This window comes from Pagrus pagrus, assembly GCF_965226575.1.
Source record: "Pagrus pagrus genome assembly, chromosome: 22".
Lineage (NCBI taxonomy): Eukaryota > Metazoa > Chordata > Actinopteri > Spariformes > Sparidae > Pagrus > Pagrus pagrus.
This window is the reverse complement of record NC_140204.1, coordinates 5842985-5950679: the sequence shown is the minus strand read 5'-3', so window position 1 is coordinate 5950679 and position 107695 is coordinate 5842985. Positions and strand designations below refer to the sequence as shown.

Sequence of the window (107695 nt, the reverse complement as noted above, 5' to 3'; positions counted from 1 at the left end):
CAGAAGTGTTGAAGAAGACTATCATGCATCACAGGGACATGGTGTTAATACTGTTAGGCTTTAAATGAACAAGAGGAGAGGAAGGAAGCAGAGATGGTGAGAGTCAAGAAGGAAAGTTTGAGGACACAGGAAGGAAGGAGGGAGGTAGAGGGGACGGCGTTTAGGAAAGACATAAATGGAGGATGGAAGCAGTAAAGGAGAGGAAGAGCGAGGAAGTAGCTGCAAGGAAGCATTCAAGGAGGGAAGGAAGGGAAGATAGAAGGTAATCTTAAAAGAAGACCGATGAGGAGAGATGATAAAAAGAGGAAAGATCGGGATGTGCGTAAATACAGGAAGAAATACGCTTATCGACTTTAGCACGTGGTCAATTGGCATTTGTGAATCGATACACATCCTCCTCCTGCTCTGTAAGAACATCACATAATCTTTAGTCTGTTGGTGTCAGCTTATTTGCTACAGGCTAATGGCTAGCGATCTAATATTGACCCATAACCCAAAAAGTGAGAGTGCCAAACTTTTGGCTCATTGATTCAATGTCTCCGATTAAAATGCTGCTACGATGGATAGTTGACTTCTCCTCTTGTACTTTTATGGGCGCCATACTGCTACTGCCTGAACCTAACCAAGTAGTTTAACTTGACTGTGAAGCCCCTCGTGTCCAAAACGCCTTTTTTGACGAGGTGGTAGTGAGAACATGTTGAAAATTGTACAGCTTACATCACTTAGCATCATCAACACAGCCTTTTCCATTAATACAATGCTGACTGGGACCATTCTGCCTAATGAGTACATTTACTGTTGACACTTGACCTATCTGGTGCAAATCAATTGAACACTTCTTCCACTACCGCCAGCCGGACCATGTGTACAAACTGCCTGGATCAACATTTAAATTTCAAATAGAAGAAGAAGAAGAGGATCTAAATTACAGGAAATTAACATTAAAATAGCTAAACGAGAATAGTAACACTACCGCTATAGGGAGAAACAGGCTGCAAATTGCTTCACTTAATTTGTCAAAGACATATTGATGTTTAATTAGTTCATATAGCTGCAGTCCCACTGTGCAATTTGTATTCTTATCCCCACGGGGAGCAAATGAAGGATGGAGGGAGGAGGGAGGTGAACGACGAGGTGAGCGGAGGAGAAATGGGGAAAACGTCACTCACAGTCGATACACGAGTTAATGAAAATGGAGCATTTTTCATCGAACAGCAGCACACATGCAAAGAGAGAAGCGACACACCTCTGCAAACATGAACGCACAACACACACACACACGCACTTCAGCTGGAGAAACTCATTATGTGTCCTGAAAGGCCTCTCGGCTATTAATCAGAAACAGACCCCACGTACGTTTATCAGCCGGTATCACTCGACTGAGAGGAGACACACCTACAGTAACCAATGAGTGAAGCTCAAAGGGAAGAGGTATTAAGTGAACATGAAACAGGACTCTTATAAGCAGAGATTAATTAAGCTTCAAATAGAAAGAGACAGAAGACAGATTACAGCTGAACTTTAGAAATGTCAAGAAAGAAAATGCAAATCAGAGACATTCAGAAGACTGTAAAGAAAAGGTAAGTTTCACAAATCTGTCATCATAACTTCAATTTTCACCGCTTCAAGGTCAGCTAATGGGTTGTTTTAAGAGAAACATGCATGCAGCAGAAAGTTGAACACTTCTGGAGATCGCGAACAATTAGTCCGATCCCTCCGCGAGCCTCCGAGCCGTCATCATAATATATTAAGTTGCATTTCCGTCTGCGTTTATCATATAATTTATTCATTGACCAAAAACATGTTCTGCTTCAAGTGAATGTAAATGCTGTTTGGGCAGTGGTTGAGGGAAATTGCTTTTCTAATTTGAAATGTCACGATTAACAACAAAAATACTTTATATAATAAGAAGAAATTGGATTTATTATTCGCCGAAACACTTTGAAAAATGCACGGAAAGAAGGAGGTAAATAACGAGAAGAGGAACTGCTACAACCTCTGAACTTCACCAGCGTCCTTACTGCTTATTGCCAACATTTTGATAGTAACAAGATTATTTTATAATCTCAGAATCACTCCATACCTGAGGTTTCAAAGAACACATTGAGACTCCTTATATTAGCTTCGTCTTTGTGTTTCCAATCTATTTCACAAAATGTACCACAGCTAAACTGTAGTATTTTTATGCAGCGTTGGTGTTAAACAAAGAAAGAGGTTGTGGATAATGGGAGACAAGGTGCCGGTAATTTCATTGATTTTCTTGTTGTTCTCATTGTAATACTGAATCAGCAGCACTGCTGGGGCTACAAAAGCCTGTTGATGGCCCAAAATGGCACCCAGCGTGTTCAGAACAGTTTGTTCCTTATTTTTTAAACGATTTCTCAGCTCTTTGTGGCGGTGATGATGTGATTTCTCTTCTTTTATAAATGTCGACTCAGGCCCCCACAGTCTTCCGAAATGCTTGATTTGATTTCGGTTTCTTTTATATTTGCGTCATGCAGACACAAATTGCCCAACCCTCAGTTTACAAGAAAAACCAAAGGTACAGTTGCAGCAGTCAATGATTTCATTAGATCACATAATAGTTATTTTGCAGCTCAGTCTTCAACAAGATATTCTGCGTTCTCTCCGGTGCTTGGCAAACACAATCTGCCACAACAAAGGTTCCCCTTCCTGAAACTCAAGTTTTTTAAATCATCCAGCCAAATTAAATCAGCATAAATGGAGGACATTTGAATAAAAAGTACAACCCTTATATCCTCATAGACAGCATTTTACATTTATGTCTGTTGGGGTGCCCTTCCAGTGGAGAAAACCTGATAAAGTGTCCACTTGGATGCCCTTCCAGTGGAGACAATGTGGTAATGTGCTTTCTAGGGTGCCCTTCTAGTGGAGAAAACATGATAAATTCACCACCTAGGGTGCCCTTCCAGTGGAGAAAACATGATGAGGTGCCCTCTAGGGTGCCCTTCCAGTGGAGAAAACATAATAAAGTGCCCTCTAGGGTGCCCTTCCAGCAGAGAAAACATAATAAAGTGCCCTCTAGGGTGCCCTTCCAGTGGAGAAAACATGATAAAGTGACCTCCTAGGGTGCCCTTCCAGTGGAGAAAACATGATGAGGTGCCCTCCTAGGGTGCCCTTCCAGTAGAGAAAACATGATGAGCTTCCCTTCCAGCGGAGAAAACATGATAAAGTGACCACCTAGGGTGCCCTTCCAGTGGAGAATACATGATGAGGTGCCCTTCCAGCGGAGAAAACAGGATAAAGTGGCCTCCTAGGGTGCCCTTCCAGTGGAGAAAACATGATGAGGTTCCCTTCCAGTGGAGAAAACATGATGAGGTGCCCTTCCAGCGGAGAAAACAGGATAAAGTGACCTCCTAGGGTGCCCTTCCAGCGGAGAAAACATGATAAAGTGACCACCTAGGGTGCCCTTCCAGTGGAGAATACATGATGAGGTGCCCTTCCAGCGGAGAAAACAGGATAAAGTGACCTCCTAGGGTGCCCTTCCAGTGGAGAAAACATGATGAGGTTCCCTTCCAGTGGAGAAAACATGATGAGGTGCCCTGCAGGGGGCCTTTTCCAGCTATATGTCTGCTGTTCAAGTATGTTTTAATGGCATCATAATATTATAGGTCTGTAAGTACATGCATACGTTGGCTGTCACTGTCTCAGTCTGTCTCTGGATCCTCGCTGTCTCTTTCCATCTTTGCCAATAAAACAACAGCTGAAACCAACTTTTATTTTGGCTCTGATTAAAAGTTACGACACTCGAGCGTTGAAGGGAGGCTCTTCCGAACAACTCCTCGGTGTACTTGAGTGTGTGCACAAAAGACTTTCTGTTCCACGTCATCTCTTTTGTAAGTGTGTGTGTGTGTGTGTGAGTTTCCAAATCCCACTCCCTGCTGCTGTCAAAAAATCCCATTAAAGCACAGTTGATGTGTCAACAGCAACACCATAAGTACGACAACAATTGGTGCTCTGGGTAAGCCGAGCGGTGAAATACAAGCAATCAGAGAGAACTTTTACCCTCTCAACAAAGGGTTTAGAAATGGGTTTTCTCCTTGATTTATGTGCCGCTCAGCCAATGTTCTTAACTACAGTGTCCTGAAGGAAGCGAGGGCCAAAACTCGCCCTGAGGAGCACACTAGTGTTGCTGGTCTACTAAACTTTAGTCAGCTTGTTGTACATTTCTGGGAACTGGTTGCAGAAAATCTTTGGAGATCTGAAAGTCACACCTTTATGTTTAATATATACTATTTATAGGCAGAGATAAAGTCTTAATGGATGCGTTCTTAACTGAATATGTTTGAAATGTGCGGTACAATCAGTGTTACACATTGTACTGTCTCTCTATTTAATTACTGTCTAATGGCAGGAAATGGGTTTTCAGGAGACCCCCACACCCCCCGCCAGCCTTGACACCCTCCAATGTCACTGTATTTTATGTTTTAAGTTATATTAAACGACTAAACCGAACCGCTGCCGAGAACATATTCATAAAGCCTGTTCAGACTCACACCTACACAGGTGTTTTAACTTATTTTTCTCATTCAGTGTCTTCTCAGGGCTGTGTGGGTGTTTGCAGACAACACTTGACTGACAACTCCCTCACTCTCCTGTTACGTCTGTTAAGACAAGCTACACCTTTATCGTTCTCATTGGCAGGTTGATTTTCGGTGATTTTGCCCAACTGTAATCAAAATAACAGGAAACACTTGAGTGGGTGCACAGGGGCAATTACATCCCTAAGTTTTCATTCAGACAAAGTGACTTTTCCTTTCATCGCAGGGAGCGAAACGCCTTGACTAAGTTTAACCAAAGGAACGAGCGCGCTTCCTGTTCTGTACTGCGATGGTAATAAAGGAAGTGGGCCCTGTGGGAACCACGTTGTGACTAACACCGTGGAAAATGAAAGAGACTGTTGGATGATTTGATTTCACACCAGCAGGCACAAAAAAAGGCAGAGAAAGCGGGAAATAAATGTGTGATTGGAGGTAAAATATGCTCAGGACTCGTTTGTGTGTGTGTTTGAGGACTCCAGTGAATAGCACCATTACATTACTACAGCGTGAATTGTGCTACGCGCTTTTAGCAGCGTTTCTACCAACAACAAGTCGACTCCTCTCTAACTGGAATTAAACACATCAGGGGAAATCAACATATTACATGCATATACAAGGATTAGTTCCTAAAACATGTTATTGTTGAATTAGATTCAGTCTGCTTTAGTGAGTCACTTCATGCAGCAGGTATACAAGCTGGATGGGGCTCGAGGGCTGGTGTCAGTGAGAGGTTTCATTGGTGCTGAGATGCTCCGAAAGATCGAGGATGCCATAACTTCCTGTTGCCGTAACAGCTTTTGGTTGTCATCAATGATATGCTTCTGATGGGAGGTGACCACCAGATGGTAGTAAAGCAGAGAAAGATGCCATAATCGAACGCCTGAAGAAGATCTACTGCGAGTGTGTTTACATTAATTTCTGGGTAAAAAAAACCTGTATTTTTGAGAAAACCGCTGAACCATGTACTGGCTTGCTTATGTTATTTCAAAGTGTATACTTCTCATTCATCTAAAATGTGTGTGATCCTGTTTAAATATTCATGAAAAATAGAAATTCCGCTAAAATCCAATTAAAACAGGACATTTCTGCTGTGTCTCAGTCTACCAGTATAACAAGACAGCTTTATATTGTTTTCGAGTCGATGGCTCAAATGACCTCTGAGCTATTGAAGAAAACGTTGGATTAGCAACTTGGAAAATCACCAACCTTGACCTCAAAATCCAAGATGGCTGCTTGACTGGCTTGAAAAGCTGCAGAACATACAGTTTTATTAGCACTTCTGTCTTTTTGTGCCTGATTGAATCAGTCTACAAACAGTACTGTCCAACTTCTATCTGGGGTGTTCGTATGCTGCATAATGTGTTACAGGCTGGTATCGCTAACAATGGCTAATCTGAGTAGAACTGGTTTTCAGACTTCTTGTACTGGAACAACATTTGGGTTGCCAGGTTGTTGGGAATCCTCCTCCAGTGTCACACATGGTGTTTTTTGTATTAGCGAGCATTTAAATTCATCAGGCGTCTTTCTGAAATCTACCGTTTGACTACTTGTACTCTCAAAAGGGGCTCAGAGGCATCTGGCTGATAATCAGTTTATAGACAACATATTAAGATTTACAAGCGCAGAGGTGATGGATTACTACAACACAACAACCCTTTATTCATTTATTCAAGTTCATAACAGGCTTTTGCAGATGGCTCATTAAATTCATTATAAGAGCGACTTATCAACAGACTTGTAACTAGGTCGAGCCTGAACTTCTGAACAGCTGGTGCGACCAAAATCTGTGAGTGTGAGTCCTTCTTTTATCGAAGTCTGATCACCACCCGGTGAAATGTTCGAGCTGTCTGGAAATCACAATTCACATTGTCTTTTGATATTGCATAAGGAGCTTCAGATGGGAACGAATGCTGATTGTTACCATGTAAAACCAAACCTACATAATCTAAACATAACATGGTTTTTGTCCGAGTCATGTGATTGGTTAAAGACGTGCTCCAGCTGTGCCCATAATTCCTGTAATGCATGGCTTTCCATCAGGGAATGTAAACACATTTCTCTTCCTACTGGACTGTATAGACCACCAGATGGTGTCCAGTTGTGGCTTAGGTGTGTGTGTGTGTGTGTGTGAACTCAAATGTGGGTGTTTACACAACTGGGATTCATCAGAGCAATCTGATTGGTCAAATCCACGTCCCGGATGTGCCGTTAATGCCTGTAATGCACGGCTAGTTGCTGTTTATTGGCTGCTCTGTCAGCTCTTATCAAGGTGCTTCTCTAGCACATGAACCAAAGTCTTTTACAGTACAACTGTGTCTTTGTTAAAACGTGTGGTTAATGAGTGAAACTTTGATTTTAGATCACTATTACTGTTCCCTTTAAAATAATAATACCTTGTCTTATGTGTAGTCTTATCCTGTGTTGTAATAGCCGTTGGTGGTAGGAAGTACCATGTTTTGAAGAACCACCTCAAGATATGGAAGTCAGATGATAATCACTGCAGATGTTTTTACATTCACTAAATGAAGACCAAGTACATTTGATGCATTTCACAATAATGTACTTTTATTTTATTTTACTCATTACGATGAAAGCTGTAGCCTATGAAAAACAAATCTCTCACTAAAGTTATATTCAATTACATAGATTGCAGACATCTCCTGATTATTTCCACTCGATTTACCAATGACAACATTATTATTATTGTTTAACATTTGCATTTTCAAGTCTGTTTTTTCCCCTGTTTTTACTATTTAAGCTTTTAAAAAAAAAATCCATTTGGTATTCTACATTTTCTTTCATATTATAACTTTACATTTTAAATGTCCTTATTTATTTCATTTAGAATATAAGAATATAACATTTTTGTCATTTATTTTGACACATTTAAACAGTCAGCAGAGGCTCATTGGCCGTTATCCATCAAAATCTTTCACTATTTCGCCTCAAAACTATGTTTATCCTTTGAATTTTAGGAAGTTGATGGTAACACCATGGCAGCTGAACTCTATAGGATCCAATAGGAGCTCCTATGTCCTACCTGAAGCCTGCAACAGCCAACGAGCAACCGCATATAAACTGGACCAACTCTCCCACCCGTGTCTCCTGAGTCAATCACAAGCCAGCCACTGGACTCTGAAACTTTAACTTTAAGTTTAATCATGGCCTGATTATTCTTAGTAGTGCCGTAAAATGATACTCTTTAATTTTGTCTTGTTGAAAGATGCTCTGAGCGCTCTGAAACTGGAACAGTGAATTTCAGACAAACCATTTCTGACTTAATTTATGAAGGCACTCCATATTTATAGCTGGTCAATCAGGGGGGTAATGGTTACTTTATTTATTAATCCATGTTTGTAACTGTAATGCACCTGAGGTAGATGTGGAAACGAGACATGAACTACAACCCATTTTCACTTGTAATACCATGTAATGCCTGTTTCTATCTTATGTTGTTGTCAAGTTTGATCTTTGCCTATTTATTGATTATTTTATTTTTAAGGCACACTGAGTCTCTGCCTGTCAACACATATTGCTTACCCTTTCATTAAAAGCCCACTTTTATCTTATTTTTTTCCACTTTCCTTTGTAGGCATTTCTTTTCCTACTATTTGTGTGTCTCGCTGTGTGTGACCTTCTGCAACCCCGACATCACCGGCTGACACTGAACAGCTTAAAGTGTCAGAGGTGGTTTTATCACAATAAGCCTTTCATTCATCCAGAAATCCTCTCATCCTTCCCTCTTTACTCTCTTCCCTCCTTTCAAAGTTTTTTTTTTTCCAGTTAATATTAAAGAAATCACTGTGCTTTTCAGTCTCGTACTTAAAGCAAAGGATGGAAAATTGGCAGTTTGTTGTACCGCGACTATCATTAGGTGGATGCAGGTAACAAGTTGAAAGCGCGGCTGAAAGGCTGACATGTTTCTCAGTTTGGTTGCTGTGGCATAGAGGATGAATTCATGTTTGGACATCGTGCTGTTTCTCGATCCACATTGTACATATTTGATTATGCTGTAAATCACCATTTTCACAGTAATCTAAGATTGTGTTACCAACCGTGACTGTTATAGTACATAAACTCACATTTTCTATGCTGATCCAATCACATGAGCATACGCTGTGTTTAAACCTCGCAGGCTTCCGTCTAATAACACAGAATGAGGCACCGAGAGCCAAATGAAATATTGAACATCTCTGCTCGAAAGCAAACCAGACTGAATTGAATTACACAGTGGGTGAGTTTGGACAACAGACTGTAAAATGTTCAAAAATCTAATTCTGTAAAACCAAGGGACATAAAAAAAACCTTCTCAAATGGAAAATAGTCCATCAGTCTTTCTCTATCCTCCTGAATATCACAGATTAAACTATAGTCATTATGGGATGAAGGGTCCCTACATCTGTGAGGGCTCAATAGGTTTTAATTTTAATGAAACATTATGTAAAGACTTTGGGGACAGGATGCAGATGGTAATCACTCAGTGGTATGCATACACACATTAACATAAAGCTATAAATACACACAAACATACAGACATATACAAAGGCAGGCCAATATTTTTATACTTGGGTAGTAATGGTTCGCATAATTCACTGTTTGGGATGTAACTCAGTTTTGGTGTCATGGTTCAGAACGGGGACAGCAGGGTAATTTATTTTGACAAATTTAAACATTCAACTGAGGCTCATTCGCCATAATTCTTCAACATGTTCTCAATCTGTCAAATCTTTCACAATTTCCCTTTATAAGTACGTTTATCCTTTGAATTTTAGGAATTCGACTGTACCAACATGGCAGCTGCACTCTATATAGGACGCAATACGTCCTACCTGAAGCCTACAACAGCCAACGAGCAGCCAACAACCAACTCTCTCTTCCCACCCATGTCTCCCGAGCCACTCGCAAGCCAGCCACTGGATGATTAACACGTCTTGTAGGCAGTAACATTTTAAAAAACAGAAATATATAGTTTATATGGCCTAAAGTTTACATGGTTTTATGCATTTTGCTTGTTGTGTATGCCATTGTTTCCACCTATGCGCTTGTTTTTTTATATTTTCATATGCACAAAGTATAAATTAGTGAATAAAGAACAATAACTGGTTTATGATATATGTCATATAATTACAGGAATTATAGTCAAACTACAAAAATGACATAATCAGACTGATCATATGAACTTTGTGATGAATCTTCAGGCAGAATCAGATTAAATAGACGCCTGATACAGCGAGTGATACGAACTGAAGTTACACGGTTTAACACAATGTACAGATGACGCACAATCTTGGCTTACGCAACCTTCAATTCAGCACAAGGTGAGGCGAGAAGTCCTTGGCTTTTATTCAGTGATAACGTAATCAACAGTGAGCGAGTGAAAGGAGGCAAATATGTCCACTGTGTGTGTGTGTGTGTGTGTGTGTGTGTGTGTGTGTGTTTGTGTGTGTGCTTGTGTGTGTGCCGGCTTGTGTTTTGTACAATTTGTTCCAAGCCCAGAGAAAGCTTTTCTTCTGCCAGCAAACCACAAGGATACAAGCTCTTTGACTTTAAGACTTTTACAAGATGTGCAATGTGATTATGTGAGCGTTAGCGTGTGTGAGTGTCTGAGTGTGTGTTATGTACATTGAGTTTATCTGCTCACAAACAAGGCTGCGTGGTTTAAGACTCTTTCTGTGCTAATTCCACTGTAAAGACCTGCCATGTGTCTGCAGCAGGACTGATTGACTCACTCTGCGTGTAGAAATGCAGAAAACATACGAACTTGTGTTGTTTAAATCTAAAGGAGATACGTTTTACACACACACACATACACACACACGCTTTCTGTAGGTAACACAGTCACAACATCATCCCCAGTTGGTGTGATTATGTCAGGCTATAAGACGATCAGTTATCCTCCTCTATCCCTTCACTCACACCCCGAGGTATTAAGATGGATTACAACCGTGTGTGTTTGTGTATGTGTGTCACTAGCGCCTGAACTCATATGAGTGTCTACGTAGTTTTCCTTTTCTGTCTTTGTTTCCTTCTGATTTTAGCCTCTAGTGCTAGATTTGTCTTTCTCTTCATTTTTTTTAGTTCCCCTCCTTTTTCCTTTCTTTTTTTCTCGCTTTGTTTTCTACTCTTGTCACTTTCAGCTTCTCCTGAGACGCTCTGGTTGCTGTGGTATATTGGTGTAAGTATGAATTAATTTATGCATTGCAAGTACTTCATTTCACAGACAAATTTAGAATTTAATCATTCCACACAATGGAGATTACCTTCTCCGGCACTGGTCGCAGGGAGAGAGGGTGCTTTACTTTGGTTCAAGCGGTTTTGTTCCATTGTTCAGTTCAGGAGCGGAAATCATTCAACACTTGTCGGTAAGATGTGACACTTGTTCACATGTGGTATTCGTCCCAGTTGTGTAAAAAGACACGTGCAAAGACTGCCAAACGTGCAGGGCTCAATGCAGAATAGATGCTCGGCGCCTTGCCGTGCTGCTAATGGACACAGCCCTGGGTGCTCCTTTTTGCAGATGACACTGTCCTTGTATCTGAAACCAAACAAGGCCTCTAAAGAGCCTTTGTTTTAGATTCATGATCATTTATTTTGATATTCAGGTACAGGTTTTGAAATTGTTTCATAAACCCAAAGATATACCTAAGCTGTACGGGATCTATATCTAAAAACTAACCCAAACCCTTCCTCTAAATCTAAGAGCGATGCCGATGGAAGTCCCAAAATAGAGTACCACCTGCAAAAATGAGTAGTGTGTAAAAACACAGAGTAAAACGGTTGAGTATTGCAGCTATTTTCCTGTAATTTAAAACAAGAGCTAGTCCCAAAACACAGCTGGAACGCACAATTCTCAGATTCAGGACAGAGCTCATGAATTGTTGGCAACAATCACACAGCAATCAAACAACAGTCATTGAAATATCAAACCCATCTCTCTTTCCCCGAGCCAGCTGGCAGCAGATCTCAGCAATGTGTTTGGACACCGAGCAACAGAGCAGAACACCAAAAGCCGGAGTAAAGTGAAGGAAAGGCTTTCATTTGTCACAAAAATTTAAATCAAAACCAGGATTATGTTTTAATGTTGCTGTGTAACAAGGAGAAAAAAACCTCACCGCAGAGTCTATGGAGTAGTTTCGAAGCCTTTCTTGAGCTTTTAGTAATATCACAGCATCCTCGTCAGCAGAGAGTTTGCCCAAGATCAGTCTTTCGTTTCAAATACCGACTTCCTTCCAAGAGTCAGACTGGGTGGAATAAGGTCCCTCCTGGCTTCAAAAAACCAAGATGGCGATGACCGTAATGCCAAACCCGAGGCTTCAACACAGCAGTACACAAACCAACGGGTGGGTTTACACTTGTGTGCAACCTTTGGAAATATAATGTCATATTGTCTTATGTGACACAGACTTCAACACTTCAGTGTATCACACAGGTAGTTTTAGTCCATTGTATGTTTTATTGTTCTTTATTTGATGATTTATGAGGTATTAATTTTAGTATAATGCCCATCAGACTTCCTCTGGATGGATGATTATAAAGACTAGAGTTGAGTTTTTAGGGCGGAGAGTCGACGTTGTGGTATCTTTTTTTTGTATCAGCCTGCCACTGCCTCCACAAAGCAGTCAAACTTAGCTGTTTTTTAATTACGTTGTCTGGCTTTCTAAATTAATGTAAGCGAGAGTGGGTGATCAGATTTTGACATCATTCATTTCCAGTTTAGATTCTTGAATATGGATATGAGAAGGAAGGAGAAGCCACCAGCAGGGGAGGAGGTAGAAATGAACTGACGGGAAATTAAAGTAGCGAGAGAGAGAGTGAGACGAAGAGGCTGACATGACTCGTCTTTTTTTGCGAGAAAGGCTGTCAAGGTGCTCTTTGCCCTTGAGTGGGCAGCGACGCACTCCTCCATCTCTCTCCTGCTCTCTCCCTCTCTCGATCCATCCATCTCTCCCCATGCCTCCCAGTAAATTTTAAGTGGAGGGAAAGAAGTGAAAAGCAGACACTGGAGGGGGAGTGACACATCTTGCTCTCTCCTTCTTGCTCTGGATATTTATATCTCCACCCCACCACCCCACCACTTCCCTCTTTTTTCTTCGCTCACTTTCATCCTTTGCCATCCACCTGCCTTTTATGTACTTTGTATGAAAGGAGCTGCTGCGAGAGGACAAGAGGTTCCTGGGAGGTAAAAGCGTAAAAATAAGTCTCAAATTTTGGCACTTTTAAGTATTAAATCCAGTCATGAAAGGTCAAAGTTTCGAGCCATGCACTGACGGGTTTCTCTGTGCAGAAGGTGCACATACGGTTCACTGGAACAGGGATAGAAGCATATTTTTACTTGTGACCACTCAGTCTCTAATAGGTCAGTAAAACCATAATAATCAGACCGTACTTTGGTTTTCACGTTGCTAGAAAGTGTCTGAAACAGGGTTCTTTAAAACCTACAGAAAAAAAAATGACTGACCTTGCATTAACAATCTGGTACAAAGGAATGAATGATAACTTGTATGCTTGTTCGGGCCTGTGCACCCACTTCACACAAGGTGCTCGGTAACACTTTTAGCTTAGCAGCTAGAGTGAAGATTTCAGCATAAAAAAGCACAGGAGGGGTTGGAGGGTGGCTCCAAGACCCCCTCCAGACCACTGTTGGTAGCCGTTTTTCAGGCAACGAAAGCGGGTATATCCAGAAAGGCATTGGGACATTTTGCAGCCGTCTTACCAGCATCAAAACTGGGTATTTAAACCCAATTCATGATATTTTCCTAACCCTAGAGTAAACCCAAACTAAAACACAGGGCGTGCCACAACATATCCATCACTTCAGCAAACCATAGCAATTTTTTTTTTTGAGAAATAACCTGCTCCGTTAGTGGCGTTACTGAGGATATTTAGTGTCCGACCGTCGAGCAGTGGATCGCATACATCACTTTTAACTTCAAGCGCAGAAGGACGGACTATTTTTCACAAGGACCTCCTGTACTGGAGGAGGGTGTGATGGATTTACGATGCCGTCAACACCCACACTCGGACGTACAGGTGCTGTATATCCAAACACGTCGGTGTGGAGGTCAAGCCTCTGCTGATGGATGTGGACGTTAATAGGTGAGGGGAAGGCTGATCGCTGCACACATTTAACCTCCGGTCAGCCACATCCCTTACTCCTTCTTTTCCTCTTCTCCACTGAATTATGCCCCTTTAACCTCCACCTTATTGCCCTGCAGTGCATTTCATTGCCAATTCAATACTGCTATCAGTTTTCATTTTTGGTCCACCTTTACAGTTCAAGCATTTTTATCTTCCTATTATTCACCGTCAGTGTCTGTTTCTAATTGGCTTTTTCACTTATCTGCCTCTTTTCTTCACTCCAGCTCCGTCTTTTTGACCTTTATCTTCATTCCCACCTTTTTTTCTTGCCCGTGTGCTTCATTTCATCTGCCACCTTCCTTCATATTACTCATATTGCTTGTTTCCAGCCTCCATCTCTAACATTGTTTCTCTCCAGCTCTGCCTTAACGTGCTTCATCATTCCTTAGGTACTTGACATATCAGCTAGCATAGCCGTAGACTTTGTTTCTTCCATCCTATCATCTGAGCCTCAGCACACATTAGTACAGACTTATTTTCTTTTCTCCTTTGTATTCATCCCCCATCCTCTCTTCCCCAGTTCCTCCCTTTTGCATCCCTCATGTCTCCATCCTCCACCCTCTCTCAGTCTCTCCCTTCATCTGTCACTCCTTACTCACCCCACTTTACATCTCCATCCCGCCTTCTCTTAATTTCATCCTCTTAGCTGCCCACCTCCCCTCAATTCATCATCCCCTTCCCTCCTAGCCCTCTTTTTCCTCTACGTATCCATCACTCCACCCTCCACTCCTCTCACTAATTGGTCTCCTGGAGGTCTTCGACCATTAAGACCCCTCCAGACCCCTCTGATTGCCCTTGACTGCGCTTGACCTAAAATCTTCCCACAGCTTCAACTTCCACTAATCAGGCAGCGAGAAAAAAAATTGCCCGATGGCACTGAAGGGCCCTCACGCTGACTGTTATTCAGATGTTAGGCTGAGGGCCTTAAATGCACGATATATATAAATACACACACATACACAAGTAAAGAAGAGGGAGGGACACACACACACACACACACACACACACACACACACACACACACACACACACACACACACACACACACACACTCAAGACTGACTCATGTGCAAACAAAGATGAGGCTATAAATAGTCAGATAATGGAAAAGTTTATTTGCACACACACAAAATGAAGAAAAGGACACAAAAAACAAACATAATTAAAAGAGCAGACTGAAACACACACACACACACACACACACACACACACAGGTGGGTGGGAATCAGGTTGCAAGCTGTAATCAGCAGTGATGGAAAGTCGGAGAGCAGAAAGGAGATGGACATGAAAGAAGATGACTCAGAAGGAGAAAGAGAGCAGCGAACGTCCTTATTTAGACCGAACTTGAAAGAGACGAAGCAGCGATGAGATAATGTTTGGTTTTGAAGAGTTTTTGAACATACAGCCTGTCAGTTTTTGAAAAATCAACATCAAATACGTTTACCTCGCAGGTATATAATTGGCCAAAGGTTTTGTGGACACCTGCTGTCCAGCTCCTGCCTTTGATCCAGGGTTGTTTTCAGCAACACTCAGCTTCTTCCTTTGAACTCCTTGGCGAGAGTTTCAGGCTGGTCCAACATGAAAAAATCGCAAAGAAATGTCTCTTTTTTTGTGTGTGTGTGTGTGTGGAAGAAGTTGACTTGCGTGCACAAAACCCCTCACCTTTAACCCCATCCAACACCTTCGGGAACACAACTGAAATGCCTACCGCAAGCCGGCCGGCATCACTCGATATCAGAGCCAGGCCTCACGAAAAGCTCTTGTGTCTGGGGAATGAGAGTGAAACCCAGGGAGATAACAAGTTTAACAATCATGGGTGTAGTATTCAGACGAGCTCATACTGTCCACATGATAATTGTGCAAAACTCACTCGATCTGTCTTTGGTCTTTAGTCTTGGTAGCAGCAAGGATATAGCGATGGCAACATCAAATCAGTCTTTCTATCAATTACTCCGTCCACCATTTTGGTCCAGACTAAAACATATCAGTAACTTTCATACGGATTTCCATAAAATCTAGATATTCATGGTCCCCAGAGGATGAATCTTAAAGACCTGTAATCCCTTTTATAACTTTTAGTGAAATGTCTGAACAACTATCGGTTTGATTGCTGTGAATTTGATGCATACGTTCATGGTTTCCTGATGATGTGTCCCGATGACATTGGTAATCCCCTGACTTTTCCTTTAGCGCCACCAGCAGGTCAAAGTTTTAAGTTTTCCAGTTGATTATCTCGACATCTGGATTGGCATCAAAGTTTATGAAGACATTCCTGGTTCCTACCAACCCTACCAACTTATCCTCTCTAGCACCACCGTGGCATTTGGAGAATATTTTAGATCCAAGGCGAAGGGACTGAGATGGATTTATCAATACACAGCACAGCTTGGCTTCTGGTATTTCAAAGCCAATTAAAGAGCCCCTTTGCCCTCGCACTCTCACTGCTACTTGGGAATGGAGAGGGTGGATGGCAGCTTAACGAGGGGGATTTTTGGTCAATTTGCCAACAAGGGTGAAAGCATCTACTCTCAAATTTTCAACTATTACCAAATCATTTTTAAGAAAAGTCTTCACAAAAGAAACACTTGTTGTTTACCATAACGATTAAGTGACATTTACAACAATACTCCCATTGTGTCATGTTTTTTTTCTTCATGTTTCCCACTTGACTGTTTCTCCTGTCTGATAATTTAAATCACATTTATATAAAGTGCTGTTTTGAAAAGTAATTCACAGAAAAATAATGCTTATCATCATTATCGTCATCCTTGGGATGGTGACATGTTTATCGCTCTTAAGAGATGATCTAGAATAAAGAATAAAAGCCCAGTGAAGAAGAAACAAGTCGACAAAGATCTGTAAAGGATCTTCTGAAGAAGTCTTATCCACCTTTCTCTCTTTACGGTGTTTGCTTATTTTTGACCTTTCAGCCACATCTCATGGCCTTCATCAACAAATGGAGCTGTTTCAGTTGTCATGGAGACGGCTCTATTGTTGTCATGTGATCTATGAAACTATGATCATGTAATAAGAGGTGGTCGTACAGTTTGTGCTCTTACATTAATGAATCTGAACATTTAGTTTACACGGTGAAAATAACTGATAATTTACTTTTTCTATTTATAATTTACACGTTTCCTAGTCGTCTAAAATTGTCCACGTCATGTATTTGTTGTTGCTCGTTTCTTTCTACTTATATATTGCATATTTTCACTCCCTTCAGATGTCCCTCCATGCTTGATATTTGCAATATTGCAGCTCATTGCATCATATAAACCACGACCGCTCTGCCAGCAAAGATTAGTCAGAAACTTCAAAATCATCCAATAATGTAAACGGAGTTCAACTGTTGGTTGTCACTTCTGTCACTCTGTCTGTCTTCTAGTTTTTTTTCATACATTTCCTCCCTCCTAGTGATTGCTTTGTGTCTCAGCCGTGCTCTGTCTTATCACTGTCTATCTGTGTCTTGGCAGATTCAATTTAATTGGCCTTTATTGGCACGAAACCCACGACTAGATTGCAATCCAGCAAAGCGTGGAACGGGACATGTCGAATACTAATCACAAATCCACATCTGAGGCCGATCTGTTGATGCGTCTGTTTGTCTTTTAATTTACCTCCATCGCTGAGAGATGATCTGCAATCTGCAGACAGGAAAAACGTAAGAATTAAGGTTTATGTTTGTATCCGCACAAACAGAGATGCACAAAAACACACAAACGAGAGGGGAGGAGGGGTTTAATGTACCATGAAATGAAGTACCCAGCAGGGTTTTTTTCGGGGAAGGCGTCTCAATCAGTCAGAGCGCTGTCACTCCAACCTGAAGACGTACTGTATGTGTTTACTGTTGGAGGATCAGGCCCATGCTTGAAAAAAGGAGTGCCCTCTTTCATGGTAGATGGTAGATCTACTATGGTAGATAAAACATGAAAAAGTGCCCTCTAGGATGCCCTTCCAGTGGAGAAAACATGAGAAAGTGCCCTCTAGGGTGGCCTTCTAGTGGAAAAAACATGATAAAATGCCGGCTAGGATGCCCTTCCAGTGGAGAAAACGTGGTAAAGTGCCCTCTAGGGTGCCCTTCTAGTGGAGAAAACGTGGTAAAGTGCCCTCTAGGGTGCCCTTCTAGTGGAGAAAACGTGGTAAAGTGCCCTCTAGGGTGCCCTTCTAGTGGAGAAAATGTGGTAAAGTGCCCTCTAGGGTGCCCTTCTAGTGGAGAAAACGTGGTAAAGTGCCCTCTAGGGTGCCCTTCTAGTGGAGAAAATGTGGTAATGTGCCCTCTAGGGTGCCCTTCTAGTGGAGAAAACGTGATAAAGTGCCCTCTAGGGTGCCCTTCTAGTGGAGAAAACGTGGTAAAGTGCCCTCTAGGGTGCCCTTCCAGTGGAGAAAACATGATAAAGTGCCCTCTAGGGTGCCCTTCTAGTGGAGAAAACATGACAAAGTGCCCTCTAGGATGCCCTTCCAGTGGAGAAAACATGATAAAGTGGCCTCTAGGGTGCCCTTCTAGTGGAGAAAACGTGGTAAAGTGCCCTCTAGGGTGCCCTTCCAGTGGAGAAAACATGATAAAGTGCCCTCTAGGGTGCCCTTCTAGTGGAGAAAATGTGGTAAGGTGCCCTCTAGGGTGCCCTTCTAGTGGAGAAAACATGAGAAAGTGCCCTCTAGGATGCCCTTCTAGTGGAGAAAACATGAGAAAGTGCCCTCTAGGGTGCCCTTCTAGTGGCGAAAATGTGGTAAGGTGCCCTCTAGGGTGGTTAGTTGAGAAAGGCTCAAAAAGAGTCCCCTCTTCTTCTTGTTTCGGCTTTTGTGAGGGTTGTAGAGGATATTAGGTCGGATAAAGGGAGCGGGGAAGGTCGACTGAGTCCAAAAACACAGTGAATTTTAAATATCTATTACTAATATGCAGGACAAGAAGCAAAGAGGTGGGTCACCAGGCAAAGAAGAAAGGGCAAAGATCCAGAATTTTAGATGAGGAGGATTTTTAAAAACCAAATAAAAGCAGAGTCCTCAAGCTGGACTTCCCTGTCTTTAGATTTATAATATATTCTTGTCATAAGCCAAGAGATTGGTCACGACTGTGGCATTTTTGAAACGACCCGTCTGATTAAATGCTCAAGATGAAGGTTGAAATGGAAATGAAGGAGGCGACTGAGAGAAATTCAACTCCTTAAATGCTGTCATACACATCAAAGTTGCTAAACAGGAGAGGAAGGACGGAGAGAGAGAGCGAGAGGAGAGCGATTAAAGATTCCAGATAAATCAATTATGGCAGTTGTTTGTATGCCCCCGAGGTAAGTAAACAGGAAGTTGACTGTGGTAAATCACTGTCACTGTGCTTTCTGCATAATTCAACCTGAGTGAGATACACAAACACACACTTGTTGTTGTCACTCAGGCTGCACAGTTAGGCCTAAATCTAAATAAATTCTCTGATAGTTATTTGTCGCACATGTTATCCTTATCAGGGGACATTTATAGGCAGCTGGGACACATATTTAATTGGCCACCACGGTATACCTGCTAATAAATCTAGCACTTGTTAGCTGTTGCGGAGCTGGTGCTGGTCTGACTTGTTAGCTCATGTTAAATTGTTACTAACTTAGTCATGCTACTATTATGAAAACACCAGTTTGGTTCTGCTAACTTTATGCTAGCTTTGTGGCCTATTAGATTATGTTCAAGCTCATTTTGACCTTTGATTGTAGGCCTACATGTGACATGGTCCATTCTGGAGATTGCCATCATGTTACATGATCTTTACAGGGTTTGTCCAGTCATGGACCCTAACCCAACACACTAATGCTACACTAGAAGCTGCAATCGTAACTGCTGACCATGTGAGCTGATATTTACAAACCAGGAGACAAAGAACGAGAATACAGTCTAGGCTTTATTATATGTTAAACACCCCGCCGGGGCCCCCTAATGAATTTGGTCTGGAAAGACCTCTAATTTGGATATACCTAATGTTTAATACAATTAATTATACACCTTTTTAGGCTCGCCTACCGCAGTGCTGATTCTATTTATTATCATGTTCATTAAAACATCAACTCCACAGCGGAGCAATGAAAACTAAATGCAATATAATATTCATAGTCTTTCCCTTTCTCGTGCCCGAGGGGAAGAGCTGCCGCATGCATTAATACTTGTTTCACTTTCCCCTGAAAAGAGCCGTACTTTCAACAGCTGAAAACAAAGGAAACATGTTTGACCGGAGGACACGTTCGGTGCAAATCATTTTTTCACAACTAGGAAATGAAAGTGCGGCAAGGAAAAAGAAAAGCATTATCTGGGAAACCATAAGCGAGCTGACCACATCAAACAGATTACGCATCAGTGATTCACACACAAACACTCCCACACACACACTAACACAATGGATAATTTGTGAGCGCTTGCTTAGATAAATTCCTGCAAACACTATTGTGGAATGCAAACGATTTATGGTTGGCAAACACGAGCGGTACAGATTGTCCGTCTCTCTGCCTCACGCACACGCACACGCACACACACAGTAACCGCTCCAACCGTGCGACCATCAACCTCGATATCCACAAACGTGTCTGCGGCGGCCAAGAATGTGTCACGCAGCCGGGCATGAGTTATACCAAACGGTCTGACGCACAAAAGCTAGAGGTGACCCCTCGATGCAGGATGAGCAAGCAAATTAGGAAACGGAGAAGAGCCGGATGGGGTGACTACCAGCATGATGTTCGTATCGCACGCAAGAGTCACACGGGGACGACTGAGCGATAAAAACCTTTCATCGCGGAGCAGTTTTTCTGCGGCGTCCATTAGCACTGATGAGGGTCTTCCTCTGTCAAACAGCTGCTGTATTTTCTGCCCTTAATCTGCCTCTTTTCAGGTCCATCAACATTTATTTATTTCTTTAGGTCTGGCTGACATCGAAGGGGATTTGGCTTATTGTTTAGACTAAATGGGAAGAGAACAAATGTGTAGATTTCCAGCAAAGTGAGGATTTATGTGATGTTTTAATGTATATTTCCAACACGGCACAGTGATGGGAGTTATGTGCAGTGTGGCTGTACATTTTCTCACCTCCTCCACATGCACGTCATATATTATATCACTTCATGTCGATGTCTATCAAGTTCAAATATAAACTTAAAAAAAGCACATATTCAGACTTGTTTAAGCGACCGAGCTATAATGTGAAGATGTGTCTTTCCCTCCAGTGTACTTTAGTTTACTTGAGCTCGCCGAGCATGAAATCAGACTGTGTAATCAGACGGCATCTTTACAGAGACCCGTCTCCGTCCAAACATCTTGGATCGAGCCGTTGCACTCGACGGGCGGAGCGTGTTCAGAGGTGACAGAACGCAGAGCTGCCGCGGGACGAGGAGAGGCGGACTCTGTGTTTACATCATTGATGCTTGGTGCTCAGACACAGTCGAAGTGGATGGACGGTGCTTCCAAGATGTCGAACTTGTGATACGAAGATCCTGACCCGTCATCACCGTGTTGTTGGTGCTTCAAAAGACGGTCTACGTGTTTATGTATATTTATATATAAACAACTGTATGTTCTGTAGTTTATTACCATGAAGGAGTTTGTGAACTTCCATTTCATGATGCAACCCTGTGTTTTACAATGACAATTAAAATTACCTTGTACCTCGAAACAGTCTGGTTTGTTTGTTTGTTGCTCCCCAATCACTGAGCAGGATGTTAAAAGTCTTCCAGCTCTACCCGCTTCCTACTCTGCCGCTTCTCTCCCGCTCTCCCACAGCTAACAAACCATGAGATAATTAGCTTACGGTAGCTACAGCAGCAGTTGTCGGTTACCCTGCCTCCTATGCTTATGGAGCTGCCTTTGTATGCTGAATATATTCTAATAATTACACATTAATTACTCTCACTTAAAGTAAAGAATCTGTATATTTCTCATACCACTGGTGTCGTCTGTTGTCGCTCATAAACAGTTGGGAATCCATCTTAAATCACTTGAGGTCAGTCGGCCTCCAACTTGGCCAAAGATGAGCCGTACCATCACAATAAACTTTAAGTGGAGAATCACTGGAACTCATTCAAAACTTCAAGTACATTTTCTTTTTATTTACTTGAAAGACTTAAGTTGTCTTTTATTGATGCTATTTTCCCAAATGCTTCCTTCAGTGAAACTTCTGTCACAAGTATTTAGCTTTCAAGAAAACTACCTGACATTGGATACTGGATAAGTCGAGGTTGAAACAGTCAAATAGCTGATCTAAGGTCTTAATAATACAGTCATGATGTTATATTATGCCAGACACTCAATCCCTTTAATTTCCTCAACCCTACCTCTCTTGGCCTTTGCTTTGATTAACTCAGTGTGCACGTCCGAGCTTGATAAATGAGGCTGCGTCATGAAGTTTAGCATGAACCCCAAATTCTCTTTGCTTTCATCTAAAAGGCCAGCGGGAGAGAAGCGCACCTCTGTAGCGATGAGCATAACAATACAAGAGCCTTCACCTTCAATCCACCTCCTTAATATCGTTATACACACTCTCGCACACGATTTACGGTGTGTGGGTGGCACTCGACGGCTCCAGTGACGCGTGGAGTTTTATTGTGTTGGGTCCTGTCACCAGTCACGTCAAAGAGGAGAGGGGATGAGGCGAGGCGAGAGAGGCGAAGATGAATAACTTTACGACCTTGATGTTTCGTGCTGTTCCTAAATAAAGAACGGGGAGCTGTGAAGAGGAGAACAGAAAGAAGAAACGTGCAGAAAAGTTCACACACTTAAGTGATAAACCACAGAATTGGAGAGCAACGTTAGGCTTCATGATTAAAGACGAGTTTCTCTATCCCGTGGATAGTTCACATGAGCGCTCTCTCGCTGCTACATCACAGTCTGCACAACCAGCACCGTTGCCATCTTTCTTTGTGAAATGAAGCCAGGCTTTGGACCCCGTCTTCCTGTCGCGTTGCAAGTTTCATGCCGCAAAGATGCATGAGTGTGACATCGTTGTTTCTGTCAGAAGAAACCGCTGGCATCGATGAAAGGAAGTGATGAGTTTGAAGGCAAATGATTCAGATGTATCGGACAATTTGGAACTGGTTCTCGATTCTTGTCCCTGCTGCTTTTATTCAGTTTCTCAGGTATACCGCTGAATACACAGGTGATTTGTCACTCCCGTACTGAAGTGGTACACCCTCACAGCACTGTAGGACGTTTGGGATAAATAGATGCAGCAAATAGTGAAGCATTTATCTTCCAAATCATAGTACAGAGTGTAAATTATTGCGGAACAATGAGAATGTCTGTATGTGTCAAGACTATGAATAGTTGCAGAGGCACATATTACTTTTTTCCAGCTTGCTCCAAACTTTACAGCCACATAAAATGGTGTCTAGGAAACATTTCTTTGCTGCGCCAAGTTTGTCTTGACCTTGGATTTCGTTCAGAAACAAACACGCTTCTTCATGCATTGTTCTGGAAACACTGAACGAGCGGAGCTCTCAGAAATTTGATCCTTTTTATTGCCGCCGCTGCCCCGACGACTTTGAGGCAGATTAAGAGCCGACGAGTTTGAATGGTGGTAAATCTCCTCCTGACAGCTTCGCCTGTTTTCCTCGGCTCAGTGACTTGACGCTCACATAAAAAAAAAAGCTGTAAGATTTTAGTTTTAGTCGTTTAAAGATGGAACAATAAAGCTGACGTGGCTGCCACTGAAAAATGCATCGGGGAGGGAAGCTGCCATGACTCTACAAGGCATTGCTTTTCAGAGGACTCTTGAAAGACGCTCATCTGCACACAGAGAAAGAGGAGGAAGGAGACGTTGCCTTGTACAGACGTCGCAGCTTTTTCTGAGGTCAGCGCAGCAGGAAACACAAAGAGCTCCTCGCAGTCGTGTTTCGGCCTTGGCTGTTTTTGTCTGCATGAAAATTTTATTCATCGGCGAAAATGAATCCACCCACTGTCATCTTTCTGTCTCGCGTGGCATGGAGGTTCATGCTCATACGTAACGAGGGGCGTTGAGCGGCTAATTTGCCGCTCTGATCGATCCGACAGTCAACAGGGGAGACGATGCGTTCAATAATTTATGCAAACGGCGAAGAGATGCTAAACCTCCTTTTATCCCGCTCGAACTTGACCATCTCTTCTCCTCTCTCCCTCTCTCTTTTTGCTTGATGTTAATTTTTCAGACCTCGTCCTTTTGAATTATCACAAAAAGGTGTTTGAGGAAGGCGACAAAGAGGAAAGAGGAAGAGGAGGAGGAGGGTGTGCGGCGCTACATTGTGTGTGGAAAGCCCTCGAGGGAGTTCTCTGGACGCACTGACGCCGCCCTCCACTCTTAAACAGAAACATTATTGGAGATTAAATTTAAAAAAAGGGCGCACTCGACACACTTTCCTGACACTTCCTTGATGTGCCTGCCTCCATTATGAAAACTACTTAAAGCGAGTAAGGCTGACAAAACACCCGGGCCCCCCCGGGGAGGAGCGGAGCGGCGGAGGAGTGAAGGGGAGGAGAAGGATTTTCGGTCATTTTAATTGCAAAGCTTGTTAGCCATTTTCTCTGTCGTTAGTGCCTTATTAGCATGTCATTATAAAGCCAGACGGCGTTTGACAGACAGACAGCCCGGAGGCGAGCAATTACTTTGTGGGTATATGTGCGCTTCATGCAGGCAGCAGTTGTGTTGTGTTTACTACATATTAAAGATGAAGGAGCATCTATCGAGACATCTTTGCGGGTCGTTTTGAACAGTTTAACCTCTTCTCTCTGCAGCTTTTACTCCATCCTGTCGGTCACATCCACGCAGCTGAAGTCCGGTTAATTCTCAGGGAGTTTTGTTGCGTTGCTCAAGGGCAAATAACTCGTTTTATATGTAGAGAGCGCCTCTAGCTTTCCTTCCTTTGCACAGGACTCACGCTTGCGACCTTGTATTCCTGGAATTCGTCAAAGTTAATGGACTATGCTCAATGAGAATAACCACAGAAATCCCATCAAGTATGTGGAGACAGATTTAGCCTGCCCTCTGCGTAAAAACACAGAGGGTGCGAGGAGAGCTAATTTGGGTTTATGCATCCAGCCGGGGCTGGGTTGTCATCCGTGTCCCAAAGTCAGAAAGCCCATACCAGCTGATTACCTTCACTTTTAGCAATCAGAAGCCGGCGAGGATGAGAGATTGTTGTGGCTGCTAATTAACGCCTGATTGCCTTCTTTAAGAGCAACACGTCATTAGCGGGAGAAACGTTGCAAAAATTCAAACGTTGCAAGCTGACGTTAATTGGCTTGCAGCCCTGTCAGGAGTGAGGACGCTAATGTCAAGCTCCCCTCACTGAAATTAAAGGGAATGAGTGCAGTTTCTGTGCAGCCACATGTGGATCTGAGGTGAAGGTGGGTGGTTTTTCTTGGAAATGTGGCTACAAATTGACATTATGCTATCTTTACTGCACAATTCTCACTAACAACAAGTGAGGAAGATCGAATAATTCATAAATGTTAATGAGTTGTCCCTGAATAACTCCAACATGTGAGAATTATGGTTGAAAACATTCAAAAATGAGCTTGTAGAGATATTTACTTCAAGTTAGCATGCTAACCTGCTAGCCCCGGCCCGGTCCAAAGCTCCTGTGTAAGCGGCGTCAACACCAACACTCCCCTGGTGCTCTGAGCTCCAAGTCTGGACTGCTAACTGCACGGTTAATTGAGCTAACTAGCTAACAGCAGTTAGCATTTACTCTGGTGATATCCGGCCCCATATCTTAAACCCGACTGTCAGGCTAAATAAAAGTCCCTCTCGAGGTCAGGTAGGTGTTTTGATGAACGTGAGATGATAAACGTGTCGTGATGAACATGTTTGCACCACAGAAGGTGTCATAGCGCTGCACGGGAAACACATATGCCACAATGAGCACATCAGCACCAAGAGCGGCATGAACGCAAAAGACAAATGAGAATCTAAAAACAGAAGGATGCAAGGTGCTCTTCAACGAAGGAGAAGGCAGTTTATGCGTAGGCTGCTACTCAGCTTGATCTTAACATGCACTGTCAGTGTTTTGTAGCCAGCAGAGGTCCTGCGTCCCCTCCCAAAGAGCACCTTCATTATGTTTTGATTGAACTTCTGAGCACTCCAGACTTTTTTCCTCTCTCGACAAATGAAAATCTGTTACTGTCAGGTTAACGCAACACATTGGCAAGACTCTTCTGTCCTACTTCACATATTGTGCATTGGCAAAGAGAAAGAGAGGACAGTCCAGGATCAACTCGAAACGTGAAACTTTGTTGGGTTGCAGAAATCTACTAAAGCAAGTTCGACTAATAAAAGCTCACTTTCAGCTCAGTGTTGGTCGTAAGGGGATGAAACCTGTTGGGGATAAGTGTGTGAGGCACAAGGACAACAGCACACGACCCTTGTATTACTCCTCTCAGCTCTTCAATACACACCTCTCTCATAATCATTTGATCGTAACTATAAAGCTGCTATAAATATAATCATCTGAGATCGATCGAGCCATATGCTCGAGCCACAGGAAGTGCTCGTTATTCAAACAGCACGTCCCAGTGACCTCTGATGAACCTCCGCATGCCTGCGATCATAACTGGCACTCGGGCACAGCGGCAGTTGCCAGAAATACATCACACGAGTAGGCACTCGACGACACACAAGTGTGGGTATTAGGACGAACCCGCTCACTGTTGATGAAAAACAGCCTATCGCACGGCTTTAAAAGTCACTGAAGTACAGTTATGTCAAAGGCCTCGCTCCTTACATAATAACAACCGCTGGAAAAATGATGCCTACATGATGAAAAACAAGGTATTTGCGATCTTATAACCAGCAAACATTCCTCCCGACAGTCGAGCCAAGACCCAGTCATTAGGTGTCACTGCATTAAGGTGCTCCTCTTAACAGGAGTAGGCACAATTTATAGGAAAGCACCGTCTCAAGTGCTGTAAACTACAATTAAGCTGAGCGTGTGAAGAGGACTGAAGTGTCTCTAGTGTGCCAACTGATTAAAATGGCTGCTTGATGACCGTGATGCTGTCGCTCCGGCACCGTATGGAGCCAACACAGAGAGCGAGAGAGCACATACAGGGAGGATAAATATAACTTCATTCAGATTTGAATCACACTTGAAAAAGTTTTTGCTCGCAGAAGAGGAAAATTCTCTGTTACCTGGTAACAGGAGAGTGAAGTGCAGCGTGATCGAGACCGCCAGGTGCCACTGACGACCGGTGACGGATGCTTGTCTGAGATAACATCGAAGTCAGATAAAGTAAACGCTGTGTTCTTCTGCTTCTGCTGCAAAATCTCTGCTGCTAATACACAGACAAAGGTCAGTTTGTGGGAGATTTTAAGAGAGAATAACAGTGGATTTGAGAAGCGAGAGGGAAGATAAATCCACTTTTAAATCCCAAAAGTTCCCAAAGCTGCTCGACTACGGGTGTTTACTCCTCCAGAAGCACCAGGCTCTACCCAGGGCTGTCTCCTCCACAGCTAGCCAGCTCCAGTAGCTGCTTGCTGGTTAAACCATCAAACTTTAGCTACTGAAGCATATTTTTAATTGATGCTTTAGTTGATAAGGAGGTAGCAAGCTAATAATTAGCCTACGTTACATGGATTCAGGTCACTCGGCAGATCAGAGAAAACATTTGCCAAACTGAATATGTTACTGATGTACAGCTGGGAAAAGAGCCAGAACATTGTGCTAAAATGACTGTTTTTGTCAATAGAGTCTGGTGGCTTTAAGGAGAAAAATACGTATCTAGTGGCAGTAAATGTAATATATAGACCCTTTAAATGGACTTTTGGGTTGGACACATTTACTGTCAGATAGACAATATGAAAAACCCACACACGTAAGCAAGGCTGCTGCTATACAAGTTACCCCATATCCTCAGATGTCACGAGCACTCTGCTGAAGCCCCGAAGTTTTCCCTGTGGACTTCAAAGTTGTGTTGAGGAAAATAAAAATGGACAGTGTTCATGTCAGTGTGAGACAGAAGGAGAGGACAATATAAGAAAGAAAAAGCAGTGGATTGGTCTCTTTCTGAAGCTTCCCCCTCATTTTTCAGCTGCTTTTGGTTTTTCTATCAAAATAGATCCATTAGTGATGGCGGAGCAGCAACCATGACAGCAGAACAGAAACAAAAAACAAATATGTATATATGCGTCTACATGTGCACACACACACCTTCTAATTTTTACATAATTACACATATAGTCATACAGATTTACACATACATTACCCAACAATACAAAAGTGTCCTATTTTGCAGTGACCTGTTTTTCAGCATTGCGTAGTGACTCATTTAATTTACCTTCAATGTCATCCGCACAGAGTGGTAATGTCCTGCATTTCAATCCCAAGTACGACATCAGGTCATTACATTCATACACTTAATACACAAAAAACAACCTTGAGTGAAGTGTGAGTGGAGGGACTGAAAATCTTCAAGTGCAACCAAGATACATATCTGGCTATACTTTCAGATATGGTTGTGCCTTGCAGAAGCTTTATTTTCTCAGCTGTGCATTTATTATGTGCTTCTGTAGTGGAAATATATCCTACAACATGTGTTTGTGAAAAGCAGGTCTACCTAGTTAGCAATATCCATAATATGCAATATCTGATTAGACTTTCAAAATAAAGCTTGCAGACAAACATTTCACATATTATGATATTTGGAAGGTTGACATTATTTGGTGGGGTTTGGACACATAAACTACTCGGTTAGGTTTAGGAAAAGATCATACTTTGGGTTAAAATAACTACGTTACATAACTTCTGTCACGTCCCTGTCAAATCCCTGGATCCGTCCCTTTATCCAGAGCCACACCAAAAGTTAACGGGGTCTATTCTGGGCTGAAACCCATCCTTCATCCAAGTTTGGTGGAAATCCGTTCTGTAGTTTTTGTGTAATCCTGCTCACAAACCAACAAACTGACAATGGGGAAAACATAAGCTCCTCTGCGGAGGTCGTAAAGGATTCAGCATAACTCTACTTAAAACATATATTGTATTATGGAGAGTGCTTTGAAAAGACGCACTGGATAATTGCCTTTGTTGCTATATATTGTTACTGTGGGAGTTCTTGGCCCAGTTGAGTTTATGAGCTGTTCGTGCTTTCTAGAGGCATGTCAAATCTGCAGAAAACACAGCTAAACAGCCAAATGAATAATTATTTCATGGGAAATACAAATGTTGAGATATCTGTATGAGGGGGTGGATGTCTGACTCAGTGTGCATCAAGTCTGAGCTTGAAATAAACCAGCAGTAAGTTAAAAAGTGTTCAGCTCTCGTTATCGTGCCAGAAAATACCAAAATCATAGATCTGAGCGTAGTTTAAAGTGGAGACATTGAGAAAAAACACACTCGTACAAAGGTGTTAAAGTAGTGTGTTTGTCCCTTGGGGTAATTCACTGACTCACACACTTTCATATCACATAGATCCAAACTTCATTTTTCAACATGTTTTCCCCTCCAGCTCCAGCGCAGAAGTAATTAAACTCGATGCTCCGCTGCGCTGACCAAACAAATTGATTTCGTCTTCAGCATCAAAGATAACACCTAAAGGTTGTGCGTACCTACATTTTTCTGTACCGCAAGTGGGGAAGTGTGGAGGCAGGATATAAACAAATGCAAAGTTAGGAGAGGTTATCTGACCTTCATGCTCTGCTGGCAGACACTGTAGCGAGAGAGGACGAGGGAGCGATAGAGGAAGACATGAGGCGAGGAGTGGAAAAGGAAAGCTCCTCCAGACCTGAGGGCTACAGAGACTAATTAACTTGAGAGACATGACCTTTCTCTTCTCCTCCCTGAGAGAGAACATGTGTGCACGTGTGTGTCTGTGCGCTTTGAATCAATACAAGGACATAGTCATCACAGCCAGATGGACCCGGTACATCATGTCTTATCACCACGAGAGCTCAAGAGCAAGAAGCAGCGAGAAAGGGAAAAAGAGACCTGCCAGGATCCCATTTCAAATCCTGACCGGCCAAGACGTCACCCAAAAACATGTCTGAAATGTGTGTGTATCTGTGTGTGTGTGTTTTTGTTCCTCTACCTTTTTGAGGACCAATGTAAGGAACGGACTTTGACAACTGGGACATTTCAGTCACATTCAGTCAGTTTGATGAAATGATTAAAACTTGGTTTTTGGGTTAAGGTTACAAGGTTATGAGTTAAGTTCGGGGTAAAGTGGATAACTACATAACCCGATTGATTTGACTGTTAAATAAGGTTTATGCAAGACCCACTCCTGATAAGATACATGTATAATAACACTAAATAATAAGCTGGTGAACACAGTAAAGTGTTCAGCAGCAGCTAAAGAGACAGATTATTCCCTCAGGGGGTGGTGGAGACCAAAAACAGAGCAAAAAGAGAGCGAATATTGGACTTACATTCATCAGGTGGCCACAAACACAACTCCAAACTAAATAAAAACATTGCTTATTTCAGATTTACACTTGCCACCAAGCTACAGGTGCTAACTGGTAGTTAGCAGGCCAGCACCACAACCAATGTACTACATCACTGATCTTCCATTAGCATCTATTTTGCTAAATAAACTTCACCGTGACACTTTCCGACCGCAAGTATTGACATAAACGTGTGCGTGTGAACCGAAAATGTCAGTGAGTAAGCCTCGAGAAAACGCAGTGAGCTTATCTAAATATCAGCAGACGCTAACCGGCACACAAGCGGGAGAACAAACAACTGAGCTAATTAATGTTGCGGCAAAGTTGAAGCTGCAACTTCCAGTGAGGGAGGAGAGTGTGTGTGTGTGTGTGTGTGTGTGTGTGTGTGTGTGTCAAGGCAATCCCCTGAAATAGCCACCATCAGATGCAGTGGGAGACCGGGAGGAGACAGAGGTGAAGAAGACGGAGGAAGAAAGATCCGCTGGAGGGGGATAATTAGGAAATGTGCAAGAGAGGGTTGTGTGTGTGTGTGTGTGTGTGTGTGTGTGTGTGTTCGTGCCCTCATGTGGGAGTTTTCCTGCTCAGGGACAGATGGTGGCTCTCAACACTGAATGCTGATGTTCCTTGTCTGGAGCAGCACTAAACATGCCCACAGCTTCTGCGAGCTCTCACAAACGGGGGTTGCTTGATGACATTGGACTATGAGTGCTTGTAAGGATGCGCTGATATTGCATACTTAGGAAGAACTGAGCCTAATTTTCTCCTCAAAAGGAGCGTTTGTGTAACTGTGTTTTACTCACCCTTGCTGAATGCTGATGCGATCTTCAAGTGGAAGAAGCCCCCTCGGATGAGCTGCCTTAGTGTTTCTGTGCATTCACGTACACGTTGGACGGACTTTCTTCAGACCTGAGGGGCTCAACATCTGAAGCAAAAGGAAAGAAAAAGCTCTTGAATTTGACGTAATAGGTGTCCACTATTGTTAAGTCACAACACAACACACTTAGTTTCTTCCTCAGTCATCAACGTCCTGCGTAGACGACTCTACCAAGCTCACGTTTTGTTTGCTCTGGCAGATGTGTCTGCTCCTCCTCCCGTTCAGACAGATTTCCACCCGATCTCGCCTGGGACAAGCCACTCACAACCATCTTTCTAATACGGGGTGCATTTGGTACATCGACTGACAGAAGAAGGGTATAAAAGTCAAGTATCACACGCTTCTCTGCTCTGATTGACAGTTTGATGTGAGTTTTTGTCAGCCTGGACCAACCTGCAGTCAGGACCCGACAAGACAGATCTACAACAATCAATAGTCTGTTACTGCGTTGCCTTTTTGCTGACGCAAATGTTTTCAGAAACACATTTTAGTTTAGCTCCAGTACAATAAAAGTTTGTGACCAGGGCACTTTATTTTTTCTTCTTTAATGGACCAAGAACTGCCTCAACTTGCATGCATTTGCTCAGTGCTACATCACACATATTGCTGCCCGGTTGATCTAACCAATCGCGTCAAGAAGGAAATGAAAAGAAAATAACTTTGTGAATGATTCTGCTGATGCCAGACGACTATGTCCATGCAGACTTCCTCTACAGTTCAGAGGTATTTCGATACTGTCAAGTTAAACTGTAAGCCTGCTGGCTTTACTCCTGCAACCTTGTATGGGATGTACCAGCAAACACAACCTATATTTGATGATCCTCTGTGTTAACTTCTACCACCACCAGCACATTGGTGTTTATTTAAAGAAATGTCTTGGTGTCTATTGAATGGATGCAATGAAATTTGGTGAAAACATTCCTGCTCCTCTCAGGATGAATTTCAATAACTCTGACAATCACATGTCATTTTATGTAGCACCTTTCGTTTCGTTTATGAGCAAATACTTTTGATTCACGTATCGCTTGGCAGACGGCAGCAGGGTGAGTAGTCTGTGGCTGCGGTGGGTGATGTTGTGGTGCCAAAGTACAACTTCACAAAACTGCTCAACACTCTTCTCAACTATGTTTTCCTACTCTTGGTGAGTTGACAGACGTGGGAACATTACTTGATTTGGTTCAGGCCTAAAATGTACAATCAAGCATTCAATGTTACCGTTAAGTATTACTGTGGATATTAAAATTATAATGATCCAGTGTTTGTACTGCATACTGATCATTTTGTCCTTGAGACTGTTCCTTCTCTTAGTCGTTCTGTTCTTTAGTGGTGGCTGTAAGATGGTCGTTAAGTTTAAAGTGTTTCTTTTAAGGTGTATCGGTCGTTCGTTATTGCCTTACTGAGTTGTTAATTCCACATATTCCCTCTGCTTGTGTGTGACAGTTGGTTAACTTATGATTTGTGCTACATTACAAACATTTACAGCCTGTCCACTACTGATTAATTCTTCTTAATGGATAGGCCGATGTTAGAGCAATATGAAAAGTGTGGTGTTTGAAGACTAAATATTGACTTTGGCCATCGGGCAGAGTTCTGGTTGAAAAGTCTAGTTTGCTGTCAGGGTAAGATGAATCAGGCGGTGTCGGGCTCTCTCCAAACTGTCAGGCCTGTGCTGTACTCTTTGTTTCAAAAGTGTAGCTCGCCCCTCTCCTTTACATTAACAACTCATTTTCCTCCCTTCAGAAGAAACCATTTGCAGACATCCATTCTTGTTCAGCACGATAAACAGCCTCCCACAGAACGAGGCAATCCATCACAGTCAACACGAAGCCGTCATTTGGTTTTGTCAAAGTGCTCGTTTTATTGTTACTTCATTATCCCTGAGTTTTTCTTAAGAGTGTGCTTATTATTCCACCGTCCACTTACTGTCAGTCACCTGACACTCACAGGAATATATGGAGAGGAAATAATCCATCGTGAACACGTCACCTCACAAACTCAATTATCTCTTCATGCAGAGAGTGTCTTTGTTAGTGGTCAGCAGGATTAACACTGTAAAGTTTATGTCTCTAGAAGAACATAAATCTAAATATTAATAATGTACATTACATTCATTTCAAAGTGATTATGGGAGTTGTAAACTTAACGTGTGTAAATTGAATTGGCTGTTAATATAATGATCTAATCTGCTAGAGTGTTAATTATAAAATGGCTTTCATTAGTGTCAATAGATCTTGTGGCTGCTGTTTATGATGAGGGTTGCCCATATAAAACTCACAAAACCATATTCAGAAACAACTTATAGCTTTTAAACTTGCCGACAATCATAACACAACGCAGTAATTGGAGGCCACGCTTCTTTCAGCCTTAACGGTCCAATCTTTATGTCTTTGACCTACAAATGTAAGCTCAGAGTGATGATAGCAGCTTTGTGGGGCTGAACTCTGAGCTAAATGCTAACAACAGTATACTAAGATGCTCACAAGGACAATGCTAACATGCTGTTGTTACGCAGGTAATGTTTACCATGTTCAACATCCAGCCCAGGAAGCAGGAGTTGTTTTTGACAATTGCAACCATTAACATTATGTGGATATTTTTAGGGAGACATTGGGACATTTTCCAGTTATTTTCTGGAAAGTGTAGCTCGCCCCTCTCCGTTACATTAACAACTCATTTTCCTCCCTTCAGAAGAAACCATTTGCAGACATCCATCCTTGTTCAGCACGATAAACAGCCTCCCACAGAACGAGGCAATCCATCACAGTGAAATCAAAAATATCTGTGACTTGCTGAAACATACCGTACATTACCCACATTTATTCTGATGATTGGGTTGCACCATCTTAACGTTAGCCTGCTAATATAAATAAAAAGTACAGCTGAGGCAGAGGGGGATGTTGTTGTTGGTATTATAGCTTAAACCACATTTTTGGACAAATTGACATTTTTACTTCAGGTTGGTTTTGAATGGAAAGTTAGAGGATCAGCGAAGTTATTACAATTAATCCTAATGGGAGCATGAATATGTGCACAACCTTTTTCTGGCAATCCTTCCAATAGTTATTGGGACATTTCCAAATGGACCAAAGTGGTTGAGCAATTGACATTCCTGGAAACTTTAACAGCTTTGGAAACCTTAAATAACCTCTGAGTTTGGCAGTTTTTTTTTAGATTTAGTTTGCAACAGACTGTACCGCTTTGTTGCCAGTCCGATCATTTGTACTTTAAAATATGTCCTAAACTGAATGGTATTGTGAAATACCCCAACAATCTCTCTCTCACACTCACTGTGTTCATGCCTGTCAGAACATAGAGTCCAATAACCAGAGAACAGATTGACTTCTAGGTGTTTAAAGAAAACACCAACAAAACTTTAAAGCTTTGTTGCTCCTCGGTCCTATTTGGGAGTGTGTGCACTCATGTGTGTCCCATACAGCTGCCAAACTCTATATTTGTATCGACTTCTACAAAAACAACATATATTGATTCCCTCTGCAGCCTCCCTTCTCTCTCTGTCCTCCTCTTTTTTCGGTTAACTGAGGAAGGCAACACTGAAACTGAGTGAGACCAGCTGAGATCCCCCAGGGCAGCCACCTTGGACCTGCACTATTATTACAATAAGCCACCATCACAAGCAGCCAATATAGTGAGAAGCAGCCAACCAAGAGAATCAGGGCAGCAGCAGATAGTGGAATAAAATATATAGAAGTGATAGTGTCACAGTGGGGAAGTTCTCGATATAGATTTCCAAGTTAACTTTTTAACCTTTATCCATCTAGGGGGATAAACACCCGGCTCGACATTCACACAGTAACTCGCCTGGATAGCGAAAAGCTTACTCCAAATAAATGTTGGGACCCACAGATGAAGTCATTCATTGTGGATTTCAAAATGGACTCTGAACTGAACTCAATGTCCCAGAATTCCCCTTTCTTCACACCTAGGTGCAAAATTCAGCTTTGAGCTACTATTGGTCAGGGTGACAGACCCCCTCTGATCAGAGAGTCAAAACTCCAGCGCCTTCCTTTGTTCTCTCTCTTCTCCACAAGCTCTCTTCTCCACAAGCTTCTCTTATCCTCAAGGGCTCCTCTCCATCCCCCCCCCCACGGGGCTGCCTGCCCTCAAGATCTCTTCTTCTGGGCCTAACAGCTGCGGAGAGCTGCAAGGTGCATTTGCAGCAGGCCCAAAGAACTTCTCCTCACTGCAGCGACACGAGGTCCTGCCAGTATTCCTGATCAGTTAGCACCAGCAGCTGCGACGCAAAGCTTGCCAGCTAACTTCACAATCTGAGGAACATCAAGCAAGTTAGCACTGAGCTGCTATCCCTGCAAAGGAAAGGAGCGAACCGTTTCCTCCTCTGCCGACTTTCATCAGACCTTGCACAGCAAGAACAGCATTCAACATTGGAATCCCAACGTTCTCCTGCAACCACCAGCACCTTTTCTTCAAAGACTGGTAACGTTGAACTGGGCTTAGATAGCATAGCATAGCACGGCTAAGCACAGGACTTTAAACTCTGGTTGGTGTAATGCATATGTGTTCAATTTATGTGTGTCCACTGTTTGAGTGTTATTGTGATCTCAGGTCAGGTTATTGGTAGTTTGCTTTCCTAGACGGCTAATTTGACATTAGTCGAATGATGCTTCACACAGACTCAGGGTCTTTGCATGCAACTAACCATCTTCTATAACCTGGCATCACGTCACACATCACGTCACACACACACATACACACACACACACATTCCTTAAGCCTGGAGCATATCACACCCACATGTGATATCAGTGACCACCATTGTTTCTTTGTTCTGCCAGACACACACTCACACACACACACACACACACACACACACACACACACACACACACACCTGTATATAGTACATGTTAGTTAGTGTGTTTTCATCTTTGTGTTGAATAAAATACTTTTTAACCCACATGTTGTCTATTTAATATTGTACAAGAGTGAATGTTGCCAACCTCTACTCTGTCAAGAGCTCCAAAATCCTTCAACCATTACTAGCTGTTATGGTAATATTGGTTGTAGTTATTAAATTAATTATTAATCAGAGTCACAAACAGTTTAGTACCTTTTTGAGACTGATTTGGTGAATTGGCTATCTTTTCCCTTCTTCAAGGGTGGTGCCCCAAGGTGATCTAATGTAAATTGGATCTTATTAGTAATCAGAATTAATAATTATCCCTGATAATCATTAATTATTATTGATAGCCAAATTTAACCCAAAACTCTTGCATGAAGCACTACATTATGGTGCCTCGTGTGATGTGAGCACAACATAAATATGAACAAAAGACGGTTTGTCAGCTAATTCGCTAATTAGATCCCCTGATACCACCGCAATTGGCAAGGCCGCGCTTTCTGGGACTGGAACGTGCCGCGAACCCGATCAAAAAGTTCTGTTCAAACAATAATAAAGAAAAGTGTGCTCTCCGATGGGCGACACAAGCTTTTTCCTCAATCTTTAAAAAGCCTCAACGCCCTCAGAGTTGTTACATAACATCTCAAAAAGCAGCACTCAGGCTCTGATGTAACAGCTCCAAGGGTAGAAAGCTCTCAATCTGTAAATTATCTAACTTCGTTTAATTTTGTTTTTGCTAATTATTGAGACGCAATCAGTGCAAAGTCGAAACTAAACACTTGGCTCGCAGCCTCGGTGCCCTTCGGGAGAAATATAATGATTTAATTTATAATATATTACCTCGTCTAATTATAGAAACCGGAGTTCAGGTTGAAGTTGCATTAGATGTATAATAGATAACCTGCAGCATGTGGCGTTCAGGAAATTAAAGGAGCATACTGGTGTTTTTTGCATGTTTTATGAAGCTGTATGTCTGACAGCTTTGCAAAGTATCTTCACAGCAGCTGTTGATTTTCTTTTATTTCAATGCACTTTAAATTGACGTACAGAGACTTGCTTATTGAAAGGTAACCTACCATGTACAGTTCAACAGCCTGTATACTAGTTGTATAGACGTTAGCTGGAAGCTAGCTAGCAGAGACAACAGTGTGTCCAGGTCAGCTTCTGACTCAACTCAGAACTCAACAGAAGCTCTGGTTCTTTCTGTAATTTCCCCCCCGGTCTCTCTTCTTTCTCATCGTATCTCTAAATGTGTGTGAAGACGATAAACGAGCACAATATTTTCTCTTAAGTTCAAGGTTTTTGAAGGCACACAGATGTGTTTTCATGTCCATTCTGTCCATCCTGAACCAATTTGTAGGATCGACCAACAGACATTGCAATCCACAGAGCCGTGCTGCTAACGTGTCTAAAAACACAAAGCCGTCTAAACCCTTCTCTCCAGCTTTTATTTACAAAAATGACACCCGTGTTAAAGATGTTACAGAACAGATTGTGGAAGTTATTAAACCATCCAGGCATCACAGGACAATGTTTGTGCGTAATTACATCTCTAGGTAACACCTCTCTGACAGCAGTAGCAATTAAATCAACAATACGGTCGCGTTGCGCGGTATAGAGCCACTTGTGAGTGTTAACAGCCATTCACAATATGTGCAACACAAGTGTTGATCAGAGTTGGAGTGCGTCTGTCAAAGCTTCACACACATTGCACACAAATATGGCCCACGGGGGGCACAGTGAAAAGTGCTTGATGCCGTTGACACCATCTCTCTGTTTTCTGCTGCAGTGGACGCGGCGGAAGAGGAACACATGAAACACAGCGGAGACGGAGATAAAGCGAGGGAGAGGAAGAAAACAGAGAAAGGCAGTTTGGTAGATTCTGTAATGATGTGCCGCAACATCAGATGGGAAGGAGGATTGATCGTTGCCAAGAGCAGACAGACGAGAGGAGGCTGAAAAACAGATGGGACCCGCACACATACAGACAAATGCATGCCTCACAACCCACGTATAGGAAACAGGAATACTTTTTCATCAAACACTTGGACTCAATAGCTTTTTTTTTTTTAAACACAGCTACACTTAAAATAAAAACATAGTCTCTCACACAGCACTCATGCAAACACTTCATTCCACTCAAGCCGCCTTTCTGCTGATTGCCTCGCTCTGTCTTCAGGGAGCGCTTCTCTCTAAAGACGTCGTTTAAGCCGTCGATGTACGATCAATACCATTTCCATACACAGGGGCAAGGCATGCGCACACACAAGAGAGAGGGAATATTAGTTGCTTTATTGGTAATCAATACTAACATCCCCTTTAGCCTCAGAGACCAGTGTTTCCTGCTGAGAGGCTCAAATGCAGCGTGAAGAAAACATGCATGGTTTCGTTCAGCCAGCAAAAATTAAATCAAGTTTAATACAGTGGATCGATGCTCGACATCGCCTTTACGTGTCCTAATTTCATCAAAACGCTTAGTCGTGATTTAGCCTACAAGATCTGATGTCGTGCATTCGTTCCACGTCAATCAGCAAAGCAAAAAAAAAAATTCCCCGAGCACAGAAAGACGTTTTAGCCGCCGCTCGAATGCTAAGTCATGATTTCAACAGCTTTAAGAAAAAAAGGCGACTAAGCAGAAGCACTCCGGATTTACAGCCACACGAATATGAAGTACTTAAGGTAATCTATAGACGGGGCTTCATTAGTGACTGAGCTCGGCCTCGGAGCTATCGACCCGCCACTTCCTGTGCCAGCACGAGCAATTACATTCACGCAGCTCGAAAAGTCTGGTCATTTCTGAGCTGATCTGAAAACAGTTCATCACTGATCATTATAGACTTTATCTTGGCAGGTCCAGTTTGTGTGAGTCACCGCTTGGATCCACATCACAGATGTTACGACAGTCAAGAATCAGTTGAACCAACAGCTCGGTTGTAGGATGAGTAACAGTTGGTGCGAACATCAACTGACTATTCAACTTTTTTTTACATGAGTATGATCATATTTTCTGGTTTATAACAATAATAAATAAGAAGTTCAGTCTTTTTTTCAATGTAAATATACAATACAGCACTTTAAAAAGAAGCAGATTGAAGCATTTTCACCTTCAAGATGCTACAAATGAGCAGAAAATGCTTCTCTTTATAGAAACTGGCAACACATTCTCACTCCTAACTGCTCAAATGTGGCAGCTTGGTCAGTGAGCTTCAAACTATGACGCTCTACCTTCTTGAGCGTCAGTTTGTGATTGTTAAGGGCTCCACGGTCAAGTTAGCAATGTCCGTTTAGACTTTCAAAATAAAGCTTGCTGACAAACTGTTCACATATTATGACTTTTGGACTGTTATACATGTCAAATGGCTGTGGTGGTTAGGTTAAGGCACCAAAACATACTTGATTAATTTAGGCACAAAACTACTTGGCTAGGTTTAGGCTCCTAAAATTGCTTGTTTACGTTTAGGTACCAACAAATATTGGTTATTGTGTGTAGGTTAGGTCATTTATATATGTTAACTTACCTGCGTAACATATCTTTTACAAAATTCAGTGTTGACTCTTGTTCACAAACGCAGCCCAAACTCTGGTCTCTGGATGGGAAGTCTAGGGAAAAACCCATTCAGCAACCCCAACCATCCCCTGACCCGGACTATTCTTGCTCTTTATACTACTGGACTAGCGGGACGGTACGGTACAGATCCAGATTTCTTTTTATAGGTATAGTACAGAGGAAAATAAGAGCATGTGTGTGTCTGTGATATTGGATGCACATGCTGCCCATTTGGATATCAGGCTGTGTATTAAAATGCACCATGGAGCAAAAGGTCAGCTCAGCCTGAGATTATCATTTTTATGACCAAACAGACGATGGTCGCCGCTCCCTCGGGACTCATCCTGAGTATCGGTTTGCGGGAGAGAAGCGATCAATGATTTCACTGTGCACATGGGGTCAATACAGACTATAGTTAACTTATTTATCATATTGTATAACACATAATGAGCCAGGCTTGGCTTCATTGGATTTCATAGAGGCTGTACCCTGAATATTAAATGACAAGACAGTTTAACCAAGTAGTTTTGATGCCTAAACCCAACTGACGTTTGACTTCACATGGGACACGAACCCAGATCTCCAGGGTAAATTCAACAAGTAAAAGGCAATCACACGAAAGTAGGGCGGGACTAGACAGAGCCTTTTTGGGAGAAAATGAAATAAAGCCTCTGAAACATCACCTAACCTCTCCTCCTGCCAGCTTTTGTTAGCAAGTCTTGAACAAACACCCCTCACTCAGCCTATCTGCGTACTGATGATGCCACTTTTAATACGTACGTACATACGCAAACATCCTGGATCGAGACAATGATCACACGTAGGACATTTCCTGTGTATTTGTGACCAAACTAGTTTCCCTCCAGGATTAAACAAACTCACACAGGAAAGATTCACTGGAAGTGTCATCAGCTCAACAACAGGAGGGCTGTTTTTCACTGAAGTGTTACAAACTCGTCCACTCTCAAAATAAAGCCCTTGTGGAGCTTTAGCCTTGTTGATGGATCGTCAGCGGGCTCCATTTCTAAACTAAAGTTAGCTACCGTTGCTCTCTGGTAGCGTGGTGGAGAGAGGCACTCTTGAGAAGTCACATCCTTTGGACTGTGGAGGAAAATCTGACCCGAGTCCTTCGAAGAGAAATCCAGCAAGCATCAAACGACTTCAACGAATCGTCCACAGGCTTGTGTAGACAACCGAGAGAGAGACGGGGGAGGTGTCAATTTTCACGTCACAGCACATAAATCCAATAACAACGTGATTTATACGTGTAAAGTGCAACCAGTTGTTACACAGGGCCCCTTTAAGGACTCATTTATTGCATATCTTTTAATTTACAATGCAGGCGAGTGATAAGGACACTGCTGTATGAAACACATAACAACTAAAGATATCCAAACTGGTTGAGCGAGAACCAGCATCCGTGTCAAATGCCGGCATGCGGGCCTGCAGGATCTCTCCCACACACATTGTTGTGTGATTGTCAGGCGGCGCGAGTGTGACAGACATTTCATATCAGCCCATTACTCCTCTCCTCTTTGTGGGCGCTCCCCTCTTTCTCCCCGCTGACTCTATCTCTCCCTGCCTTCCACCGAGTCCATTATTTCTCCATTAAAATCCAGGAGGACCCGTGTAATTGCCTCCAATGACTGGCTCCCGACGAAACAACAACCACACGGCATTAGTGGCGAGACGCCGCATGTGTGCTTCTGCATGTCAAGCTGCCGCGCTTTGACCAAAGCAGATAATACTCTGCCTGCTACGCACCTTTGAACCGGCATCAGTGTGTGTGCGCCAACCTGCCGGAGCCTTGACCAATGCAGATAATACTCTCTCAGACCCTCGTTCCAGCCTTTTAACCCGGCTGTGTGTGCGATTGCGTTTGCGTGACTCATAGACGTGCATAAATATGAAGTCCAAAGCGCTCGCGGTGAGTCAGTCGGTGACGGAGCGGAGAGGGCATTCAAGCGTACTACAAGTGGGTGTGTGTGTGTGTGTGTGCATGTGTGTGTCTTAGAGAGAGAAAATGAAGTGGAGGAAGCTGAGGGGAAAAGGAGGGGAAGAGAGACGTTTCGTATTGTTACCATTCCTGGAAATATTTGTTAAATTATCCTAAAAGCCTCTCCAAATCTAACCCAAAGTAAATTCAGAGCTGTTGTCGAGCCATGTGGAGTACAGAAGTGATTTTGGGCTCTTTTGAAAGACTAAAAGCTGATATTTTTTCCCCAAAGCTGCCAGAGGCTTGTAAGTGCTTCTGTTATTGATCTATAGAAGTTTAAACACAATGAATTACCTATTAGTTTTGCACGCCAGAGTCTTTTTTTAATGCAGAAATCAGCCCGCAGCTGACCGTTAACTGCCCCTATTAGCTAGAAAACACCACAGCATGTAGTCTTACATGGTCCAAGTTCTAATTAGATAACAACATAACTAAAAGTGGACACTTGACACATGTTTTTCCAATTAAATATTCAGGCGCCTGGGGAAAAAATACCCTTTTGTGACCTCAAAATACCCCTGCTTCACAGTAACAGGAGCATTAAGCTCATTATTGTTCTTTGTTTCCTAATTAACAAATTTTTTCACAACTTTGTACATATAAAACAGTCAAAAACAAGTGCTTAGGTGGAAAAAAAACAGCCTATACAAAGAGAAAATTGCATAATTTCGGAGCTTAGAGCTGTAAAACCCATTTAAATTATATGTTCACGGATATGAAATCTCATTGGCTACATGGTCTGTCAATCATCTGGACGCTGGTGAATAAGTGGCACAGGAGAGACGGGATGAAACAAGGACGGGGTCCTCCCGTCTATGAAATCACTCGTTGGCTGTTGCAGGCCACAGGACGGGCATATACGCTCATATCTATAGGTCAGAGATCGGCAGCCATCTTAGGTAACACGTCAGCTAGTACCAGGTTAAACAAACTGGACCACACTGTATAGATTCATGTATTGTGAGTCATGCTGAACAAAAACACAGGCTGGATACTTTCACTGCAGCTGTGTCGCGATGATAAAAAGGTCTGTCTCGCATTAATGCCGCTGTGAAAACACAGAGCTCAATATCTGTTTTTTTATTAATGTTTCCTTCTTTAAACAAATGAGCTGAAAGAGATTCAGGGAATTTGCCTCCGTCTGCGTGAAAACTGAGTGTGTGCAGATCAAAAGTAACAGAATAAAAAGCAGCGAGCATAACAAGCACCTCGAAATCCACAAGTGATGTACAGCATTGCTTTGCATGCTGCGCCTGAGTATTTTTCGTAGCTTTTTCTAAATAGCAGGGGTTCTCAACCTGTTTTAAAATCGGGACGATTCCCGCCAGGGGGCCGTCATTTGGTGATCTCTGCGAAAGAGGCTGCGGCGTCTGATTAATTGCCTCGAACGTCAGCAGTCTGGCTGCTTCGCGATCGGATCGACGATCAAAGATGTCAAACATTTCGGTCAGCTGTATCGCAGTCGGAGCCGTCGCACAACTTGACTTCCCACACGGCTGCTGTCAGGGAATCTGTAGCGAGCAGAACTGAGCTTGTTGTTCGTATTATTGGTTCAGTCGTGCTTAACTGTGGTCTCGACAAGAATCTGTGTTGTGATATAAAGAAATCTGAGCCCGAATATACACGAGAGAGCCCATCTCGTGTTCTCACAGCAAAACAAAGAAACCGCATCGATCACATCTTCTTTGCCAACTTTCTCTTGAAAGTAGAGTTGACACAAAACTTTGCCTTTCTCTTTCAGTCAGTTTTTCTGGAGGGGAACCATCTGTGTTGGACTTGTCTATAAGGCAAGCTGATCAGGGTTTCACAGTTGCCATCAGCGTGAGGATAGAAGTTGCATGTTTGAGCCGTAAGGAGCCATCATGCAGTGTCTTGGTAGAAAGCGGGTGTTTTGGATTAAGAGCAGCAGACTTTGAGACGATCACTGCCCACGGCATCTTTCTACCATCCAACCTGACGGGCCGGACCGCCCCAGGGACGAAGAGAGTCAGGATAAGAGTCACGCTAGTCAGGCTTGGATTAAAGGCTGCTCTTGGCTAATGTCTGGTCGCAGCATTGTAGTTCAGTCGAAAGAAAGTAGTTCCTACATGGAAATGCTCATGAAAACAAGGCTGACGTGTCCCATACTTGGCAACCGGCACCGAAACGATCCAGATGGATAAATAGCACTACAAGAAAGAGGAAAAATATGTACTGTAGTTTTGATTTTGCGTTGAACTGTCCCTTTATTGCTGAGTCTGATTCCTGTGGGAACAAGAGAAAGACATAATCTGACAAGTGAATAACAAGTATGAAGCTTACTGTCATTTAGAGACTTATATCTGAAGTTTTGGGCTCTTTAGAGACCAACATGACAGAAAATGATGGAAAACCCTTGATGATTCGAAACATCAAGTCAAGTGTGTTGGGACGAGAAGAGGACGAGGAGGAAGAGGACGGATCTTTCTCAGGGAAAAACACTGCATATTAGCTGTAAATCAAGCAGAAGAAGACAGATGAGGAGTGACGGAGCCGCAGTTTGATTAAACTTTAATGATACTTGTGGGGGGGTTGAGCCTCTGCAGCAACAAGGAGTGCCAGAGTACAGTATCTGCTTTATCATCTCTACCCTTTATGTGCTTAATCTAATAAAGAGAGACCGGGTTAGAGAGTAAAAGAGACCAAGAGGAAGATATTTAAAGAAAGGTCATGCACGAAATAAAGATATAAGCCTTCGAAATGAGAGGAAACTTGCTGTCTTTAGTAACTTATTTGTCCAGTTCTTCCATTTCTCTTCTCCCGTCTTAATTTATTCCTTTTTTTTTCGCGGTTCCTTGAATTTCACCCTTCTTGACTCCGCTTTCTATCTCGTGTTCCCTCTGGGGTTGCAGAGGGAAATTAATACTCCTCTCCACTTTGCTTCTTCAACCGTTCCAGCGTCGAGTTATCTTCCTTTTCAGTATGGACGTATATGTATGTGATCTCTCCTGTCCAACCTTTCTATACTTGAGGTAAAGTTTGGGTACGATGGAGGGCAAGAGTCTGAAAACATCTTTAAATCAAACCCTCCTCTACCTTCCTTCATCCCTAAATCCCTTTATTATATGCTTGTCACTTTCTCTTACACTTGACACCTCTAAATCTCTCCGCCTCCTCCCTCTCATTTTCTCATTTCTAATTTCTTGCACTACTCTGCCATTAATCTCTCGCTCTTCTCAAATCTGCCTCCCGCCCACGCGCCCTCTCCCTCCGTTTGGTCCGTTCCCTCAAAAGTCCCCATATCTCCCTCCTCCTCCTAAAAATTGCCCTGTCAAATCTCCGCCGCATTGCCTGCCCTTTTGTGTTTATCGACGCATCTTCCCCGCGTCGCCTTCTCCCCGAGCGAGCCGGCAAACTTGTTGTGCCTGGAGCTGCGCTTCGTCTTTTGTGTCCGGGATCAGAGAGTCTGGTCATGAGAGCGGTAAATAAAACACGTGGGATGTTCAAGGAGTGCATTAAATGTGGAGTTTTTATGTGCCGACTCGCCCCCTCGCTCATCTTATCTTCGACGCACAGCTTCAGCGACAATCTCACATCACGCAGTTTTTGTGAGCTCTCTGCAGCCGTAATTCTTCTCAGACGCGTCGTTCCGGACAAAAAAACAGCACAAAAAAATGAAAACTTTCTCCTCTCACGTTCGTCTTCTCCATTCTGACCGCGCGTTGGTCTGAAGGGCCCCGCAACCATTGAGGTTGAAATGAATCACAAATCAGTTCGAGAGTGTCGTGTTGAGTAATGCCGTGGCCATCTGCCATTTGCTAAAACGCATGCTGGCACAGATAGAGAGAAAGGTTCGCACTTTGCACTCCGGAGCTAATTCCGGCTAATAAAGACGTTTTGTGAGGATTAAAAGGATCAGAACTGCCTCCGCTGAGTTCTTCAAACAAGCCGATGTGCTCGACTCTTCCTGGATGACGCAGTGACACCTCGGAGGCTTCGACGACTGTAGATCAACAGATGACCGGGCGGAGAAAAATGCTGAATTTACTCAGGACTCGTGATGTTGTACGGCTGAAACCAATGACTCTCTAGTGACTTAATTAAAACAGGATTTTGCATAGAGATTGGATCGGCAGATTAGAAAAGAATAAAGCAATTTTACAGCTGGGGCTCGGTGCCACCTCCGATGCAGGTCAAGTGGTGGAGCAAGGCATTGGGGATAGAGGGTTAGAGATAAAATATGTAACATTTCCACATTAAAATGTCTAAAAACAAATTGACTTTTGTGTATATTTAGTTGAGTTGTGTACTTACAAGGTAACAGTGTTGCGTGGTGCCATAACTTCTGGGCAACATAACGAGGAAGTCGTTGAATGTGTCAAATCATAACGTGAATAAAACTTTACTTTGTTCTGCCTGAGTCAGATTGATTTTCATGTTTAACAATGAAGACAACAACTCTCATGATCCCACGCTACTTCAAGATGTCATCGAACCGCTTCGTCTTTTGTTTGCATTGTTTTACTCAGAGCCCGACTGATCAGTCGATGAGTACACACTTTTTGCAGCGATCCCTCAAATGTGGCCTCTCAAAGCACTTTACAACACTTGTCACGTTCACACGAGAGGCTGCCATGCAGGAGCAATTTGGGGGTCAGTATCTCAAGGATACTTCGATCTGGGGAATCAAACCAGCAACCTTCTGATTACTGGACGAGCCACACTACAGCCTAAGCTACAGTCGTTATCAAAGACCTGGAAGATATGTAATAGAGGCAGGGTAATAAACTTTATCAACTGAAATGACATCAGAGCGCTCAAACAAACTATTTCTGCATCATGTTCTGTAAAAACAAAAGTATCAGACAGCAAATATGCCAATTATAATTTAGTTTTGACAACCAGACCCCTTGTGACACCAATGGATATTTTTACGATGTCAGGTCAATTTCCTTGTGTGTTTTTGGCGACCGAAACAGGATTTGTAAGCCCAAACATTATATGTCCTAACCCTAACCAAGCCGTGTTGTGCCTAAACCTATCCAGACCGTAACTACAGCGTTGTCACGAGATGAAACAGAAAATTGCCAAGCCGGAGACAAGTGTTTGAGCTGGTGTTTCAACATCTGGAAGCGTGACACCACTTGATATAGTTGAAGAGAAATTGGGACGACTTGCTGCGAACGAAATGGTTATTGTGCCTAAACCTAACCAGAGTATAAATGAAGCTTCGTCACCACAACTGAACCTAAAACATGAAGTTGCACCATGAAGAAAATGTAAAGTTTCCAAACATCCAAGAGATCCAGCTCATGTATGCTTTTGCTCCCTGTAAGGAAGATTATTTCCATTTTCTTTCTCGTACTACAACTGTGCCGTCTCTTAATTGTTACGCAACGTCAGCATCTGCATCTTCGCCGAGCGGAAACTTTTAATCTGGTGACGCGGGGGCCTCGGCGCCCGGCGAAGGAGATTACGCGCCGACTCACGCGGAGTTGCGTTCGTGTTAATCAAAATCAAAAGTGCGGCCGCAGAAAGGGCGGAAAAGAGACGAGGGGAGAGAGAGAGGGACGCACGGGAGGAGACGGAGACCGAGGAAAGACGAGTCTGATTACTGTTTGATGTCGTTTCACGCGTCTCCCTGGAAAAGTGTGCGTCTCTCCACACGTGTGGCTGCGTCCACGTGTGTGTGTGTGTGTGTGTGTGTGTGTGTGTGTGTGTGTTCTCCATTAATGGGTTCCTCGGCGCGTCCCCACGGCTTCAATGATGTTTGAAGAAGCTATTCGAGACTCAGTGACTGCAGATTACTGATAAGGAAAATTACACTGTCAGAATACTATCAGCGCCAAAAAATCATCCCAGCGTGCGTCCTCATGTGTGTGTCTGTGTGCGATTGTGTGTCTGTGTGTGTTACGGTGGAAGACAGAGGGTTTCTCTTGCCGGGGCATATGTCTGCTCGCATGTGTGCGCTTTGCGTGTGTTTTTTATCCCTCCTCCGAGGAGACCCCACGCACCGTCTGTCTCCGACTGATTCGGTATTCATTGCCACGGAGAGACGGGAAGGAGACGGAGGGAGAGAGGAGGAGGAGGAGGAGGAGGAAGGAAGGAAGGAAGAAGAGCGAGAGAGAGAGAGGGAGCCAAAGACACAGCAGGATGACAGCGAGGAAGGAGGGGAGGGAACAAATTCACGAGCAAAGAAAAAACACAAAAAAGAAAAAGGGTGTTTATGCCGAGAGGTTATAATTCTCATTCAGGCTTCAACTATCCACACAGATGTCTCCGCTCTCCTCACAACGGCTCCTCGAACGCAGCTATTTCAACATCCTGATGTTAGATGTCACCTGCGCCTCCGAAAATGACTTTTACTCTCATCATCGCCGCTGCAGCCATTTTGTAAGAGCAGGTGCCGCAGACTTTTTCGATTTTGTTTTGTATCTCTTTCTTTTTTTTTTTTCTCCCTCCTCCTCTTTCCCCAAATGGTGGATGTCGCTTTGAGGAAAGGGGGGACAGAGCGGCTGAAGAGGTGAGAGGGGCGTGGGAGGGAGACAGGGAGACGGGAAAGGGGGAAAGGCAAGGAGATGAAAAGGATGAGGAGAGGAGAGAGAGGGAGGAAGAAAGGGAAGATGGAGGCTGGAGGAGGAGAGAGGAGGTGTTTCCCATCCTGTTTGTGTTTCATTAGGGCTTTTCAAATCTAATGAGAGGCTCAGAGGGAGACAAGAGGGAGACAGAAGGGAAGGAGAGGACAGAGGGAGGAAGGGCAAACACAGGAAGTGAAGAATGTCTGCAACAAATGTGGTAAAGAAACAAAAATGAGAAACAGATAACATGCAGCATAATAACTCTCCCAGCCCGACTGCTGCTGCATACCAATATAACGCTGTGTGGCAGTCGGGTGAGGTCGCCACATTGTTTCAGCTCTGTCTACATTTCAGCATCTCTAATCCACCTGCCCGGCGAGGTCTGTCACAGCATGTATGTGTGTGTGTGAGAGAAACTAAATGTCAAAGCAAATGCAGAAACCGCAAAAACATGACGAGCTCACGGCGGAGAGAGAGACGGAGGTGAAGGACTCGAGGAAACTTCCTCCCGTGTGTCACCGTGTTTGAGCGTTAGGAGGCCGTGACACGCCGCATTCAGGGGAAAACCAGCGGTGACACGCGGCGGAGGTCGTGTTGCAGTTATGCCGCTGTGGCATGGAGATCCGGTGTTTCCATAAAGAGCTGTTGAAACAGATCAAAAGCCACGTTTCCATCAACGGCCTTTCATGCACGTTAGAAAAAATGATGAAAACGGCAGAATCCCATGAAAAGTTACGCTTGCTGAAGGTGGTTTATTCGCTCAGTTGTATTCAGCATCACATATACTGTAGTATCACTACTTTTAAAAACTGATCCTGAAGACACCTGAAGCACAATCCAACAAAAAGAAAGCAAAAAGATTAAAAAAAAAAAAGTGTTGGAAGTCCTGAACCACAGACTGGACCTCAGACTGGACCTCAGACTGGACCTCAGACTGGCTTTGGGGCTCGGCAGCATCCAATCAAATCTGATTATCTGATCATCGAACCGATCCATGTTGAGCTTTTAGCTTTAAACAACACCTACAAACAGATCACAGACATTCAAGGAACCAAACCTCAGGTTGTCCCGAAGACACAGCACATCTCCGTTTAACTACATCACTGCCTGAATGATTCATGCATCAGTGTTTGCTAATAAAAACAGACAATATGAAAGATAAGAGAACAGTTCAGAGCAGGACTGATCCATAGCCCGGACTACTTCTGATTTAATTAAGGACGAGCAAAGTTTAGGACACATCGCCCCCCTGTTTTTCTTTCTGACTTTTATCTCTCTAACTTTCAGTACAGCCAGATCAATAAACCCTGCCCTCGTTCTCTTCCATACCCTTCATTACGTTTCCCCTCTCTGCGTCCTCAGCTAACAAAAGATGGAGGAGGAAGAGAGAGCAAAGGGGGAGCGGACGTCAAGTGTTTTGGGCCGATCGGTTATGTCTTTGTTGTGCTTTGCAGCCCTCGAACAGTAGGTCGTAACACGAACGCGGCCGGGGTTGGAAATTAATTTCCCGGCGGACCTCGAGAGAGGAAGCGAGCGGACCTTGGTACTGTAAAGCTGAACGAAATCAACCACCTTGCATGTAAAACGGGAGAACTTTAAACTTAAACGTCCAAATCGAGAATGGCAGCTATTGAAACACTGAAGGGAAAATGAGACAAAGACGAGCTGCTGAGGGAAACAGAAGCTAAAAGACGACTGATGTTTGTTCCTTTGTTTTAACACAGGAATCATATAGTTTCCAACAGACTAAGCGTGTATAGATGTTGGATTGAATGGGTATACGACTGCAAGGTTATATCGCATGAATAGCTTCTTCCACAGCGGTCACCGGGCTGATGTGCCCTTGAGTTTCTCAATTCTTCTGCAGCAAAAACAATTAATTGCCTATGTACACAAATACAGTAGAATAGCAATGTTAGCACCTTTTTCTTATTACGCCAATACAATATGTTTTTTTTAAACTCATTTTCACTCAAGGACTTCCATGCAATATATATATATTTATTGATTTCAAAAGCTGAAATTCATCACGGCAGTGTTATTGTGACAGTTTGCTCAAAAAGTTCAAGATGTCAAGTTGTTCGACAAGGTGTTACGGCAACAGTGTTTACAGCTGTTTTCCAACTGGCCCTGCTCAAAGGTGGGCTGAAACGCCTGCCGTCATAAAGAGGGATGATGGCAGGCTTTTGATAACCACGATCGTGTTACAGATGGGGTCAGTAGCAGACAAGCTAACACCTTCAGAAGAGGGTGAGCATGAGTTATTCGAGCCAACAACGGCCGCAGTTCAAGTCACACCCGTGGATATTTTCAGGGACGCCTTGCGTCTGTTTGTGTCGCATCAAAACCGGCTGTTTTTTCAGGAGCGCTTTGCTTTCCAGCAGGTTTTGGGGCAACAAAACCAGGTATTTGTCACAGGAAGTCAGACCATCTCCATCCGTGATCGTGCAGATTTAACACAGGTATGTTGAGCCAAAACATGATGTCTTCCTAACCCTAACCGAGTGGTTCTTGTGCGTCAACATAAACAGAGCGTAAGTAACCCTAACACTGAGGATATTGTCCAACAGTTGCTTCCGGTCCTCCTGCTGTCGGACCATCTGCCAGGCGTTTCAGTCAAAGCATCCCGACACCTTTAATGATCTTGAATAACAGTCGTAATTGGAAATAAGTAGTTGGGGAACACGAGCTGACACGATGTGTGACTTGCTGGAGATGTAATGTAATGAAGTCTAATAGGCGTCCGCCCGGTGTGTAATGTGGTGCATCCTCCTCTGTGAAACGCCGTCCACAGCCCGTCGAGAAGGTGACTGCACTGTCCATTTGCACAGCCAGTAACTCATTCAGATGTGTTAAATGGAGCGTGGGCTGGACCAGTGTGAGAGTATTTCCGCAACCTGAGTCAGCCTTCTCTGAATAAATGAATAATTTGGCTTAGTTTGTGCATGTGTGTAAAGAGATTGTGCGTCTCTTGGGGGGTGAAATGCATATTTGCATTGGTGTCGATTTGTTTGATGTGTGTATTTGAATGTGTGGGCGAGGGATGTGTGTGTTTGTGTGTGTTTGTGTGTGTGTGTGCGTGCCCTCCTTCAACAAGGCCAAGTTTGGACCTGCCCCGAGCTAAAATGACTAACTGAGTGAGTCCCCAACCTGTTTTCTCTTCCTCGCTTCCTCCCTCTCTGCACTGCAGCAAGCAACAAGAACATGTACCGAAGAAGCGACCAGATGAAACCAGATGTGCTCGATGAAAATCCTTTAGTCTCTCCATGGATATCGATATTTAGAGATGAAGAGAGGGTTTCCACTTCTGGTGCATCTAAAAACTGGAACAAACCATCAGTAAAAACAGACACAGCACACCGTTCACTCGATACATCAGGTACAAAATCATCCCGGCTCCATTATTAGCTATTAGCTAACCTAATACAACTTCGTGGAACCTGTTGACAAAATTAAAATCAATAAAGTTTCAAGTTTTTGAGGTGTAGTAGCCAATTCATCGACGTATAAACTCTGATCAGGTGGCGTCAGAGGTGAAGACCTGGTCAAACCCTGCACAGAGTGAATCATTCTGGTAAAATAAGGCTTTTATTGTCGGGCAGTTTGTGTCTCGTCCTGTCGACGCTTAAACCAGAAAACATGAATCCAGCGTGTCAGGTTTGTCTTTTTTCTGAAAGCAACTCCCGGCAGGTTTTGCTTTTAGCTCGTCCCCCGCTGTGGGACCCACTGTTTCTGTTGGGGAGCCCCATTGAGACATTACCCTGTTCGGCGTGTCACGCCTCAAAATATCCTTTGTCTTCAGGATTCACACGGCGCTCGCGACTGGTAGAGCTGCAGAACGAACCGGGCAGGAGACTCCAGATAATTTTCGGATCGTTTCTTTGTTTATTGCATCCCCCCGGGAAAAAAACCCCTTCGCTGCCTTCTGTAGTGGTGGCCAGTTTGACAACAGCACAGCTGAGGTGAAATGGTTTTACCCGTGGACACTTCATGGACTGACTTACTGACCCTGAATCTGGATGTTGAGCCTCAGCTGCTCCCCGACTATCCCACCACACAAGTTATTTTAAGGAGAATACCCTCAGTTGAGCAGTAATTAGGTACACATAGTTTTTATTTAAACCGTTTGAGGGGAGTTAATTCACTTTTAAGATCACTTTGGAGGATGCTGTTAAGTGTATAGCACTAGAGACTATAAAACAAGGAATCTTTGTCTGTCTGTCAGTCTGTTCCTCGCATATCTTGAAAACCCTTCGTCTGATCTACTTAACACTTGGCAGGTTTATTGCAGAGGACCAAAGGAAGTGCAGTGTCAAATTTGGTGCAATTTGGAAACAGCAGCAGTGGGGGGCGTGGCTTCAGCTTTCTGGCTTCATGGCTAAGCGGCCTGAAGCTGGACTCACACGAGGGATCAGACAAAAACAAAATGGAGATTAGCATGGTGCAACAACTTCCTGGGGTAATTTTATTGCCCAGTATATATACCAGTATATCTTCAGACCTCATATTGACAATAAACGGCACCACAGAAAAAAGATGCAGCACTATCCTTACTCAGCACAGCACACAGTCGAGATGCTGCTTAACTGGCCCGTTTCAGATGTGTCTGCCTTAACTGCTACATCAAGTAACACATGCAGTCCTTGTAACTGCTTTCCCCCCCTCCTTTAATCTCCCCCATTCCTTCCAGCTCTTATCATCTTCTACTTTCCTCTCAATTTCCTCACTCCCGGCTCTTTAACGTACTTTCTCTCCTGCAGATACTAACAACATCGCAGCGAGACCCGGCAGACACAAACAACTGTCTGGAACCAAGCGCAGGTCTCCACTCTGCCTCCCCGGTGCCACTGCTACGCCTATTAGCCGCGAGCTAATTACCCAGTGGCACTCCCCTGTGGGATTGGCTAGCCTCACGCTAAGTTAATTAGCACGCACCTGATTGAACGGGCAGGGCCGGCTGAGCAAGTGGAACTAAGAGTGGCAGACGTGACGGTAAAAATAGAGGAAAAAGTGGGAATTAGGAGGTATGGCAGCTGGCGAAGTGAAACACTCTTTGTGAAAAGCTAGGCCCCACATTAGCATATAAGCTAATTGGACGAGGAAATATTGTGCAGAAGAGGAAGATGTTTGGAAATCATCAAGCAAAAAGCTCACAGATTAGCTGGTTTTGGAGGCCGTTAGCACGAACAACCAGGCACCAAATTGGTCGCATAATTCGGGATTATGCTACATGAGATAATGTGTTTCTTTGTTCATTAACCACAGGAGAGACGGCTTTTTTATTTTTTTATTTTACAAGCTTGTCATCTGCGTGGCACTAAACTGGGATCTTCCACGGGCCATTATGCTGCCTGAGCTCCGTGGTGCCACTGCAGTGCAGGAGTGCCGCAGTAGATAATGAGCACTACCAGAGATAGCTTCAGTTTTCCTGCATGGCCACAGAGGAACAGGGCTGTCACCGAGACCACACACTTGTATATAGATTGCAGGTGGAGCGGGGAGGCTGTGTTGACCTATAGACGAAGTAAAAGCTGCCTCGACACACACGGAGAAACTCATGTGAAGGAGTTGATGCTCTGTGGTGAGTCGATATGTGAATCTATAGGGTGCACGTGTGTGTCACTGTGCCTGCAGGTGTGTGTGTGTGTGCAGACTTTGTTCTTGTCATTGTGTCGTTCCCTTTCTTGTGAAATAAAGTTATATGTATTAAGTTCAATTTTAATGGGGAAATATGTAAGAAATTTAGTTGAAAACATTCAAAAAATTATTAAAAGTATCAACAAAATGTGAAGAAATAACAGTTTTTAAGTTACGTTAAAGACATCTGTGCATGGTGTTGCATAGATATCTAATAAAGTTAGCATGCTAACCAGCTAGCCCCTAGCCGCTTTGTATCTTACACAACACCAAACCTCCCCCAGTGATCTGAACTCCAGGTCCAGGAAGAATCAGCTAATACAACCAAAAGCTACACAGTTAACTGAGCCAACCTGCTAAAGACAGCGACAATTAACAGTTAACGTTGTGTCGCTCGTCCTTGAAAGACAAACATGCACGGCTGAAGCGAGCGTGAGACGTCTCCGCGTGGGTCAGCCTCCACATTGCAGGCGCTGTGTGGTACGTACAGAAATACACACAGCATGCACAATGAGGAGGCCTCGACACGCCGCTTTCATCGGGCTAATCAGCGAGTTGATGGACTAACAAATTAGGCCGACCTGCTGGTCAGTGAAACAAAAAAGGAGCAGCCCGGTCGATGAGAAGCAGAGAGGCCGCGGACCAGAACACTGCAGGGTTTGTTTGCTGCGCTGATGTCAAGCTGATATCAGGCCTCGCATCCTTCTCAGAACTTGCCGGAGTAAAATTTGAATTTTCTCAAACACTCCTCTCTACAGAGCCCCTGAAGTGGCTTTTTATGCGTTTTATGCTTTTTATGCTTTTTATTCAATAGCTGGAAGTAGAGAGAGGGAAGGAAACGGAACAGAGGAATGGGAAATGACACGCAACGAAGGTCTTCATCCGGAGGCAAACTGTGTTTGAAGGTCAGCAGCTTAACCCGCCCAGCGCGTCTGCTCGACAACTTTCTGCACAGGAAAAAATGGTTTCTGGTGCACATTATAAAGCACACGGTTCACACCAGACACTCACTGTTGCACATCTGGTCCATACTAGGAGTTATCTACAGCACGTTACCTTGCACGTTTCAAGTCGATTGGTCCCGGTCGGTATTCCTAACGTCCAGTCTTAATGTGTTCCAGCGCATCTGCTTGGCACAACATGGATTCCTGCAGCAAAAACAAAGAAGTTTTGTATGTCAAGATTGTGAATTTAACTTATTAGCACACAGAAGCTTGTAAGCGTGCACACATCAACTGGATGGAAATGACAGCTATGTTGTTATTACAGGCGAGAAGGCTGCCAAGCCAATGACGACGGTTCAAGTCTGTGTTTCAACATTTGCAAGCGTGACAACAAAAATCGGAGGCGGTACGGCTCCAGCCATGTTTGTGGTGACAAAAAAAGGTATTTTAAGCCAAAACGTGATCTTTTCCTAACCCTAACCGACTGGTTTTTGTGCCTAAACCTGATCAGACGACAACACGAAATGGAAAACTGACCCTTAGTAAACATGGTTTGCAGAAAACATACATTTCCAACATTTATTCTGGCGACTGGGTGGCACTGGCGCTAACAAGTGCATATGAAAAGTATCAAGCATGAATTAGAAGCTCGTATAATATCTACTAGGTGAGTATCTGGTCACACTGACGGCTCAGGCACAGCGTGAGAGCGGCTGGTTACGTGAAGACACCATCTCTAAATCAAACGATATGGATCCTCATTAAGTTTTAACTCCACGGTGACATTTCCTCCGCGGTGACTCTCTTTTAGATATTCTGCACTCCTTGAACTTTAAATACACTCATCAGCGCTCTCTCCCCTGGCTTCATACTTCTTGATGGAAAATGAGGCTACAGAAGCAACGAGAGGTGCTCTTTTTTTTTTTTTTTTTTTTTAATAAGAGCGGCGACAGTGGCTTCCCTCATACCGTTTAATAAGCTGCATCTCCCGGAGCATGACCCGCCCAGAAATGTTGAGGCCTGGAGCTCTGAATTGTCTTAATGATCTGTGCACGCTCCTTCTTGTGTACATATGTAACAAGATTACTCTCACAGCGCAGCTATCCGGTCCGCTGACCCAGCCTTTCCCGCCAGGAATCAAAGGCTGACTTTATCTTGACATGCAGCATTTATTTTAAAACACTGATTAAAATTTAATCAAACACAAAAAAAATATTTGATTTGCACAAGTTTCCATCCAAAAACATATTAATTTAATTGGAAAAAGTTGAGTTGCTGAGCCCAGCATACTGTACCGCCCTAACGTTAGCTCGTCAGTGTTAGCAACATTAGCTAGTGCAACAAACCGGCAACCGCTAGCGTCACCGGGTGATTCAAACAACAGCAGTGTTGTGATGTGAATGCATGGAAGACATTTAGTGTTACTAATAGCACCTGTAAGGTCAATAAATCCTTATATAACAGTGACAGCATTTGTTTTAATTATGTAGGAGAGGCAATTATGCACATTGTCCATTAAACGGTCCCTCGTCTCCTTTCAAGTGAACCTATTATGCACACACTGTACATACAGCACATTTTACCACACAAATTAAATATATAAATGCGCACTAACACCCTCTTCTCTGGGCCAACACACGTGTACCAGCCCCCGACTAACAACGCACACGCTGTGACAGGTGGAGAGATAAATTTCCCTCCATGTCCCGAGCTGAGCAGGAACACTTTCAGACTAATTGGAGAGAAAAAGGGGAAGAACATTCACTTTATAGTGACAGGCAAGGACAGGGCACCCTTGTTAAAACTTAACTTTTTAATGGTCCTTCACATTTTTCTACCTGTAACGGCCAAGATCCGGATAATTAAACCTGAAGACGATATAGGGGAATATTGTATACAGGCCGAGGAAATATGTATGTTGTATGTGCAGGAGGTATTAAAATGTTCACATACTGGATATTTTAGACTTTGACACACAGCAGAAGTTGCAGCAGGGTTTGCTTTGAATACATATATTGTACTGTTGAATTGTTTAACTTAATTTAATATGGCTATTCCCACAAGAGCCTCCATATTTTGGACCGAACGTTTAAAGATATCTCGACTACAAGCACTTACATTAATATTTCAGACGTTTGCTGCAGCAGGCTACAGTTGTAGATTTTACTTTCTAACATACAGCAGACCGGCGTTGTTTGCACCGGATATACAAAGCATTCAAAGCACTTTAATAGCACACATTAGTATTGACACATCTATATTGTGTCTTCGCTTTATAAAAGCAATCATAAACGACACAACAGTGGACGTGTTTTGTTCCCAGCGAGCGATGTACAACCCCTCCGGGCCAATCTGTAAACACCCTGCAGTCCGTTCTCTTTATTGGTCGAGAGACTAACTGAACAGGAGCAGAAACTCAGTGGACCTTTTGAAATGAACTTGGCTGACAGGTTATTAATATTTTTGACGTGGACTATATTACTTAGGTGCAAAGATGACGCCAGAGTCTCCCAGTCTCTTCATCTGTTGAGTCGTATTTGTGTCCGCATACGTGCTCAGAATTGAGAGGCAAACTTAGCACCGTAGCATCAGTTTCTGAAGCTCTCTCTCATTCATAAACTCTCCTATTTTCTCTTCCTTTCTGCTGCTCATCTCGCAGACGACCTGTGCCGCCCCGGCTTCGCCGTCCATCCGATGACTCAAGGCTCCCAGACGCTTTCCTGCAAAGCTCGCCCGCCAAGGTTCTGCTCCAGACGAAGATCATGTGGGCGATGGAGTCTGAGTCAGCATCATAACAACATTCAAAAAATAATATTTTGCATCCTATACATAGTGGTGGTGGTAAAAAATCTTCTTCTGTCTGAACAGTTATGTCTGTACTTTCCCTGGGGCCAATTAGTTTAATTATGAAAAGGCTGCGAGTTGTAGTGAACGAGCCATAAAAAGACTATAACATTCCCTTGGATCGTTACCGTTTTGTAGAAGCCACAAAAGAGCTGCGTCAAAAAAAGGAAAAAAAGGAAAAGATGCTCTGTTCGCTTCATTTCCATAACAACCAACTGTCACTGCCAACAAAGAGTACTTGTGTCCAACTCTCAAACACTCCCACAGCGCAGCCAGAGAGCTTCATATTTACTTTTTTTATGATCAGAATAGCAAAAGATGCCAACTGTTTCAACACTGCTCCAACTATTTCCATCCTGTTCATTTAGGACATGCCGGCAGTCAGTCGCTCGGTTTGTCAACCACTTTGGTGCAGACCGAAATATCTCAACGATTGGATGGTTTGCCTTAAACTTTGTACACACATTCAAGGTGCTCAGAGGAAAAAATGTACTGGCTCAGGTGATCATCTGACACGTAGCACCACCAACAGGTTAAAGGTGTTTACTTATGTAGGGAAACATTTTCACATCTCCTGGAAGAACTTTATGAATGAAGCTTTGGACCATTCGCCAAAACCTAGCTAGCATGCTAACGTGCAGATTTAACATACCTGCAAAACGATGTTAGCATCTAGCTCACTGAGCCTTTGTTTAGTGTCACTGAGGATTCATATCCACATGACTGTCTTTTTCTAATAATAAATAAAAAGTCTACTTCCAATGAACTTGTTTTTACCAAGTGTCATTTTCTTTTACCATTCAGCTACTTGTTATTGGCCATCTTTAAAAGAAAAACAGTGAGACGGAGACATCTTTATTTATTATCATTATTCACTTCTGTGTCTTCTGTTTATGTCCTGTGTTGATTTAAATACACAGTTTGTACCCAGGACCCCCTGGAGAGCACGGACGCACAGTGGATTGTTCTGCTGAACAAAAGTAAATTGGCTCCCATGTAGTTTCCGTCTCTCTGAGCGTATATTGTACATGCTGTTTCATCTTTAAATACAGGTTTGGTTCTGTACCATCCTGCTAACCTTTAGTGGAGGTGGATGATGAATCCAGCAGCGCTGAGGGAGCAGCACTGTGGGAGTTGCTGTCACTGCCAGACTCTAATTATGCAGCAGTAGCAGCTACAATGGGATAAAACAGTGTCCTTAAGTCTTTCACACTGCAAATGAAACAACTGTGTCAATCCTCATTTGTACTGATATACCATTACTTGAACCATACGTGTGGAAACTGTAATAAAATAAAACAGAAGCCCTTCACCCTGAAGGAGCACAGCTGACAACTCTCTGCATTAATGTTGATTATTCTGTCTAAGTGCCTCCGTGTTTGAATTGACCTCATCTAATCCCTTTTATGAAACTTAAGGGCAATTTACATTTCATCTTCCAGCAGCGACAACTTCAGAAAAGCACAGTTACAGTACGTTAATGGATCCAAGGCATCTAACTCAACCAATTTTCACAATTAGCTTCAGCAATTGAGTTAGAGGATGCGGAGGGTATAGTGTGTATACAGTATGTGTAGCATGTAGTGCACAGAGCAGTACAATCGTGCCTTTAGGGCAGCATAATCACATAAAAGCAAACAGGCACTGTTTGAATATATGAATACATAACTAAACAGGATGTGTGTGTTTATGTGCTGCACAGCAAGTGTCAAAAAAACTAAAGTCTTATGAGTGAGAATAAGAAAAAGAGCCTACAGGTGTAATAGTATGTTCACACACAGGTGTATGTGTGCGTTTTTACTTTATTTTTATTATCATCAACTAGGGCCGCACAATTATTTGGAAATATAATAAAAATTGCAATATGGCCAAGTGCTATATCCGATCTCAGATCATTTCACATTTGTAATATCCGTCAAAATAATCACTTTTGTTTTGCGTACCACCGTCTTCCAATCGTTGAGGGCAGACAATCACGAACGATGATAGAAAAATATTGAAAACGTACAAAAATAAAGCAATTAGATGCTTAAACAAAGTATATAAATACAGTTAATGAAAACTAAAAGACATAAAGCAGAATCATTCATGATGTTGGGTTGAAATTCACTAAATGGTATCAAAGTGTTCATGTTTAAAGTATGTAGTGAGGACCGGGACAAGTTTTTACCAACAGAATGAGGACATTTTTTGAAAAGTAAGGTCCAGAACAGGTGTGAGGACATCTTTGGAAAGTAAGGACCAGATTTTAACCAACAGAGTAAGGACATCTTTGCAAAGTGAGGATCAGAACAGGTTTTCACCAACAGATTGAGGACATCTTTGGAAAGTAAGGACCAGCTTTTAGAGTGAGGACATGTTAAATTGGGAATGAGACTTAATAATCAAATGTCTTACAAGTTGGACCTTTAAGGTTAGAGTAAGGGACTAGGTAATGCATCACGTAAACGAGGGTCCTCACAAGTGTAGAAGTAAAAGTATGTGTGTGTGAGTGAGAGATTGTCCCAGCTGATCTACAGGGTCAGAAGGCTAATAGCAGCACGCTAGTAAGACGTGAGTGAGTCATTCCCCACCTCCGGGCTTGTGTGGCTTCCCTACAGTAATTTGCAATTATATTAAAAGCTGCGTCACTGCACAAGTTGATCCTCTCGTCTTTCGCACTTCTTAAATCCCACCTGGAACAACCGAGTCTGTGCTGATGTTGTGTGTTTTCAGGTGAGTGCAGCTCTTCAAATGTGGAGATGATGAAGCAGTTGAAGCAGAACATGTTATCAGCAGCGGCACCAGGAATTAAACAACCTGCCTGAGGTCTTTTAGTTTTAGATTTTTTATTACCAGCCGAGAAAGGCTGTCGAGAGAAGGCTGAGATGGTGGGTGATGTGAGGGAGACAAACTCGCACGGCTTCACCCTTTGAGTCACCTCTCAGTATAGATCTTGGCAGAAGTATCTGTGCCTGTCACCCGACAACCTTCAAGTATATTTATGGGCGCATCTCTGATTTCGATGTTGCAGACGGCTCGGCCCTTTTCCGATCTGACTCAGCGGGTCTGGAAGTTTATGTCAGCTCCTTGACACCTCATCACCGCATCCGAAGAAGTCAGCGGGGGCAAACGGGTGTCACTACTCGGTGCAAAAGTGAAGAGATGCCCTGAAAGGGTGCAAGAGCCTGCGTGCCTCGCAGGCTGTCAACCGAATTTAACACCCTTGACTGGTAAAAACGGTGCGTAGGTGTGTGTTTTTGTTTGTGTGAGTGGGTGGAGGTTGTAAGGTGTTCTCAATGTATTTGTAGATGTGCCTTTTATGTGGGTATATGAGCCTGAAGAAATCCTCCGGTGTTTTGCAGCAGAAGATCAAACACTTGAATTCTCTTTGTTGCACCTGCAATCAATCATTTTTCAGGAACACGTGCGTGTTGAAGAATCACTAATTGATCCCGTTACCTGTGAATCATATCGAACATGTCTCTGACGCATACAAGCAGCTATTTGTGCTCCTTTGATCGCAGAGGAGTTACATTTCATTTACATTTTGAAACACATTTTGGTGAAAAACTTTTATTTTGACATGTTTTAGCCCATTTTCTTGACTGTATAAAAATATGGTCGCTGGTTGCAAAAATAAGTCCCATTGTATGTAAGCTTATGAGAATATGACCCTACTTCTCACTTGATTGAACAGGTTTCTAATGAGTTTATGGTTTTAATCTCTATTTAAAATCTTCTTCAATACATCATGATGCTCAGCTTGTAAATTAAGGTCCCATTTAGAGTAAAAAAGACGATAAAGCAGGGCGTGATTTAGGGTTTGGCTACCGGTTCCTTGGGTTCTCAGTCAGATCCAATTGGAAAATCCTCCCCAGCGCCAACTTCTCGTCCAAATTTGTTCACCTCCGACTCCAAAAAACATGATTGCAACGGCGGTAATGCCAAACGGTACTCTACAAACCAATTCTATGTCCTGAAAGAGTCCTTAAAAACCCCTCCAGGGAACCAACAATGAATGTGTACAGACTGATTAGATAACATGTTCGAGGCCTGATGTTTCATAAAAGTGATAACTTGGTTTATGGAGCGTACAGAACCAAAAACATGTCAGATGGAAACATAATGGCTCATTCCAGGTCACTCGGGGAATAAATCTGGCCCCTAATGAACACTCTCATAACATCACATTTAGCTGATGCTTTTATCCAAAGCGACTTACACTAAATGTATTCAACCATGTGGATACGACCCACAAATGAGTACAGCGACCTCATCAAACGGCACAGATTCAAGTGCTACATTTAGAAACAAATAAATAAAGAAGAGGAACACAAAAAGGCTGATTTAAGAGATGCAGCAGAGGCATTTTTAGCCTCTAGTATAGGCCAAGCGTAAAGTATAATGGATCCTACACGTCCCATAATGCAATTCAAAGCATTAACTCTCGTTGCCTGGTAGACACCCGTGTCTATATGTCCTGCAGGAGCAAGCCACAAGCTAAAGCGAGCTAGTTAGAATCGTTTAGCTTCTGTGTAAAGCCGACGATGTGAATCTCTTTACTCCAGAATCAATCAATAAGCTTATCAGGATGCACGAGGACACACACGAACGTGCACACGGATGCAAAACCAACACATAAATGTCTGATGACGCCAGAGAGAAGTATCACTCCTTTAAAAATCAATCAAAAACACGCTTCCTTGACTTCTCATGCATGTTTACCCCTCGGGCTTCGCTTTATATTAATATTTTTTACGGGTAATTGAGTGCGCTGGTCATTTTGAATACGTAAGAAGGGGATTCAATCTCTTAAATTGGCCGTGACGTGCGTTCTACATTTTCCTCTCATCGCTAAACCATATTGGCTTGTAAATATGTGTTTTCCAGCCATGTGTGTCGCTGGAGGATCTTGAAAAACTGCTTTATAATGACAATGTCACTTTTGATTTGCAAAGAAATAGAGAGAAATTGTCTTTTTCTCATTTTCCTGCCTGTCACAGATAGGCCTGTCACAATAGCTACTTCTGCTCGATGATATATTGTCTCAGAAATAAAAGTGAGAAAGGATGCTGTTGTCATTTCAAGACCATTTTATGCCACCGATACAATATTTATATAAGAGCGTAAGAATGCAAACACACACCCTTTCACAAAGCAACTAACTAAATAACTAACTTTAATTTTTAAAGGTGCAGTATGTAAGTATTTAAGTTGAAAACAATCAGAAATAATATCGACAGAATGTGAAGAATTAAGTTGACGTTATGACGACAGTGTGTTCTGTTGCAGTAATATCTACTATCTAAGTTAGCATGCTAACCAACTAGCCCGGTTCAAAACCCTTGTGCTAACACCAACACTTCCCCTGAGCTCCCTGTCGAGACTGCTAGCTAACCGGGTAACTGGGCTAACAAGCCAACAGCAGTTACAGTTAGCAGCAGTTAGCAGTTACTTTAGCACCTTTAGAGGTGCAATATGTAAGAATTTAGGTTGAAAACATTCAAAAATTAACTTAATTATCAACCTAAGGTGAAGAAATAACAGATTTCACATTATGACGTCCGTGTATTGTGTTGCAGAGATATCTGCTGATGTTAGCGTGCTAACCAGCTAGCCCCGGTCCAGATGCCAACAGTGTAGCTAACTGAGCTAGCTAGCTAACTGCAGCAGGAATAAGCAGTTGTTCTAGTGATATGCTAACCCTCTGTGTGTTGTATGAATTCAACCGGTGGCCAATTTTTTACATATTGCACCTTTAAGAGTATTCAGACATTGGATTTGGAATTTGAAACAAATATTTAAATATACTAAACATGTAAATTAAAGTTAACTCACACAACCACCAGTAAATAAAGTTCACTCTCTGAATATGCTAACAAAAGTATAGATTAGTGAGATATAAGAAACAATAAGTTGATAACAATTATTGGGACCTGGTTATAAAATGACAACCTTTCTGCTTCTCTGAGTATTCAGTCTTTGTTTCTGCAGTTTAGTTGAACTCGCCTTTCCGTAAATGATTTTCTGAAAACACTGCCATTTCCTGCAGTGACACCAATTCTGGAAACTGATTCTGGCCCTTTCTCGCTCCAGCTAATTGTAATTAATTACTCGCTCGACTAAAGAAGCCAAGCCGGTCTGCTCCGGTTCCCGTGGGGTGATGTGGTGTACAAGAAACCACACAGACTGAGAGCGGAGCTGATAATTGTGCTCGTCTCCAACCAACAAAGGAGATAAATGGTCACAAAGTAGCAGTGATATGCTTTTGGGGTAAAAAAAAAAAAATGCAGTAGCATCAATAGTCTGAAAGTGCAGATGTCAATAACCATTATATTGCATTATGTCGGGCGTGTGCTCGGCTATTAGAGATGAAGTATTGGATTACATTTACAGTAGCTGGCCTCGGTGGAAGCGAACAAGCTAATGAGCCTCGATATGCACCCTGCTCGCTCTCTGTCCGTCTGCCTGTCCCTCTCTCTCTCCGACACCTTTTGTTGGCTGTGATAAAAAGCTGCTATCACAGTCGCGGTTAATCATCGCACCTTTAATCAGTGATTTGTCTGCGTGATGGTAAAGTAACTCCCTGGGAAACAGTTGGAAATCAATAAAGACTCTGACAAGCAAACCTGAAACATCGATGAGACTGCTGGAGAGAGAGAGCGCTCTACATCCAGATAGAAATATAGACGAGAGAGAAAAAGTTATTGGACTCTTGAGTCAGAAGAAGTTCGACTAGAAGAGAATCAAATAAAGGATTGGAAAATAGTTAATGAGCAGACCAGCAGACCATTCACATCGAGGTATACTGACTCTGTAACATCACCGGTCTCCTCAATATTACGTCCGCCACTCAATGTAACATGTCCGAGATGGGTAAGAGGGGTCTGTCAGCCGACCAACGAGTCTGCAGACAAAGATCTCCAACATGGCTGCCTGGCCTAAAGGTGATCCTATCTCTGCCTCACATGTAAACCCGGTTACATCACATTAAAACAGCGATCCCATTCCCAAACGCACACACATGCAGCTCACACTGACTCACACCCATCGGGTCCTCGTACAGCCTTACACAAATAATTGTGCTCACACATGCTCAGCATGCGCAGCATTGCGTGATTCCTGGACTAAACAAACAGCGGAGATTTGCATGACTAAAAATACCTCAGGGAAACCTGCTGTGTTTGTGGTTATGTGATCACTCATGCATATGTGCAGGTCTCGCTAACACGTGCTCCAGGGATCACACAGGCAGACAGAGATACATGTGGATCCACTGCACATTTATCTTGCGAAGGCATAACGAAAGTTGGTGCTCATTGTTAATGGTGAAGGATTGGACGGCAGTGCAGGAGGTAAAAGGAGAAGGTTAGAGAGATTTCCTCAGAAACAACGTGGGAGGTCGGAGAAGAAAAAATAAATAAATGTGCGTCTGAGTGTCACACCTCCTTCCTCCTCGCCGCGTGCCAGCAGCGCAGTCTGCTAGTCCGCTACAGCACATTGCACTTCGGATGAGAGGGAGAAGGCTACGCAGCAGGGGCGTCCATATGGAGGAGCGAGAGACGGCCACACAAACACAGGGAGAGCGAGGCCGGAAGAAACGCGCTCCGAGGACGACTCGTTACTTTACGCTCCGTCGCTCCGAGGGGCTGCTGCCGTCTCCGTGGTGACTCGGGGGGGTTAAAAGGTCAAACTTGTTCCTCTCCATCGATTCGCTAATTGGAGAGCCCATCACCGGCTATCAGACGTCCTTCCTCCTCCTTAACAACGCCGTCAGCTGAACACACTGTGAGTGTAATCAGTGACAAACAAAGAACATCTAAATACCAACGCAGCATGTAGTGATTCAGGTCGTCAGGTGACCTTTTCTATTCCTGCTGGTGTTCCTGTCCTCTCCTTGTGTTTGCCGTCAGGCTTTTTCTGCCTTTCCTCTTTGTTCCTCCTCATTCTCCATTTCCTTCCAATTTATTTCCCCAGTCGCTCCAACTCAAATGTATCTTCTATTTCAGTTTCCTGTCTACACTCTGTCAACAGGTATGTTTCCTTTGTGCTTTAATACTTAATCGAACTTGTCATGAAAATAAAATGCAATGCCTAATCCAAATACAGGCCTTGCCCGTGAGCTTAGTTTCTTGATTCTTGTTGGGGTTGGGTGAAGTGTTCGGGCTACGTGGCCCTCCAAACATCGGTTTCCCAAATAATTGCTACTAGTTTTCTGACGTCTCGGTTGACAATGATCAATTGTTTCGAACTTGGGGTTTGATATGAACAAGTGTTGGATACATAGCGGTAAGTTTTCAAATTATTCCTTTTCCTCGGGTGTTTTTTAGCTTCTGACATTTTTTAATGGACTTTCTGGTGAAGTGGAGACATGTAACAGTTGTAGGTAGACAAATATCGATCATGCGTCTACACTTTTTCCTCCTTCCGTCATCCTTTTGTGCGATTTTCTTTCGCTTTTCAGTGTTAAGGCATCTTTTAGACTACATGTCAAAACTATCTCATCACTACCTCTACTATTGCACGTCAATCTTAAATCCATCTCCCTCCTCAGCTTTTATTATCTTTAATTCCCTCAGCGTCCCATCCAAATCCCTCCTTCATCTCCCTCGTCTTCCCCATCGTCTGCTGTTCCTCTTCCTCCCCTCTCGTATTCAGTCCACGCTCCTTGTCTAACTCTGCACTCCGCCTCCATGCTCCTCCACTGTCCATCACTTATTTCTTTCATTGACTCCTGAATCCTTCTCCTCATTATTTCCACCCTTACTCTGCCTTTTATCCATTAATCTTCCCTCCTCCAGCGGTTGGTCAGCTCTGGTGAGGCTGAAGCATCTGTTAAAGCCAGACTGAAGGATTTTGATGGAGGATTTGAGGCCTGAAGGAGAACAAACGTCGCATCAAAGAGGAGATTCGAGGGTAAAAACTTAAAAACAACTTCCGACTTCAAAAATAAGAACAATTCTGCATGAAATTCGAACAAAAAGCTTTAGGATCTGGTTGAAACATGACTGCCACGCTCTGATTTTCATCACTGGGCGACAGCAGCTGCTGACAATCTTGCAGGGGACCTGTTTTTAATACCAAACAGCTGAGCGAGTCTCACCACATCAGCACAAAAGTCACCCATCTTGATGTTTCAGATCACCGAGGAGACAGAAACATATACTGCAAGCATCAGATGGATTAATGCATACATGGGAAGTTGCTTTCAATGTTTCGCTGCTCACAAACGACACTTGGGCTTCGTGCAAACCTAGCGCAAACTCATCTCCTTTAAAAAATAATACACTGTAGTCTATCAGTACGAGCTGTAAGAGTGGCCGTAACACACAGCTCGTGGAGGCAATTCAGATACTTTACTGGGTATCTGGACGTTACTGGATATAGAGTGCGCAATTCTGTCAATTTGCATCAAAACGAATCCTCCTCAGAGTGATAACTCCGTTGATACTGAACAGAGAAAAGACATGTTACACATATTTTAGGACTCTGCTTCGCTTACACTCCCCGAGGATATCATTATCGCCAATGTCTTTCGTGAAACCGCTTAGAAATCATAGATTAAAGACAAAAGACGCACGGTACGACTCCAGAAAATGCCTGAAATTTATTACTTTCTGCTAAGTTTTTCTCCAGTATCAAAGTACTGCAGCTATAGTTGTTGGAGAATATTGCAATAAAGGAACGTTTAATAGCTATTTCATACTTTAACTTGCCAATTTTCCAAATACTAAAATAATTAGGCATTTTGCAGCTAAGTAGTTGACACCACGGCAACATTATACAGGAGTTATGATGTCGCCTTTACCCTTGATGTTTCTGCCACGCACTGATGTTATCACAACCATGAAAGACGCACTTAAAACAGATTTCACTCTCTTATCAGCTGTAGGAGCTGCAGCGCCGGCTGAAACAGATGGTGAAGACACTTAAAGACCCTTACTGCCCATTTGCTTCAATTTTGATGCGCTAATGTGCATCAAAAGCCCTCAGAGTCATAACTCTGTCAAATCTGAATACAGATAAGGCATGATATACATATTTTGACTTGCACAACCCAAGGATACCATTAGCTCCAGCATCCCTCATGAATAACGGTCCACAAACCCACTAAAAAGATGCCTCGTATAGCTCCGCAAACTGCCAAAGGACTCATCGTGTTTTTACTTTTTCTTCAGTATTAAAGAAATGCAGTGATGGCAGTCTGCTCATCCATGGAGACACTGCCAAATAGAAGGGCTTACAGCTATTTCAAACTTTAACTTGCCAATTTGCCAAAATGCCGAGAAGTATGGGCTAAAAAAAGCACGGCTAAGGTTGTAGATTTTCTGGGCGTCGGGCATTATAGCTTCAAGAAGCCGACAGCAAGGAGTAGAGGACATGATGAGGGATATTTTCATGATGTTAAAGTGGTAGTTGGGGTATTTTGATGTGGGGTTGTATGAGGTACTCATCCCTAGTCAGTGTATTCCTGCAGTAGGAGTGTGGAAAGCACCAAAACAACCCAAACAGTGTACACTTCAAACTTGATGAATGTATTCCTTCGTTATACGTCAGCTAGCATTTTGCTAATATTAGCTAACCTAAGATGTGACAATGTGTTGTGTCCGTAATGACTGTGGCATCAGTATAATGAGACGTCACATCGTCACGTTACCTTTGAACAAACATAGGTGTAAGTGTTGATGTTCAGCTGGTGGAGCGGTCTACCACACGGGCGGCTAGCTTGACGACAAAAACCAACTCTTTTCAGGCAAATTAAACCTTAAATGTACCACAGTGCAGAGGGATTGTGATTCGTATACCAGTTCCGTAGGAGCTATAAAGCACTAATCAAATAAATCCCTATTAACTGGCTTATTATACGAACTCAACGCTGCAATCGAAATTTCGCCTCAAGCTGATTACTCCCCGTAGAGACACTATTGATGAACACATCAACATACTCCTTGATGAAGTCCTCCTCCGTTTTTACTTTATTGTGCATCAGCACTGCAGACAGTGCTAATCACCGAGGAAATACGCCTTCCTGCATCCATCCTGCACTGTTGACACTTTTTTTTTTTTTTTTGTTGGAGATGAAGCCAAAGAGCAAAAGTAATTAAGGAACTGTGCAGTGAAAAAGTGGGAGCGAGCTGCTGATTTGCATTTGTTTATGCGGAGAAGACTGCAGAGGCAAAGACGGGGCACCTTTACGTCTCTGCGGGGGACGAGTGTCACATCCCATGAAAACGGGAACATCTTTTATTAGACTGCGAGGAGGCAACATGTTTGGCGTATATACAACTCTGGGAGATGTTATCCTTTAGAGGTGTATAGAGAGGGGTCAAGGTGCATAGAAACAGCTGCTGAACAGGGTTTTTTATTTAAAAGTGCGTGAGGTCAAGTTGGAAGAGCAGGGACAACGCGAGGCAGGGGTCAGTCGGTAAACATGGAGAGACTGGTGCCTCTGGGTTCGTGGATGCTGTCCTCGGAGTGGACTTATTGTTGATTTATGGGGTATAAGGCAGTTAAATGTAATGCGGTGTTGTGAATTTGTTCCTGCAGCAGTGGAGTTGTGTTTCTTCAAACATGAGGCAAGTAGCTTTTCTCATTTTATTTATTTTGTTGTGATGTTACTTTGTTGAATGAGAGCATGAGAGCGTGCCAACTTGTCAAAATGCTAAGAAATATGGGGGGCTAAGGTTGTAGCTAATTAGCAGACAGCATGGAAACATTAGACTATATATTTTATGTAATATATCATTTTTGTCTGAAAAACAGACAGACAAAACAGGTATTTTTCATCCAAAACATGATGTTTTCCTAACCCTTACCAAGTGGTTTTTGTGCCGAAACCTAACTAGGAGGTGGTGATCGTGGACTTAAGTGAGAAGGCTGGCAAGTCAGTTACCACAGTTCGAGATGGTGTTTCAATATTTGTAAGAGTGACACCACTGTATACCTCAGCCCTCGGGACAATTTCCAGTCACATTTTCGAAACATGCTGAACACTCGGTTCATCGGCAGAGAGCTGGATTTGAAAGTTGTAGAATAAAGTGGTTTGAAAATGTTTCCTCTCGCCATCGCTCTCCTTCCCCTCCTCGTGGTGTCACCTCCGCCTCATCCGTCATCGCCTCCTCTCCTTTCTCTACCTCGCCATCACTCAATTTATCTCCACCCGTCCATACCTTCATCGCTTTGGCCGTTCATTCGCACCCTTATTCATCCACTCCTCTTTGAATCATAGCTTCATTGTAATTCCCTCTCCGTGCTCATCCTTCATTTGCCGTGTCCCTCCTCGATCAGTCGCGTCTCAGCCCGGCTGTCGCCGCACACTTCATTCATGAGCTTTATGCCTCCTCTCGCTCTGCTCTCACTGTTAAACTTTAATTTTGTTTTCGAATCGCACCAGAGTTGCAGTCACTCTGTGCACGGAGGACAATAAATGGACAGGAATTTGTCTTGGCGTCACAATGACAAAACATGGTGAAACACTTGTGTATTCAGTGGAGAGCAACTTCTTTCACCTATCTCCACCATCAATCTCTCTCCCTGTCATCGCTTCATTCACACAAACTGCCTTCATCTGTCTCTCTTCGCTCTCCTTTGCTTCTCCCTTTCTTTATTTTGTCTTTAATGTTTCACATGAGGACACACGAGCGTGCAAGAGGGTTAACTAGCCGTAGCTTTGCGTTGTTAAGTTCTGATGGTGATCCAATCCAATCAACAAACGTTAATTGTTACTGCCTGTATGTGAGTTGATCATTTATCCAAATGTTTGAGAGGACCAATGGCACCATCATATCTATCTGCCAACGACCAGTTAGCTTAGCTTAGCATAAAGACTGGAAACAAGGGGAAACAACTAGTCTGGCTTCAATCAAAGGTAAATATCATCCCCGACACCTCTAAACCTCACTGATTAACACCACATCTTGTTCGATTAATACTTACACACCGGTACATGCTTCATGGTAGCTAAGCTAACTGTGTGCTAGCTGTAGCCTTAACAGACACAACATCTCAACTAGCTAATTCTTATGAATGAAGAGAAAAAGTGTTTTGTGGGTTTAAACCATTGTAGCATTGGACTTGGGCGATATCCAACATTTTAGAAGTCTGCCAGTCAGTTTTGCACCCTCTTTATCTGCACCCAAATTGGAGACGCATCGATGAAAAGGAGCTAAATGACAAAGCATGCCAAGGGCACCAGCCTGAAAAATAATCACAGCACACACCAGATGCAGTCAAAGTGCTTCAATGTTATGCTACAGTATATGGCACAAAACCCTAAGATGGTGATTTGATTACTTCAAACTTAAAGTCTTTTTGTAAATCAACTGTCATTTTGTCCTCTGTGATGTTCAGGAGTTCCTCAAGTGCCCTTCAGCACCACACAGGCCTCTCCGTCATGCATTCAGCTGCTGCCCTGCAGCTCACTTTGACTCATCCAGAGACAGAGATTTGTTTGTGTCGAAGGCAAATGTGCAAAGATCCAATTACATCGTGTAACGCGGCTAATAAAGTTATCTGCCCCTCCGGTGTGAAGGTGGGTGGCGAAAGAACGTGGGGACAGATAACGCTAATCCTCCCAAACAAACCAGAGTGCAAAAGTGAAACAAATGAGCACGCGTGTCCTGATAAGAGGATGAAATGCTTAAAACCCCGTATTTTCTGCTCATCGTGTCAAATTTAATGTGTTGGCCTTTTAATTTTGCTCTGGATAACATCGAAACAACCCAGGAGCAGCGCTATTACAAGTGTCCTTGAGCAAATAAGGGTGTGTGCTCACTGCAGGACGGAGATGTCAAAGGCATCCTTGCACCAAAATAAAAGAAGAGAAGAAGAATCAGGGTAGAGAGGTGAGGAGAGTAAGCAGCAGAAGAACGGTGATCAGAGACCGACCACTCTTTGATGAAAGGATTGTGGGGGAAAAAAAACTAAATGAAACACAGACGATGACTTTGAAGCGAGGCCGGCCTGTCCGAGGCACTAATGTGAAGTCATCTGTTATCTCAACGTTCGCTTTTATCATCATTTTCCGCCACAATCTCTGACAGAATCACGGCGTTCCCCCGCTGTGGCAAATATCTGAACTGACGGCAGATCAAAGACAAACAGGTGATGAAGAGGAGAGAGACAAGGAAAGGGTAGAGTCAAATTAAGCCGGCGTGACAAATGATGCTCTTTGTTCGCATCATTTATGCTCAGAAGAGATTTTGACACATGTTTAAAGAAAAGACTGGCGATATTTTGTAAATTTGAAAAGGAACATTGCTCCAAACCCACCATTCTTCCATCAGTGGTATATATTTTTGTTGGTCCCGTTTGTTTGTTGACAACAAGAAAAATATAAGATGATAAAGCATCGGACTTGTCCTTGAAAACTAAGAGGAATTAACTTGACACATGTCGCCACTATTCACGTCAACATACACAGATTTCTGTTTTGTATTTTGTTGCTTTTTCTGCATTATGTTTTCATCATAGCAATATGTCTGTGTTAGGTCGATATGGGCTGATAACGTCGACCGACCAATATATCAGTGGGGCTCTATTCACGTGTAATTTGTAATATGCTAAAATGCTAAAATAACAGTTATTTAATATCAATAACCATGATAATAAGTGAGGTAAAGCAGAGAATGTGCTGTTGCAGCGACAAGTCTGGGATAAAATCAATTAAAGCTTCCAAATTCACAGAGATCAACATGTTTGAGCAACAAAACACAACACATCTTTCTCCTCTGCAGCCTCCAGTCGTTCCCTCATTTCCATTTTAAAGCTCACAAACACACCGAAGTCAGAAGAACGACCTTGCAACTTTGGTTATCCGAGGAGCATGTAAATGCAGGATTATTCTCACAATCCTCAATAGAAAGAACAGGAGGTGAGTGAATGTCAAAAAAATGAAGTGAACCTCTCTGGCATGAGGATTATAAAACGATAGCTACTCTGTCGCTTAGAGCACATTCAAGTGGTTTATTTGCCGTTTTTGGTCATTTTTCACACCCAAGTCTAAACTATAATGAGGCCAGCAATAATAATGTGTCCCTGCTATTGTAAATACATCTGACATAACACCTTCTTCTCTGTGTGTTTGTGTATATACGAGAGGAGGAATCAAAGACCGTTTCTGGACGCTAACCAACGCGGAGGTCATACGCCGCGCTGACGACTTAATTCTTCTGTGACCAAGTGTGCGGCGACACATTGTGTGTGTTTCGCCTCCTCCGGCGAGAGAGCAGAGCAAACACATTCCTAAATCTCTTAGATTAGAGCGAGGCAGTGGATTTGACTGTGCTTATCGACGGCGGAGCAGTGCGAGTAAGTGCTTCTCACCTAGACAGATGGAAAAACAATCACAAGTGCGGGAAGAAGACCGACCGGTTCGCTGCATCGTTTCAGGAAAGTGTCGGATTTCTATTACAAGACAAGTAGAGATAAAAGAAACTAAAAGTAACTAATCCACCGTTGGACAACACGTCTTCTGTTTGGCACGTAGCTGTGAGTCACCATATGTTTTTATTCTTGGCGTATTTCGTCTTCTATCCACCTGCCACTTGGCCACAGATGATTTGGCCTATTTGGAGCTCACGTAGTCGCTCCTATGAAATCTCACGCCTCAGAGTGATGATTGCCAAATCGAGATGATTGCCAGACTTTTTCGCAGCTGACAAAAGCTGCTGAATGACATTCAAGCTTATATAGCGAGGCTAATTGTGATTACTTAACTCTGCCATCTGTATTTTTGGCATGAGGGGCAGGAAAACAAAGCAGGGAAAAGAAAAAGGGAACACGAGGCATTCCCTTCCCTCCGTCTTTTTTATTGGTCTTTCACACACCGGATATCCTTTTCTGTAAAGCGATCTGTTAAGACATCAAGAGTCAACTGCTTGTTGGAGTAGATAGAGCAAATAAATGTGGAAACTAACTTCTGGAGAAAGGACAAAGGCAGAGCAGTCACAGATTCCTGTTTGCTTTTCACCGTTTATGCGGGCTGCAGAGGATGAGATGGCAAGAGAAACTGTTGGTTCTGCTAAAGCTGTCCAAAGACAAGATTTCTGTGGCTCCTTTAAAGTCTGAAAACCAAAACATCTGGATTTTAGGCTATGTAAGCTGATCTGATCATGAAGTGAACGTGACGTTTATAAAGTCGCACTGACTCGAGTCTAGTTCCACTTTGAACCACAACGTCGGTAGGCCACATCTGGATTAACACCAACATTAAAGGTGCCTCAGCTAATCATCAGTCGTATGAAAAGCAATGAAGACTTCGTATCCTTACTTTTGTTGTCTGTCTGGATGTGAAATAGATGTTTTAATGGCATTCGTAATGATTTTAAAAACGTCTTTGAGAGTCTTCAAGATGACTTTAGCAGCACCGTCAACAGATGAGTAACGCTGTGCGCCGGAAAACAGACGGACCACCCAGAGCGTTTGGAAGGATGGGAAGTGGACGCACATCAACTGGAAGTCTGTGTCCAACTTTTCAGTTTTTCTCTCTGAATGTTTGTAAAAAAAACATGTGTCCCCATACCGCTGTATATGTATGTATACGTGTGTGTGTGAGTGTGTGTGTGTGTTTGCTTTCCTCAATACACATTTATACACCAGAGGCAACTTCTAAGTGGCAGTAGGGGGCAGGCAGCAGGCATCTGTTCACACAACCAGCCTGCTGAGACACACACACACACACACACACACATTTGCGCGCGCACGTACACACACACACACCAAAACCCCAGCTGAACCCCATGCTCCTGCTTGACAGGGTGAATCTGACAGGCTAAGGCCTTTCCTGCATGTGCATGTGTGTGCGCGTGTGTTGTGTAATTGTGTGTATACGTGTATGTGTGTGCGCAATCGGGTTGACATTAGTCACGCCATGGCTTGGGGGTGACAGCAAGAACAATTACACCGGACTGGTGTGGTCATCCACACCTGTCCTCTGCCATTAGCTGAACTTTGTGTGTGTGTGTGTGTGTGTGTGTGTGTGTGTGTGGGTGTGTGTGTGTGGGGTGGAGTGGAGTGGAAACCTAAAATCTGAGCACGTTCTCTCGAAGGAGCTTTTTTTAGATAATGCCACCCTAAAAACGTGTCTAGACCAAAGTGACAGGAAGACAGATGCATCACTTTCCACACACACACAGACACACAAACACAACCACACACTCACAAACTTGTGTATCTCAGTGGCGAGGGCAGAGCGGACAGCGCCCAGGGGCATTGTGGGAACTTGGCACCAGGGCTGGGATTCAGACTGCTGAGGATGTGACTTCAACTCTCAGCCAAACACATAAATCAGCCCAGACAGTGTTTTTTAGGATATTGACGTTTTCCACATGGAAAGAGGTCCCACCGGTCCCGCTGGTCCCACCGGTCCCGCCGGTCCCACCAGCTCCTGGATTATTATGAGAAGCTATCGAGTTAACATGAACTGTTTCAAACATCAGACTGTATCATGTTGCTCTCGTTAAAAGTTAAAGTTAAAGTTAGAGGGGAATATCTCAACAATTACTGGACGGACTTTTGGTTTACGACCAAATACCTGCAAAACTACCGAACGCATTTCCACGAAACTCGGTCGGATGACTTGATGAAAGAAAATTAGCCATATTTAGGTGGCTGGTATCTATGAGTAAGTCTCTATTGATTGTATTTATCTGTGGTTTGAAATTTAGAGTGATGCAGAACTGCTGAGGTTCTGGCAGAGGCATGCGCTCTGCTGAGGTAGCAGCTGTTGGGCACAGTAAACATTACTAGCTCGAGCTTAAAGTGCCAGACAGCCTGACAGAAACAACAGTGTGACTCTTGTTTTCTAACAACGATTAAACGTGAACATTACATTATCTACCACCAGTCTTTGGATTAAGGTTAGGTCAGGGACTTTGTTATAGTTTGACTCTCTCGTGTTGTTCAAGAAGCTAACACTGCAGAGTATGTAGGTGACAACATAGCATAAAAATGACTTTTCCAAGTATATCATTTCGAGAACGCTATAGGTCCAAGACCAAACTGATGTAAGGATGGGACCGAGAGACAAAGGCGTAATTACAAATCCATCTGCTGCTTCAGAAGCACAGACAGTGAGAGGGATTTATCGATACGCAGCGCAGTGAGGATGCTGATATTTCAGAGCCACGGTCGCTGCCAGATTCAATCTTGGAAAACCTCGGTCAGATAAGGGATCGATGAGTCGGGCGGACGAGACAGCCCCGCTGCTTCTGTTTTCTCTCTGCTGCCCGAAGATGGAAATTGCGGATGGCGGATCAAAAATGGGGGATGCGTTTTGTTCATTTCGCTAACAATGGAGTTAGCGGCCAGTGCGCACACAGCTGCAGAGACGTCCATGGCCGTAATGAGCCCTTACAGAAGCTAAGAAATCTGGGAGTTCGGTAGGAATCCATCCAGGACAGATAAATCCATGCGATTTTAGAAGATAACTAAATCTTCCTGCTCCTATTGAGGCGTACTCAAACACATAATATGCTGCGAGTTTGAGGGAAATGCTTCTCCTCGCTGAGCAGCGACAGCCCTGCTGTTATCCGTCAACTCAGAGTGAAGCCCACCTGCTGCAGTTTAGCTCCTGAGCCACACAATTGATTTGGACGGAAAATGGCAGCGAGCTTTCGTCAATACTGCCAAGACTCATTTTTCTTTCTGATTCATGCCCGCACATAACATGAATTATTTTCACTGATTTCAAACAAAGCGTCGATGCAGAAGCCCCTGTACTTTCCTGTAAAGCTGAAATTGAACATCAGCCTCTTAAATCAGCCAATAATCGCAGTCCGACTCTGTTGTTGTTGTGCAGCGTGATACAGAAACACAGGCAGCAGCGGGATGAGGGAAACCGATAGCAACTGATAGGATCGGACAGATAATTTTGTTAGGGGGAAGATAAACGAGTGTGAATAGGAAACTGACAAAGAGAAGACCAATTTCTTCTCTCCTCCTCCTCCTCCTCCTGCTGCTGCTGCTGTCTGTGCCTGCGGGCGAGCTAAAGTAGACAATCCCAGAGTGACGGGAATGAAAAGAATGATTCAGCCGGCCGGCTTTCGACACCTGGTCTCTTATTCCCTCACCGGCACCGGGTTGGGGATTTATAGACTGGCAAAGACGAGGGGAAGTGAGGGTGAGGAAGAGGGGGGATAAGGCACAGGTACAACGTGTAGAGAGTGGGGAGGGAGCTTGAGTCAAAAGTGAGAGGTTGGAGACACGTTGAGAGGAAAATCAATGACAGAGGAAAGCAGAGAAAGAGTGAAGGCTATGTGCCGATCTCAAATCAATTCAAAACACCAAACGATATCATCATAATCGGGCCGACAGAAGCTGCTACTGCATCCACCCCAGGCCGTTTCATCTGACCACCATAGTTTCCAACAGCAGCTGCAATGATTGAATAAATAGACGAACTGTCAGTGTGCATTGATGGCTACTATAAGTAGAGACCACATTGACTGGCAGGTAGTGAAGACTTATAGTTGTAAGACCACAACTATGACCTTTACCCTCTTGACTTCTTTCTCATGAACTCTTCTGCCTTCGTCTTTCTTTCTAATCTCATAGCAGAAACCCTTCTCCTCAAGATCATGGAGGTCTGGACAATGTTTAGTATCAGATTTCTCTCTTAAATACAGGCTAGTGGAGTAGTTATTAGCCAAACTACTATAAAATGACTGAACGTGGGTTAATGTACTCGGCGGGCAGGTTTCGAGGTCTCCGTTTGGACCTGCTGATTCGCTCGCTGTCGGAGAGACGAGACAGAGACTTTCAGAAGACCTCGACTGATGTTGTGTTTTATCCGTCTGTATCAATTTCCTTCTTTATTTTGGGATATTCATCGTCTGACTTCTTTGACTAATTTCACTTGGCGTTCGCTCACAGTCAGTGAAAACAACAGATGGTGAGAGAAGAGAGACTCTCTTCCATTCATTGCCCTTGTGTCTTCATAAAATATCCAAAATAGTCAATCACATGACTCTTTCACACTTGACAAACAAATTGCAGGGATGTTCTCCGTCATTTTCCGTCTTCATATTCTCCTTCCTCTTCTCCGCATACGTGTGCAACCAATGTGTGCCACTCAGGTGTAAATGGTTCATTACAAGCGAGAGAGGAAGTGGAAAGCAGTTTAATATAATAATTACATAATTACCTGGCATTAGATTGACTTATTGCCCGAATATAATTAATCTCATCAATTCAGACTCGTGAATAACAATGAGTTTATGGTGCACGTGTAGACACTTTTTATTGTGTGTTCATGTGTTGCACATGTAGGTTACTGATGTGTAAAACAACACATATACGCTCAAGCCACTCTTTGTATTGTTGACAGACGATTATCTCCAACCTTTCTATGAATAATAAATCAGGTGAAATAGCCTCGAAAGACAGATAAAAAATCCACGTTTTGTTGGCTTCAAGTCCACATCAGGCAGTCCCCTTTGTCTTCACGCATCACGACACCAAAGAGCATAAACTTGTGCAGCAGACTGCCAAAGATCTAAAGCTGGAGCTGAAATCTTCCTAAGCCCTTCCTGATGCTGTCTGAGCGCTGGCTAGAGGCCAGATGTAAAGGGGATTTGAGTCGGGAATATTAGCCGGCTCTGCTTTGCCGGGCGCGCTCAATCGATCGGGGAGGAAAGAAGCGTTTCAGAGAATTTCAAGGTTTTTCTTAGATGCTTAAGACAAGACAAAGTTTAGTTTTTTTAGCAAGTTAACCCCCCGAAATCCAACTTCCGACTCTAAGTACTGCAGTGCGACATGGTTTTCTTTGGGGTTTTAGCCTTTTTTAAACTTAAAGCAGAGACGGTTGCCTGAACACAAATGACCTTTCCCTGTAATTCCCTGTTGCACCAACTCCTCTACATTTGGCAGCTCCACAAGAACAACTGTGGATGAAAGAGTGGGTTCATCCTGAAGCACAGCCACTGGTGATGTTAACTGTGTCTGTTTGGTACTTTTGTTTTGTTTTGTTTGTTCTGGGTTTTTTGTGTGTTATTATTATAGTGGCAGGTTATGTTCCACCACTTTTAAATTACAATAATTCCAGCTTTTGGCGTCTGCAGCCATTTTGTTCCCATCATACCTGGAGAAAGTGATTGTTGACGGACCAGAAAGACAAAGAAGTACTGTCATGTCATGTAAATACAGGAGATAATGTTTTTTAGCAATAGGTAGCACAAATTGAACGAGCAAAAAATCATATTAGTAGCAACATGCTAATTAAGAAATTCTAATTTAAGGTGTTAGTGACAACATTCAGCCCCTAAATGTGGCTGTACACCAGGTTGTTGCACTAGCTAACGTTCCTAACACTGACTAGCAAATGTTAACGCTAGCGAGCTAACGTTCTAATGTCAAAGTTGCTAACGCTAGCTGGTTTATGTTAATGTTACTTATGCTGGCTAAGGTTAGCCAAAGCTAACATTGGGCATATACTGGGTGCATACTGTAGAAATCAGCCATTTTTACCTTTTTTCCGCCACAAACTGGCAACTACAAAGACTCGTGGATCAGTGACGAAACACATGTACCATCTGATACCAACGGCGTTTTATTACCGGCTCACAAACCAACTGTCAGAATTCTTACAAAGACATAAACAAAACAAACATTTTAAAATCGTTCATTCACAACCATGATAATGTTTTTTGGGGGAAGGTATATTTATTCTGCTTCTTTCTATAAGCTCTGATCTGTCTGTATAAAAATGTTTTCAATACGACCAAAGTAGAAAGTAGCAAATCAAAGGAGAAATTAATGAAGCTGAAGCACAGTCAGTGGAAAAAGAAAAAACAGTTACATATTCATTGTTTCTTTCCAACTGCTGACACTGAAACAAAGACTGCCTCTGCTAATGCTGTGTAAGTGCAACATTATTACACTTTCAAATTCATAATTACACAAGACGCAGTAGGAATCAGCTCACAAGATGACAGCGATTGATCATTTCCTTTGTGAAAGTCGAGACAGTCGAGTGAGGATGTGTGAGGAAAACTTCAGAAGTTTAATAATCACCAACTTTGTGTCGAACCTGTCGATGGCTCTTATTTTGAAGGACAGCCCAAAGCTCTGCTTCTCTGTCTGCTCCTTCAAAGAGAATCACATGGTTGAGATCCACCATGCGTCCCACAGCTCGAAAGAGCGATGTGGTTGATCAGCTGCCAGTTCTTTTCTCAGCTGCATCTTCTTTCCAGCTACACTGAGTTTCCGAAGCAAACGGCCCACGAATCTCCAGGGACCGGATGTATAATCGATGCGTGCGCGCAAAAAAAACACGCATCCTCCATTTCCCAAAGCTGAAAGAAGAATGGGCACGCTTCACTTCAGTGTTCACGAGATAGATTCTCTACAGATCTTAATCGTGAAGACTGAGACATCATCATGACAGTGGTGATAGTTACAGGTGCTTGTAGTGAATAAGTAGTGTGGGCGCTATAAATAGCCCAAAGTCCTTCCCAATGACAGCCGACCTGGTGCTGCGGAGAATCTCGCCGATGCAGCTCAGTCAATGAAACTGCCGCCTCTTTAGTATTTTTCTCCTGACAGGAATAATGATCAGCGGATCCTGCAAAAAGAAAATAATCTACCTGCCTGTCTATCTTTTCGCTCATTGGCTCATCTATGTGCATTGATCGACTACTCGTGCCTTGCTCCCACACCGGTTGCCAGGCTCACCGTGGGTCAACTGCCAACAAGAAGCCAGCTCTGCATTCTCAGTATTTAATATACATTTTTATGCATTCATGGATTTATTTATTTTTACAGTCCTCCATACAGGAACAGTCCTCAGTATCAGCTGCTGCTCAGGTGCACTCTAGTTTTGGGGGAAGAAAGTTTACAGAGAAGTGAAAGATCTTCATCGACTGATGTTCGACTGTTTGTTTAAACAAACTATATAAACAAACTGACCTTCAAAGGACGACACAGTTTCAAACTGTCTTACTTTGTTTATATGTGGCGGACCCTGCCAGCTTTCTAGCTTCAAACCTTATTTTTCCTCTGAGAACAGCTTGTTTATTCACTTACGGAATAAATAAATATTTCTGAGTTTGTATTTATATTGTAAACATTAACATGCCGAGTTTGAATTAGTACCCTTTTTTTTTTAATCTCAGCACACCAACGCCGTTTTCTTCTCGTTAGTCTTTTCTTGGTGGACGAGCTCACGCGGCCGTGACGAGGGATCAATGCGAAGGCTAATTACACTGCACGGCTCGCCGAGACAGAACCGGCCTCGACCGATAAACCCGTGAATGAGAATGCGTGTGTGAGTGACATCATCAAAGGTTAAGTACCTGTGATTAATGGACTCACCTAAGCTGGTTTAATGGAGTTTTTATATCAAGGTTTAATGTGTGTGTGTGGGGGGGGGGCGTTATATACTGTCTGGTCGGCACTTTCACTGTGCAATGAAACCCTCTAACCCTTACCTCGAGCCACTGAAATGAGCATATGTGTGTGAGAACAAAGGAAACATGGAGCTGAGAGGGTGAAGAAGGAGTTGTAGAGTTGATAAACAGACAAGCGGAAGAGCATTTAAGCTGGTAAACTGCGCTCGGCGGCATACGTGGCAGTCGAAGTGTGTATGTGCGTGTCAAACTGTCAAACGGCATCGGAGCAGACAAATCCCCAAAGCACATCGCCTTCAAAGACTATCCGGAGGTGTGCGAACGTGAGAGGAAGTGTGCACATGTGGGAAGAGGGAAGCGTAGTCGCCCTGCAGGACCGAGAGGTGGGTAAAGATTACAGAGCGAGAGGGAGGGGGAGTGATGGGGAAAACGAGAACAGACTGGATAAAAAAAAAAGGATGCAAGAGGGGAAGAAGAAGGATGAGAAAAAGATGAATGAGTGAGTAGAGGTGTAAAAATACGTGGAAGAGCGGGAAGCGAGCAGCGAGGGTGGGAGGAAAAGATGGAGGGAGGGAATGAGGGAAGACAGCAGGGGGATGGACCGAAGAAATCCATGGGGGGTTTCAACGGGAGGATAGAAGAAGGAAAGAGGGAAGGGAAGTCAAAGGTGAAAGGAGAAGAAGACGTCGGAGAAAACATGAAATACAGAGGCTGAAAGGAAGAGAGAGACAGCAGGGGAATAGAAGAAAAACATCCAAGAGGGATGAAACGGATGGATGGACAAAGGAAAGAAAACACGGCAGGAGGAAGGAGAGAGGGAAAGTCAAAAAGGCGAAGGATGAGTGAGGGATGAGATGCAGGAAGAGGAAAGGATCAATGAAGGGTTTGAGGAGGAAAGAGCGCGACAGGAAAGGGACGAAGCACCGAGACACCGAGAAGAAAAAGAAGGAAGGAATAAGGAAACGTGGAAGACGCCAGAAGGATAGATGGACGGATGACAACAGAGGAGATTAAGGATTACAAGGAAAACAAAAGAAAGGCAGATTGTAGGAGGGCGACCAGAGTTATCTTTAGAAAACAGGAGGACTTAAAAAAGGCAGTTCACGGTCGTCAGAGGAGGGTTGTGGAGGGAAAACGTCCACTACAGAGGAGTGAAGAGAGGAAGGAGGACAGGAGGGAAGGAAACGAGGCTGCAAGACACGAGTAGCCATTTGATTGATGGCTCATTTGGGCAGATGTGACCTGCTATGCCCCCCCTAGAGCCTACAACCGCCAATGGGTGATCGTTTTATGCAAGTTTATGTAGTTTTAGGCGTTTTCTGACTCTTTCATATGCACAAATTTAGTTTAAATAAGGAAATAAAGAACTATAATGAGCTTTTGCTCCTGTTACTCTCAATGGGGGGTATTTTGAGGTTATATAATGGCATTTTTTTTGGAAGGCAGCTGGTTATTTCCTGAGAAAAACAAGTGTTATGTGTCTATTTTGAACTTAAGGACTATATGATGTGGACTCATTGTGTTTTCCAGCTAATAGGGGCAGTTACAGGTCATCTACAGGCTTTTGCAGTAAAAATATAAGCAAGAATAATAAATAAATAATAATAAAAAAAGTGTGTCCAAACTCCTACAGATTAATAACATTTACAGAGCTTCTGACAGCTTGGGGGGAAAGGAGCCCAAAACCACGCCTGTACCAGACTGAGATAGATGTTTTAGGATAATTACATGTACATCTCCAGGAAAGAGAACAGGTTAAAAGAGGAGAAAGCGACTGATGGGAGAGGATGCAGAGAGAGAGATGGATGAACACGTAGAGGACGGAAATAAACAGGAAGAGTAGGAGGGATCAATGCAGCCGAGTAAGGAAGGAAAGGATGTTAAGTTAGGAGGCAGCAAGGAAAGAAAAAAAAAAAGGGCGTGAGGGCAGACGATGAGAGGGAGGCCGTCAAAGCTGGAGGGATTTATTCAGCACCGGGAAGAAAAATCAGCGTTTTACATGACAAACACAATCGCTCGCTCTTTTACATGCTAATCACACGGAAACAAGCTCAGAGACATAAACGCAGAAGAAGAAAAACTGGCAGGCTGCAGTGTCGTCAGATTTTTTTTCTTTTCTAACATCATGAATGTTTTATTTTGCTATTTAATTGAATACATCCAATGTGCCTGCAGTCTGTGTGTGTGTGTGTGTGTGTGTGTGTGTGCTCATCTACCCTTTAAGCTCCTCCAGCACTTGAAAAATGACATCGGGGAATTGCAGGAAGTCTCAGCGCTGCACACACACACACACACACACACACACACACACACACATAACACACACACACTCACTGCGACAGGTGTGAAGCAAATCCTTTCTGGTGATGGAACTTCCCAGAAGCCCTTGGGAGACACACTGGAAACGTGTTATGTGGCATGGCACAAACACGGGCGTGGGCGTGTGGCGCCGTTAGCCCAGCCGAGATCAGAAGCTGTCACTTGGGCGTGTGTGTGTTTGCGTGTGCACAGGTGTGTGAAAGCGTCTGTCACAGCCGCCTTGTTAAACGACAGTCTCCCAACTTACTTTTCTAAGTGAGTCTGTGCGCGTAGATGCGTGCGCACGGGCGCGACGTACTGCAGAAGCATGTTAAACACACACTTTTTTTTGTGATTTCGCAGCTGCATTCGCAAAGATAACTGGAAGTGTGAGTGGAATACGAATGCAGAGTGTGTTTGCTTGAAGGCGCCTCCGTCGTGGCCAACGTACTGTGTAGATAAACAGGATCCACCTGGGTATTACAGCGCCGATGCTCTGTGATGCAGAAAGGTATGCGACAGGCTCATGTCAGGGATCCGCCTCAGTCGGATGCTGTAGCCTGCTCTCAGATCATAGTCACACTTAAGGGAATCTGACTGCCTTGCGAAGACTTAACAACAGCAACTGTCATTACTTTTCCTCTAATAAATGACAGCAACGGTGAGTTCATGATGATATCTGGCCAACGACAGACAGTTAATCCAATTCTTCCAACTCTTTTCTTTGACTTTCCTTTTAAAAGCCCAGTAAACGTCTCTGTGAGATTAAACTCTCTTCGTCGTGAGAGAACAAGCCAATAAGTCAGTGCAGGAACAGACGACATAAACAGGTCAAGAAATGCTAACTGCAAAAAAAATGGTCTTTTAACACGACCACCAACCCTCTGGCTGCATGTGCGTTGCAGGACGACTGAGTTTTGAGTGCAGCCGGGGCAGCACTGCCGGACGGCTGGAGCGGTGAGACCGAGGAGTTCCCGCAGTAATTACAGAATTACAAGTGAACGCAATAATACATGTGTGTGTTATAAACACAACAAAGACAAAAGGTTAATGTTCCCAATCGAAGGATTAGAAGTAGGGTGGACTTTTTGTGCTGGCGTCAACAGATGATTTGTTAATCATCAAGTTAACCAGATGATTTGTATCTGACTTCCTGTCTCGCTTGATCTGCTCTGTACTGAATTTGGCTCAATGGCTGCAACGGAGTAGATACGCAACGCATCCGGGGTGGACCGGAGACGGACCGAACACGGACCTGCTAATTTGACTTTTGCTGCACTCTGGACATAAACTGAAACCAAAAGCTGCCTTGAAGATAGACAATCAAAACAACCTGCCTTCAAACCACGTAGTCCACCTGATGTGATCCTGAAGTCATGAAGAGGAATGTAACCTGATATCTTAAGACAAGAGCAAACAGGGAGGCTCAGTTTGAAAGTCAATAAGCGGCACGAGCTGGACAAAGAAGGAAGTCAGGGTTTTCCTTACTGTATCTGACTTCTTGAACACAGATACGATAATAATGCTAATAATTTATTGATTTAGTTTATTAAAAACTCGCCTGCCCAATAATTGTACCTAGGTCTTCCAGAAACCTTGGGGAAAAAAACTGCCTTTCTCAAATATGATTTTAATCCTTTGGTATGGTTTTATTTGAAGGTTTTCCCTCTCTAAATATGTCACGGCAAAACACAGATGATTGTTTGCAGTTTGAAACTTCCTCGGGCACTTCTCTCAGAAGCTGGTGAACAGCTTGTTGTGGTTGATGTTTCTGATTGTCGGCTTCATTAGTCCGTGTTGAACCTTCTCTTTATATAACATGCTGCGTTGTTCTACAAAGCATTTACATTTCCCTGCTAATCTTAAACACGCACACACACATTTATCTTAAACAATCACAAGTGGCACTCTCAACCCCTCACATACTTAAACACCTGTGTTTCAACCGTTTATAGCCGAAGCTCTTATCTAAACGCGCACACACTCGGCCGTGAGTGGCCATTATGTCATCGGATTTTATTGACGCCCTTGACTCTCGCCACATAACCTGAACAGGAAGCATGCATATAGCACACTCCTACCATCCACCTCCTTCTCATGTCGATCTTACTCTCCTACCCGTCCCTCTTTATTCCACACAGACTGTGTCCCCCTGCTTCATATCTGTCTCCGGTGACAGTCCCACTGAAAGGAGATCAAACAGGCAGAAAGCTGTGAAATAGCTGCAGTCAGAGAGGTGCATATGTATGAGAAGAGATAGCAGGGCCACGGCGCACAGGAAGGGAAATCTACAAGGACGCATTGGATGTAATTTGCACTTTACATTACTTACATATGATTATTATGCAGTAGAAGGGTTTCTCTGTACAGAATATATATCCAGCTCCAGCTTGTATTGGCCAGCTGCAACCTTAACTTGGACTTCGATGTAATGGGGCGACGGGTTGCCAGCTCTCGCACCACCCACGAAACCGAGCGCTCGGAAAAATGCTGTCTTAGCACGGTGTTGTCCAAAAACAGCAGACGATTGTGTTTTCACACAACATTTACGCATGTTGACTGATGGTACTCCATTAGTTAGGCCATAAATCTAGATATGAGGATTAGATTACAGGTTATTTTTATTATTTATTTATCATTTGCTATTTTTTTGTCCATACATTGTAAGGGAAATTCTCCTTGTTGATATTTGCTTATTCTCTGAAGAAGTAAAGACGCTGTGTGATGCCTCAGATTGAGTCCTAATCTAAAATGTTCAATTTTCACATTCCCCTCTTTTGATCCAAAGTGTCAACACAATATCTTTGTGAATAACATAAAAACTGACTTAATGGTTCCAGTAAAAACTAAATGTTGTTAATCAACGATCCGTTAAAATATCATAGCTCAAGTATTTACAGGCATTTAACTTGAAACTCGATGACTTTGGGTAACCAGAAAGAAAAACACATGATGAAACTGTATATTACTGTTGTATAACTGCTGCTGATGCCAGGATGCACTATCATATATTGCAATATATGAAAACCTACAAATATGTGGATGACAATCCTGAGTGAAGCTGCTGGGCTGAATATCAACCAATGACAGGTGGGCTGGATGTATTTATATCTATACATAGAGATTATAGATTGGGATTATAGTGGATTATAACTGCCCCTGGTGACCTTGTGATTTTAATTGCCAAATTGAGATACAGCTGTACATCATGTACACAGAGTTCTCGTCCTCTCTTTTCACCTTCTCTCTAATTTGCTTCATTATCCTCACTCTCCACTCCCGTTTGAACTTTCCAAATCACTCTGCGTGTGTTTACCGTTCTCTCACGTAGATAAACCTTTTAGCTCTCCGGAGGTTTACAGTATAAAGCCGTTCAAGGCGATCGAACAGTACAATGAGCTGAGAGCGTATAGCACTGTAGGTCGTGCCTGGCTCCGCTTTCCTGCAGCCGAAGGTCTCCACAGCACTAAGAGAAGCTTTTATTTTGTAACCAGCGTTGAGCTGAAACTATTCAGGATCGTTTAAGTGCACTGTGCTGACGCAAAGGTGTGAACATGACTGATAATGCTGAAAAGGATGGGGGTGAGTTTGGATAGAAGAAAAGCTGGAGAGTGCGAGGGTCAAGGCGAAAAAGAGGAAGAGCTGCAAATGTGGTTGCTTAAGTCAGGTTTGTAGTCATGCTTGCTTCATTTTTACTGTATTAAGTGGAGATGTTTGAAAAATCTACTTTCTTTGCTCACAAAAGACTGTTGAAGATGGCTTGTTATAGTTTGGAAACCTTTGACATTGTTTCTCTTTTGTGTGTTACAGACTGATTTAAATCCTGAAGATGCTTGAAAAATGGAAAATCGCCGCTTATACAGAATAAATAGTGGGAAAGTTTTAAGTCAAAGGGCCTCATAGCACCATATTTTATAGAAGATCAGGATTGCCATCCCCCCAAGTAGGTCCAAAACACTTATCACAAAACAAATATTTATGAGGAAAAAACGTCTTGGAAGGATCAGAAAAATGGAAAATCCCTTGCAGGGCAAATGAGTGCCAAGTTGGCTGCGCAGCAAAACAGAAAATCAATGACCCAATCAGAGAGTGCAGGCTGGATACATTAATACGTTCTTCAGAAAAACTCAACAAGAGTGTACAAATATTTTTCTCCTCATTTGACCACTCAGATTGGTTCAAAATATAGGATGCCAAAGCCTTTATTGCAACTCAGCTGCTAGAATAAATGTTGGCAATTTCTGCAAACAATGGGTGTTTTTTTAGGTTCAACAGGTTCAGATTGTCATAGTTTGAGTTTATGGTTTGTTATTTCTTCTTTCTACTTCCTCCCTTTGTCTTTTTTCCGCCCCTCCCTGATGTGTTTCACCTGTGTCCAATTATCCCTACCTCTGTCTGCCCCCTGCTCCCTTTTGGTTTTTGGCTTTTGTTATTAAAAGCTCGCTTGTCTGCCTGTGTCTTGCGTTTGGGTCCCCTTTTTGTTAAACCGTGACGCTAGTTAGGTCTAGGCACAAAAACCACTCGGTAAGGGCTAGGAAAAGATCATGCTTTGCCCTAAAATGCCTGTTTTTGTCTGCGCCAACACAGCTCAAACAGCATAAATGTCCTAAAATGTCCTCAAAACAAACATGGCTGGAAATTGTCATCAGACTTCAAATGCTGAAACACAGTATGAACAGCGGTCACTGGCTTCTCTCCTCGGTATGACGCCATCTGCTCATGAACCTCAGCTCATATGCATCGTATCTGACCGTGATATGCAAGTATTGTAGAAATATCAATGTGGTTTTGTGCCACTGCAAACATTGTTTTCTGACCACCAGACTGTGTATTGAAGGCTTTTCTGAATATAAAAATAGATGTCAACGTCTTTGCAGGCCTAACAGATGGTCGTCTGGTCTCTGGAAAAGTGTGGAGTCATCTGATCTCAGTACTGAGGGTCTCGTTGTGTTTGCTGTCGCTCGAAAGAAAAGCTCCCCAGCGGCTTCAATCTAAATCACTTAAACCACATCACAAATGTGAAAGAGCTAATAAAACATCCCTGTTTGGGATCTTCAGCTTTATACATCCTTAATCATTTTGTCATTTTACTTGCATAATTCCACCTCCAATCCATTTATTTCAATCCTGGGATAAGGCAGACAAAAGCAGTAAATACCTATACAAATCTACCTCCAGCCTGCAGAATAAACATTTTAGTCCAGACAGCCAGTTCTCTCTTGATAAGTAATAGGTTTCATTACAAAGCACTACAGGCAGTTTCCATTTCCTAAAAGTACATCAACCTTAATGTACTGATCAATATTTCAAAAGCACGGATGACTATGTCTCATAAAATGTTCCCACAGTTAAGAGCATCTGGACAGTTTGAATTTAATTAAAAGTCAACATCTAGTCAAAGGAGGTGTTTCATTTATCGAGAGGTTGATATCTCATTTTGAAACAAACCTCTTAAGTACCGCTTTCACGGCAGCTCACCCCCTTTACAGAAAAGTGTTTCTGCTGACTCACAAACTGAATGCACTTTCAAGAAGTCAGGATCCTCTGCTCTTAGATATCAGAAGGGAACAAACACCGAACAGAGTTTTCTTTTACGAAATTATTTTCAAACGTAAGAGGGAGAGTTTAAGTCACTTCATGCCGAGGGACTTTGAAGATCAATTTGTTTTTGGCTCATTTTGAATTTCATTACGCCTTTTTGAGGCAGTCGCAGCTGGCAAATCACAATTTTCTCACACGAAATCGTCCCCTCACCATTACGAGAAAGATGTAATCAGACTGAAGAAGCTTTTTTTTTATTTATCTGTTTTCCATTTGCAGGGAGAAAAGCAACGCAGCAACGACTGATTCGCTGTTGATTAGGTTTGTCTACCACCGGAGCGATCAGTGAGCCCCCCCACCACACGGACAGGTTGGGGAGGCTGCCGTTGTCCTTGTTGTTTCACAGAGAGACTGAGACGGTTCAGCCAAATGAAATCATCGTCTGCTGAATCACTGAATCAAGGGCTGAACACACGCTGGGGCTCATGCTTCGGTACTTGAGAAAATGCATGATTGGGGGAAACGTGTGGAGGAGAGCTAAAGCTGAATGAATCGGATTCATGTGGGAACGATGCAAGAGCGCTCTGAAGCCATCGAGTTTCAGGTTTGCAAGATTTATTCACAAAGACAGTTGAGAATTTTGAGAAGGATAAAAAGAAAAGGCAGGAGGTCCTCTTCACGTTTGAAGTCGAGAAAATATGAACAAGCCTCCCTTTTTCTCAGCTTTACTCTCTCTTTCGTGGAGATCTGTGGTTTTTGTGCCCTAAAACTCTTCCAATCTGAACTCGGTTTAATTGTCAGTACTCATCCCAAGGTAGAAAGAAAAAATCATGTTCTTCATGATGTTACTGACAATAAAATAACAGTCAACTGGTTTTGTTACTAATTTCTCCAATTAGAAATGTTGGACCTGATCCGAGAAGGACCTGTGACAAATGAACCAGGACCAGACGTGAGAGCTGATCCCTGAGGATAACTTGGCCTCAAAGGACCCAAACAGACACTATTGTTGTGTCCAGACTACTGGTGACAAAGCAACAGGCCACAAGTCACAAGTCGATATGACTTCTGACACTTGTCGTTCGTAGTGTGACCATAACGTGATTGAGAGAGGGCGCCAGCACCCGAAGGACCATGAGGCGCTATCAGTGATAACTGAACATCCATCACCTCCTGCACAAGCAATACAAACTTTCTGTAGCTAACCAGGTGATAGCGATCATCAAGTGACATCTTCAAATTGCTTTTTATGTCCAACCACCAGTACAAAACTCAGACTCTTCATTCAGTATCATAAATGACTAAATAAGAGCAACATAACCTTACTTTAAGAGGCTGGGACGAGCAAATGTTTGACAATTTTGCCTTAAAAATGACCTTAACGATGAATCTATGACCAAAACTCTTGTAATCACCTAATCAACTTAAAGTTGCAGCTCTAATGTGATCTGACAAACACTTTGAAGAGCATCGATGCATTGAAGAAAACCACAATCCAAGCCCCCAATAACCTCAACTTAAACAACAACGTAACCCTCGAATAGCCCAGAGAAAAAAATGTCCTCATAAGGTCTAAAAGTCAACGTGGTCCTCACAAAGACACACGAACAAGATCACACACACACACCTATTCCTGCAGACCGAAACACACACAAAGATTATTACATGTAAACACAAAGACGACACACTTTGGTTCACTCCATGTTTGTACGCTTGCAGTGATGCACACACACACACACACGCGCACACTTACAAACCCCCCCGAGGACCGCCGCACAATCACATTTCATTTCATTCCCTCCATTACTGGGCTCCCCCTCCAACTCTGTTTTCCTCCTGGATTCCAGCACTCTGATCTCATTTTCTGCAGTTATTGTTCTTTCCTGTGCGGCCGTTCAGTCTTTCCTATAGATTTTTTTTTTTTTTTTTCCACTTAGGGAAAAAAAAACAAACAGTTAGCGGCGATGTCAAGCCTGCTGAGCCACTCTCATTAATTCTGGAAATCAAATGAGGGGCGGGATGGAAATGGATGGATTGATGTGGCATTTTCAGAGGAAGCAACCTGAGGCAAAGTAGAGCATGTTGTATGTTTATATATATATATATATATATTTCATCTTGTGTCTCTGTGGTTGGCTTGTGTTTAAAGTCTCATCCAGCTCCCTGAGGTTATGGACCTTTCCACGTGCCTGAAAAACAAACAGCCGTTATAAATCAACCTGCAGTTTTTAACCCATTATCCGTTTGGCGGGCATCTGTCTTTCCAGCATGAACAGTAGAAGGAACAGAGATGGAGGTGGGAGGAATCGTGTTGGTTTTTTCCTCAATGAGTCCAACTTGCAGACATGAGTTGAAGAGAAAACTGGTGATGAATGAAATTAAATGCTAAGTAGGACGCTAAATCTGCCGAAAGACACCAAATGTATTCAGTGAGATAGTCCGTTTCATGTTGAGAATACCAATCACTGAGCGTCGGAGCGTTTCTGAACCAGCACCGTTTCCACAAAGTTTCTGTTTGTGCCTCTAATTACAGACCTTTACCCCCAATTCTAGAAAGGCCACCGCTAACATGAAAGAGATGCTAATCCTCTGTTTTTATATTTGCATCAAGCATCACAGAGGACCAATAATGCATGCCGACAAAGTGGCGAGGAAATCGGCCTGCCAAGTGTTTTTCTTTTGTCTGTTTGTTTTGTTCAAAGACGTATGAAGCACTAACTGTGAAGGAATTTTCCTTCTTTAGGCTAAAGGGAAAATGTCCCGATGTCTTCTGAAGCTTCTTCAGAAATGAGCTGCATGCATGCTAGCAGTGTCAGCTAAATATGCCGTTGAACTCGTCACAGAAAAAATGTAAAAATAGTGCTGTATTACATTCACCAATCAGTGAGCTAATTTGTTTGTGCTAACTTCCTGTAGCACACAATGCGTACAGTTTGTCCGAAATCTGCCACTAAAGTTACTTGAGGAATATTCCCAACTGTGACTTTATTACGTAACTTTACGAGAAGATCATGGTTTTGCAGGCACGAACACAGCTCAAAATGCTCTGATGTCTCTACAAAACATTCTTTCACAATGTAAGCTAATGGGGAAAAGTCTTTTTGGGCCCTAGTGCATCACGTGACGATGTAATTACATTGTTTGGCAACTACGAAAACTGCCTGCTGCTCTTCCTGGTCGCTTGGTCCTGACATCTCCACAAATATATCGTTTTGTTGCCAAAAACACAGCTGGAAATTGTCTTGAGACCACCTTATAAAATATCCAGTGATGTCGCGCTTACAAATGTTGAAACGCAGTCTCATGGCTTGGCAACCTTTTCGCCCGCAATCCCACCACCATCCTCTCCACCTTCTGATATGAAAGTCAGCTCATGAATATGTGATGTCACAGTGATGTGGTACGTAGCCTCTGACACATACAAATGTATTGTAATGTATCAGTGGTTTGCAGAAATGTTAACTGCCGACATTTCATCCGGGGGTTCTCATAGGAATGAATGGACCCGACTGAGAGAGCTTTGTGGAAACGACCTTTGACGACGACTGAATCAAACCCTCACCTTCAGCGGTGTGACCCCTGCACAGCCAACTAAATTAAGCAAGACCGAGGAAAAGGTGGCGAAGCCGAGGTGAAGCGAGATAGAAGCACAAGCCGTGTCCATTTCCATCTCGATACCTCTCAGATTTTTCTCTCCATTTTCATGCCAGTAAAGCATGCTGAATTGGAAACGTAATTTGAACTGAGAGGAAGAGGGAGAGGGAGACAAAGGAAGGAGTGTGAGCATCCGGGCTATGATAAATGACAAACCTGCGACTCATAATGCATTTAAATGAGGCTTTAGGACTTGTTTACCCTCCAACCACCTGAATACAGATGAGCCAAGTCAAAATCTGCCTGTTAAATGTCTTCATTTCTCATTTGTTGCATATTTCCAGATGAGCTGCTAACGTGCTAATCCTTCTGCTAGAATTGCCTCCAAGCTGACACATGTCAGAGTTTGACACCCCATCATGACCACCCAGCCTCGGCTATTCAAATTATATGCACTCTCGGGCACAGCAAGGCGCTTTTGGCTATGGGGTTATTGCTGAAGGAGGCAACGTGTCGTCTCGCAGATTATGTTGTTGGAAGGCGGAGGAGAAAAAAAAAAAAAAAAAAAAAAGCAGGTCCAAAAATGTCCCAAGCGCTTTAATCCTCCCTGGAGACAGGTGGATTAGCGGGACGCTCATTGAATAAACACGCACAAACACACACAGGCATGCGCAAACACACACACACACACACAGCTAGATGGTTTAATTATCAGTTTGGTGCAGGTATTTGAATCCTCCCCCTTGAGGCGCAGTAAAAACCCTCAGCAGAGCGGAGCGGGGATGGACACGCGAACAGCCACACCCTCTCTGAATTGAAACCCAGCAGCAACACACACACACACACACACACTCAAAGAACCGCACACACACCCTCTGGAAAGCCTACAGCATCTTGACAAGTCATTTAGTCGAGTCTAAGCCTCAGAATCGTGTTATTTGCGCTTAAACCAAAGCGACAAATCTGCTTGAGGCGCACATGAATCTGAATTCTTCCTTGTTTCCGTCATGATGCTGAATTCCTACGACCTGCGCAGGATTAATATCAAGTGTGGCATTCCAGGAGATAAAGACACGCAGATTTTGAAACTCAAAACACGTCTAAATCACTCAGTAGGGGCGTTTTTTGCTGCGCGTTAGACGACGCGATGCGTAAAAACGCATCTCTCGCCATCTCCACAAAAACCACCTCCGCTGCTTCATCCACCTGTAAATCCAACAGCGCAGTCAACTTCCGCTAATAAGACGCATTCTCTGTATTCCTCCGCTCATCTCCTGCATGCTGGTGCTGCACACACGCTCACCTCGGCGCTCAAAGGATTTCCTCAAAGTTTCACCTCATCCAAAACGTGCTCCTGCATCTGCCGAAGCTTCACCGTCACCAACTTCCACCCTCACATTCTCCACACACAACTCCAAGAGCATCCCTGACCACCATGGAGCCACAGGGGCGCACCAGACAGTCGCACCTTTCGCGTAAAATTCAGAGACAGGAGCGGCTTCACTCACCGGTGAGGATCGTTCCTTCTGCGTCCTTGCAGCTTGCGATGTCCCCTACATCCTTCTTATCGTCTCAGCCTCGGCTACTGTATGTCCATGCCCTCTCGTCTCTTCTGGTTGAGGAATGAATCTCCGCTTTCTCTTCGGAGCGGAGGCACGTAAGTAAAAAAAACCGGCAGTGAGCGTGTAGGTGTGGGCTCAGTCCACCATCAGATCGTCCCGGACCTGCGCGGACGCACAGCACGCGTATTGTGATCGGGTGCGCACCGAGACGCGTCCTGCACCGACGAGAGAAAAATAACTCCTGACTGAACTTCCAGGTGAATTTATTAGTATTATTATTTTGCAGGAGGTTGAGAGATCCGTCTGCTTTAAAGAAAGTTTGACCAGCGGGGAGCAGAGCGCGGAGGGGATGAGAGAGAAACAGCGATAAAGGAGTCCTGGCTGACTGGTGCTGAGAGGAGAGGAGAGGAGCGGAGAGGAGGAGGGAGGGACGGAGCGCCACAGAGAGAGCTGGAGAGAGAGAGAGAGAGAGAGAGAGACTGCAGACTCCGACTCGCTTCACCGACCACGAGTTGACTCCTGCTCTAACACAGTGTGACGCTTCAACAGGGTCTGAAATTCAAACAAGCTCTGGCAAAACCTGGAATTATAAAGTCTCTGTGTGTGTGTGCGCACAATTCAAACAAGCTGCAGGGCGGCCAGGGGCGAATAATTGGGCTTCTCCTTGTTATATATTTATTTATGTGTCACCTGCAGATTAGAGGTGCAGCAGCAGAGTCAGGGCAGTGTGGAAAGAGTTAATTTATGTGACATCATTTTCTCTCTTGTCTTTATTTGGCTCGAAAGATGTGAAAAAATGTGCAGCCTGTCATGATCGATTTAATCGTAATCCATCCGCGATCTAAATTACATTTTTTTCCCCCTTAATTTGATCCCCTGTAGACTGCAGCCAGGTTTCAGCATTAAAACACAATATTGCTTTAAAAAGGTCTCATATTAGGCTAATTTCCAGGTTCCTATTTTAATTTTTGGCGTCTACTTTAAAGTGTTTACATGCTTCAACGTTCAAAAAACAATAATTTTCCTCATGCTGTCTGTTGCTGCAGCTTATCTTTAGTGCCTGTGTTGTGTTTCAAGGCAAAAATATTGACGACCCACATGCAAGACGCTCAAAAGAACAAGAAGTGCAAAATGCCAAAATACAAAGTAGAAACACAAAAAGCTTCAACTAAGTACAAACCTGTAAAAATATGAGGAACAAAAAAACAAACTAGCTGCCTAGCGGGTTGGAGGTGGGGGCCTACTAGATATACAACATGCATCAACGACATGCCAGCAAGCTGCCCCTGATCTCCTGGATCGGGTCGTTGAACAGTTCACATATACAGTACCAATTAATTATTTCTGTGGGCGATCTCCAGAAACTGAAACCGAGAGCAAGGTCAGGGCTAAAATCCTCTAGCGTGAACTTGGCGTGACATTTACTCAGCGCTGTTGGCTTCTGTAAAGTCAGCATCAATGACAAACTCTCCTCAGCTTCCTGTTTGTGTAGGAAAAAACATAAATATGCAGAACCCGAGTAGCACTCCACGAGTTTCACAGGAACTTTAGAGCCTCAAACGGCCCTTCAACGAAGTGAGCGTTGGCCAAAGTGTCCTCACGAGAGCTAAACCTCCAGTTTGTGCGTAGTCCCCGTAAAGATAGCAGCACGAGAACACACACAAACACACATTTGAACAATGAACCATAATACTGTAAATTAGAAAGAGGCATTAGCCTCTCATCTCTTTTAAAGTTAATTACCCTTTGGCAACAAATCCCCTCATTTATACTGTACATTAAACACACACACATCCATGACGGAAAAAGAGGATTTGCTTTCTTACCCCCCTCTCGGCGTTCAGCCGCCGGCCCCTCCGCGCCTCGCTCTGTGCACTGATGCATTTTACTCTCTACCCACCGCCACGGATCAAATCTTAAAGCCGCCGTCACGCTGCTTCAGTTTAACCGTTTATCCTGTTACCTTACATTACACTCACACACACTCACACACACACACTCTATAGGCCTCTTATAAAACCGCTTCATTATTACGTGTCAAAGGCGGGAAGCGTGTGCAGCATTATGAGGCTTCAGTGCGGGTAAATCATAAGTTTTGGTGAACGCTGTCAGAAGATTGCTGCACTGAAAACGGGGGTTTTATCCTGATAATTACAATTCACCAATGCAACTTCAAGTCAAACTGTAGGTCAGTTGCCTCACAATGACCCCGCATTATCTTTACATCTGGCAGCAATAAACAGTAAAATTATACCGTTCTCGATAAATGTCACACACGCTGCGTACCGCAATAAATTATGCAAAATTTACAGCACGCATACTTGTATTAGATCCATAACCGTGGCCAGGATGTCGGTGTCTTCCTGGAAAGAATAATAAGTCGAGCAGAATTAGAGCAGCTTTCCATGTCAAACACACGCTGCATAATATATCACCCCACGCTAAGTTTCCTCTGGGATATTAAAGTTCCTACGTCTCCGTCACGTACTGCTCATATTGCATTTATCTCATACGGACAAAGCCAAAGCTCTGGGAGCTGCAGCTGCAGTGTACCTCTATTATTTAACGCTATTTTACGCGGAGGTTTACGAATGTAAAGAAATGATCTAATGCAGGAGTTTGAAACTCTGCTCCTCGTGGGTCAGACAACGGCTGCTGCGTCTCCTGCCAGCTGGTTGATTGTATTTAATTGCATTCACCTGCTGCCTGAGGTGTGAATCAGTTCCTGATTGAAAGCAGCTGGTCTCTGACTCCTGAGGACTAAAGATGACTGAGATGAATGAGAATCAAACCATATATATATATATATATATATACACCTCAGTTCACAATATATTACAGTAAACTGAACCACAAGATAAATAGAGAAAGAGCCACTTCAGAGGACTTATTTGGCATGAAATATTAAGATTCCTCTACATTTTGAAGAGCAAGCTACTTTGAAAAAATCAATACAGTTTTGTTGCCGACAGTAAAGACAGTAAAAAGACAGAACTTCAGTTCAGTGTGTTACTTTAGTTGGGATTTAATGGAAAACTGAATGAGATAACTTCCCATTTTATGGCTTGACTTTTGAGTTTCAGTCCAAGCGCGTCAAAAACTGCCGCTTTGGGACGATGGCCGACTCGCCCTTCAATCCCAGAGCGTCCGTATGTGACGAGTTGAGAGTGGGAAAGGGGGAGAGTACTACTTCATATGTGAAAGTATAAAGCCTTTGTGTCGCCAGAGGAAGCTTCACATTCTCTGAAAAATTGCCTCCAGTGATGTGGGTAATGTAGGCAGTGGGTTTTGACTCCTACAACACTGCTGGACTCGTTATGGACAGTTTAAAAACAAATGATCAAAACTGATTAAGAAGAACCGGAGATATCAACTGTTTTATTACACAATCTTTTTATTTGCTGCCTACATTACCCACAATGCAATGGTTTTACCAAATGGATAGAGATTTAGCAGTCCTTAAGGTAGATCTTTATTCCCAACTTGTCAAAAACTGACAGAGCAACATGTTCAAAACCGATCCGCTCTGAGATGGCGGCCGACCCAAACCTACAATCCCAATTTGCGCCATGAATTCTTGATATCACGTTAACAATACTCGATGATCCGTGTTGTTTTCAGCTCTGCAAAGTCACGAGGTACCAAACCATTTCTCTGCAACCAGATCCAAATGTCCCAATCGTTAAAGCGCTCTTTGCTGGTTTCACGGACACCCGTTCATCGTGACCTGTGCTCGACCTTCGCACCGATTGATCAGTTCTCGTAGCAGCGTAGCCCCTTTTAAATCCTCTGATCAGTTTGATTTCCCCATGGACCTCGGACGACCTTATCACCTTCTGTCCCTTTTCACGCTTCCTTTCTTTATGTGACAGAAGGTCAGACTGGCTGTCCTGGACTGATATGAGAGATAGCTCACTATACATGTATATATTTAATTTAGTTCAGTCATCAGTGGCTAAAACGGCAACCGGGATTTTTTTGTAATTGAAGCTTTCCCCATCTCTGTGTCAAAAACGACAGTGGTGGACAGTGGTGTGAAAATACCACAGAAATGACATTTGAATCGTGGTAAATCCCACCATTACAGCCCAGACTAGAGGATTTATTTTGGGGATAATAGCTCTGAAAGGGCCCCATAATCCCATAATGGTAAGGTAAGCCTTGTAATACACTATTGCCTTTAAAAAAAATGAGGCAATTGAGCTCATTCCTGAACAATGAAATACATAAAAGGTGTTGATGGCATAAAGATTCATGTCGTGCAGCAGCTTGTGCAGAGCTGATTATAAATGGCTGCGATCAGTCGAGGACCTCCTTATATTTAATAAAAATGTAATATGAGCATTACACATTTATACGATCCGATCAATATTTACAGACACTTTATATTATATATGAGAGTGGGATGTTCATGCTCATTGAATTTTTCATAAACAGTACATTTATTATGTTGATGCATGCATTTATTCATACTTCTTATGTAAAGTTATGACCAGGAGACTGTCTGGGAACATGGTGATAAAAGTCAAGTGATTCAAAACCACGAACCTTTTTAGATATTTCTTCAGTATATCACGAGTTACTCTCTCCATTTTCATATTCTCAAGCTTGTGATATTTTTCTTACAGCATAACAACAACGTTCCCTCAAACTAAATTGTGAACATGGTGGGTGGACGTTGTCCCCAGGGTGGGAAGCTCAAATGCTGGCGTTAATGTTACGTTGTTGTCGTATAAACATTGGGATTCTGACAAATTGTTAACCTTTCACAACTTCCCTATTGATCATCAACTGAAAACATTATCAATAACGAAAATCTGGGAGCTGTATTTCAATGTTTCATGATACGATGAAGGTTTTTAAGCTAACGTTAACTAATGTTTTATCAAATATGTTGTTTTACCTTGAAGTATGGCCTGAAGTCCCTCCAGACTTTCACTTCCAACTATCTTTCCAGTTGCTGATCAATTCGGATGCAGTGAAATTGTAACAATTTGTCAGATTCCTTACATTTACAGCCCTGCAACCTCGAAAAACACAACATTTGAGCCTCTCACGCTATGATATCAGTGAATATGGCCTGTAGGGAGTCAAGCATGTGATTAGCCCCATTTGGGACCGTTTCATCCATTGCTTCGGAGTCCCAGATGATTCCCACTGCAAACTTTTGGGAAGTGGCTCTGCTCTGTAAGTTAAAAAAAACACCACATTAACTGTAATAAGGGTATTCATCCTTCTGCATCCCAGCTGAGGTATGATTCACCGCGCCGTGACAGGAGTATTTGTCCCTCACTACCTTTGGTACGTCCTCAGTGTCACATTGTCTGTCTCTGCCAATAACGTCAATACAGTTGATTGGTCTCTGTCCTCCATCAGGGCACTTAGGTGTCCGAAATAACAGCCGATATGACCTGGTGTTCGGCACGACACAGCGACCAGCAAGGCTTTCTTTAGGTTTCCTAAACCTAACCAAAATTTGACCCTTAAACAACCTTAACCACATGACCACAAAGGGACGTGTTGGCTGTGAAAGTGGCGATTGGGATTGTCTCCAACGTTGTACGTTTACATTTTAAAAAGTGTTAAAACTTAACGTCCTTGGGTTTTGTTTTTCGTTCTTATAATTACAGCAGCATATGTCACAACGCAGCTTCAGAAGATTTCCTCTTACAAAGTCATGAATATCAAATAAGTTAGTCATCTCTAATGGTCTTCAAAGAAGCCTATGAAGCCGCAGCTGCATCCACGACGTGCCCCAGATGGATTTCAAGTTTTCACCCAATCTCCACCGCTTGTTACGGCACAGACGCGTCTGAAGTGCAGGCTTTACATCCTTTGTCATTCATCCTTTTATTAATTTAATCGGGCCACACTCGGATGCGGTTCAACCGAGAGTCAGCTCACAACCTTCAAAGGAACGCAGACCTTTTTCTGATTTATGTTCGGTACGTGTTTTATGAGAAGAGTGGAAGTAAAAGGAAATAAAACCCCTCCTCGTCCACGACACCTTATTAGGAGCTTATCTGTAGGCAGACGAGAGGACAGAGGGGTGGAGTACACAGGGGAGAAGGGTGGATGGAGATGGAGGTTGGTAGAGATGCAGAGAGGGCGGATGGCTGGAAGCCTGCTGTGAGTCATATTTGAGCCTGCAGAGTTCAAACACAAAGTCTGCTTCCTCATATATTAGTCCACCTACTGGGATAACACCATGTGGTCTTTTTCACAGCGCGGTGCGACCGAGGCATTATCATCTCGTCCGGTCCTTATCTCTGCCTTTTACAAGCCGTCTTTTCCTCAGGTTTAGTTACAGAATCACTTCTTGTTGATTATATATTTCTATGCGTATCCATGTACTACTTGTATACCTCTATGTCCAATCACAGAGCATTCAAGCTGCTCTCGAAACAGGTCAAAAGTACTTCATGTATCCTCTCTGTGTCAGTGCATTACTGTACATTCTCTATGTTTTTGCTTTCTCCTGGCTGAGTGTTTGGCTTCTGTACCGGGAGAAAGCAATTTCTGCTCAATCACCCCCACAGCCACTCCATACTCATTCTTTAATAATAGTTTCGGCTTGACTCCTACGGCTGGTGGGTAGCCGTGCTACCTGTTAGTGACACCTGTGATGAGCAGTTTCTCTTTGACCGCATCCAGTTGATTTTCTCTCTCTTTATACCATGGGGAGAATGTCTTTTAATAAAGCAGAGAGCACTGGATTGAATTTTCTAGATGATGAGCTCGATGTCAGAGCCATTATAGGTAGCAAAGTCTGATTTCTATAAAATGTGACGACCTGACAATGACACTTAGAAGGTCGCGTCACAGTCAGTACATTACCAGGAGGGATGCAATACCAGAGAGCATCACTCTCTCTCTCTGTTTCTCTGCAGAGCATGGGGTAGAGCGAGGGCAGATTGTTCACTAGGTAGCCGATCATGGATGGCGTCGTTCTCTTGCAAAGATAAAATGTAGTATAAAATAAAGTAAAAAATGCTAAATCCAAGATGGCAAAATTGTACCAGACACTCTCACCTGGCCTGTCAACCTCATGATGGTGTTAGAGCGGGGTGCCAAAGTCAGAAGGATTCATCTTCTGGGGACTGTGAGTGTTTCTTTTTTCCCACAATGCCATCTCGAGAGCCATGCTGCTAGCGTCGCTTAAATCAGATTTGTCTGCCTTCATCAACATCCTACAGCCAGGTAGTTATTAACGAACGAACACAAGATGCTGCATTTGTACGACACTGTATTGGCAAAGCCTTTTTTGATTTGCACAGAGGAATAAATGAGCATGTAAATGGTTAAAAGAAAGAGTACGGGAAGACAATACGTGTTGTAGAAAGTAACCGAGGAACAAAAGCAAGGGCGCAGAGCTGTGTCAAAACAAAGGTCATCGCCAAAGTAATCTGGGGAAACATGATAAACAAAGACTCAAAGTAACCGGAAGACAAACAAAAGGTATTCTCTTTCCATCACACAAAGGTTACACATGATCAGAGAATAACTTGCAGAAGCACAACTCGCATTTACATTGCTGTAAGGCTTTCAAACCCACTCGTAGGAACAAGTGCTGCATATGTACGAGATACATTTAAATGCAAACATTCAGATGCACTGACACACATCCTTCACGTTTGGTGTTAAAGTTTCCATCTGAACTCGAACGTCTCCTTTGCTGCTCTCTGACTTTCACGACCAGCTTGTTGCATCAAAAGCAGCTTCATAAAATCGCTCCGAAAATAAATTCGACTTGACAAAAGAGACTAAAAGCTGCGACGCCGGAGGCCAACGTGCAGTCCAGAGGCAGCTAATGTAATGGCTTTGTTAGCGGACACACAGGAAGGTGAGATGTGCTTGTGTCAAATCAAAATTGCCTGTATGTTGCTCATTCTTGTCCGAGACTTTTTAGTCAGCCACTGGTAAAGCTAATATTGCGCTACTTGTTTCTTTACTGGCATTAAATGTGTCATTTGTGTTTCTAACTCATGATTAATTGCCAATAGTGGATACTTTATGTGTGCCATTTCTTTCAGTTGCAGCAAATTCTCCCTTCAGCAGCCATCTGTCCGCTGAGAGTCGGAGCATTTCAACTTTTCACACAGCGAATTAATCAACTCCTTTAATGCTTATTCCTCCCGTCTTTTATGCTTGAGGTGAGCGGGCAGCACTTCATCAAGTAATATCTCACGCAACATCAGGCTGATTTTGAGACACTCTTATTCACTTCTGGCAAGGTTGATTTGATTTGATGTCTCTTTTATGTGCTTTTATAAAAGGATTTCAGACTTTGGCACGTACAATGTGGAGAAGTTATTTGAATGTTTCTTAAGGCTTAAGAGTTCACGGGTGTGGGATTTAATGCATGAATATAATTCACACTGTTTTCATCTTATCACAGCAGCTGTCTGTTGAAAGACTAATTTGCAATATTTGAATAAATTATGATTTTGATTAGTGTTGAGGAGGCCCTGGACCCAAAAGATTAGTATGCATAGATGGCGATCTCACATCCGTAGCTGTGATGATATAATTTATTGCCGAGACCGAGGTCTTCTTCAGGTCAGACCTTGGCCCCACAGTTAAATTACAGCATCAAGGCTCTGAGCGAGTGATTGCCATAGTTTTCATCACATTTGCTCTTGTCATGGTGTTTCAGGTTGAGCTGAAACCTCTTCACATCTTCAGCAGCAGAGAAAGGAGTCGGATAGAAGTAAATAGAAACCACAAACAGTAACTCAAAGCATATGAACTAAAACTCCAGAGGCTTAAAGACAGCACAAGTCTTTTCAGAAAGTTCCCACAAAAACAAAATTTACATTTGAGTGACAAAGCCATGTAGTAGTCGTGGGATCTATAGTCCAACCGGAGCATAGGATGAAGTTGTGTCCATGTTGTACATAAAGAAACAAGATTTGAATGAATGGTTGGGTCAACAACATAGAGGATTCATAGGATTGGATTTTCAAAATCAGGATCGGCGAATATCCGTTTATTTTTTTCTCCAGCCTTGCAGAGATGAGCACCCTCAAAGGAAAACAAAACACAAAACCCCCACCCCCAAGAAAGCTGCCTCAACGATAGTCTGCAGCTGCACTTCCAGACACACGAAGATACTGTAGAAAACTGACTGGTACTTCTTTGAGAAGAGGGTTTACTCATGGGGAAGGAACCGAACAGAACTAATGCAATTGCCAGAGATTTCTTATTGATTTGTTTGGGAAGAGGGTTTACTCTGGATAGATTTGAGAAACCAAACTTTGTAACAATCTAACTTTGTATCATTTGTTGTGTATCGTTGAATCCCTGTAGGGTGGCATTTCTTGTTGAACTCTGGTATCTTTAGTTTTGGTCATATTTGAAGTGCAAAAAGCCACCAGGATAAACTCAAGCTGTTGTTATAAAACACCTGAATCTGAGAAGCAATGAGAAATGATTTTGTGCTCCCGATAAGGGCATTAGATCAGAAAACACTTCTATGCGTCCTTCTGTAGGGCAGTGACATTCAACATATTTCGTCATTTCGTTTAGGACTTGAAAAACATATTTTTTCACTGAAATCGTAGTTATTCTCAAAACGAGTCAAAGCAGTGGTTTTAGAAAATGTTTTAATGTACCCTCTATCGCTGCTCCAATTGGTTTTCAGCCTCTCAGAAGCTGTTGAAAAATGTTCAATTCAATCCAAAAGCTCCAAAGTGTTGCAAAACACTGTCAAGTTGAACATACCTGAACAAACTCATTTGACAGGTGATAAAAAAATCAAGCACTTTCACATCCATTACGCTTTGTTTCACAGTGCAGAACAAACCATGACAGCAAAATGACTTCGGCTCAGGTGTTGAAGCATGTGAAGTCTTTTTTGGGAACATTTGTCTTACAACAGGAACAGTCCTTGTACACACCATCAAACATGGCGCAGGTGCACGGGAGTTGAGCCGACACAGGTCAGTGGACGCTGAAAGCTGCTCCATCATGCATCGCTTGGCTAATTGACAAAACGTACTTCCTGATGCTGATGTTTGACTTTGACTGAGCACAAGCTCAGTCTGTCGCCATCACTCATCACCCTTGACACCGTACAGACGGTTCACTTAAGGGGCCATGTACTTAAAGTAACTCGGCGTGAGTGCAGGAGGAACTGGATGAAAAATTAAAAGGGACTCAGATGTCACATCATGTGTGGCTAATGTTTAAAATGTCATCCTCACCTCGCTGACTTGCTCTCTCTGCCTCTCTTTTTCTCAGTGTCTCTCTATGTATGCGTCAAGGCAGAGTGTAGGCATGCGTCAGTCGAAGCTTTAGGGCACATGAGGCAACTGAGAGTTCATAAGTGAGATGTTTCATTGAAGAACATGAAATGTTCAAGAGCGGTATCTCTCATCTTCTATGTCAACACATGACATGTAGCAGTGCTTGAAACCAGATTGGGCTCATAAAACCAATAGGGTGTACAAAGCTGGCTCTGTGTATAAAAATATATTTAAAAAAAAAAAAGTTTAAAGCAGAAATTCATGCATTTTATGCAGCATGTCACAGTATCTTGTTGAATTACAGTAGTTACAAATCATATTGTAATTATCCGACCCTAACCCTAACCCCAGGTGGATGCCGGGAAGGGAATGGAGAAGAAGATAGGCAGCAACAGTAGACAGGGTAGCGTTTCAGCTTACCTGCTGAGAGACCCTGGATCATCTACGGATCTACTTCAGCATGGACTCTCTGTCTTTGTCTACCCCTGAGGCCACAAGGCTCAGGACCATCTTTGGGCCTGATGGATGGGTTTCTTGTTAGACAGCAGGTGATGACTCCCTAGCCAGCTGTAGTCACGGCCTCACAGGGTTCTTGATTCTTGGGACTCAGGAAGGGCTCCAGTCTGAGGGGGAGGCCTGATTATAATGCACCTACAATAGGTCTGGGTCCCACTCTTCTGAAATAGTCATTGTTCAGCCTCACACAGTGTCCCATGCCCCTCTGGACCCTTGTCAACTAGACATCACTATCAGTCCCTTGGCTCCACTGAAAAAATGTTCTCGCCTCCAGCGCAAGGGCACAAAAAGGCCAACTAGATCCTTGATCCAACCCGACAGATAGTGGTCATGGGCGACTCCAGTGTGGCTTGTCTAGCTTCACAACCACAGACTATATATTTAGGTACAGGATCCTGACCTTATTCATCCTGTCTTCAGGTATCAATGACTGGTCCAGTGAGAATACTTTTTTCTTGGACCAGAAGACTCTCCTGCGCGAGGCCAGGGCCATTTTCCTCACTCAGAGATCTATCTTACAGTGATCAGTGTCTCACCTGGACTGAGGGGAGGTTCAAGAACAACTTCAGGCTCTCAATCCTCTGATCATGACTACTTCCAACCTTATCCACACACAATCGCACATGGGAGAACTTATACACTAAATTGGCAATGTGCATTGGACACAAAATGCAGAATTGTAAGTCAGTCTGACTAAACCGCTCCTCCACCTTCCAGCTTGGATCAAGAAGAACTGCTACAGAAAGGCCTTTCATTCATTTCCAGCACCACCTCTCCAAGGGATGAGAGCCAATCCTTGGTGGCACGTCTCTGAAGCTGTGTGCTTTCTCTGGCAGCAGTCGGATAGGATGCTTCCCCCTTTCTGCTTACGGTCATCCAGGTAAGTGGACCCAAGAGACCTCCCAGAGGAGCTCATATTACTATTTCACATGGACCAACACACGATCAGCGACATGAAACCTTCAGAAGAACACAGCAACCTGTCTGAGCTTGAATGGCAGGAGATTGTACCAAGGAGCTTGGTGCAGACATTCATGTATCCAGATGAATCCCAATGACTCTGATGATCCCTGTAGCATCTCTAAAGCTGTTAAGTAAAATGAAACAACTAGAGAATGGATTGCCCATGTCCCCCGTAGAAAGAGTTGAAATAACGCTGTATCGATGTATCATTAATTCAAAGTTACCATTTCTCCAATGCTCAGCCTTGTATTGAGCGCCAATTAACAAATCTTAGCATGCTAACACAGTCAAACAAGAAGGTGAACATGGGTTATACCATCTAACTGTCAGTATATTGTACACTGTTGGTGTGAGCATGTCAGCAATCTGACATTTGCGTTTCACTCGAAGCAGCACTGTGACCGTAACAGTTCAAGCTTCAAATAGCCGGTAGCATTCTAGGAAAATGTTCCAAGTATAGTGTTGACATTTTGCACTGGTTTTATTTGCACATAAGAACCGCATGATCCCTCGTGGGTTGAAATGTTTCAAGGCAATCGACCGCGGTTGAAAAGACTGCCAAGACTCATGGCTGAAGATTCATAAATAAAACTGTTGTCCTTCTATACTGAGAAGAGGAAATTGGAGATATGAGTACAATTTTTAAAACACACCACTCTAAGATGTACTCTGTTCATAAAACACAAATCACACATTTATAGTGAGGATCCTCAACCAAAATCGTAATTCGACCTTGACACTTAAACCAATTTATGAAAGCCCTTTGAAGAAAATATCCTTGAGGTACAAGAACACACACATTCACAGCTTGGTTATCTCTGAGTCTTGCTTGCGTTATCCACTTTCCCTTAATCTATTCTTCTGGACGAGTCATCCATGATGGCAACAGGTAAACAGAGAGGCGCTGTTGCTTTGACTTCCTCCCCCCATATGGCTTCCACCCGATCACAAAAACATACTCCATGTGCATGAGTGAACATGGAGATGAGATGAGCAGAGGGATGTAACACGGAGGAAGATGAGCAGAGGGATCTATTGCACATGCTGTGTCTATTGTGTCGCTCTCTTGGGGGGAAGGAGATGGAGTTTTCCCACCGATCCATCCACCCGTGCAGAAAGGGTCCATCTAACTGTCAGCACATCATCCACTCCTTCAGTTTCTGTGGCTCCAACGTACGAATAATTCATATTTATCGGATAGAAAGGAGGACCAAGAAGATTTTGAGAACAATTTGCGTTTTGTTAGAGCTCAAGATTAATTTGAAATCATGTTTATTGTGAATATTAAGACAGACATACTATTTCTGTCGACTTGACTACGGGACGTTATTAGCATCTTGTTTGCAATTCATCCAAAAATGTCCTTTTACTTATTTTCTGTTGGTTACAACACACTGTGGCTATTACAATTTTTACTGTAATCAGTGATGTGGACATCAAATGTGTGCAAAAATTACTTTAAAAACAAGTGGGAAGACATCAAGAAACGAAACATTAAAACAATTTAAGAAATAGGAAAATGAGCTGAAATTGAATTTGTTTATAAGAGACAAGACTAAAAAATAAAAGTCACAGTTCAAAGCCTTAAAATTGCTTCAATATAAGGCATTGGCAAACAAAAAAGTCTTCAGCCTCGACTCAGAGGAGGTGAGACTTGGAGCTGACCTGCAGTTTATTCCAGATATAATAACTGAGTGCTGCTTCTCCATTTAGGCACAACAACCACTCAGTTAGGTTGGGAAAAGATAAGGTTTGGGCTTAAAATACCTGGTTTTGTCACCACAGAAACAGCTGGAAAAGCCCCCCGAAACATTTTGACTTGCTATATTTTATTATGTGGTTGGATAAGATTTATCACCACTGCCCATTCCAGCATGGAACAAATCAGGAATGTGCCTCTGTATTGAGGCCCAATGATGTAGCCGGTGACAAGAAGTTAAACTGAATCTGTCTAACTTGCTGGTGAAACGTTTCTATGAGGACACTGAACTGTAGATAAATGTGAAATGTGCAGTCTGCGCTGAAAAACAGCAGCAGCGGAAGTGTACCATTCATCAGCAGGCTTACAAAAGGTCACAAACACAGGTATGTCGGTACTACTGTCTCCTGGCCCCTTCAGACATCGTGCAAATGATGCCCGCATGACAAAGTTAGTGTTAAAATAAGAAGTAATGGCATTTATAAAGACTAAAATGCCTCGACTGTCATGACAGAGAGGTTTATAATGAGCAGCCAACTCTTCAGATTCAGTCTTTCCCTCAGAAAAAAAGGCCAAATTGTTTCTTATTTGTGTGATTTTGGAAAATGAACTTTTCAAA

The 107695-nt window shown here is 43.1% G+C and overlaps 1 long non-coding RNA gene across 1 annotated transcript; it reads right to left on the bottom strand.

The window, feature by feature from the left end:
- Window positions 1–30882: 30882 nt before the first annotated feature.
- LOC311251546 lies at window positions 30883–93964 on the bottom strand. The gene is made up of 3 exons (XR_014621427.1): window positions 93598–93964; window positions 54598–54689; window positions 30883–30994 (listed from the first exon to the last, which is right to left on the bottom strand). It is a non-coding gene; the product is annotated as an uncharacterized lncRNA (long non-coding RNA).
- Between the last annotated feature and the right edge of the window lie 13731 nt (window positions 93965–107695).